The sequence below is a fragment of the Haemaphysalis longicornis genome, unplaced genomic scaffold (genome assembly GCF_048455015.1).
Source record: "Haemaphysalis longicornis isolate Haplotype H1 unplaced genomic scaffold, Haemaphysalis longicornis Haplotype H1 scaffold_12, whole genome shotgun sequence".
In the NCBI taxonomy this organism is placed as follows: domain Eukaryota; kingdom Metazoa; phylum Arthropoda; class Arachnida; order Ixodida; family Ixodidae; genus Haemaphysalis; species Haemaphysalis longicornis.
This window is the reverse complement of record NW_027526225.1, coordinates 50,287,280-50,394,129: the sequence shown is the minus strand read 5'-3', so window position 1 is coordinate 50,394,129 and position 106,850 is coordinate 50,287,280. Positions and strand designations below refer to the sequence as shown.

The following is a 106,850-nucleotide window of genomic DNA, read 5'->3' as shown; positions in this document are numbered from 1 at the left end:
GCCATCTATTTTAGGGGGTGGGCGATCGTTGGCGTCTTTTAGTAAATTGAATATTTCACCCTGAAAGGGGGGTGGCCGGTGTTTCGGGGGTGGGCGTTCACCCGGAACTTTACGGTATGCACGTCCACCTGTCGACACAGCAACCGCGCTATTTTACCAACTCGGTCGCTTTAGTCCACCTTAATTCACTTTAAAGGAAGACAACAAAGTTATTTGTAAACATTGTGAAATTACTTGTGCAGATTAAAGATCTGGAGTCCCAAGGCCATGTTTTGATCCCCTCGGGATGCGTTTAGGTGGATTTATTCAGTAGAAAAATCAATGCGAAAGTGCTGTTCTCCTTTTTGCGTCCTCCTTGTGAATTCCCTATGTTGTGAATGAAAAGTCTTTATTGTGGAATGGCTCTTTGGCCTAATAGGGGGGGAAGAAGGGTGTCAGAGAAAAGACAGAAACAAAGAAAGAAGAGAAAGAAGTGCATGCACACGTGCGTGTACATGGTATACATTTGCAATCACATGCGGCAATCGATGCCTGCCTCGTGAGCGAACGCCCAGAGGGAGAGCAGGGTGTCGCGGCTGTTGTTGTTGGGGGTGGTCCATTGATGCAGAGTGCTGATGTGCGGTGGCAGGTACTGGGCACGGAGGTCCTGGTAGCCAGGGCACTCCCACAGCATGTGGGTCACTGTTGGGCACACTTCCATGGTGCATGTGGAGCAGCTCACTATGGGGCCCTGTTCGTGGTCGCTGTCGTCGCTGTCGTCGTCGGTAGCCGCGGGCCTGCATCGGTGGTGGGCCCGCCATTTGGCGAGCACGTCTGCTGTTAGTGCGGCCCCCACACGTGTCTTGTGGATGAGGACCTGAGCCCCCCGTGGCAGTCCTCGGGGCAGTGGGTGGTGGTTGGTGGGGATGTGCTGCCAAAGGGTGCGCCTTCGCTCCCTCTTGGCTGCCAGAATTTTGGCTCTTGGGTCGGGGTCGTCTGGTGTGGGCATAGTCTGGGTCACCAGGGCGGAGCTGTCGTCCATTAGCTCGCTCGCCAACGCCTGTGCGGCTCCATCGCCAATGCCACTGGCGTGACCTGGTACCCAGTCCACCCTCACCTCCACTCCATATTGCTGGTACAGCACTGTGCTTGCCATTTTGATCCTGTGAGCAAGCGTGCCAGTCCTGGGGGTGCGGCCAAGGATTTTTATGGCCTCTCTACTGTCTGTGTAGATCACCACAATCTCCCCTGTCTGCCTCAGTCCTCAACGGGCCTCCCCACAAACCCCGTCCATTGCACACAGGATGGCAGACAGTGAAATCTGGTCTGGGCTGGGTCGGTGCTCATGCACGTGGATCTGTCTGCATGTGCCGATTGGGGAGATCGCAGCTAGCCTGGCTCTGTGCGTGATGGGGTCCCAGGTGGCTGCCGTGAACACAGAGTTCCGGGTTCTGTCAGTACAGGCAGCTGCTGCTTTACGCTCCGCTTCATGATCCTGCTGATGGCACTTTTTGGAGAGTGGTTTGGGAAGCTTGAGGAGCACATTGAGCCAAGGCTGCAGCAGGCGTGGCAGTTTGGGTGCATCGGGGGCTAGTTCTTTTGTGAGGGTGAGGAGTCCTCTACCCGCAGTTGTGTTTTGCCGTCGTAGTTCATGGCCTTCATTGTGTGCCTCGATAAAGGCTTTGAGGGGAGGGAGGCCGGAGTACCTGTAGAGTTCTTCAGTCCTCGTGTGACGCGGCAGGCCAGTTATTGCGCGGAGACATTCGAGATGGAGGACCTCCAGTTGTGCGTAGTGGGTTTGGTTCAATGTGAAGCAAGCTGCTCCGTAGCATGCCTTAGAGGTGAGGGTTGCCAGGCATAATGTCCTGATGGTGCGTGTGCCGGCACCGCCAAAGTGGTTGCCTATGCGGCAGATCAGGTGGAGGTGTCGGCGCCACGCTGGCTTAAGCTGACGGATCCATTCCTTTGGTCCACCAACCTCACTGAGGGGAACCCCAAGGATCCTCACCCACCGCTCCGCTGGTCGGGTGATGGTCTTGCCGGCCAGTGTAAGGCTTATCCTCGCTCGCTCAGAGTCGTAGCCGCCTATGATGTGCAGATGTGCACATCTATGGATTGGCTTGGCTGTGCTGACTTATTGGCTCACCGGCCACAGCACCGACAAAATCAATTGGCCAACCATCGGCACATTACCAGCCGCTGTGCCGATGGCTGTTTTTTGGCTGTGCAGTAAAAACTGGGCCACATCTGTTTGTGCCCGGAATATTGTGGCTTTCTTTTGTTAGTTTGTAGAATGTACTAAACTTATTAATGTTTATGAAGTCAAAATAATGCCCCACTAGCGCAAATGCTATACGAGTTTAACTTGCAGCACTTCGCTGACTTCACTTCACTGGCGTTGTAAGCTGCATATGCGTATTGCAACGGGTATGCTTGAAATCTTAGGCCAATTAAAAATAAGAAAAAAGTCGGCAAAGTTTATGTAGGTAATACGGAATTAAAGCCAACTTAAAGCAGAAAACCTAGGAAAGAGCAGTTTTTCTCGGGATGAACTACCAGATCAGTCTGCAGCATGCATGACCACACATTTGTGATCACTTTTTCTGTCCAGTGGAATGCAGGCGCTGGTGATCAGACGTTTGTGGGGTCTAAGGAGATACTTGCTACACAAACATTATTCAATAAATGCTCTGATTAGCAGCTCTAAATGCTGCAATGATGTAAAGAGCAATATACGACAGGCCTTCCAGTAGGTCTCCAGGACAGGCCTCCAGTAGGCATGCTTATTATTTGTGAGCGGCCCTGCTTGTTTCCATAGCTCAGTCGTATGGAGCACGGCGAGAGTAGCGTTTAACTGTGTGGGTTCGAATCCGGGGCGGGCTTGTTGTTCTTCCTAATTGGCCGGTGGTGGCGGTGGTAAAGCATTTATTAGAAGTAAGAAGGGGGCCCACACTCGAACGGAGAGTGGCCCTCTGTCCAAGGCTGCTGCCCTATGTGCCCGGTCCGCCAACTGCCTCTGGTCCTCAGGGGGTCCGAGCTGCACCACGCAGCCTTCCACTGCTCGAGGGTGTGGATGCAAATGGTGGCTGCTGGTGTGTTCTGGCAAGCCCACATGGGGTGGTACAGTGTTGGATGTTCGCTGCAGTGTGGGCATGTTGGTGGATACATTGTGGGGTGTATGATGTGCAGGAAGCTAAGGTGGGGGTAGTGTTTGTCTGTAGTTGCCGCCGGGCTACAGCCTCCTCTCGGGTGAGCTTCTGGTGCGGTGATGGGTAGGCTCATTTGGCAAGGCGGTGGTGTTGCAGAAGTGCACGGTACTGCAGCTGGATATGCTCTGGGTCACGGAGCGACAGGTGCGGTGACCAGAGGGTGCGCGCTCTGGCTATATATAGCACGTGCTAGCTCGTTTCCGTCAAGTCCTGCGTGACCTGACATCCATAATTAGAACAGTTGGGTTACTAGGTCGAAAAGTTTGCAGGGATAAATTGGTCACGGCACAGGACCGGGATAAGTGGAGATCTATATGGGAGAGGCCTTTGCCCTGCAGTGGGCGTAGACAGGCCGATGATGATGATGATGTTACTAGGAACACCGTAGAAGCCAAAGAAACGGCCATCACACTGGCAATGACGTCTCGGACTACGAAAAAGCCCCTTCACATAATCGCAGACTATGTGAAACTACTGCAACGGTCACATCTCAACGTCTGCCCTCCGAATACTAAAAGAGCACAAAAATTCCCTGAACATAACTGTGCTGATTGGCCGACTGTCAGCCTTCTGTGAACCGGTGAACACTAGGGGAGACAGGCGAGCTCCGAAGGTGCGGGAGGATCGCCTCGTATATTTGAGCATACCTGATGGCACGGAAGGCGTTCACGGCCTGTCCCTCATCACTGAATTGTACCGTAATCACCCTGAGCAGTGCACTGGCAGGCTTATCTGGTACATTTCTGTGGCCAACAACGCGGTACTAGTCAGTCATGGAGATTCCTGAGGTATCAACTATACACAGCCAAGGATAGTGTCGGATTCCAAGTATGTCATTGTAGGCAACTGGAAAGTGATGTGGACAACTCTTAAAAAAACACAACTGCATTTCGACACGAATGCTTGTTGGCAGTCGACTGAAGTTTTCCCTAAAAGAAGGTGAGGTTGACACAAATTTAGCGTTAGTGTGTAAGCACAATCCTTTAAAAGCTTGGGTATTTTTTCGCTCAGACTTTGTAAATGCGGCTTTACTGAATGGATCAATGGTGAAAAGTATACTTATTTGAGCTCGTCCGCGCAATGCTAACGCAAACACAAGTTTGACAAATTCACTTGAGTGTACGTTTAATCCACCTTTAATACTAGCAGTCACTAGTCTGTTAACTTTGGTAATCACTAATCAGCTCTTGCACATGGCTGAACACTGCTTTGCTTCCGGCCTTCCTTGAGTTGCGGGATATCTGTGTATGATAATGACTGCACGCTCCCAGCTGGCGACTACATCGTTTAAGGACATTTTCCGGTCAGCTTTGATGGCTGCAGAGTGATGGAAGTAAGAAAAAAAGGGGCCCATCTCCCCGCGAGGGGGACTCGAGTAAATGCGTCACATAGGGGGTGGGTGTATTGCGTTAACGTTTAGTGTTTGGGGAGTTAGTGGTAGTGAATGCGTTGTATCAGCAGCTTCTTGACGTAGTTTGAATGAGTCAAGGATATAAGGCGCGTTCGTAGCCTTTCATTCTGTGTCGGTTTTGTGGCGCAGTGGGAAGAGCACCATGTACCTCGCGTTTTTGTCCTCGTGGTTTTTAGCGTTATTTAATTCTGTCGAGCGCATTGGTAAAGGTTTACCGCGCACGTGCGCACGCGCCTTACGAGGCTTGCAAAAAAGTGCGTCCGCGCCGCAAGAGGGGAGTACAAGACGGCTCGCGCTAGGGTGCCTGAATGTTCCTCCTCGCCCGCCCCGGAGGGGCGGCGAGGAGGAACATCCAGGCACCTTAGCTCGCGCCAGAGCCTTCTTTACTACTCGCGTTACAGCTAGACGTCCAGTTCGCACAGGTAGTTCACGTGCGTCCGCGTCTCAAGGGGTCAGCACAAGACAGTTCGCGCGCTACAGACTCCCAGTTCGCGAAGGTTCTGCTTCGAGACCTCGACACGGCTCCGGGAAAGGTGCGCATGCGCCGTGCTCCGCCGTCCCGCGCCCCGCCGCGCTGCAAAGGCGCCATCGGAAAGTGCGCACGCCCGAGGAAAAGGCCGCGTATCAAGAAGCGCGGCGTGATGCTAATCGGCGGTCCGACCTACCGCGGTTAGCCGAGGATAATGCTGCGAAGAGGCGACGACGAGCCGAAGACCCCGAGTACGGCCAGCGAGAGAGAATGCGATGACTGCGGGAAGATCCCGAGGTGAGAGAACCCGAACGAGAACGGCGACGTGCCGGTACCACCCGTGCTTCGGTTGCAGCTGCAGAGGACGAGATTGCAGAACACTTAAATTAATGCCTACTCCATGTGATTGGCATCAGGAACAAAATCACGATGACGACGAAACATGTAAATAAAAAATGTCAAACCTACTACAATGTGTCGTACTGTGTCCTTCAGTGTATAGGTTCAGTGCTTTTCATAGAAAAAAATCTACAAGCCGTTCAGGCCGAGCTTTGCCAATTTTTTTTTTAAACCTTGATGCAACGAAGACCCCGGTTCATGCGACTATATCCACTCTAATGCGACACAACCTCCTCCTTGTGCGCCACTGCAGTGTTCTAGTAGAGTCCTTGGTTCTAGCAGAGTCCGTCAATGACGGACTCTGGTTCTAGTAAGGCCTAGCGTCACTAAATAAACCATGCTAGTAAGGCAAAAAGGAGAGGAGAATCTCCGCCCCGCCGGCTACGTCTCTCCTCACCCCGTCGCCCTTTTCTGCTCCCCTATCGGACCAGGCTCGACCCGTGACCAATGACCTCCGATGACCCCACGCGAGTTTCCCTTTCACCGCCTACCGACACCATTAGGGAGCGTAGGACGACGGGCGCGCATGTGCGCTGCACGTGAAGACAGACACAGGTACATCTTTCTCAAGGCGGTCTCGGCTGCGTTGCGATACCGACTTGCGGTGACGTTGGCTGCTCCGTAGCATTGCAAAAGGCGATCAGCTGCTGTTGTTCCAGGAGAGAAAGATGACATTAAACGGCGAGCGATATGGCTGCACTGCACCGGGAGAAAAAGCTTTGATTGTCACCGAGGAAGGATTTCCGAGTTAAGCAATCACTACTAAACTCCATTTATACTTGCCTCTGGAAGTTCTTTAGATGACGGTCAGGCTGATACTGACTTTCGGGTTAAATGAAACAAAAAAAAAAAACAGCGTGACATTTCCATCGACGCTTTCTCACACGATTTAGTAACAATGACAGCACGATCGTGTCTAGCTCGCTTGCAGTGGGTCAGGTGTTTGAAAATGCCCGCAGTAATTACTGTAAAATCTTTCCCGCTCGCAATTTTTTTCCAGTTGCAAAAATTTGCGGCGGAAGAAAATACGTTGCACCAGTGAGCTCCTTTATAATATATTCTATTCGCTTAAACTCTTTTGGTCGGTCTTTGTGTTCTGATTGTATTTTAATTTACCCCACTTTTGTGCACTTTCATGACGAATGTGGTGAATACGTGTGTACTTATTATAAGAGAGTGTAATGTTTTATAGTTGTTTATTTCTGGGTTGCTTGTTGTGAACGTACTTGTCAGTGGTGAACACGGGATTTGGGGGGGGGGGGGGGTTCATTCGCGAGTTTATTATAAGGCATTATTGTCAAGATAACGTTTCAATCGTTCCTTTCGGAACAGGGACCTCGGTAGACGTGAGCAATGCAGCATACAAAATAGCTGTTATCCAAAAAATAATTCTGAGGCATTGATAACAGGGATAACGCCGCGTACGAAAATATTAGCAATTGAGCAAGGATAATGTCCCCGTGTATGCTCTGCTGGGAACAAAATGTCATATTTTTACAACAAGGATGTCAGCATTAGTTGCCATAAAATAAGGACGATGGATAAGTCGCCAGTAAAAGCACGATGCAGAATGCGCGCGCACACGGGAACAAAAACATTTTTTTAAACTGAACGGGAAATGGGGCCACGTGAGTGTATTTATTTGTGACTTTAAAAAATTAAAACTGGGCGTATGTAGGCAATAAAATTCCCTGCCATGTAGGTTGCAGGTGCAGGTTTTTTTTTTTTTTTTCGAAACACGCCCATTAAACAGAACACCTTCGGGCAGTATACGAAAACTGTCTAGGAGTGCGTTTGTTCCAGATGTATGCGGCGCCGACTCTGCTTAGAATTGAACATTTGCATATGCAATAAACGTACTTTCCTCCCACTGAACGGTTTCAGTATGTTTTTGGTTGCATCCAAAGCGAAAATATCAACCTCGGCAGCAGAGGAACGCCGCAAGGCTCAGTGTTATCTCCCTACCTTTTCAATATGGCTCTACTGGATCTGCCCAAGAAACTAGAGGGGATAAAGGACCTGAAATTCAGTTTTTATGCTGATGATATCACGCTCTGGACAAATAAAGGCAGTGACGGAGAAATACAAGAACGACTACAACTCGCCGTAGATACGATAAACGAATTCATCTCTCCTAAGGGTCTGACCTGCTCCACGGAGAAATCAGCACTACTTATTCTCCGCCCTGCACAACGTACGCGACGGTCAATGCCCACTGATGATCCCCAGATTGAGCTGCATCACGCAGGACGAACCATACCTACTGTAAACTCAATTCGAATCCTGGGTTTAAATATCCACGCCACAGGAAGTAACACGGAAATCATAAAGGCATTGGACAAGCAAACTACACAGACCATCCGCCTTATCTCTCGCATAACCAACCGAAAAGGGGGGATGAAAGAAGAAAGCACCATAAGACTCGTCCAGGCTTTCATCATCAGCCGGATAATCTACGTCACCCCTTACCTTAATCTCAAGAAGGCGGAAAAAGAAAAAAGTCAACAATATGATTAAAAGGGCATACAAACGAGCTATTGGACTGCCAATGTCAACCCCAAACGACAGGTTCGATGCTTTGGGCCTTCACAACCGCATCGACGAGCTCATAGAGGCGCAGCAAATCTCACAATTTGAAAGGCTCTCCAAAACTCCTACGGGGCGACAAATTCTAAGAGAAGTTCGCATTCCCTATGGATCGACACAAGCCGAAGAAGTTGCAATACCCGCCACGCTACGAGAGCTTATACGCACAACTCCACTACCCTTAAACATGGATCCGACATATAATAAGGCCAGGAGAACGGCAAGAGCACAAGCTCTCACAAAACAATACGGCAACAACCCCGAAACAGTATTTGTAGACGCCGCGGACTATCCCGACAACAATGCCATGGCTGTGGTGGTAGTGGACCACAAAGGACAAACGCTCACTTCGGCGACAGTTCGCACAAAAAATACTACATCTTCAGAACAAGCAGCTATCGCTCTTGCGATCACCGCAACTCGAGCCAGATACATAATCAGCGACTCGAAGGCAGCCATACGTAGCTACAGCAAAGGGCGGATATCCCAAGTCGCCGCAAGAATGCTTCAACAGCTGCGAGCACCAAATTACCGGTCAACGAAACTTATATGGACTCCTGCACACGAAGGGTTACAGGGCAACGAACGGGCCCACACAGCTGCTTGCGAGATCGTCACCCGAGCAGCAGTTAACCCCCCTGCAGTGGCAACAGATCACTCAGAGAAATTCGACAGCGTCAACTCGTACAAAGAGATCACAAATTACTACAAATACAGCAGGTGCGAATTTCCAGCCGCCCACCACACACTCAACGCTGCGCAGGCCAAAGCATGGAGGCAACTTCAAACCAATACCTACCCGAACCCGCTGGCCTATAGTCACTTTCATCCAGAGATCTTCTCGGATAAGTGCAAGCACTGCGGCCACCGCGCAGACCTCACGCACATTATGTGGAAGTGCCAAAAAAAAAACCACGGAGCAAGACCCCTCTACCCCGCATAGATATCAACCACCTAGAGCACTGGGAAACCCTGCTGCGCAGCTCTGATCCTCTAACGCAGCTACGCCTTGTCCAGATGGCCGAAGAAGCCGCCAGGGACCAAGATCTTCTGGCTGACTAACGCGGCAAAGAGAGTCCAAGCTCTCTACTTCTGGGCGAATAAAGTTATTTCTCTCTCTCTCTCTCTCTCTTAGCAAATTGTACACACATGGCCAGGGCCGTCGCCAGGAATTTTTTTCGGGGGGTTTCAGGGGTTTGGCAAAAGGAGCACTTGGGCTTGTTTACGCGCTGCCTGGAAAAAAATTCGAAGAAAGACCTAACCCACCCCCCCCCCCCCCCCCCCCCTCCCCCTGGCTACGTCCCTGCACACAACCTACTCTGGAAGTAGGCGTGCATGTTCCAACTTTTAGTACGGTTCTGGGGTTAGAACTCTGCTGGCGCTCCTTTTAACTTTTTAACGGGCCCTTCCGCACGTATGTAAACGGAACAAAAATGTATAAATGCCAGGAAAGGAGATTGAAATAAGCCGGCATGCGAGTGCGCAGTTTGTTGCCCTCAAAACGCGGGATGATAGCTAAGGCATTGACCAAACACAAATCTGAACTGTCGCGTTTTAAGCAATCACTTCAACGCGCCGCGCATACGAAACGAAACGGTCCGGCGGCGTGCTCCGCGGGAGCCGTTCACTAATGGCGGCCGAGAGAGACGGGCGAGGAGGAAACGGCGCGGGGAAGAGAGTCTGCGCTACCTTTGAAAAATAGAGGGACCTTATGTTCTAGTGCACTGTAGCAACACGAACGAGAAACAATAAAGTGGATAGTGGATAAAATGACCCTCTTCATAGCCACGGCCGGTCTAGAGCGGTGGAGTGTACCAAGTGTACTGCAGCGGCGCGCGCCGCTCTAGCCCGGCCGTGATAGCCAAAGGAAGCCGTGTTGCAAGCCAGGTCGACTGTCACTTGCCTCACAATGTCCATGTCCATGTCAGTCAGCGTAATCACTCGTTCGCAGCTGCAGAGACAGATTTGAGGCTGTTTCGTTATCACTTCTGTATTAAAGACGATAGTTTTTCTTGGGCTACTTAAACCCAGAAATTTTGGTCTGTCTGTCTGTCTGTCTGTCTGTCTATCTGTGAATCGATTCAGCCTTCCGGCCAAAGTAAAACAATGCCTGCGCAATAGTCTTATATATTCACAGCTAAATTTACCCATCTAAGACCGGTGTAATGTTCATACTGTGAGGGGCGACGCGGGCCAGCGAGGGCCCGAGACGCGACCAAGGCACTCGAAGGCAGAAAACTAACTTTATTAGCGAGGCAAGACGCCTCGAGGAGCCTCTCAAGCTACTACCGCCACAGAACAGGGAGGATTTTAGAGAAGCAAAGGTCTAGCTTTGCCTGTAGTGCCAGAAAAAGCGTAGTGGCGGCGTCGTGAACTACCGAGTTTGCCCGCTTGATGGCGCTGTAAACACGGCTTTGTAAACATGGCGGATGCTTTTTGCACAGGCCGCTTGAGCTCCTTAATAACATGGCTGCCCTCGCACGGCGGCCGCCGGCTCGCTGCTCCACGGCCGGACTCGACTCTCCTCCTCCCGCGCGCTAAAGGAGCGTCTAGTCCGGCCGTGGCTGCTCCTGCTGGTTCCTGGCTGGCACGCTGGCCGCGTGTTTACTTGCGCCGCGCTAGTGAAGTGATGTTACGCCAGGTGACCAGATGGCCTCGACTGGCACAGACCACAGTGAGCAGCAAGTGAGAACAAATCGTTTATTGACATCCGCAAGTTTACAGAGGCCACTACATCATTTCATTTCGATCGCTGCAATTGTACGTCGCTTTCGTGACAACATTTTTTTTTTTTTTGCCATAACAACTCGTTCACTTGCGCTAAGATTTCGAACGAAGGGCACAAATGAGGTATTGACGGCGACAACGGTTTCGTTTGCACCGTCTTTCTAGCGGAGTGCATAACACTCACCTTCTGTTGGAAGAATCAAATATTCTGGCCTCGACAGCTGTCTTCCGATGCGGAATTTCCCGCATTTGTCACTCCACAAGCACTAAATTCCCGTGTTTTGCCAGTCCTCTCAACAACTGATGGACGCAAACGCACATAACAGCAATAACAGTCACGAAAACTGTGCTCCGCGCACATAGAAGCGGTGGGCCGTTGCAGCGGTTTCAATTTGAATTGGCGGCTTTGTGGTTGCGAATTCAGAAACGAGGTGGTGCACCAGTCGGCTGTTCGTAAAAAGTTGCGTACATTTTTGCTCAACGGATGTTTGATGCAGAACTTGTTAATAATATTTTTAAACAACACATTGTAAGCGAACTGTTTTGGCTGTTTGAGTCACGAAATGAATGTTTTGTATTCTATACCAAAAGTAACCTTTTACTTGCGCCGTCTGGTGGGCTTGATGGTCGAAAACAGCGCGTAGGTTGGTCACGTGGGGCGTCGATTTTTGACAGGGAACGTCCGAGCTTGGGAGGCCTGCTACCGCCGGCCGCGCGCCGCACACTCGCTCTCCTCGGCTTCGTGCTCGCTTTCGATGTGTCAGGCAGGTGTCGCCGTAGTCTGTGCGCTTGCGGCGCTGGCTTCTGATGTGTCGGGCAGGTGTCGCTAGTAGTCGGTGCGCTGGCTCACATCCGGCTCCTCTCTGTTGGACCAAGTGACCAAGTCCCTTTGGTCACGGAAGTGGCACTGCTTGCTGCCTTCACTGCGAGAGAGAATAGTCCTTGAAGCGCTTAGGGGTTCGGGCGGCTTCCGCTCCAGGGGCCCCGCTGGCAGCTTCCACTCCAGAGGCTCTGGCCGTAACTTCTGTTCCGAGGGTTCTGGTGGTGGCTTCTGCTTTCGCGGTTTGTTGGAAGGGGGAGGCGGCGGCGATGGTGGACGACGTAGCACGGAGCTGCTCATAGAAGGCTTTGCGGAGGCGGGTTCTGCGTGCGCTGGCGGTGGAAGTGAAGAGACTTTCAATGCTGCTTCCTTTTGAGAACTGTGCCCCTTGGAGGAACGCTTCTTGGAGCTTTTGTCCTTCGACTTGTCTCGGTGCTTCTGCGTTGACTTCTCTGCTCGCCTTGAATCAGTTTCTGACGATGAACTTTTGGCCTCAGACAATTTTGGCTCTGGAATTTTGGCTTCCAACTGCTTTAGTTCGGGTGGCTTGTGCTCTGCATTGTGCTCAACATCTCCTGCAGATAAAGGTTTGGCGTCACATGACTTGTTTTTCTCCTGGGGTATATCATTGTGCCGCTCCTTGTGTCTTGAACTGCTCCGGTGCGCTTTACTGCTTGATGAGGACGAGGGCTTGCGGGAACTGCCACTTGTGCTGTTGCGACTTTTGCTCAACTTGCTTTTGGACTGGCTGCGTTTCTGCTCAACTATTGGAGAAGCAGCTTGCTTGCATTCAGGAGAGGGGCTGTAGTTGTTGGGAACATCCTCTTGGCGAGATAGTGCTAACCACGGCGGCTCATCTGGTCCTGGGAGTGGCAAACACTGGAGTCCTGCTGAGCTGTGGTGTCCAGGCATATGGTGATTGAACAAGGACCCCTGGATCATAACAGCGTTCGACATCCTGGGCAACAGTCGTTCATGGCACCGAACAATCGTTCCTGTGGGTGCGTGGCGAATTTCAGTTGGCATGGGTGGCTGAAACACCAATTGTGCATGGCTTGCAGAAAACCAGTCTTCACCTAATATAAGTGGCACAGCATTATTATGGAGGGCGGCTGCTTCAACCAAGGCGGTGATAGGTCCGACAGAAACCTTCAAACATACGGCACCAGCTGGAGCCACTGTTTCTCCACCGACGACGACTAGAGGGGGTCTAGTCCAGGGCAAGAGGGGCAAAGAGCTGACCAGGCAGCGGGAAACAAGCGTCACTTTCGATCCACTGTCGGGAAATGCATCCACTTGACCAATCCCAGCAATTGTGGTGGTAACAAGGGCACACTGGACCAGTGATCCATCGAGGGTTTCCGAAGGGGTACTGTGGAGAGCTGGGGAAGAATGTGTACTAGACGTTGGAGCGGTAGCTCTAGATGGACACTTGGATGCGAGATGTCCTTTTTGGCGGCATTGGAAGCACACAGCTTCGGCCAAGTTCTGTCCAGGACGGTAGGCAGGAGCACCATGTTTAGCGGAGATGGTGTGGTATCGGAACTCTTGTTGGTCTGGTGGCAGGGCTGAAATTCGATGTGGCCGGCTCGTTCTGTCTGACACAGCCTGAGGATTCATGTACGCTGAGTTGCGGGAAGGCGACTGTAGGCTTGGAGTGGGTGGTGTGGCGTTTAGATACCCTGGGCGTGAAAATGGAATGGCCGAATGGCTCAGTGTTTGATCAAGCTGAGTGACAATGTCTATATATGCTGCGACGGTCGCTGGGCGTTGTGCTGCTATAGTAGTGGCCAGGTTCGAGTCGGCAATGCCTTGAAGGGCGTACTCTATGCGCTGAGTGTCCGAGAGAGTGACTGGGCATCCAGAGATGAGCTTCAGCTTTGCCAGAGAGTAGTTGACAAGATTCTCTTCGTGTGCTTGCACGCGACAAGTAACTGCTTGTTGCCACTGCAGCAAGGTCTGCTTGGCGCTGAATTGATCTAGGAACGCTTGCCTGAACGTTTCCCACGTCGGGCATTGACGGCCAATGACGGCTTTCCAATCAGCGGCCGCTCCACGAAGTTTGCCCATGGCGACGGCGAGTAGTGTTGAAGGCTGCCACGAAGCAAGGTTTTGAGTTCGCTCCAACTCTTCAATCCAGTGGGACGCTGAAATGCCGCCGTCCCCACTGTAAGTAGGAAGCGATGCGGACAGGTCTGGAAGAGTGGTGACTTGAACAGGGACTGCAGCGCGTTGCGACACATGAAGGAGCTGCTGAAGTAAACCTGTCAGCAACTCGGTAGTTTGTGCTGCATCGGAGCTCGGCGGAGGCGGTGCTGTATCAGGGCGCTGGGTGGACGCCGCGGAGTCTGGGGAAATGGGCGTGGCTGAGCGGTTTTGAGCGATGTCGGCGATAAGGCGGTTTATTACTTCTTCCTTCGGCCCGGTAGCGTCCAGATTTCGGCGAGCCAACTCTTCACGGAGATAATCTGCTGTAAAGCCTGCGAGGTCCTCTGGCGTAGCCTCGTTCCAATTCACGAGCGGCATGGCGGTACAAGGCAGCAAACTGGTTACGAGACGAGAGGGCGAGTAGGGCGAACGGTTTGGGCACTGTAGGCAGGTTACTTCATCGGGCGGGCAGGCGCCAACACGACAGTCGGCGAAACACAGGGCGAAGCGCGAAATGGCTCCGGCGAAGTGGGCGGTAGCACATGCACACGGAGGGAGCGCTGGGCGACGAAACTTCACGGGGCGATGCTCCAGGCAAGGTTCGGGGTCGACTGCGCCAGTTGTGAGGGGCGACGCGGGCCAGCGAGGGCCCGAGACGCGACCAAGGCACTCGAAGGCAGAAAACTAACTTTATTAGCGAGGCAAGACGCCTCGAGGAGCCTCTCAAGCTACTACCGCCGGCCGCGCGCCGCACACTCGCTCTCCTCGGCTTCGTGCTCGCTTTCGATGTGTCAGGCAGGTGTCGCCGTAGTCTGTGCGCTTGCGGCGCTGGCTTCTGATGTGTCGGGCAGGTGTCGCTAGTAGTCGGTGCGCTGGCTCACAATACTTGTCAACATTGTTGACGAACAAGACATTACGCAAATATGAGACAACAAATCAATACAGAAGTGATATTTGCAGTGTTCCTTTATAAAAAAATCATACATGCTCGATTTTTGCGAAATTAAAGGGGCCCTGAAAGGCGTTTTGAGCACAATAAATTGACTAGCGCAATCGTTAGATTGGGTCGTCAACATCATCTGTGCCAAGTATTACTCTTTTGCGCGCAGCGGAAACCTGACACTTTTGTTGCAAAGTTTGTCGTTTTTTTCTCACCCTTTCCTTCGTGTTTTTGGACGCCGCCATCTTCACATGTCTACATCATCGATTCCCAGATGTTCGTCATGAGCTAGACATCCTGATATTGGGCGGCTTTTTCACGCACTTCCGGCAACGAGATGAGTCGTCTGCTCAGCGGCGGCTCGCCGGCTGCTCTGCCAGCGGAGTGCCGGAGTGCTTGGACATTTTACAACAAACGAGACAAGTGTAAACAAACGCTTAACCGTTTGTATTGAATGCAACACGGACATAACACGACATGGATATTATCTTACTTGAGTACGTTCCAGTATCTAGTAACGTTGGTTGAAACCCCGTGGCACTTCTTTCTTGCAATCGCAGAGAACGCCCTGAGCCGAATGCCCGGGTTTGACGCATACATTTTATTCAACTTCCAAACAATCCAGAGATGTGTTTCGAACGAACACAACGCCACAACATGCGTTGCAAGTCCGAACCGCCACTGACAGACGATGGGTTGCCTCCTCCTGCCCCTTGTAAATTCGGCACTCACCTCGCGCGCGGTTTGCGAGGACGAACAGCAAGTCACTTAACTCTGGCGCACAAGCCGAGATGGCTTTTAGCCACGCACACTGCACATACCCCATGCGAGGTTGAGTCGTACACCGCTCGAGAAAGATAATCCAGACCATGGGAAGCACTATCCACCCACAGAAGCACAACGTTGCATTTCATCGCGAAACAAAGGCGTCCACAACACACACACCATCGCCTCCTGTAATGCCAAACGCATCTCGCACTTCCAAATGGGAGTGAGTAGTATGCCTGCAGTGCCCATATGCCGCGAGGTGGGGCCCCAAGCTGAACCGGGATCACGCAACCGTAACTGACTTCTAGAGCGGTTTGTGCCTTGTTGCCAGGGCAACCGATGTTTGATATTGTCAAAGAAATGGTGCTCGCTCCAGCGCTAGAAAGCTCAGAGGCCGGAGCATGTTTTGCCAACGTTGCCGCTCTCCACCACGCGTCGCCCCAAGCTGAACTGGCGTTTTGTGCCCGGGTTCTGTATCGGTTTAAAATGTCTTTTTCACATGCCGCCGGCAGGAATTACCACCGCCACAAAATAAGACCCGGCACCAGCGGGGCCACATCTGATACGGCGCTTTTTGGATAAACAGTGCGCTGTGCATCCAAGGGAGCGAGCGCAGGATCCTCCCCGTGCGGCTGCGAGTTCGCCGCCGATAAAAAGTCGCGTCCCGCCGATAGCAAAGTTCTGCAGCAACGTACACCGCGAAAGGGCAAGGCCAGGCCGCCGCACACATGGGGCCAGATTTTTCGTTCGCTTGAGCTGAGTGCGGGATTCACGGTGTCAACAAATCTTGCCCGTAGCAGACGGCTGTGTGAGCAGCGCAATAGCGGAAGTACGCCACCGCGGAGGAGCGCAGCATCATGGGAGGGAAGGCTCGCTCGCCGTCAACAGCGGAGAGTAAGTTGAAAGGAGGAGGAAACGCGGCGCGACGATAATGCGCGGTTTTTGATTTACGATTTCTCAGCTAATACTCATCGCTTCAACAAAATTCTTGCGGGAGGAGATTGCTAATACATTGCTTTATTTGGTTACATGTACATCAACGCATCGGCGGAAGGTATTTCAGGACCCCTTTAAATACTTCATCAACTGCAGAAAAAAAATTCACTCCGCATCAACCGGCAGCAGTTACGAAAGGTTCCACTAGATAGGTTCCACGTTCTTCTTGCAACGCACGTGGAGTCGGGAAACGCGGTTACAGTGGTTCTATAAACGTTGAAGTAGGGCGCCTCGATTCACGCGCGTCTTCGCCGTACGGCAGCGTTGGCATCGAGACACCCGGCCTGGAGCAGTGGAACGCGGTAAATTCAAAATGATTTAAGCAAACCTTTGGCGTCTTTACCTTGGGAGGAGCGCAACGCAAGTGGAACAAAATGAGAGGTGAGCGGGAAGGCGAGGGGAGGAATTTACTTGGCAAAAGTCGGTAAAGGCTATCGTCTTTTGTCAACATTTGCAACGAAAGGAGCAGATACGCGACCAATTTTTGTTGGTGCCGTTTTTCCCTTTTCAACCTTTTCAATCACACCGTCACTGAGCTCCAGTTATTTTTTGTTGTGAAAGTGTACAACGGTAGGGGAGGCAACCGAGATAAGGCATCGTACTTTTACATTTGGTGGCAAAAATAGCGTTTGGATCCGATGAAGATAATTCATGAAACGTGCTTCGTTGAAATGTGAATCGTCTCGCCGCGCGGTGACGAGCATTATATGCTTCTTTCTGGCTCTTGTAGAGGATAGTACAGATTCCGAGCGTGACGTCGACATGGGCGGAGTACTGATGTCAGGTACGAAGAACTCCCAGGCATGTCTCAGGTTTTCTTATCCAAAGTGTGCTCATAGGATCCGGACAGGCAAGTTTGCCAGGCGAGCGAAGCGCCAGCCTCGGCAGAGTTCTGTGGCAGAACCGAGCAACTCTGGGTCGGCCCCGCGCGTCGGCCGGCTACAGCGTCTGTGAACACACCACCGCAAAAACGTGTGTCATAACGTGATTTGCATGCACATAAACTAAATACTGCAACGAAGTCATGCAGAAATATTGTAGTAGGGGGAAGCCTCCGAAGGAAACGGGCCCCGCTGATAGAATGCTGCCGCTTTGCTGCCGAGCCGTAAGTTGACACAGTTAAAGGGGCCCTGAAAGGCATTTTGAGCACACTAAATGAACTAGCGCAACCGTTAGATTGGGTCGTCAACGTCCTCTGTGCCAAGTATTACTCTTTTACGCGCAGCGGAAAGCTCACACTTTTGTTGCAAAGTTTGTCGTTTTTTTCTCACCCTTTCCTTCGTGTTTTTGGACGCCGCCATCTTCACATGTCTACATCATCGATTCCCAGATGTTCGTCATGAGCTAGACATCCTGCTATTGGGCGGCTTTTTCACGCACTTCCGGCAAAGAGATGAGTCGTCTGCTCAGCGTCGGCTCGCCGGCTGATCTGCCAGCGGAGTGCCGGAGTGCTTGGGCATTTTACGACAAACGAAACAAGAGTAAAACAAACGCTTAACCGTTTGTATTGAATGCAACACGGCCATAACACGACATGGATATTCTCTTACCTGAGTACGTTCCATAAAGAAAGCGTTGAAGCCCCGTGGCACTTCTTTCGTGCAATCGCAGAGAACGCCCTGAGCCGAATGCCCGGGTTTGACGCATAGATTTTATTCAACTTCAAAACAATCCACCCAGGTGAAAATGTATGTTTTTTTCTAGCTGGATTATTGAACCAGAAATTTCTTCTAGCTAGAAATATTCTAGCTAGAAAAGGCAAATTTCTAGCTAGAAATAGCAGAATTTCTAGCTAGAAATTCAGTTTATAGTTCATTTCTAGCTGGATTGAGATTTACTTCTAGCTAGCATTTGTCAGTCCAGCTAGAAGGAAAAAAAACCGCAAGCTGGAAATAATCCTTTCTAGCTTGACAAAGAATTTTTCTAGTTAGAAAGTTGTCGATTCCAGCTAGAATCTAATAATCTAGTCAGAAATGAAGCTGGAAATTATGATTTCTTGCTAGAAATGCTCTATCCATTTTCACGGGGGCAGAGATGCGTTTCTAACGAACACAACGTCACAACATGCGTTGAAAGTCTGAACCACGATTGACAGAGGATGGGTTGCCTCCTGCCCGTCGTAAATTCGGTACTCACCTCGCGCGCGGTTTGCTGGGACGAACAGCAAGTCACTAAACTCTGGCGCACAAGCCGATGGCTTTTAGCCACGCACACTGCACATACCCCATGCGAGGTTGAGTCGTACATCGCTCGAGAAAGATAATCCAGGCCATGGGAAGCACTATCCATCCGCAGAAGCACAACGTCGCATTTCATCGCGAAACAAAGGCGTCCACAACGTCCACAACACACACACCATCGCCTCCTGTAATGCCAAACGCATCTCGCACTTCCCAATGGGAGTGAGTGGTGCGCCTGCAGTGCCCACATGTCGCAAAGTGGAGCCCCAAGCTGAACCGAGATCACGCAACCGTAACTGACTTCTGGAGTGGTTTGTGCCTTGTTGGCAAGGCAACCGATGTTTGAAATTGTCAAAGAAATGGCGCTCGCTCCAGCGCTAGAAAGCTCAGAGCCGCGACGGAGCATGTTTTGCCAACGTTGCCGCTCTCCACCACGCGTCGCCCCAAGCTGAACTGGTCACATGATTGAAGCGTTTTGTGCACGGGTTCTGTATCGGTTTAATATGACTTTTTCACATGCCGCCGGCAGGAATCCGCCTCTTTCAATGCGGTGTGCTGCCACCTAGCATGTCTAGCGGAAGTTGAAGCCGTAGGGTTTGCCGGCGTTTCCTCCGGCTGCGTTCTCGTTGTATGCACGGCAATCCCACATTACGGCGAGGAGCAGCCGAAGTTTTTTCTTCTGTGTTGGTGTTATAACGCCTGAAGATGACAGCCCCTGGTCATCACATAATACCAGGCGGCTTCTTATCACTGAATGAGGGCTGGCAAAGAAATCTCGGACAGATCCGTGTGCCCGGTGTGCCGGCCGAGTAGCAGAGCGAGCAGTACTTGGAGTCGCCTGGCATGAAGTGCGATCGCCAGCTCAACAAAGGCCGGCAGTTCGCAAAATGCCTTTAAGCGCTGGACACATGTACGATTGGTACACGCGATTCGCATGCGACTGATCGTTACGACTGTCGCCACGACTAGTCGTACGCGTGAATTTGAGACGGCCCGATGCGCGCATGAGATGCGTCGTCGGCGTCGCTCCGCCCACTGTTTTTGCTCCACGGTCAACTACGATGATCGCTGAGCTGAATTTGTAGATTCTGCGCTTTTGTTCGCAAGAAATGGATAAAGCAAGCAATCGTGAAGCGTTTTCTGCCTTCGGAAACAGTCCGCGCACACGCCGGCCGCGCCTGCCAGCTCGACGCACTCAGCGGCTCGAACCGGCGCAGACCACGGTAGCAACCGCGCTTGTCGCTGCTCTGTCAATCTGATCGCTAAAAAGTTCCACATGCGAGAAAGTAGGTGTTAGTGTGGTGAAAAATTGTGCTAGGGATTGTTGTCAGGGCTTATTTTAAAAGCGGCGATCAGATATATCTGCCGCGATGCAAGCGTATACGCTGACCGGTCGCCGCGGCGCGCGTTGCGCCGAGCGGCCCAGAGATGGCGATACCTGCGCGGAAGCATCGAAATAGGCTACGCAGATGTCTCGGTCACCGATCTCTCAAACGGCAGTTATAACTTAAATAGAGTTCCACATGCGAGAAAGGGGATGATAGTGTAGTGAAAAGTTGTGTTGCGGATTGTTATTCGCAGTTGCACAGATAGCAGCGATCAAATATCCGCCAGGATGCTAAGCCTAATGTTCCCAACACCCGAGCCGACGCGAGCGACGCAAGCCGCCGTAGCCGATCGCGTGCGGCCGACGGGAAGCGATACAAGCCGACACCGTTCCCTTTTCGGCACTCCGAGTTACAGCGGAACGCAGCACACGTTGTGGGCATTGTTCCGCGCACAACGAGCACACACAAAAAATCAAACGATGTAAATACAACCACGACCCCTTCCCGCTTGTGCGGGAGCTGTGGGGAATGTCGTCTGCTGCCCCTACTGGACTGCTTAGGGACTTGGCCGCTAGGGGATTGCGCATGCGCAGTGGGGTTGTGAAAGAGGCGGATTACCACCGCCGCCCGGCACCAGCGGGGCCACATCTGATACGGCGCTTTTTGGATAAACAGTGCGCGGTGCATCAAGGGAACGAGCGCACGACCCTCCCCGTGCGGCTGCGAGTTCGCCGCCGATAAAAAGTCATGTGCCGCCAGCAACGTACACCGCGAAAGGGCAAGGCCAGGCCGCCGCATACATGCGGCCAGATTTTTCGTTCGCTTTTCCAGCCTTGAGCGGCGTGCGGGATTCATGGTGTCAACAAAGCTTGCCCGTAGCAGACGACAGTCTGAGCAGCGCAATAGCGGAATTACGTCACCGCTGCGGAGTGCAGCATCATGGGAGGCAAGGCTTGCGCGCCGTCAACAGCGGAGAGTAAGTCGAAAGGAGGAGGAAACGCGGAGCGACGATAATGCGCGGTTTTTGATTTACGATTTCTCAGCTAATACTCATCGCTTTAACAAAATTCTTGCGGGAGGATATTGCAAATACATTGCTTTATTTGGGTACATGTACATCCATGCATCGGCGGAAGGTATTTCAGGACCCCTTTAAGAAGCGTGTGTTCAAGGCTTTGCATTCTGCCGCAGATTTTTCTCTTTTTTTATTCTGCAGATGAGAATCCATGCTTACTGCATCTTGAAAAACTCACACTAAGAAGTGGATTACAGGATGCTGTGATGTACGAGCAGCCAATTGTTGCGGGATAGTTAGCAGGCTGGTTAGCAGACGGTAAATACACATGGGTTCACGTTAAATTTGTTCACAATGAGGGCATCAAAACATATAACAGCGTCATTTATCACTCAGTGGATCTACTCTTTGTCATCTAATATTTCGTGTGCTTATATCGCCGTATTAAATACATATCCACACATGGGGTGGACGCTTAAGTCTTTGGGGTTCCGAAATGCTTCGTCGGCTATTAGCGTAAAAGAATCGCCTCTTCTTGCAAAAGAAACTATGAAATGGTTGCCTAATTAACTGAAAAGCTAATAAACATAAAGATTTTCCCTGCAATGTACTTATCCGTTATTTTCCCTTGTTTTTCTCTGATTTTGCTTGTGTGTACTGAAGTTTTTGGTTCTTTACAATCTTTTCTGCCGAGTGTTGGCTGCTTGTACATTCTGTAATTTTCATGTTACCCCCCTTACTCAATGCCCCCGGGCCTGTAAGGTATTTTAAATAAATAAATAAATAAATAAAATAAGATGTCCACCAATAAAAGTCAGCTTGCCAGATAGAGTCTAGCAACAAATGAGGGAAGGGTCGCACTCTTGATAAGTGGGGTTTGACCGTTTGTGTCTGAGGAATAAATTTTCCAATAGACCACTTAAATCTCCCGCCAAAGTGGCTCAGAGCGCCGTACTGCTCTTCCCAAGAATGGAAATATATGAACGCAGGACGAAATTTTCGCGTTCGAGGAGGTGCAGGAGGAACAACTTTATCCCATAGAGATAATATAGTGACTATACTGATAATATACGTTGGGATTGCGGTCACTTCATACCCGTGAGGAGTGTCTTCAGCGAACTGAATTTTTTTCCCATGCTTTTTCGGCAAAGGTGATGACGGTAATAACAGCGCTGCTATTTCTTTTTTACAGAGGTCTCACGCCGGACCTGTTAGAGTAGAGAGAAAAAAGAGCACCGAATATGAATATTCTTTTGCTTATGTTATAATCGAAGTCACAAATTCAAAATCGGCGTTGGATTTCCATCCATTCCTCGAGACTTTCTATTCCATGGGATGTTCCACTTATTAACATCAGCGCTTCCGCTATACGCAAGCAAAGACGAATTTCATACTGTTACGTGTACGGAGCATCATATTCGGATAAAGACAATATGGTCTAGTTTTATAGTTCTGCAGTCCCAAGTTTACTCACATGGATGGAATACCACGCGCGGAAACATCGCACGTGACATATTTGCAAGAAAAAACTCCTCTTTTGTGGAGTTTAAAAATATAAATTACGTTTTCGTTTGAAGTAAAACATGCAAATCATGAGAAAGTTGTGCCCGCAGGCAGGCAGGCAGGCTGTACAAGCGTTTCTCTTGTTGGCGTCTTGCCTTCCCAAACGTGAGTTCAACCAATTAAATCCTTCTTCATTCACCTGCACTGCGTGGCACAATTACTGTACAATCTCACACTTCGTTTTAAACCCAAAAGGGACGACTAATATGCTTCATTCGCGCTGCAAAAACGGGAGCGCGCCCCAGCCACAAGCGGGCTACTTTGAGCAGGCCGACCGGCGGTGGCGCTGCTTGTCGTGGGCTCCGTGTCGCCCTCTGGGCGCTGTCCGGCGCCAATAGGCGTGCACATGAGGGGGACCCACGCCCCTCCCCACCCCGCCTTCCGCACTACTAGGGAAGGGCACAGAATTTCTTATGGGCCATTTAAAAAAAAAACAGAAAAAAAGGTTCAGTTATGTAATGTCACCAGACCCAAGCGAGCCCGAATGATGACCTGGCGATATCAATGCCGATTAGCGAGGTGTACAAGAGAGCCAGGCAAGCACGCGGACCTTTCCAGCCTTATCTGAGCAGCTATGCACAAACAAAACTGAACAATCGAAATCGCAGCTTTTGTTTAACACTGGTTGAACAGTTTTGCTGGCTCGAAATCAGTCCAGCGAAAGACGCCGCCTTTTGCCTTTCTTGCCGTACATTTCCACCAGGGAGTGGTATATCGAAGGGTAATCCATACGCATCATTTGTGTCCACTGGGTTTCGTAACGAATGCGACAGAGAAGTTCAATCAGCAGGAAAACTCTGAGGGTCATGTGAGCAGTATCCTATCCTGGAATTGCATCAAGACAAGCATATCAGTTGCTTCAATGCTGGGTGAAGGCTTCAAACGACGAGCATCTCAAGTGAAGAATGAAAAAACTAGCAGTGGCTTAGCTCGGCTACGCCAGGACATACGTAGCGTGAGCTAAGGTTCAGCAATCCAATCCAATCCAGTCCAGTCACTGCTCCTCGCGCATGCGCAACACGACTCCCCAGGAGCCACGCGAAACGGCTATCAAGCGGGTGTTTTAGTACCGCGACTGCGTGATTTCGACGACGACAGGAGACGCCAACAGCCCCATCCCCTAGAGGGCTTCGCTCCTAAGAATATAACGTTCATAACTCACACCGTCGGCCCAATAACGGGCTATAGTTTAAAGATGGCCGCGATTCCCAATTGACAAATTGCGCAACTATGAGGTCCCCCAAGTTTCCTGTTGCAGACCCTGCCCTCTCTTGTTCCCCCTTGCTTCTGTGGAAGTGGACTCCGCTGATGGAAAAAAAACAATTATGTGTTTCAACCTTCTATTCTGTGCTCGTAAAACTCCCGCTGCTGCCTGGCGACAACTAAAATTTTTGCCGGTACGGTTGGCTCTCGGCGGGGTTGTGCCATAGCTATTTGCTGCAACCATAGCTGGACCATTCTCGACATCGCAGAAGAAGAAGAAACGACACCTGCCTGAAAAGGCACCCGCACCTGAGCAGCGCTTACCGGTTTCTCCCAGCTATGACTTCCTCAGTCGACGACGATGACGTCGACCTCGGTGACCAACCCCCTCCAGCTCGTCACGGGCGCCGGAGGTCATACGCGGGAACCACCAATATAATATCCGAGGCCGACAAGGATGAAGCCGAGGCTCTGGCTCGCAAGGGTGCGGCTCAATGGAGACAGAGGCTCCGGGCTGTCTTCATCTTTGGATTACTGCTTATCGGCTTCATCTGCCTGCTCACCTACATCACGGCAAAGACGCTGCTGGCGCCTGAACCGGACGCGCCCTTCACGAAGGCTGCGCCGAAAGCTGTCGCGACGAGCCCCGAATTAAGCACCTTCAGCAGCGTCTCAATTGTCAACGGGAGTGTCGCCGAGCTTGATGCGGTTGAGTATATACACACCGCGGACCCAGACGTTCAGAGCGGTCCCCTTTTAGACGTCACCGACGAACCTACGTTCTGTGGAACCACGCATTGTAGGAACTTGGCATCGTTCCTGAACAACCTTCTGGGCCCCAGACGCGAGACATGCGGGAGCCTCTACGATCAGGTCTGCTCACGCTGGGCTCGGAGCCACAGGCGCATCGCGGAGTCTCGGAGTCGTTATAGCGTTGACGAAGCCGTTCTGGACGTCTACCTACAGCAAGTGAACCGTCTGCTGCTCGACCCGTCGGTTCCACTTAATGAACAGCGTAGCTTTTACGCCGACTGTGTCAATGGCCGTCTGCTCACCGAGCAAGACTTGCAAGACATCACGAACGACATCACACTTCCTGACGAAGGGTGGACTCCAGAGACCTTCGCCAATGCTGTGGCTAGGATGTCTCGAATAGGAGTGTCACCATTCTTCGATGTTTCCGTTCAAGCATCAAACGATTCCTTCCTCGTAAAGATACACCTTCTAGATTCGATTAGTGCACGTCGATCCAATGACAACGACATCGAGGGAAATGGATCGAACTACGAGAAGAGAAACATTTCGTCGGATAATATTGAAAACGTGAGAAGAAACAAGTTGGCTTTCTTTTCAGCTTTAGAGCGACTCGTCTGTCAAGATGTTACCGAAATGTCTGCTCTTAACGTGTCCTGTGTCGTAACATCGGAGCTCCCTTCCCAGACCTCCTGGGGAAGTGAATGGTACACTTCGACCGGGCCCACGCTCCTAGCAGGCAGCGTTGCTTTTATGCTCGAGGACCTGTCGTTGTACAGCAAGGCGGTCGAGGAAAAGATCGATTTGCGCACTTCGTTTCGAGTCGTACCGTTATCCGTAGAAGAACGCTCCACCCGGTGCCTTCGTTTCATCGACCAACATGACCCCACCCTTATGCCGCACCTGATAACCACCTACATTGCGCCCCGGATTGAATACGATGCGCAGAAGACGTTCGCCCGGTTGAAGGCCACTCTGGACAGATACATGCCGAATGCGGCAGCAGTTGGCATAGATTTTCTCGCCACTCGAGTTCCGAATGACAGTTCGCTTCTGTACGAACACTGGAGTGATTTATACGGCAGCCACATGGCGACCAACGTTTCGAGGCTAAGAAAATTTCTCGTCAGCTCCACGTGGAAGCGTTGGACCGGGGCATTTATACCTGACGCATCCTCCTTGTCTTCCACGCCGACGCTTTCTCGAGACGGTTCAACCGTACACGTTCCGGCCGGGGTCTTTAACCTAACCAAAAACTCCGACAAGTGGCTTCAAGTCTTGAGTCTCGCCAGAGCCGGCCCTCTCCTCTTCAGGGCCCTCTTCTCACTGCGTCATCTTCCCAACGAGCTGAACAAGACCCGGTTTTTCCAATGTGTTTCTGAGCTTGCCAAGTTGTTGCATGGGTTTCGAGAAAGTCCCGTCTCCGGTCAGGAAAGAGCACCACAGTGGCTTGATGGACTACAAATCGCGAGCAGAGACACCAGCCTGCGTTTGGACCTGAAGGAAATGGCCTCATTCTACCTGTCACTGCAGGCTTACCGTGCTCTAGTGGGAGAAGGCGTTGCTGTTCCCGGCACTGCACTGAACAGCGACTCTCTTTTCCTGCTGTACTACGCATTCAACAAATGCCAAGTGGAAGTGCGTAGCAAAGAACCGAACACGGGTGTGAAAAAAAGGTGGCGCTACGCACGTGTGTTACGCTACCGCGGCATGCCAGAAGACGGCGCGGATGCGCGGCGCCAGGTGGATTCGGTGGCTGCCATGTTCGGTGGTCTGCTGTTCAAGGAGTGCCAAAGGATTACCGACCTATCCACTTGCCGGATGGGCAGTGAGGAAGAGTTCTAGGCGGGTACACAGCAAGCTGTTCAGCATCTTGCTTATAAATGTTCCCCACATCTCTGCGAGAACTTTAAACTGATGGAAATGAAGGTTCCGTGGTAAATAAGACGTTTCCTAAATAAACGTTGCCCTTGCGAACCAAGATACAATGCATGCTCGATTCTGTTAGAGCGCTACGTAGCGGTACGTTGTAGGTCGTGGCCTGGATTTCGGGACATGGCCCCAAGCTTCGAAAAACTGCCACCAGGTGGCGTCCAGAGTTGAAGACACTTCATAAAACATCGTTAGAGATGTACAGGGCTGAGAAATTGAACATCAGAAAGGAAAATTTCTACGATAATTCCCAGGGCAGTGCTTTGCTTTTAAGTGCGAATGCACTTCTTAAGCGACCCTGAACCTGCGTCCACCGGCGATGTCCGCATAACATACCCACGTGGGGGATTGGCCAGGAATCTCCTCGTCTTCCTTGGCAACGGGGGGAGATGGGCGCGCGCTGCCTGGCCGCTGACATGGCACATACCCACGTGGGGGATTGGCCAGGAATCGGGCGTGAGAAGGGCTAATGCACCCGCTTAAAGGAGTACTGACACGAAATTTCAAAGCTGAGATCCGCTCTAGCAATCAAGTACAACGACAACACAAATAGGTGTCTGTGAATAAATGCATCTTTCTTTCTTTGTAGTTGTGTGTGTGATCTCTCTTTCGCGAACATTACCGAACCGCTCAAATTCAACTCGTGCATTCGCACTTTCACATTCTTCCCCTGGGGGAAATGCGGGGAAATTTTGAGTCTAGAGCAGGTTGCCTGCGAACTAAGAGTTTTGTGGGGAAGTATTCACAAAATGATGGGGTATGTGTGGTCTGCGGAAAAGAAACAGAAACTATGCGGCACATGGTGTTAGAATGTGAGGGTATCCATCCAAATCTACATGAAGGGAATATTGGGCTTCCAGAAGCCCTAGGATTTAAGGGTATCAGAGAGGAAGTTAACTTCAAGGCTGTCGAGGGGACGAAAAGAAGATTAGAATGCTGGTGGACGAAAAGCAGAGAGGGGAATATTGCCTAGGACAGTTACCACCTGTAACAGGAAAAAGAAAGTATTTCGGGCCTAATAAGCTTTAGTGCCTGCCCTAAGCAGCGCTAGTATTAAACCACGAGTGTAAAACATGGTTATATTAGTCCTTTTTGGTAAGATGACATGTCCTCTTCAAAGGAGAAACCAATAGAGATCATCATCATCATCAACTTTTCCCTCCTCCTCCTCGCTCCCTCCCCCACGGCGCGAAAAGCAGGAACCTCGCATCATATATCCAGCCGCTCACGACGGTTTCCCCCCGTGGGCAAGCTTTTCTTCGTAGAAATTCGTCGAAGCAGGACGAGAAAAAAGAAAAAGACGCGGGGAGTCCTCACAAAACGACCCTCTCTGGGCTCCAACAAACGTAGTTGTCGTCTCCACGCTGTCTAACAAAGCGGGCCGCATCCGCCGCCGTCCCAAGTGTTGCCATTGATACCTCGAGAGTAGTCTTTTTAGTTTTACCTAGAAACACAGCAACCCAAACGGCGGCCTAGAACTAGGCTGTGCGCTATAGAAGCCTCTAGAACGTCACGCGCCGAACTCGCAAATGTATCCTGCCATTGTGTGGTTTAGACAAAAAGGTAAATGCAAATTTTAGAAACACATTCACACACAAAAGTACGCAGATATAGCGCCAAGATATCCCATTCCTGAATAAAAAGCAGTGGTTAAGCAGCTTTAAAGCAGTTTCAAACAAGGTCACCTTGATATCTCGAGCTGCTCTTTTTGATGCTACGCAAAATGAGGGATACAGAAGGAAATGAGGGTTTACCTTTTGTAAACAGAGTTAAAAAAATTTATTCACGAGTTTAGAGATTAAGACCACGCTAGGAACAGTGATTTGTATCTGAGGCAACCTGCCACCATGACCGCCCCCTATGAATCCAGTATGGTAAGCTGTGTTCAGGTGTTGCTGGTGCCTGCTCCACATATCGTCACGTAGTCAAAGACGACGCAGCTGTCCTAAAAGAAAAGAAAGGTTATTGGAGCGAACTCGTGCTCCCCTAACAATGGCCGTCCTGGTCACCTTGGATGTTGCCAAGGCTTGCGACAGCGTTGAGTACCAAATTCTTTTCAATACGCTTAAGCGTCATCCTTTCCCGAAATACATCATCTCATGGATTATCAGTTTTTTGTCCAATAGAATTTTTTTTTGTTCACAGCAAGGTCTGTCCTCCCCAGTATTCAGTCAAACCTGCGGTGTTCCTCAGGGCTCTGTTTTGTCTCCAGTGCTTTTTAACGTTCTGATGAGCTCCATTCCAATACACCCAGACGTTCAGCTGTACGTTTACGCTGACGACATCGCTTTCTTTGCGTCAGCCAAAGACATTCACATATTGTACCAATGCCTTCAGACCTATCTATGCGCTCTAGAGGCTTGGCTAGATGGTCTATACTTAAACTTAAATGTGAACAAATGTGCTCTCCTTGTCTTTCCGGTGGGTGGCCCAGTCTCCATTTCTCTTAATTACCGCCAGCAAACCATTCCCCAGGTCAATTCTCTAAAATACCTAGGAATAATATACGAATACACTTTAAATTGGCGTCCGCACATTGAATATATTGCTTCTAAGGGTGCGCGGTCTGTTTCGCTATTGAGAAGCCTTAGTCACAAGAAATTTGGTGTGCGCCGTGACACCTTATTAATGATTTACCGAATGTATGTACGACCAACGCTTGAATTTAGATGTGTGCGGTTCTCAGGAAGCGCACATTACAAACTTCGGCCGCTGGTAATGCTAGAACGGCAAGCTCTCAGACTATGTCTGGGTCTCCCACGTTACGTGCCAATAAACGTTTTAGACATGGAAGATCGAATTCCCACACTAGTCTCCCGCCTGCAAGCCCTCACTGTTGATGCATTCCTAAGAATAATGGCGTCGCCCATATTCAGACCGCAGACTGCCTTTGTAACATGGCCGTCGTTGTTTTTCAGCAGCACATGGCCCAGGTCATCAAAAATACAGGAGGCGATGCCCAGGTTCAAACGCCCACAAGTGAAGTTGCCGCTGTGCCTTATCACCGTAGCCAGATGTTTCTCCGCGCGGCGCAAGTAGGACGTTACCGGGAATAATTTGAACATGGCGTGAGCCGTTCCCGTGATTTTTTGGACTTAATATGCTTATAAACGACTCCAATGACGACGAACAAACTGCGTGAGACAAGGCAGACGATATCACGCATTCATAGTAAACCCCTTTCAAAACGCGCGCGCACTGACGTCACGGGTCTGGCGCTTTGGCGGAGTGATACACTACATGATGTAGTGCCGTTCTTGCGTTGTGACCATTTTTCTTCCTCCATGGTTGTGACCGAGTGTAGTCACAGTGTTCGTGCGCACACAAGTACACACCCAGGCAGAGGCGAAGCAGCTGTTTCGCCCCTGCCCAGTCACGTGGTACGCCAGCCGTGAGGAAGGTGCAGCTGGAATGCTGAATGTCAGATGAGTGACCTTAACAGATGTCGTGTAGTAGTGCATCACCTCTAATAAAACGCAGCCCGCAGAATGAAACAAGCTTCCTAGACGATTGCAACACAGACAGCAGGGCTCTTGGAAGCACAGCAGCGGTGCATTCCAGTGTACACTTTTCAATAAAAAATGCAGCATGAATGGGCATACTAGAGGTGCTGTAGGTGATTGATTGATTGTAGGGTTTAACGCGCCGACGCAGCGCAGGCGATGAGGCGTGCCATAGTGGAGGGCTCCGGATTAGTTTTGACCACCTGGGGATCTTCAACGTGCGCCGAAATCTCGTACACACGGAGAGATGCTGTAGGTGCAGAACAAGGCGAGTTGTAACTTGTCAGTACAACAATAGCGGTAAAAGGATTAAAAGTTCTTCCACTGTATTTTCTTGATGGGGAACATACCCTTCCCGGGCTGCATTACTAAAAAAGGCTCCTTGCACACATGTGCACTCATGTCTGTGACTGCAATTGATTAATGAAACCAACACACAAGTGACAGCTTTCACTCTGTACGAAACAGAAGCGATGGTGGGAGTCCAAAGTGCTCATTTTCCCGACATTCTAGCAAGACATTTCGTGGGGAAACGATGCTTTTATTCAATTTTTAAACTGTCAAGCACCCAATATCGGCAGTACTAAAAATATTTAAAAAATTGTCATTCCCATATTTTGCTAAGTGCTTATTAAATGTCCCAACCGTGGGTGCGCCAATCCTTTGTTCCTGCTACAAAAGCTGCAGCTGTGATATAAAGTTGAACCTAGTGTCACTAAATAACCTTATTTAGTGACACTAGTTGAACCCACAACCTTGTATACCGGTAAACGCTTGACTAAGCCCTTTTGCAACCACCCGACTACTCCAACGTCGTTTTATAGGGATCTTTCTTTCCTCGCAAACAAGCTACAAAGCTAGCTTCCATTGCCATCATCTCTTCAACAGGAAAAAAAAAATTTACACCATTTTTTTTACCTTTTATTGTATCGTTGAAATGAAGCATGGAGTAATGCTGCAGACAGGCAACATGCCTAACTGGACTTCGGTGAAAAGAAAATGTCGCGCGACGACGACACAATGCAACATGTTTGTTGTGCAACCCGAATCGATTTGAAGCAGCTTGGGCCAATCATTTTGCAACTTCACGGATAAGAACACGAGCACTTTAAAAATGGTACACACGAACCAATCTGAAATCACAACACGACCGCGTGGGCGCCTCTAAATGCTTGTCGCTGCGAGGTTCTGCGTCGTTGCCTTTTAGAATTCGCTCACGTCGAACTTTCTTCCAACGTTCGGTTCGTCCCTTGCGCACGTCCTTGTTGACAGCTTTGGTCCCATACGACACGAGCACAACCACCCCATGCCATAGGGAACGATCAGCGCGAAGTAACAGCGAGTCAAAACCCCACGCGGGATAAACAAAGCCGCCCGTCGTACCAGACGCGATGCGAAGCGTGGCTTTTTTCCGACAGGCTCTTCTACGGATTTTTTACCGGCGCGCGACGTCACCAACTGCCATGCTCGAGTCCACGGTCATCGAACCGGCGAGAATACGGATTAGTCCTCGGCCTTCTCCGGGGGCGGGCCGCAAGGCTGCAGCATCTTCTCCATGATGTTGAAGCGTACGCGAGCTTTGGTCTCGTTCTCCACGACAGAGAAGAAGTTGAGGACGTCGAAGTGACCGAGGTACGAGGCGTAGCTGTCGCGGTGCTGGTTCACGAGCCATTCATAGCGGCCCGTGTCGGCATGTCCCGTGCCGATGTACTTGGACTGTAGATGCTCTAGCTGGCTGTGGATGTTGTACCGGTCGCCCATCTTGCTGTTTTTCTCCCGTCGAGCACGACAGGCAACGACCACGAGTCACACGACGAACAAACGCCACTCGTGCGCGCTGATGATGATAGTCTTGTCGCCTTGGACTATATTTATGCAAAATCTGTTTAAGGGTCTATACTCATAAAAAAAATTTTGTTGTCGTTTATTATTGCGAAGATAATTTGCTTGTTTACTTTTTTAGATTGTACAAAATTTGCACAAACGCTGGCCTGAAAGCTAGTGTAGTGTAGGCAGGTGTAGGTTTGTAGTTCATAGATTGTTCCCGAGCTGCGCCAGAGCGGTGCGTGGCTACTCTGGAGATGCCCTGTCCAATTTAACTTGCTTAAAAAAAAAAAAAAAAAACAAGTCAGCGTTAAAACAAGAGTAATTCTTTTATTATTGCTAGCAACGTTTTATTCAATTCACAAAAGCTTGGTAATTTTTGACAGAACTGGCGATGCTTTAAAATCGAAACAGGCTGTCAACAAACCGCAAAGTTGACATACGGTAGGAGGGTAGGGGACGAGGGTAGACGCACTGAAATCGACAAACGGAAGAGGCCCAACAAGTTCAGCGGAGTTCGCGGGCGCGAGCGGCGTCGCGTCGTCTGCAGTGTGCGGTGTTCGTACTTAAACAGTGGCGTAGAAAAGTCTGACCCAGTATATCCCTCAAGTAAGTTACCGGTATATATCATTTCTAATTGCACGCACCTAGGGTTATAGATGACAATGCTTAATATCAAACAAAGGCTTAAAGCGCCAACACCAGGCCACATGCGGCGCCGACAACATCGTGGTACGATCAGTACGATACGGTTGCAATTGCGTTCGTGTTGTACTTATAGTGGCACCGAACGTTTTTACCTCGCTGCTTTTAAGCCAAGGCGCGTAACATGTTGTCATCTTTTTGCTTTTGTCTACTGGCCTTACTGCACAGTAGGAGGCCGCAAGCGGCTCTCAAGGACCGAGTTTTCTAAACTTTCGGATTCGTGTTATGACCCCACTCGCACAACGGGTTGTTCGTGCACATGTCTGTTAAGCGCGTTGTCGTTTTGGTGGCTTGAGCTAAGTGAATAGTTCTTGCTGTTTCGAACTGTCATCACTGTTTGTACGGGATAGCGGGTTCATTTTTCGATTTTGCCGGGGCTGCCATCCGTCTGCTATCAGCCATGCTTATCAAGCGTCCGCGGAAGTGCGTTCGGCATCCGGGCTAACAGGACACTACAACTTAGGCAGCCAGATAGGAGGGCTGGCTGCAAAGGACAACAATACAACTGCGGAGCGAAAGAAAAGACGCGCGATTTGAGCAGGTCCGCGCCTGCGCAGTGAGTTCTTTACACTCGCCGTGTGTAGTCGCGTGCTGGGCAGACACGGTGCCAGTCGTGCCCGAAACTTTACTCCACTACCCAAAGCGCCTCTCTGATGCCTGCCAACATTGTGTCACCTAGCAAAAAAAAGAGGGGAAAAACATTAACGCCAGTCTCTCAAAAACCAAGGAAGCCTAGATATATAATAAGCAGAGACGAACTAAAATGTGTCTCAGTAAGAAATAAAACCGAGTATATGGCGTTTTCCACATAACTTTTCATTCTAATTTTCCGCGGCCCTGTCACCGCCACAATAAGCGCTTTGTCCAGCAAACAATGAATGGCCTAAAAGTAAGGCAGCATGCGATCCCAGAGAGTGGTCGTGCAAGAATACTCGGCATGGCCCTACAGAGAAGCGGCAGGACCGATCTCACAATTGCCGAAATACCGGAAATCTTTGACCATTTATTTGGCCAGCATCGTAAAACACCTGCAAAGCGTCAGAATAGGAATGAAAGAAGCAGAAACAACAAAACTTGGGTGGATGCTGACCATGATACGGACTAATATATTACCCTCTGCCGTGGCTCAGAGGCGTTGGGCTGCTGAGCACGAGGTCGCGGGTTCGATTCCCGGCCGCGGCGACTACTTCTCTGATGGAGATGAAAAGCAAAAATGCCCGTGTGTACGAGATTTCAGTGCATGATAAAGATCCCCAGGTGGTCAAAATTAATCCGGAGCCCTCCACTATGGCGCGCCTCATCGCCTGCGTTGCGTTGGCGCGTTAAACCCTAAAATCAATCAACGATACGAATATCAGGGCAGCATGCAGGGTAGCTCTCAACCTCCCAATTTTTATAACTACCTCAGCACTCTTTAAATTGCGCCCCATAAATACCTTAGAGGAAATCAGAGAGGCCACTCTCCTTTCTCAGATGGAGCGTCTGGTAAAAAACGAAATTGGGGCCGGTCATTTTAATTAAGAATAAAAACTACTGGAATGATGGATATGTCACCGATTAGGCGACACTTCATAAAAGCCCCCCACACCAGAAATGTAGATCCAAACTCGCGCAAGGACAGGCGACAAGTTGGGATAAAATTCCTTGCAGGAAAGTTCCAAAAGCATAGAAACTTCGGATACGCCGACTCCAGGATGTTTGAAAGTACAAAGGCAACAATTGTCGTGGTGGACTACCGTGGCAAGCGCTGTGACTTCAACACCCTCCTATGCACAGGAGGGGAAAAAAAAACAGAAATCGGAGCCATCCTCTTGGCGTTCTGCCTAGCGGAACCATCAAATAGATGCTTAAACGTGATTACACACCCTCGAAAGGCTATTATTCTTTTGGATGCTGGCGGAGTACCCAAACGCCTGAGAAAGGTTGTCCAATCCACGTCGATGAAAAGTTCACGTCACGTTAACACCCGGGCCCAATAAGAATGCTCTCGAAGGGAAGGAAGGAGCCGGTCAAGATCCATGTGAACTTGCGCATACCACGCTCCCCGTTGACCACAATTACCACATCCCCTCCCCAAAAATATGCAGACTGAGGATCACTGGAAGATTTAAAAGCAGTAGGGGCGAAGGGTAGTTTTTGTTTCTCTTTACAATACGGACCTGATTCGGGTTGGATAATGTGTACACTTCAGGGCAGTGGTGAGCAAACTAGTCTCTTTTTTGTGAGGAAAGAAGCAGTCGTGGTTTGGTGAATGCTAATTATTAGTACTGTAGGAGTCAAATGTCCACGAGTTCATTGTTGGCAGCTTTGTAGACTTGTGACTATAAAGGGGTCGAGCCCTTGTCGCTTACCCTAGTTGTTTGAAAAGGGGGTGAAGCTGGCTGCGGTGCTGGGTGATGATGCCCTTGATAATGCTCTTGTTGTGTTCATCAGCAGCCAGATGTCTTATCAGTTATGCTTCAGTTCAGCTCTCTTTTGGCCATCTATTGAGGCTGTCTTGCCATCTTTAAGCAAACTTTAGGTTTGATGGGAAAAAAAATCTAATTGCAAACGCGGGGGAAAAAATTCCTCTATGAAACAGTGGGTGTTGTGCGAGGTTTGGTTCAAACGGACACGACAGCGAACAAGCAGATACTACGCTCGGTTCAAACCATTCTGTTGTGTGTCGTCCCCTCTTTGTTGTCATACCAGCCATGGTGGCCTTGTTTGACAAGGCATCATGTTGCAATGCTAAAGGTGTCGCGTTTGGTTCCTGGCTCTTGAAGCCATCACTGACTGACACAGGCATTAAATGAGCATCGTGTTATTGTGCTGCAGTGGCTTGAGTCTCGCTCTGGTGTGGCCAGCAGCGTCGAAGCCGACAGAGCTGCTGCTTTCGCACTCTTCAACTTGTTTATCGCTGCAGTGTCTTTCACAAAGTGCTGATTGATTGATTGTGGGGTTTAATGTGCCAAATCAACACTCGGGCTGTGAGGCGTGCTGCAGTGGAGGACTCCGCAGTAATTTTGGCCACCTGGGGATCTTTAACATGGGCCAAAATCTCGACATACGGGTGTTGCCGCTTTTCACCTCCTCCATCGGAAAAGCGGCTTCCGCGGCCGGGGTCCAATCACATCCTTGGGCTCAGCAGCTCAGCGTCTCGGCCACTGGGCCACTGCGGCGGGTCACCTTGCGCAAGGCGCGACAGAGCAGCTCTTGCTTCTTCCTCTGTTGCTAAAAGTTCTCAGCTGTACCCTGTTGACCCATGCTGCTGGTTCCGTATGTCAAGCGGTGTGTGCAAGGGAGATGAAGCTGTCTGTCCTACATCAAATCAGGCTCTCAGTGTGGCCTACACTGAGCATGTTCTTTTTAAAGGGGCCGCGCAGACTAAACACAAGTTTGGGTCATTCGAAAGATTGCCTCGTTTGAATCATAGTGACACCACTTTTAACACGCAATTTGCTCAAATAAGCTATATAATTAGGAGAAAAGGGAATGGCCATGTGACCCACTAGCTCATTCCTCGCAACATAACCTGTAATGTCATAAGCCCTGCTGTGTAATTGGCTGAGGCCATCAAAAGGAAACGCAAATTAAGCACAGCCTATAAGCTTGCTGAACGAGCTATTTGCGGTTAAATGTAATGCATATTCATTTTGCAGCAGTAAGAATGGTGCGGTAAACAATGAAAGTTACGAAAATACACGTAAGCATAAAAGTACTGATTCGTACTGTTGTTGGCAATGCGCGCACTAAGCTTGTTTTAGCTGCGCAGCAGTTCACCACTTTGGAGTTGGGCAATTGGTGTAAGCAACGTTGTCTTACGTGACCCTCTTTGTCGAGCGAACACAATGTTTCACGAAACAATTACTTTCTACAGTGACGAAAACAAGCTAGGTACAAATACGGTCAAAAGCAAAGTAACGGCGGACTACAGCCCGTGGCTGAGTACGGTAGCGCCATCTGGGAGAACTGAAGGCAAGCAAGGCTGCATAGCCGAATGATGCCGTGGAAGTTCGTTTGAATACGCGCACTTATGACTTCATGGCAGACGTCACAAAAACACACGATTTGGCGGGAGAATGAAAATTTTGACCTGAATTGATTAATTTCTCAGTGAATAGGGCATCGTTAGCTGCTGGACAAGCGCTATGGGCACTACAAAACACGTAATATTTTGAATAACGCAAACTTGTATTTTGTCTTCATGTCCCCTTTAAACACTCACTCTGCATGCGTCTTCGCTACAAACTTGGAATGTTACATCACTAAGGTTTCTCTGGGCCTTCCCGTGTCTGCACAGACCTCTTTAGCGAGAACTTTTTGAACCGCAGTTGACTACTGGAACGGCATGTTACGCACCATAAACGGCATGTTGTAAGCTATCGGGCAGATAACTTGTTAGTTTTATTGTGTGTGTGTTTGAAGTCATGCTTATGTGAGACTGTTTCGTATCACCTTCACCCCCACATGGCGAAGCAAGTCAGGCGACTACTCTGGCGGACCTTGCCAGGTTATTAAGGAACTTTCTCTCTCTCTCTGATTGGGGGAAGTATGGAACCACCGACGTTGTAAGATTTTGGCTCACTTAAAGGGACAGGAAACCGATTTTTGTGGTATATATGCTGTCATCCCAAACGAAAGGGGATCACTTAAGGCCCTGAACCAAAACGAGTTTCCTGATCCAGGGCCCTAGAACGATGGAGACAGATCTACAGACTGCAACAGTCATAAGTATGCTGCCAGAACGAGTGCTGGCAGCCATGACGGTGGGCTGTGTGGGAGCGTACTTTTAACCTGCTTTTAACTGCACGTGAGATGAAAGGAAGTGTCTGAAAACTTGAAACAATAACAAAATGCAGCATTATGTGGTTTTTGAACCACGCAATAAAACCGACGGAGCTGTTCGTATACGCACGGTAGTGTCACGTTCAGACACTACATGGCGCCACCTTTCAGTCTTTAGACGGTTTAATGCCAAATTAAAATTATTTCCACAAATTTGGTTAGAAATTCCGTGCGGTTACCCCACTATAGAAGGATGGCTTTCATGTGAGCTAGAGGGCATGCTGTCCATAAAAATTGGTTTTCTTTCCCTTTAAACTTCGCTGGAGGGCTAAATAAATGTGTTGTCATCTATGGATTTGTCTAAAGTGCAAGTTTATGTGTTAGTCACTTTTTATGTATTGCTTTATCCTTAACAAGTTGAGCGTTCTTTGTACATTGTGCGGACATTGTGCCCACCTGTCATGGTCTAAGTGGAGACTGGCTGTGTTATAAATAAATGAACCTTGTAACACTTGCCCCGTAGCCCTGGTGCAGGTTTAGCATGTGAAATCTTGGGGTGGATTCCTTTTTTTTTTCTTCTAAAATGGGAACTTGGGAACCTTCAACGAGTAAACAGGCGAAGACAATGAATCACAACAAAAAGAATGCAAACAGCCGCAGTGCCGACTCTCAACTAAATTTGTTCCACCAAACGGAGTTCCTTTTTGTGGCATGCATTTGGTGGAATATGTTTAGTTGTGTGTCAGCACTGTGGCTGTTTGCATTCTTTTTCTCGTGTTTCATTGTTTTCACCTCCTTGCCCCTTAAAAGTGGGCTGAAGAGAAATAGGAGATGGGCAATTACAAAAAAAAACTTGTCGACCAAAACACATGTACATATGGCCTGTCCAGATTGGTGTTAAAGGGCTAAAGTGTCAAACACAACAAACGAAGGTGCACTCTGAAGGTGATAGACAACAGCATGCAATGAGAACTAGGTGGTGGAAAGTGTTAGAAACACGTAGGCACGGAAAACACATCAGTTATTGAAATGCTAGTTGGATATTTTTGGCTCCAAGAAAAGCACTTTTGTTTTAAAAATGGAAAGTGAGGGCCTGCCGTCACAATTTTCTCCAAGTTTGTAAACTTTGGCTGCCTCCAAAATTTCTTAAGCCAATTTGTCGCCATGCCTGCAAAAAAGAGAACACCTTTTTTGCCACGTCTTCTTGCTCTATACTGCTCAGTATACTGGTTGTTAATTTTTCCAGGGAACTTTTGCTTGGAATTTGCACACTTGATTGCTGCAGAAGTGTTCAATTTGTATGGTTCCACCAACTCTGCTACCTGGTCAATCGCAGGTGGCCATGGGGGACGGCACCTGCGACTTCACGATGACCTGCCTGAGTAACGGCACCCCACCCACAAGCAGATCGCTGCAGCGACTGTTTTGCCTCCGAACAAAAGTCACAAAGGTCGAAGACATTGGCCTTGACCCCGGCTACTACGAGGATGGCATGAGCAGCTACCATGTGCAAGTCACTCCCGAGCGGGCCAGCTCGTCGCTTTTCGACGATCTCGCTAAACGCTTGCGCGACCCCGACCAGATGCAGCTAGAGTGCAACAAGAGCAACCCCGGATGGTGGGTGTCGTGGCCAAAGCCGGTGGACATCACCCGCAATGAGCACTACGACCTCCAGCTGTCGTACTTTGCGCTCGGCTCGTTTGTCGGCTTGGGCACGTTCGTAGAGCACTACCGGTCGTCGGCGAGAGAACTGGCCACGGAACCTGCTAAAAACAAGAACAACAACAAGCCGAAGTTGCCGTCGTCGACAGCCAAGCAGCGCTACCGCATCACGCAGTGCATGGCCCACTTCGCCCACTACCGTCGCAGTATTTACCTCTACTTCGTGGACGTCAAGGAGCCGCCGGTGAAGCAGGAGCAGAATGGCGAGACGCACGCGCGGCACCGTTTCGTCATCGACTACACGTCGGTGCGCCGCATCGTCCTGTCGTCGTCGCCGGGTGGCACCCTGGTGGCGTACTTGCACCTACTACACCCACCCCTGCTCTACAGGGTGCACAAGGTTCACCGGCCGGAGAAAGAGGACTCCGACGACGAGATGGACCCCCGGAAGCCCGTGTACGTTGCTCAACACGAGATCTGCCCGGACAGCAAGTGGGTGCGATCGGTGGACTTCGGCAAGAGTGTGACCAAGTGTAGCAATGCGACCCTGGGTGCGTGCCGGGTCCTGGCGATGGCTTTTCCGGCCGCGGGTGCTGACGAACACCTCAAAGCGCTGTCCTCGCTGGGTGCCCTGTGCGCCTCGATGAGCCTCTTTTACGGCGCCGTCGACTGCGTGCCGCGGGTGGAGTTGGCGCCTGGTGGTGCCGGCATTGGAGAGGCGGAGAAGGAACTGCAGATTCAGGATGAGCTGCCGTACGGTTGCCGCTTTGCCCTGGCTGCAGTTTGGAGCACGTCGGCACAGGTGAGCCTCCCATTGCTATGGTGGCGGTTGGACAAGTAATTCTGACTTCTCCATCTTGGGCGGGGCTCTTCAGCAAGGGTTTTGAACTTTGCTCAGTCTGTTCAGTTTTTTTTTTACTGTCTAACATCTAACAACCCTGTCACACGAGCACTTTCAACCCGGATTGAAGTGAAGCGCAATTGACTTTTCGAGTGCACTCGACACACAGCCACTGCTACACGGCACGCTTCAATCCTGATTGAGAAGTTGCACCGGTTGCACTCACGCACACCAGACGGCGCCAAAAATGTACTCCGCAGCCAGCGTCTGGTAACTTTGCCTGGTGACAGGTATGTGTAACTATATAAATGTTACCGCACGCTTATTTGGGTCAAGTTATTCCATAAAATTTGTGGCGTTGAAGTTTTCAGCATCTGTGCCATTAGTCAGTGGGGATGAGAGTATCGGCGCCTTTGTCCGACCGCGCTTGGAAACCTCAGTCGTGCTTGAGAAACCAGGATTGAGTTCGAGTGGGATCGGGCTCGATTGTGATTGAAACTGCCATGTAGCAGTGCCCAATCCGGATTGAGTTTGATCCAGATCCACTCAATCGCGATTGAAAGTGCCCGTGTGACAGGGGTGTAAGAGTTTCATCAAACTCTTCTTAAGGGACCATGAAGGCAAAATAAAATGTCTTCAACTTGAAAGGATCAGCCCTGGGTAAACTCAGCTCAAGTCTGGCAAAAGAAATATTGAACGACATTCAAATGTTGCACCACAGTCGCGTAACGTGGGTAGGAAAGATGTATATGGGCCAGCACTAAGCACATAGTAACCGATGTGCTAACTCCACATTAGCAGTGAAGCAATGCACAATCGAATGTACCTAGAGGTGCCACAACTGCGGTGGATGCTTGCCTGATAGATGTTAGGAAAACAATGCTCTTTCCTGCATGATTTTGATACGTGTAAAATATCTCCTGTGGTCTAAATTCATAGCTTTTTCGCATGCAGCTCCTTAGTATGACTCCCAAAATCCGTCATTGCAGAGGGAGACCCTTCAAAATTCCGAGGTTTACTAATGGCCCATATTCTCAACTAATCATGCAATACCCTGTTTCTTGTTCACTTTTCGTTTTGTCTACGTTTAATTTAGTGTTTTTTCAGTTGTGGCTTTTTTACAACTTCAGAACACTGTTCTTCTAATGCTTGTATTATGTTGCATTGTTGCAAGTTAAAACCTTCAAAATTCAAAAAAATTACTAACTGCCCATCTCCTTTACAAAGCATCCAATACCCTGTTTGTTGTTTTATGCTTTTTTGTCTACATGTATTTTGTTGCTGCTTTTCATTTTGAAAACATGGCCAGTCTTCTAATGTTTGTATTACTGTTCTGCCCCCCCCCCCCCCATTATAAGCATTGTATGCAAGCCATGCATTGGGTTTGTTTATTTATGTTTTGCTTTTACCACCGGGCTGCGCCGGGCTGTGTTATCTGCATGCCAAGTCAAGTGCGTGTTGCATTCCTAGTGCCGCACGTGTTATCTCCTTTGATAGGGAGAGGGTTTCGAAGTAACGTCACCAGCCTAGAATGATCTTATTTGATCTACAGTGTTCTGGGTGTAACTCGACGGTTCGAGAAACACTCGCGCCGTAAAATAAATGCCCGCAGAGCAGACACCACGGTATTCGATACGTCACTTTGTTCGCTGCCTGTGTATTCTTTGAGTTGTTTGGGAGCACAAGTTCACTCCAATAAACCTGCTTCTCCTTCAAGACAGCTGCGTCATCTTTGGCTGCTGGGCAATATAATACCCCACAAAGGGCAGTTATAAGAATAGTAGATGATGGTGCTGATGCGCAAAGCCCCCCTTCTCTTTGCGCTCCCCCCGCCACACAGGTTGCAGATGAGTTGCTGCTGAGCAAGTCCAAGAAGGAGGTTGCATCGACGTTGCAGTCCATGGCCTCCGAAGACCCCACGGCTCTGGAGGAAGCCCTGTACGCACTGCAGCAGTCGCTAGACCGTGGCCGCCTCGCATCCCTTCAGGTTGGCCCACCAGCCTCTCTCCTGTGCCTGGGTCATTCGTAAGCCGCAGTGCTACACTTTGCTTGGGGAAAGTGACCACACTCTTATTGCAAACTCCTCCATAGCCCCGTATCCCATAAACCCCCTATTCCTCGTATTGTACGACGACACTGAAGGAGTACTCCCGTTTTTAAAGAAAGTGCCTTAGGTGTCTCGCAAAGCGCCAAAAGTGACCGTAGTTGTAGTTGGCAGCGATGTCAACACGAATGGTATCAGAACGGCTGTTGCTGTGAAAAGAAAATAAATTGGGTTTGTGTGGGATTTGGGCCTAAGTCAGCCTAAAGCAGCTTTTAATGCTCTAATTATGCTGCTAACTAACCACAGTGCTAAGCAAGGTGTTACTGCCTTTCCAGAATAGAACGGCCATTAGCCGAATGCATGCACCTTGACAGGTGCACATGGCAGCACGTGCCTAGAACGAGTGCATTTGGAGGAAGCTGCAACCTGTCTGTTTGCTGGGGTACTTTGCGTCAAAAGACGAAAGAAACGCAAGTGAAAAAAAAAAAATCCACTCAAAGGGGCTGTTGCGTGAAAGAAGTTTTTAGTCGCGGAGGTTTCACCTTCAGACCATGCAAGCAGACTTCAGTGCCCGAGAAATTTTTCTTTCGGGTAGAGAACTGGCGGCATTGATATTAGAGTGGGTCACACTTCTTTACTATCTAGCGTGTGTTGACAAACTCGCTTATGTTTTAAGCCAGTCGGATTGGCAACCACGTAGGGTATGGTGTGCAAGCATGCTGGGGGTGCGTAACAGTTTGCAGAAATGTGAACGAAAATAAAATGCGAGGCTTTTGAAGTCGGAGTGTGATTGAGCCGGTCGCCGAATCGCATGGTGGCTGCGACTGTTCCAGAGATATCGTGCAAACAGTGCAAGTGCATGTTTACGAAAAAGGGAAGTGCCGGTGTCTTGGGGACCTCTTCTTAACACGGCAACCCGGGAGCCCTCAGGCATGCACGCGAGTGTTTGTTTAGCTCCTAGTTGTTCTTTAAGACACACATGCAGCTGCAATGCGGAGGGGGCAATATCCTGTTCCAAGATAGGTACAATACCGGCACTCTTGGCGCGATGCAGAATAACAATTAAAAGTGTTGATATGCCACCCCTTGTCCCTAAACCGACCTGAAAGATTTCAAGCTGCCCTTTTTAATGAAACCAATGTGTAGAATTGACGAGTACGGATTCCTGGCCGAGTTGGTGTTGCATTGCAGAAAAATTCATAGCGCATGCGGACGAGGACAAGGAAAGAGAACACAGACACCACGGAGCGCTACTTTGAACTAGTTTTTATTGGAAAGACACATCAATATATATCCACACTTTTCGCCCTCTCGCCGCCACTGCCCACGTGTTGCAGCCATGCAAAGAAAAGCCGACTCTTTATCTGTTAACCTTAACGACGGCACGCTCACACACATTGACCCCGCTCTCGCAATCATTTCTGCCTCCATAATCTTGTATCGACTGGTCTTTATGTTTCGCTCGCACAATGCTAAGGAGTCAGCTTTTCTTCCCAGGGCTGCAACACATAGGCAATGACGGCGAGAGGGCGAAAAGTGTGGATATATACTGATGCGTCTTTCCAATAAAAACTAGTTGAAAGTAGTGCTCCGTGGTGCCTGTTCTCTTTCCTTGTCCTCGTCCGCATGCTGCGCAATGAATTTTTCTGCAGTGTAGAATTGAGCTAAGAGAACCATGGGACATCGAAAAAAAATTTACCATTGCTGGGGCTCAAACCCAGGTCAAACCCGCTGAGGCCAAACTTCGGAGCTTTTTTCTAGCAGCAGCTGAAAAGAAGTGTTCAAGTAAACCAGTAGAACGGGCTGGGTGCGTATAGGAAGTGCCGGGCTTGTACCTATATGTGAGAACAGAATGTTGCGTGGGTGCTTTTCAGATGGAGGTGAAAAGCAGATGCTTGTGTTGAGATTTTGGTGCGCGTCAGAGATCGCCAGGTGGTCTGAAGTAATCCAGAGCCCCACTATGGCACGCCTTTTAGCCCATGTGTAGCTTTGGAGCGTCTAACAGCCGAAATCTAATGTAAGGGCGAGGCCAGGCAAGGAGGCCGGGTAGACCGCATTTATTCAGTGAACGGCAGCCTGGCCATGACTAACCAAACACACCGGTGGTGATTGTTCGTGGCTGCGGAACGAAGACGATGGTGAACGTTTGTGGCCAGGCGGCGATGATTATGACCAGTGTGTATAAAGGATAGATAAAATTGGAGTTTACATAAGGAGTGTTGTGTGGGGGAGAAATTCTCGGCTGTCGTGCTCCACCCGTTTTTTGCTTGATGCCCGGTACTCGGTGGTGGCGCAAATGCAGGTGGGCCTGAAGAGCCTGTACGACCGCTACCACACAGTGCGGAAGCAACGGGAGGGGGCCAAAGCCCTGACGGGGGGCGTGCTGTGCCAGGATCTGCCCTCACACGTGGTGCTGGTGCGGCGGGCGGTGCTGACGCCCACGCGCCTGGTGCCCCTGCCCCCCGAGCCCATCAGCACGAGCCGCATATTGCGCCACTTTGAGCCGGACCACGCCCTGCGCGTGGTGCTGAGAGACGAGGACGGCTCCCGCATGTCCTTCTCGCTGGGCGTGCAGCGGCGACACTTCCTGTTCTCTGTCACCCTGCCACGTCTGCTCGACGGCTTCCTCATCGCCGGCCGAAGGTCGGTGGCCGTCTTTTTGCCGTTCAAGTCTGAGTGTTGTACTAATACGGTCGAATCCCGCTACAATGAACTCCGCTTCAACAAGATATTTTTTTTTTCCTTGTCAGCTAGCCATCGGCTTTTCCAACCGTGAGCGGAGTGCAGGATTCCTAAGCAAAATGATAAAAGATGGCCCAAATGGAACGCAGAAAGTCAGACTGCCCCATCTCGGAGTGTTGCTGCGGCGCAGAATATCTAAGTGCCTTAAATGTATAAAAAGTTGCAGATAGCTAGCGTTATGCATATTTTATCGTGAAACAAATGTTCAAACCCAGCTACAATGAGCGAAAGCAAGCCAAACAAATTGTTCGTTGTGGCGAGGACTTTGTTGCATTGACTTCTATGGCTAGCTGACGGGGAATTGGATATATTTTGTTGCAGCGGAAATTTCGTTGAAGTGGACTTCGTTGTAGCAGGATCAGACTGTATCGGCAAAAGCTCTTTCAAGGCCCCTTTAACGGCTGGAGCTGCTTTGCTCAATTTTATAAACAGAAATCCTAGTTGCTTAAATGCCTTTGCGTGTGTATTGGTAATGTGCTGTTGTAATTTCAAGCCTTGTGAGAATGTGACGCCCAAACAATTTTACTTCATCAACTTTACTAATATCAAAGCCCGTAAGATATACACAAATAATAAATGTCGCTTCTTTTTGTTTGTTAGGCTGATAAACATGGTTTTAGACAGATTTATTTCCATTCCCCACATCTTGCACCATTAAGCAATGTTTTGTGAAGAGGAATTAAGCTTTAATTGGTTATCAATACTGCCTATTGTAGTGTAAATCACACCGTCACCTGCAAAAAGTCGCAATGTTACACCTGGTTCTGCTTAAGAAGAGGTGTCATTAACATAAATAACAAATAATGTTGGCCCAAAACAGACCTTTAGGTACACCGGACAAAACACTAAGGCAGTCGGAATCTACATTGTTTTGAGTTACATACTGGGTACGATTTGTTAAGTAAGCCCAGATCCATGCTATTACTTTGCTGTTAATGCCACAGGATTCTAGCTTGGCTATTGATTTAGAATGAGGCATACAATCAAAAGCTTTCACAAAGTCTATGAAGATTGCGTCAGCTTGAAGTATGGAGTCAGTAATGCCAGCGAAGTCTTGTTATTTCTGCAAGTTGCGTTACCATGGGCAGCCCTCTATGGAATCCATGTTATTTTGGGTACAGCATATTGTTAGAGTCTTGGTAATCTATGATAGCTTTTTTTAAGATATGCTCCATTAATTTACAACAGCAAATCGTTAGTGATATGGGTCAATATGTGTCCACCAGAAATTTGTTACCACCTTTACAGATTGGAATTAATATTTCTACTTGCACGAAGCCAGTCTGTCGGAACTGCACCATGTTTCAGTGAAAGCATAGATATTTTAAAAAGAAGGAGTAAGTTGCTCTACGTAACACCTGAGAAACGCGTTTGGGATTTCGTCTGGACTTGATTTCTTAGCATCAAGTCCTAAAAGCAGGTTCAAGATACCTTGTTTAGTTATCTCGATTGCTGGCATGGCCGAGTCACGTTCAACATACGGTCCTTGGACTGGGCATGCCTGGGTGAATACAGATTGGAAAAAGGAACTGAATGAGTTAACCATCGGGTGTGTGTTTTCAGTAACGATGCCGTTGATTTCCATCTTATGGATTGGGTTGTCTGGCTTATCTAGGTAACGCCAAAATCTTCTCAGTTGTGTTGTCATAAAATCTATTATGGTGCATGAAAAAAAAGTATTTTTTTGCTTGGCACAACAGGTTTTTAAATTCTTGGTACACTGGTTTATGACAACTGGATCGCATTTACACTTCCACATTCTTTTCAGCTTCCTATTCATATCAATGATTACCCCCATTATCCAAGGAGTCCTTCATTTTGTCCACTCACGTTTCGTAGGAATGTAGGTTTCTTCACAGTGAAAAATTGTTGCCTTAAATTGTTACCTTAAATTGTCGTCAACATCGTTAGAGGGTTCAGCGTAAAAATCGTCTGACTTCATTTCCAGGTAATAATGTTTCCATTGTCAGCTCTGGAGGTCTGCTTTCCTCAGCTTTCCACTTTAGGGTCTGCTTACACGAGCTGGCTGCTGGAAGGTTGGGAACATGCTGGTGGGCATCAGGAGTATGCAGTGTGTTGTCCTCTTTAAAGGTGCTCAGGTTTTTAATGGGCAGCATTGAAGGCCTCGTGGCACAGAGAAGCAGGTGTCATCATCTGCGTTGTCTGTGAGTGGAAAATGTTTGGGGACATCTGCGGTGCCCACTCAAGCCCCGGGTATCATGAGGCAGTGTTTCCGTATAGATGCAGCCACTCGTGCAACTTTTGACTTCCGCCGTCGTCATTGTGAATCCTAACAGGAGTACTATTCCCTGTCTGTTTACGCCCATGTTGTGGCCATGCGCAGGTTCGAGTTCCTGTCCACGTCGAGCAGCCAGCTGCGCAGCCATGGAGCCTGGTTTTACTCGGTGGACTCGCACGGCCGGTCGGCGGCCGATGTCCGGGACGCGCTCGGCGACCTGTCACACCTGCGCGTGCCCTCCAAGTACATGGCCTGCCTGGGCCTGGCCTTCTCCCAGTCCCTGGGCTCCGTGCACGTGCCGCGCAGGTGCACCACCGTCGAGCCAGACATCGAGTGCCCGGGCCCCCGCAAGAACTTGCACTACGTCTTCTCCGATGGCGTGGGCCGCATCTCACCCGCTCTGCTCGCCAGGGTGGGTGGGGAAGAAGGGGACGGAGCGGGTCGCCGTTGCGCACTTTTCTACATACCCTTAGCGCAGGGGAATAGGTCTTCTAGTCATTTTTTTTAAAGATGGCCGTCTTTCTTGGGACACCTCAACACAACAATTTTGGTGTGTCGTATGCCTGGCCCTCTATTCAGCCACCCGGCCAAAATTTACAGAATTCCTGAAGGAGAGGATTCTATGAGCAAAGTTTTTTCCAAACTACAGTAGCCGATTGATTTTTTTGGACCTGGAGGGGAACGAAAAATAGTCCGAATAAAAGAGCAGTCCGAAAAATCTGCGAGTTATTACTCCTATGGGACTAGTGGCCTTTCCTCGGAAAAGTCCGAAATATCCAGCAAGTCCAAATTTTTGGAGTCCGAAAAAATGGTCGGCTACTGTACTGAATCTTGTTTAGCAAAAATAAAACATTGGGCATAACTGAAGCAAAACATCAATAGTTAGCGGGTGCTAGGCACTGGAAAACCTTCAGCTGGAACGTATGGAAACGAAGGCAGTGGGCTTTTAATAAAAAAATGGATGTGGACTTGATTTTTGCAATAGCAAACAATCTTGTGGTATGTCACTCACTCAACCACTCACTCAATCACTTATTTCTACTCGCTCATTTATTCGCTCACTCCCTCACTCGGCCACTCGCTCGCCAACTCCCCCCCTCTGCCCTCAGGTGCATGAGGCGCTGCCGCAGGAGGGCCGCCCGAGCGCCATCCAGATCCGCTACGGCGGCTGCAAGGGCATGCTGGTGCTGGACCCCACGCTGGCCGACGCGGGGGAGAGCATCGTCTTCCGCCGGAGCCAGTACAAGCACCCCTCGGACAGCGAGGACCTCTTCGTGCTCAAGACCAGCAAGCCACGTGAGTGCTGGCACTGGTGCTGGGGTTGGATGGAGAGGCCGCCGTCTGGTGGGGGAGACCAGCATTTTAAAAGGCCCGTGGAGACAAAACACAAGTTTAGTTCATTCAAAAGGCTGCTCTGTCCCAATAACAGTAATGCCAATTTAAAACCACAAACTTCGTACACATACTGCAAATACTATAGAGGAAAATGAATGAAGCACGGGTGACAACCCAGCCACTTTCCGGCCACTTGTCAATGGTGTCACAGGACCTTGTTTGAGCATTTGGTAACCTCCGACCTAAGCTGACGCCAAGAAACATGACTGGGCGATTGTGGTCTATAACCAAACACTTGTCAGCATCTTGGAACAGCAGGGCCACGGTCTGCGTGGAGTTTCATGCTAATATATACTACAGTAATATCTCGATGATACGAATCTCGCGGGACCGCGAAAAATATTCGTATCATCTGAAATTCGTATGAACCAATACAGACCAAAATATGTAGCGCTGAAAAAAGTTTTCGTGTATTTCTTTTCTTACTTTCGCCTGAAGAAATTCGTGATTTTCTTCTGCATTTTTTTACCCCCATGTCGCAAAGCAGCCCTTTTTGGAGCGTGTAACGCTTCGCGCTCGTCACCTCACTCGCGGTGCCCAAGCTCGCTACACGCCGCAAGTCAAGCGGGAACCGCATAGTGCGTTTTTGCACGCGATTCGCGCACCTCGGCTTTGCGCGCACTGTATTTTCACACCTGTATCGATGATTTCGCGCCTGCGGTAGCTCCTACCTCAACCAGAAAACGACGCATGATGCGCGCGGCAGGATGGAGGAGCCTGACAACTTGCGAAGTGCTCGAGACAGCCGGCTTAGCTCCGCCGGAGATGGCTAGGCTTAGCACCCCAGCAGATATTTCATGGGCGCTTTCACTAGCGCCGTGGATGATGTTTTATAGTACCGTTTTCGCATGCATAATCAGCATGCATAATCAGGTAAGTTCCTTGTGCGGTAAGCACAAGCAACTTAGCATCTGCCTTGAGCGGCATTTTAAAGAGCGGTTAGGAGCGGTCGCTTGAGCGGCCACGCCACTTCGCGGTCGCAACCGGCCACGCCGCGAGAAGCGTGCAAGGTTTCGCGGTGGTGTCAGCAAGCAGAAAACAACAGCCCGGCCGTTTCTAGAGAAAGAGCAATTTCGCCAGGACTTTTCAGAAATTCGTATCATCCTGAAATTCGTATCACCCAGAATCGTATCATCGAGATTCCACTGTAGAAAGAAATGTGGCGTGTCTTGGTGAGTTGCACTCAAGCGAGTGTGCTGTCACGTATCGGGCAGGGACATTACACTTGTCCTTGGCATGGCTCGTGAACAGGCTGGATAGTTGCTTGTGGCTGCAAGAAAGCAACAGTATTATTGTAAATGCCTATTTAAATGTGGTGAGTAATTATAAAAATGGAGGTCCAGAAATGAGTGTTTGTCAGGGATTATTTGGAAGCTTCATGCGCGACGAACAAGAAGAGCACCTGTTACCCTTTTTTGTCGATTTTGCGGCTTTGAGAGCAAAACAACAGAAGCTGCGTGTCTCCGAGCCAAGCAGGAGAGGAATGTTGCTAGCTGCTGTGGTGGCACCTACGACAGCACACAGCTGCGACAGATTTCTGTCTAGTACATACATTAGTGTGAAATTCTGTGGTGGTTCCATGGCGTATTCTCACGTGACGCGCGGACGGCTGTCCGAAATGGTTATTTGGTCCTTCGTGCCAAACTTTATCCGCTAATACCATGTAAGTCGGAATACAGGTTGAGATTTTTTTACCAAAATTTTTTTGGAAAAGTCACCCCTCGTCCTACGTACCGGTCATTGGCTTAATATTGTCGTGTTGCAACCTGGCAGCCCATCGGGCCCATCCAAATCGCAAGGACACTGCCGCCGACATTAATCACTCTCCACTATTTTTGTCGTCGTTGTTGCTTTTCTCGCTATCACTGAGCGTGTGCACACTATTTTCATCTAGCTCACAATAAGTTCAGGCACTTGGCTCCAGTTCATCGCAGCATTTGAAAGAAACGTCATATAGTATGCCCAAGCCAACGGCAACATGTCCGTCTGGGGCCAGTACAGTGTCACGAAGAGATTGCACGGTACTTGCGCAAGCTGAATGGGCAGCTCTCGGTGTGCAACGCTTGGGAGAGCTCATTTTATGGCTTCCACACTGTGCACCTGGAACTGAAGGACAAGGTTGCGACTTTTGTTCCCAAGCATCGTGCGACGTGTCTACGAATAGATGGCTGGTGGCAACCCTAACACGCCTGCTGGCCACCTGTGAGACCGTCTCTTGCAATGGTCTGCACACAGGCACCCCATGCTTGGCACTCGCTTCCCAATGACATGGTCTTGTGAGAGTTTAAAAAGTGCTCTATAAGCAATGCCCTGGACTGTACCGAGGACGACTTGCTGTTTTGAAGACAGCCAGACAGAAGCAGTCGTTTGACAAGATTTCAGATAGCTCTAATGAGCAACGTAAACATGTGGGTGTAGCCTCAATAAAACAATGTTGTTTGTGTAATTCTTTTTTCCTGTTTCTCGGCTGCAAGGTAAGGGGGTCGACCTACATTCCTACGTAAACGGTAAACTACTGCAGTGACAACAGGCAAATTAGGTGAGAAAGAGCAGCCATGTGAGTCATTAAGTGCAGTCTTTTTTCAAAACTTTACACCATCCCTTCCTAAAGAAAGTTGAGAGAAGCATGAAAGCTTTGTCCAATCCAAGGAAAGTGCGTCTAATTGATTGTTAAACCATTAAAAGACGCAAATCACAAATAAAGAACAAGCCAAGCCCATGCGGTGATTTATCTACCCTAAGTAAACACATCTACAAATGGCCGAAATGTGTACGGAAGGGCGGTTTATGCGGTAAAACGTATACTATTAATTGTACTTCTTCTTTATGACCGATGCGTGTATTTTCTTATCTAGAACTGTTCCTTTTTCTCGATTTTCAAGTAACCCTTTTGACGCAATGGAAGCCCGGCTTCACACACGCGCCGTGTGTCCAGAGATCTCGTCAGAGATTTTCGGTCGACCAACCAGTATATGGCGATACGCATTAGCTTTCTTGCAGGAAGCCATTGGTCTCACTAAGAAAATTTTCGCTTTAAAAACATGTCCGTGCATTGATGTGAAGTGAAGTGATACACTACATAAGCTATTTCCATTCTTAATATTGTGTCCGAGTACAGTGGTGTACTCTCACATGATACTAGGACTGCTAGAACTATTTGCGCACGAAGATATTTATTTGGAGCGATACGACGGACAGACTTTGAAACTGTCATCCCTGGAGGCGGTGGTATCCGAACCTTCCTTATCATTTCCGCACTCAAGAGGTCAGCGCATCAGTGTTGTCCAGAGCATCAGAAATGCAGCAGCTGCAGAACGATGCCGCCATTGTGGCATCGGGGATCGCTTCCCAAGTTGTCGACCGCCGTCTGTGGGAGCGTAGACAGGGACGCCCACTTTAGACGTCTCGACGGCGTCGAGGCTACAGTGTCGGATGCCATCCATTCACTGTACAGCCGTCTGACGTGTGCCTTAAAGGGGCCCTAAACAGGGTTCCAAAGGCTGAGATTTTACGTGCGCTATCGTTGGAGTACTATACAAAGAACATCCTGCCGCAAAAATGGTTTAAAAGCGTTCAGTATTAGCCGAGTTATCGTTCATTAAAAAGGGCCCGCAACAAGGCCTGGTGCATTGCCTCTTTCACCGCGCCTCCAAAGCACTGTGGAAGCAGAGACGCCACCGACCAGGCGCAAGACCTGGTAGGTGACACCAAGAGAAACAGGGTTGCGTCGAGAAGCGCGCAGCCATTGGTACCGCTCGGCGGTACGTCACGCTTCTTGTAGCAGACGACAGCCAAGCTCCGCCTACTACATCCGCTACCGTTCAGCGGGGTCGGTCGGTGGCTGGCCCGCATCGAACGGCTCCTCGCGCCGGCCGTGCTCGCGTCGGCAGAAGCGAGCAAAAACGAGCGTTCGAAGGCAAGATAGGGGGCTTCCAAACTCAACATGCTCGTTTACGATAATAATTGAAGATTGCCATCGACGACTATAGCGGCTCGCTAGCGTTTCGGCATGCGGCGCTGTCGCGGGGATCTCGTCCCACCGAGGTCGGGGAAAAGGCTTAGCATCGCCACAGTTATCCAGACACTGCTTTGCGAGGCCGTGACGACGACTATCCCCCGCGCAATCTTTCACTGCACTATCACTCCCTTTCACGTATTTGCAAACTGATTTTCAGCAATAGTCTCGCTCTGGCGGGCGGTGACAAGTTTTAGCTGCCGCGGTGTATGTCTATCGTGCATACACCGCACAGTGGGCTGCTTGTCTACCGTGCAGGCAGATGCTTGCCACGGTCGCGCGTGTAGAGGGCGTTTGTGCCCGCAGAGATGCTCCGTGTTTTTCAGCGTTATTCATACCTTGTAAACGATGCGCTATATCTACAAACTCGGCTAAGCTCGTGTAACCGATAGCGACGATCTACATTCGCCCGTGCCGTGCCGCTGGTGCATACGCCGTACCGCCGGTGCAGGAGCGCCGCGCGACCGCGTTTTCTCCCAGAGCCGGGTACGCTGATTGGCTGCAGCATTTAACGGGGCCCACCAATAGCGCAGCCGTACTGTTGAGAGCTTCGTGCGTCACACGGGTGCGTCACAAGCGCTCTGTCGCACGTCAGAGTGGTGCAGTGTGGCGGCAAGGAAGCGGTAGGTGAGCAAGGAAGAAAGAAGGCACCTTTATTGCATGTTTGTGCGGCCCTAGCTGCTTTACGCAGAGGTGTAATATTTGGTATATATTGTCGTGAAGGGGTACTCTAGTGATTGCGCGATTAAAATGGCGACCTTCAGAAACCTATTTAGGGCCCGTTTAAATGGCTTGTTTAAAGCAAACGTCAGGTGGCCGTAGTTGGCTTGTCATGCTTCCCAGCATGATGACCTGCTCCATCTGTTAGTCCACCAGCTGTTGCTTAACAGATGGAGCTGGAGCTGGAACTGGCATTGTCCAGCTGGCATTGTCCAGTTGAGAAAAAGCTCTTCCGTCATCTACCTCTTCCTCGGCCAACAAATGAGGATGTTCTGTGGGAACACGTCATTCTTCGGCACAGTCTATCTGTTCAGGGTTATGAAGGGGGCCAACTTCCGATGATCGGTAGTGTAGGCTGACATCACGATTTTCCTTGCTTTCTCATTTCCTATAATGCGCAGCCTCACATGGCGATCACCTTTCAGAAAACGGAAGAGCAATGTCTTCTGTTTGCGTCAAAGACGCACGTTGTTGTTCTCCAGAACGCCAAACTTCAGACCCGCCACGCAATTTTGCAGTCACTCCTGCTTCAGCGATGACTTTTGTCTTGAAGGCTGTGTCATACTGGCATCAACGACTCACCGTTGCACCGGTTGCGTAAGTAAGAAACAAGCACCGAGAAAAGAAAAGCTTGCAGCAGGGACTCCAAGCACTCGGAACAAAAAGTGCAAGGTGGCGTCCCGGCTTTTTACAAGCTTTGCAGCTACTACTGGCTTGAAGCCACTACTGCTGGCTGAGCTTGTTGACTTGGTCGAAGGCATCTGCTGCCATGGCGTCTGCTGTATCGGGAGCTATTCAATACACTTGCAGTTGCCAAAACTCGGTAATTACTATCTGCAAGCTGCCTTTGTGTGAAATTTTGTTTTATTCCGAAATCCTTTTGTTACATTTCCAACAGTGTTGTCAGGCTGTTTTGAAAGCTTGGAAATCGTTGAAAGCGGAAACCAAAACTGTCACACCAAAATTGCCATATTACTATAGCACTGAGTTTTGAATGTAAGGCTGGGTACAACTTCAAGACTACGGATTATGGAAAAAAACACCTTATATTAACAAAAATATGGTGCATTGAAGAACTCTGAATAGCTTTTTGTGTTAATTGAGTGCCAAATTTGTCGTCTGTGCATTTTAGTGGGATTGTTTTCATTGCTGAACTTGAACGTGCTAAACTTGACACTGCACACAAAGCAACCTTTCGCCCTTATTATTAGCTGGGCGAAAATACTTTGCACTTATTCGAATACCTCTGGAGTAATCACTTCTGAAATTACTGCGATGAGCCGGAAAGCTGCACCTGTTTTCGAGTCTTCCCCATCCCCCCCTCCCGTTGAGCAGGCGAGTTTCCATTACGTTGTGGGTTCAAGCCCAGGTGTTCCTGTACAGACACAGCACCGTCCAGTGTTCACTTGGAACTCTCTTGCTGTTCTTTAATGCAGCTGCTAAGGCTTCGCTGTTCTGCCTTAGTAGCTTAGGGGTAGAACTCTGGGCTTTGGATTGAATGCCTCGTGTTCCTCGCGCTGCCAATATTTTTTTCTAAGAGCCATGTTTATTTGTTTTTATTCGTGTACAAGGCCCTCTTAGTGGAACCCTGTGCATTTTTTTTGTGTATTAAGTTGGTTTGGCATTTTTAGGTTGGTTTAGAGGCGGGGCGTGGCATATCTGTGCGTTCAATTAGCATTGGAAGTGCTGCTAGGCTCGTATAGTATGTGTACCCATTCGGAGCGGGCTGTCGCGTGCTGCGGAATGTCGCAGGGGTGGTGAAGCTGAACCGGCCCATGATCACCATCCTGGGCCAGAAGCGGACCAGCAGCCAGCAGCGCAGCATCCCCGACACGGTGTTCCTGGAGCTGCAGCGCCAGTGCCTGGCCCCCTACGCGGACAGTCTGTGCGACGACGCGGCCGCCGCCCGCCTGCTGCACGCCGAGTGCGCCCTCGAGCTGCCCTACCGGGAGCTGGCCGCTGCGGGGCTGGACCTGCACGCCGAGCCCTTCTTCCGCTCCCTGCTCTGGACCCTGCACCAGCGGTGTCTCCGTGAGCGCCCCTTCCTTTGTCCCCGTCTTCCTCCTCTTGTTCGTCGTTACCGACTTCATCATCTTTCTCCTTTTTCCTCCCTGTCATCATTATCATCTCCCACATCTTTCATTTTCCCCATCAACTGCCTCTTCTTCCTCCTCATCATCGCCACTTGGCCCGTCCGCTGCGCTGATCTCGAGCACTTGCCATTAGCGCTAGGAGCGAGCTATGCCCGCGCCCCTGTACCCGTGCGAGCCGCTTCCTTTAGTCATTATCCTCAACACACTCCCCTCGCTGCCAAGGTGCTCAGGCCCTACATTATGAAAACACAGGTAGCGTGCCACCGATCCCCGTAAATTCACTCTTGTAGTACAAACAGGCGGTCAGAGGTAGCATCTCTACTACGACAGTCAGGTGGAGCACGGTGCCCCATCCACCGCTCAAAAAGGGGAATGGGATTCTGTGCTCATTTCAGTCTCCCTGAAGCTGCAGGAGTCGTTCGTTCCATAGCCACAGCTGCTTCAGTGCACTGTGTGAACTTCGCCGTTGATGGTGTCACTTGCAGTCGCGAAGATGCTGATGGCATAACTTCTAGTAGTGCCATGTCTTTTTTTTAGGGGCTCGGGCTGTTGGTGTCTCCCGTCGTCGTCATCGTCTCATGTCGTCACGGTAAATCAGGTTGTCAAACGATGGACAAAAAACTAGTGTGTAATGGATGAGACCGGATCAAAATAAACAGGATTTAATTGCTGTAATAACAGAAATTTCTTTCGAATTCCGTCTCAAAATTGGTTTCAAATGCCAGGTTCTTTCCTGTAAAGCATGCTTCTCAGCATGCTGCGGCGCGTGGCACGAAGACAACTTGCGGCCAGTCTGTTTCTCATTTGGTTGCTCAAATCCGGTTCAGTGCAAGAGAGGGCGTCACTATCTCAGCAAGCGCACAATTACTCCTCTCACCGGCGCTTCTCTGGTGCCCAATCAGCATGCGCCGTGTTGCAAGAGAGAGAGAGACTTACAATCTTTGAATACACCTATACTCTGCATGCTTCGCTTCTCACCAGGTTTCACGTTAGTGGAGATGGCTTGGGATTTTGTCTGTTTGTTGGTTCATTGCAAGTGTGACCACCCAGTGGGCACAATGTGGTACATTTGCCGTATGCACCTCCATGTGTGTGCTAATGTGTAGGCTGCACATTGTAGATACACTTGCCCATTATATACACATTTGTCAATTCGATCCAGGAATTAGGATGCGGGTTTGATATCCCACCGTGGCGGCCGCTTTTCTGATGGAGGCGAAAAGTGAGAACACCCGTGTGTATGAGATCTCGGCGCACGTTAAAGAGGTGAAGGGTTTCTACCAACTTGGAAAACAGGGAAAACCTGGAATTCTCGGGGATTTTGAATAGTCTGGCAAAAACTCGGGGGAAATCTCGTGGAATTTGCGCTGCTATCAGGGAAAATTAGCTGTATACTTTAGGAAGGAAGCGAAATTCACGGTAATGCCGGCTCGAGTCACAGCAAGTCAGAAGTGGACAGCCCTCCAGAGCCGTCACTGAAGTCACTGGTTCCAGTGTGAGAACTAGCTTCATACAGCTTGCGAGTCACCCCACCCCGACTCCCTGTACGCTCCCCTTGTGTTCTGGCGTGTTTCCCAGACACCTGAAAGGCGGAAGAAAACGTTGCGTGCCGCGATAGCTTGTTCGGTCCTGGGCAGCGTAAGGGATTCTGCAGGGGCAGTAGTAGCGTTCAATCCTATGCTGGAACACCTGGCGTCATCTACTGCGGTAGAATTCTAGTTCGTTGATGCACATTGCGAATCTTTGAGTTGTGAATCTAGCGTAATAATAAAAACACAATTCTCTTAATTTTCAACTTCAAAAGTTTCCAGCCATGTTCAAAATATGTCTTAAGTATCGAATATAGACACTGTACGCTGTTTTAAGAGTTACTGTTAACTGCAAGCTGGCACTATAATCCGCTGCATAGAAAGACAGAGCATGTTTCAGCTCCATAGCTTTCGCTGCACCTGAAAGAACTTTACGTGGAATCGCCATAGTGGGGTGTAGTTGAGGTGCTTCTGATTTTCAATGTGAATCCCAAATAAACTCTCCCCGCTCATCTTGCGCAGTGCTTTGATGCTAGAAGTATGGCGGCGTTTAACTCTTTCACGACGGTGCCATAGGCAATCGGAAGCCAGCATCCGATGATTTAAATCTCCCGCAAAATCTGAAACCCGCGCTCCACAGACAACTATAGCCATCTGGTGTGTTCATTGGCAACTTCTCTTTCAATTTCGGTTTCATTTGTTTATGTGTCTCGTGTGGTGGCGGCGTAGCAAGAAAAATTTGAACCGAAGGGGGAGAGGAGGAGCAGGGAAAATGGTGTCGGGTTCGCGCCGTGCTCCGCACAGTATGACTGCTGTAGCAAGCACTTCGGCAGCTCCTGCTGTCGATTGTTCTGATTCCAGCAGCAGTGAGGGGTCAAGCAATGATGTGGGATCTTCAGATTTCAGTTCGGACGACGAATCTCCGGTTCAGGTGCCTCGCACTTCAACAAGCGCTGGCAGGTAATTTCGTTGTGACTCCACACTGTATTTATAAACAAAACGTGCTACTTATTTGACGACTGCGGTTTTGATTTTGTGTTTAGGGTCTCGAGAATGCACGGCCGGGATATTTTGCCAAATGCACCGCGCCGTATCGCGCTATTACCTTCAAGATAACCTGGCGCTCGTGTCAGATTAGCGCTGCAGGGTTCAGGTGCGACACTTGTCGAGAGCGCTCGATTTTTTTTCTTGTTTTTTACCACCGAACTGATAAGTATTTTGTGCGAGGACACAAAAGAGTATACCGTAATTACCCGATTCTAACGCGCACCCGATTTTCCTGACCAAAAAACTAAAAAACTTGCACCTCCTATTGTAACGCGCACGGAACTGTGTGAGCAAGAAAAACGAATGCGAGAGAAACGGGTGATTTATTTCCCGAAGTAATCTCACTCATCTCACTCCTCGTCGCTCTCCGCTGACCACAACATCTCGTCCTCGGTGCCATCAAGCACGTTCGCGATGCCACACTTCTGAGCTAACGTTCAACCATGGTTGATGAGGTCGTGGCCCACGCCTCACACGCCCATCCTGCGAGCTTCTCCAGATGCTCATGCTTCAGCCGACCGCTCGTTTTGAACACGTGAGAGCCGCTGCTGCCATGGCTGTTATCAAGCGCGCAAGTGGAACGATTTGACGATTTGTGTGAACACCGATAGAAAAGCCTAGGCGCCTATGCTTCCTGCGTCCGAAAAATCGTTGCTAAAAGCTTTACGCCATCTTGACATGGTGAAGGCGATGGGTGGGACGAAATTTCCGCTGTTTCGGTTTCGGTTTCGTATCCGATTCTAACGCGCATGCAATTTTTCGACCTATTTTTCCGGAAAAAAAGTGCGCGTTAGAATCGGGTAAGTACGGTACTTGGATGCACATTTTACAGAGGCTCACTCACCCTTGAAGTGCCCTCGCGGCGTGGCACAGCCGGCAGTTGCTCTAGGTTGACGGGCCCTCAAAAATCCAAAACTTGGTGTACACTGTTGATTTATATATTGAATCATAGCCAAGGAACCTAGGAACAATTTGTATATCTTAAAATACCTGAAATAATTTTTAGTCGGTATAAAAGTGCCGATTTGTGTTTTTCGTATACTTTTCTTGGTGGCTTTTTCCTGATTACTTGACAAATAAACTGTAAGTAATTGTACCTTTAACAAAACTACTGCATTGTGTTTCGAAGAGCAATCTATAAGCTACAATTTCATGCATAGCAAGGCTACATGTGTCCAGTAGCTCAAGAGAAAAAAAACGTTTTGTGAAAGCACTTAAAATCGGCCGTTTTTTCCGCCGTAACGAAAGAGTTAAGGGCACCTAATGTGACGGTGTTTACGATGCAGGTGTCTCTCATCCCAACCAGAATAAACTCTTTGAAGCAGTGAAATGCGGCACTGAGGCATTGAGTGCGAGCTGAGAACATGGCAGTACAGTTTTACCTTTTTTTTTCTTTCGATATTTCAATCACTGTGAATTTTACTACCACTCTGTTATGTTCTCTTTTTGAATGCGATAAAAGTTACTGGTTAGCATTCAAACTTTATTATGTCATATTTTATTTTATAAGGTGCTTTTAGAGGGTGACAGCAACTGGTGAAGGGGTGTCATCCATTGTTGGCGTAAAACAGAGTTCTGTGTCACTCAGGGAAGTGATCAAAAAGACTCAGGGAAAACCTGGAAAACTCGGGGAATTGGAAAATGTCAACTTAGTATAGACCCCCTCCAGGTGGTCAAAACTAATCCGGAGCCCTGCACTACGGCGTGGCTCATCGCCTGCGTTGCATCGGCACGTTGAACCCTACAATCAAATCAATCAATCAACCGATCCAGAAATTACACTTGTTATATTAATACCACTTGGCTCCTCTTCCGAGTCCATTGTCAGTCACACTGATTTTTGTGGTTGAACGGTCATCGCTATGCAACTCGGGAGAAAATTGCAGCCACTGCAGTCGAAGGTAAAAGACTGGATTCATTGAACGATGATGGCCTTCTGCCGCCCCTGCCACATAAGTGCCTCTCTTTCTTCACTGCCCACCTCTCATGCTCTTATCCTCCTGCCTCGGTCCTCCCACGATAAACAGGGTGGAGGTTTGCTCAAGTCAATTCAATTTTCCCGCCTTCCCACTGCCTGCGTGCCCTCTACTGGAGCCTACCGTTACTATTGGGCTTCTTGGAACGCCTCCTCAAGGTCTAAGCTCGGGCGCAAGCGCTCTTCGTATTTTTAAGTCGAAACATTCTTTTCAGTGTACTTTTTATTGCTCTTGCTAATATCAACCGCGCATCCATTTTCCATCAAAAGAATATTGCCTGGTACGGGTTCATTCATTCATTCATTCATTCATTCATTCATTCATTCATTCATTCATTCATTCATTCATTCAGCTTACTTTGGGTTTTGCAGGAGTGGAGATAAAAATAACAGCAAGCCACAATAACTCCAGTTATGAGCGTTGAGTCACAAAAGCCACATGCCTCGAATACACCTGATGTTTTCTTTTTGCTCAATGAGGTGCTGTATTTAGAGACGTGGAAAGTTTTTGCCTTTATAAACTCCTCGATTTAGAATTCTACTGTATTTTGGCCTAGTGGATGCATCAAGGGACAAACAGACATACAGTCAGACTGAAATTTTCGTGTTTAAGAAGCTCGAGAAAGAGTATGTTCTCGTAAATACAACAGGATGCTTGCATAAGCACTCGCTGTAGTAGTGAGCATCGCATTACCACCAATCTCACTTTACCACTCTGTAAGCACTTCTCGTTCACATCGAAACTCGTCCATGAGAGAGTCTGTGCTTCCTCTGAATTCCAGAGCAGCTCCGGGAGAAGGCCAACATCTCGATACCACCGGATCAGGGCCGCACCATGTTTGGCGTGATGGATGAGACAGGCACCCTGGCGTACGGCCAGGTCTTCATCCAGTACGCGCAAGACATGATGCACTACGGTCCCGATGACAAGTACGTCGTCCTACAAGGTACGAGCTCGTCATTTGCATCGCGGAATGGGTTGCATCAGTGCTTGTTTCGAACCCCTGAAATCAGTGGCTAAGGCATTCTGCTGCTGAGCCCAAGAATGCCGGTTCGATCCCAGCCGCGGTGGCTGCTTTTCTGGCGGAGGCGAGAAGCTTAAACGCCCATGTGATCGAGCTTTTGGCACACGTTAAACATCCCCAGGTGGTCAAAATTAATTGGGAGCCCTCCAGTACGGCGTGCCTAATCGCCTGTGTATCATCGGCGCATTAAAGCCTACAATCAACCAATCAATTAGAAAGATTCGGTGTTTTATAGTGCCCACAGCGCTTGTCCGGCACGAAACGATGCTTTATTCACTGAGAATCAATTTAAGTTAAGGTTTTCCTTCTCCCACCTAATCATGTGTTTCGTGACGTTTGCGATGACGTAACCAGGGCAGGTCTTCAAACGAACTTTAGTGCTCTGTTTTGTCTGCAGCGTACTGCCGAACGCCTTGTTTACCGTCAGTCTACCTAGATGGCGTGACCATACTGAGCAGCATAGCCGTCCCCCCTCACTTTGCTTCTGACTGTATTTGCACTTGGCTGGCTGTTTTTTTTTGTTTTGTTGCGGTAGGTACCGTATTTATTCGAAAATAGGTCGAGCACGAATATAGGTCGACCCCCTAAAAATTGAAGTCGCCGAAAAAATAATAATATATTCGATTATAGGTCGACCCATACTTTTAAGAAAAAACTTGAGGAAACTTTTTAAAATTCCCATTTATTTACAATGCGGTCACCTCACTGGTCGGAGCCACACACTGCGTCGTCGTCGGAACTTGCGCCGCAGTTCGTTACCCACCCCCGCCGCCGACTGGCTTTGAAGGCTGAACGGCCAATCCCGCCTCGCAGCACTAACTGTTGAGCTTTGGTCTGAATATCTTCGCAGGACACTCGGTGCCCTTTCGCACGCTCCTCTTTCACGTGCAGCCAGAGTTTTTTCTCGAGAGCATCGTGCCTCGAAACGCACGACGCAGTCCCTTCAAAAAGTTCGTCCTGCTGTTTCCGCCATCCCCTGATCAGCTTTTCATTAACGACTAACTCTCGCTGAGCGGCGCAGTTGTTCAAGTTCTCAGCAAACAGGATCACCCGCCGCTTAAGTCCGACGTGACATCGCGCAATGCGCACGAGAAAAACATTGTGTGCGGAAATCACAACGAAGCAAACAAAGAAAGCGCATGAAACGGAGAACGGGAGATAGTAGAGACAGCGAGCGAAGCAGGCAACGCCGTTCCGTTCACGAGGTGGCTACGCTAGGTGGCGAAAGTCACCTTTACCCCCACCTCGCGCTAGCGGCTACCGCGGCTCTGAAGACACCAAGCCAAGCCAATCTGGCTCTCTAGCCAGTACGTCAGCTCGCGCTCGCTCGTGTCCGGTTCGGCCGCAGGTAATGCGCGATAGCCGGCAGTGACTGTGGGTGGTTTTCTTACGCTGATTGTTTTGTTATTTTTTCCTTTATTTTCTTGCCTGTCTTTGTTCTAGATGCTCCGCGCTGCCGCCTCAAATTGAGGAGCGCCGGGCGCGACGGAGAAACGGATCGCTCGGTGCGCTCGCCATTTTTGATCACGACTATAGGTCGAGGTTCTTCGGTCACGATTATAGGTCGACCCTCAATTTTTAAGCACATTTTCGGAAAAAAAAGGTCGACCTATATTCGAATAAATACGGTAGTAATCGTTTTGGGAAGCTTGGGGTATATTCGACAAGCTGGTGTGTTTGACATTGTCGCTTACGCCATTACGCCAACCAAACAGTGTCGCAACCCCAAAGTGGCCGGCCGGCTGCTGTGCAGCTATGACACACATCGTGTGTGCACTACCAACAGCAGTACACACTGGTGCTTCCGTGTTTACGTGTACTTTCTTACTTTCGTTGTTTACCCCACCATTCTTGCTGCTATAAAAGGAATATGCATTAAATCTAAGCACAAATACCTTGTTCTGCGAGCTTATAAGCCCTGCGTAACTTGCGTTTGCCGGCCTCAGCCATTCGCGCAGCTGCCCATAGTAAGTCATAAGTTCTAGTGTGGGAAATGAGCTAGTTGGGTCGCATGGCCAACCTGTTTTAAAGCGAAGCTTTGGTGTCCTCACCGATGCCGTTGTACGCCAATACGCCTTGCAGGAAAGCCAACTTTCTCTGACGATGATGATGAATGATTGTTGGTTAAATGAAAGGAAAAAAACGCTTCCCAGCCGGAATCGAACCTGTGTCTCTCACGTTATGAAGTCGGCGTCTATTCGATTGCTCCATTTCGACGTGGTGGAAGCGAACGCCAAGCAGCAGGTACGGATTCGCGACTTACAGCCCAAACCCAAACATTAGGCCTAAGGAATGCACACCTGAGAGCTGCCGTGGGTTTTCTAGAAAAGTGGTGCGCGCCTCCAGAGTATACAGCGCATAACTGACGGTGTGGGATTGGCCAAATCAGCAATCCATCACAAGAAAGCTTTGCGTTCAACCGCCGTCGTCATCAGACTGAGAGGTTCAAGATTTTTTTCTTAATAACATAGCCTATTTGTGTGGAGCTTGCGTTAAAAGTGGTGTCAGTGTTATTCTAGCAAGACCCTCTTTCGAATCAACCAAACTCTTGTTTTGTCTGCATGGCCGTAGCCCTGCATGGCCATAGCCAATCTGTCTGCATGGCTGTAGCCAATCCGTAGCCCTCCACCTTGGTGTGCCCAGGTGTCTTCAAGGCCAGTTTGAAGGGGCTGTAAATGGAAAATACAGCTTTGTTCAGTTTGAAAGAGCTAGCCTTTGGTAATTCACCCGCTCCATTCTAGCCGCAAGGGGCTTTTTTTTTTTTAACCGAAAGTTCGCTAGAAGTACCGAAAAACTTTGAAATTTTGCGCTGCAGAAACGCACTGTGGCAAGGAGGGGCCCCGTAGAATGGGAAAGCACTCAAACGCAGCCACCACTGTGTTCACTGCACATTAGCATTCAAGTGACACAATCAAATGGAACTAGAAGGCCCTGGTACAATCACCCAGTCATGTGTCTCAATGGTGGCTTAGGTTGCCGGCCACCAATCGCAAGAACGAGAGTCTGTAACAGCATGGACAAATCGCCGGAAAATGGCCGGGGAGTCCCCGCTGTTTCGTACGTTGTCCCTAATATCTCCATTCTTCGTACAAAGTTTGCGATCAAATTGGTATCGTTGTTATCGAGATTGTTTTTTGTGTGTAGCACATTTTGAGTGTGTAATGCTGTCACAATGAAATCCGGCGGAATGCACCCCCTACCAGTTGTAACATCTGCTGTGCTACGACCCAAGGGCCAACGGTATTGATAAATAAATAAATAAAAGCACTTCTTTTAAATTAACCACACTTGTGGTTTGTCTTCGAGGCTTCCTTCAATAATGACGACACATCTGCTTGCGTGTTGCTGCTGTCGCCCAGGGCCCGTGATCGTGACCAAGAACCCCTGCCACCACATGGGCGACATCCGGAAGCTGGAGGCGGTCGACGTGCCCGCGCTGCACCACATCCGCGACTGCATCGTCTTCCCTTCCATCGGCAAGCGGCCCCACCCCAACGAGATGGCAGGCGAGTGGCAGGGGGGAACGCCACATGGGGCCGAGACTCTATTGGGAACCTCAAATGTTACCAACCGGTCTGATCTAGGGGAACATCCCCGAGGTGGAGTAGGTTTCTGTAGAGGAAAATCAAACGTACGCCTGAAATCCAGCTTTTCTGGTCCAAGATTTGAACCCGAGGCCACCCCCCAACTAGGGCAGTTTCCTTTGCGGCTGCATTTTCAGGTGGATGTTTGATTGTTCTTCTCAGAAACCTTGAATGTTTTGGGAATAGCGTTAGCTGTTTGATTTGCAGCGCAGTGTTACCTTTTGAAGCATTCAAAGTTTTCAAATTAAAAAATAAAGCCCAAGGACGAGAGTTCAATCTCGGCCGCGTGGTGGCTGCTATTCAGATGGAGCCAAAGACGTCTGTGTCAAGGTTTTGGCACATGTTAAGGGTCCCCAGGTGATCAGGATTAATCCGGAGCCCTCCACTACACTAGGGCTCATGGCATCGGTGCTTTGACCCTTTGCAGTCCAGAACTTTTGCCCACATTTCGGCTGTTGCGGTCCGCAACTATTTTGCCAGTTTCTGGTGCTGCAAAGGAAAACACAAGCTGTGCAAGAAAAACTCCCAGGATATTTGTTTCTGCTCTTGCATTCTGCTTGCAACTTCTTTGCCGATATTTGAGCAGCGTGTGAAACCGCTCGAAGCATTCTCCTGGGTGCGGACGAGGGTGGCTACTGCAGGTTTCGCAGAACAACTTTGTTTCTCTCCTGCCTCCTTTTTGTTTGTCTATCGCTACAAGCAGCACAGTCCTTGCTGCTTCGACGTGGGAGCTTGTAGATGAAATGGCTCCTCCCATCTAGCCTTTCCTCGCACTCCATACATGCAGATGGGCCCCGATTTTTGGCTCGAGCACTCGGATCACACACCAGCTATTAGATGAGGTTGCAGTAGTACTGCACGTTTCCCCGCTCTTTCTCACCATGATTCTGCAGCTGTGTGCTCCTCCAAATGAAACTATTAACAATGGAAACCTTCAGATGCCAGGAAAAAACATTTCGCCAGCAATTCGTTGCCTTTCACAGCTCACAGAGCAATGGTCGGCACCGTGCTGTCTCCACCGCCATCCTGGTCTTCGTCACTCTCTTCTGTCGAATCACTGTCATCACTTACTGATGGAGGCACGCACTTCTCTTCCTCACTGAAGTCGTCATCGCTTTCGCTAGAAAGCATGTGACGAGAAAACGGCCATGCTGAGACTCAGCGAACAGCACGCACGTGAAAACGCTCCGGAATCCAGAAGGCCTGTGCTCATCATTGTGCTGCACTCTACTGCAAAATTATAAAACTTCAGCAGACAAAGTTCACTCATCCCTCAAGAGATGGTGCATGATGCATACAAAGGTCCTTGAAAACCTTGAAAACCCTTGAATTTAGAAGTGTAAATTTCAAGGCCTGAAAAGTCCTCGAATTTTTAAAGTGTCCTTGAAAACCCTTGATTTTTCTGGAGAGAACCAATGGCCCTATCTTTTCACAAGAATTTCAAGTGTTTGTCGTGAATTTTAGGTGTTAAAATGTAAAGAAACATTGTAACAATCAAGTTTCAGTGTATTCCGGGAAATTACGAGTTGTGGATTCTCATTATTACGAGGCGACATTGGGAGCAGCACTCCTCAACAGAATTCATGTCGCGATACAATCTCGTGAAAGCCGGCTTCTGTTCTCTATCTTGCATGTTCCATCTAGTCTGTGGACGGCCTTTCAGTGCATGTTTGCTGTGCTTCATACGCTCCATCTGCGTTTGCTTTTACGTGCAAATGGTGGACGTGTACATAGTTCATCCTGCCTTGCAGCAACACTTGCTGAGTTAATTTCAGCTGATACTCTTGCTGACAAAGCAGGAGAGGCAGGCAACATTAACTAAGTTTTGAAATCAAACAGCCTCAGCAAAACACCAAGAAAGAAAAAAAAACCTCTAAATATAAACTATGAAATAAAAAATGAAGCTGGGGGAGAATTCATGAACTCATAGCGCGTATCTAAATGTGCATTAATGTTCTTAGGTATTAGGCAATATCAAAATTTTGCATTTTGTTGAAAAAGTTATAAATAATCCCAGATAAAACATAAGATGGGGACCTTGAAAATGTGTTTTCTGGTCCTTGAAAGTCCTTGAAAACCCTTGAATTTTTTGCTTTTGAAGCCCGTAGGAACCCTGAAAGGGTGCAGGCGCATCGCAGTGAGAAATGCCGCGAGATTTAACCTTGGGTACACCCAAGTCGGGTGTACCCGGACAGCGGACAGCAAAGTGTCCCACAATCGATTATTAAGTCAATCAATCGAATACTGTGCGAATACTGCTCACTACAGCAAAACCTTGCTACAAGAGTACAAGAGACACTCAAGGGGCCCAAGAAATGTGTCTCTTGTAACCAAGGTCTCTTCCTTGGTTACAAGAGACATGTTTCTTGGGCCTCTTGTACTCTTGTAAGCAGTATTCGCACAGTATTCGATTGATTGACTTAATCGATGCAATGTTGCTAACATGACGAACATAGAAAAATCAAACAAACCGCTTTTATTCAAATGTCTCTTGTAATGAGGCTTTACTGTAATTGATTTTATTTGCAGCATATTTGTTTGTAGTTGTTTATATTCAAAATTCTAAATACTCAAACTTTACGAATAGTCGGGTAACAGAAGTTGGCTCTTCCTCATAACACACAAAATTCCAAGCTTCACTGCACAGCACATCCCCGTGGGTTGGCTTTTTTGCGCGTGACGTGAGTGAGCACCTACTCTCATGCATGTCAGCTGAAGTGGAACACGATGTGTGTACAATTTGTGAGCCAAATAGAGGTTTCTGTCAACATTCCGGGTAAGGAATAGAGATTTTTTACCTCTTGGCAACACTTGCTGTAAAGTTCTGGTGCTATCGAATATGAAATACAAAGCATGGAACGTTCAGTATTTACTACCATATTTGCTCGAATATGCCAGGCCCGATTTTAAGCAGGCTTGAAATTCGGAAGGCCGGAAAATAGGACAATATTTCCTCGAACGCTGGTAAGCTGGCCAAGATAGGCAAGGCTGACAGCAGCCAGGGAAGCTAGAATGGTGTTAATTAGCCACAAACCTGATTGGGTTCTGTCCACTATGTCATTGTCACAGGATTTGTCGCTGCTGTCCTCTCTTTAGCTGCCAGCATTCGCTGGCAAGCCTGCAGTTGGCTTTCCAGATTGGCTTGCTTTGAATCATGCTGACTTGTTGCCTGCCTAGAGGTATGGTGCCTAGAATGTACTGGCTAGTGTGCTGAGGGTGGGCGCGGAGAAGGCCCCGACGGTGATGACTGGCGGCGGCGCCGGCGCTGCTGTGCGAGAGGGTGCATCTGCGCGCTGTCCGCGCAGCGTTCCGCGCGCTCCCCAAGTGCTGCGAAGCTTCGCGTAGCGCGAAGCGAGCGTTTACTCTTTCCGCGTATTTGGAGCGTTTGTTACAAAACGCCATGCTATAGAACTACACGAATGCGTTTAGAGTGCACACATTTGTGTAACCCAATGTAGATAAATGTGTGGCGTAAACTTCGCCGTCTCCTCCCGCTTTAGTGTGTTACGATTTAGTGTGTTACTGCCGCCAATTACGATCAATCATTTGTGCAAATGCAGGGCGTTACACGGTCCCGGGGGGGGGGGGGGGGGGGGGTACTTGACAAAGTACCTAGTTTGAATCTTCAGCCGACCATCACTGTTCAAAAGCTTTGCTCCTTTTGCATACTTTACCAGTAGATTGCGCAAACCCCTGCGTAGCGTATGCAACCATGGATCGCCGAGATAAACATGATGCTTCTCAGGGCCGACCGTATGCGCACTGTCTGTCCGAGAGCACCTAGGACTTCACAATCGACACGCTATTACCGACTCGATACAACAATTGACATGATATGACAGCACTGAAGGCACGAGCATGGCAGAGACACAATATCCTTGAGCTAAGTTCTGCTGTGAAACCTTCCTCGTCGTGATAGTATCTCCTGTACGCTCTCCCAGCTCACTTGAGCGCTTACACCGAAGTCTCCTCGCAGTTTGCTGTTATTAAAGATTGGTACTGCTTTTCCCCAGCTATGAGGAGCCTGCAGGCACTGGGCATTGCAAAAAGTATCCATCTAGTCTGGCTGGCGCATATTTCCCAATGAGCTTGGGCAGTTTATTTCATATGTGAGCAACGAAGGCTGCTCTTCTGGGGCGGACATGGCGAAACTTCTAATTCGTGAAAACTTTGAAGGTTCATTTCCAGATGTTTATGTTGCTGTTAGATTTTTTTTTTGTGCTTGGGGGTAACGAATTTCACTGTCGAAGGTCATTCAGCAAGCTGAAATCGATCAAAAATTGCTTTGATCAGTGATGGCTGCAGCTGCCTCAGCGATTTGTCGCAGCTCAGCGTGGGGACGGACATTCTTAAAAGCGTCAATGGTGAGGATATCATCAAGAAACTAGCGAGAGAAACAGAAACGCTTATAGAAACGTGTAGAACTTTTTATCTTTTCTTAAATCACGAATAAAAACAGAAAGCATGCTAATAGGTACTATTATGAGCAATATGAAAGGGAACACAGGAACGCGTGGCAAACAGCCTCGAAACAGGCTCGGAGCGATACGCGGATGGCGCTGTGAAAATGAAAGGGAGAAGGAGGGCGCTCTTCCACTAACTGTTGGCACTCCCGCCACGCTGGGATTTCTACAAAGCAGCAGCTTACGTCATTTCGCCGATAATATGGTATCGTCCGACAGCCGATAAGACGCACAGCGGGAATGGGAACAGTTGTTAGAACAGCGTCCCCCTTTCCACTTTGTTTCCGACGGCGGCCGCTGCGTATCACGCATATCTGGGTCTGAGGGTGTTTTCCACGTGTTCCCGTGTTCCCTTTCATATTGCTCATAATAGTACACCTGCCCCATTTCAAGGTTGGATTCCGGCGAAAGGCGCATAAGGTGTTTATTTATTTAGTAATTTAACAGCAAAAGAGCCGTATACAATATGAATGGTTTTTTTCTGTTTTCTGTTATAAATGTAGATATTGCCTGCAAAAATGTAAATGTGTTACCTGTTTAAAAGTGAACTATGTTTTATTATTAAAATATTTTTTTGAGAGTTCGGTATCGATCTCATTTTCTGTAAGACCCACTTTTTCTAAAAGATTTAGCTCTCCGCAGGTTGAGAATCTTTTATTGTAAACCATTCAAACTAAGTTTCACGCTCAGGCGGCATATACCACATACTGCCTTAGGAGAGCTTTAATTTGGGTTTCTGGATGAAATCGCAAAATAGCCAGACGATTGGTAACTTATTTACTGTAAGGATTGGCAAACAGTTTCTGAAAACGGACTACCTGTTTACTTCGGCAGTGCTCACACGCCGCCGACCAAAGCATGGGATGCCGAATACGCCCCGCGACAGAGGAACTTGGTGGCTTTCATGCACCCTCTCGGCGAGCAGCGCCCCTTACGACCTCTGCGCGCAGTCGTCGCCGGCGGGGCCGCCCTCTCCCGTAGGGAATGCGCGCACTCCGCACACTAGCCAGTATATTCTAGGCACTTATACTAGAGCAGGGGTTCTCAAGCATGTTGGTCCCAGGGAACCCTGTTAAGTTCTGTTAAGTGCCAAGGAACCCCCCCCCCCCCCCCCCCCCCCTCCTGCCATTTTTCATTCCGTTCATGCTACATTAACGTGCAATAAATTCAAAAGCAAGCAAGGGTATCGTTTTTTTTTTTTTTTTGCCGTCGACTTTACACGAATGCGTACGCTAGCGGCACCTATCTCCAAACAGGAGAAATGCGCATGGGGGTAATATACGGCTGAGATTCAAGTGCAATAGTTTAACCACATGGCCCGTTTTCGGAGTCTGGCTGGGTACAAGCTGCTGGCAAGATTTATTGCGCAGCCCGCGCGTTTGTGTTATGCGCCGAGATGTGCTTACTGACACTCGGGCGTGAGTAATGGAGGTTCCTTAGATCGATCGCACCTCAAGTTCACCATATAATACTTTGCGACTGCGGAACCAGGGAAAATTTATCAGTGGCTCACGGAACCCTGAGGAGGGGCGTGCGGAACCGCTAGGTTCCGCGGAACCCACTTTGAGAAACCATGTACTAGAGGATTGAGGGTAACAAACACTGAGCTGCAAGCATAATCGAAAGGCCAGTGTGTCACTTGCACTTTGGTTGGCTCAGGCTGTGGATACTAATGACTACAAATGGAGCCTCCAGGTGGCGCTAACTGCAAGCTACTATTAAGGTTTGAAAGGGGACTTTGAATCTAATTGGATACACGACTTTTCTACCCTACATTTCTAGAATTTAACTCTTTCGGGACCACTCCATAGGCCTTCGATCACATATGATCGATGGTTTCGCGAGCCTGCAGAATACAAATTTTCGCTCGATGGAACACCTAGCGACATCTAGGAGATAGTTTGAAAACTGGAGTTTTCTCTTTTGTGAAGTTTCTTTTTTTATCGCCAGGCGGCAACGCGTCAGATATTTTATTCTGACGGGCAGTGGTTTCAAATGTAAACACACATGGCGTCATACTCGTGCGAGCGCGATAAGGAATCCGCCTCGTCTCGTCTCGCATATCTTCGCCTTCTACTGTGGATTTTAACGATGAGAGAGGCAGTGAAGAGTCGGAATGTGGCTTTAGAGATTGGATTTCAGCTCGAGTGAGGATTCGGGTGTCGATCAGCCTGGAACATCAAATCGCGCTCAAAGGTGGGTGTTGGTTTCGGTTTCAATTGGCTCTGGAGTAAATATATGCGCTCGAAATATGTTCTGGCTGGTTTATATTTGTTCGCTAGGGTGTTAACTACCTATGGTGGTGATCTCCTGCCACCAGTGCAGAAACGGATGAAGTTTTCGCCGAGACGAGAGCCCGGCGTGTACCTGGGCGACGACGTAGCCATGGCCTTAGTGCCAAAAAGATCACACACAAAACAAAAAACCAGTTACACCTAGCCGCATCAAACTTTTGCGATGAAGAAACAAAGCATTGTGTTAGATTTTGTATATCCTGAAATAATTTTATTATGTTTTAATATTTTTATATTTACGCTTTTTTCTATCTTTTTATGTAGTTTTTTTACGAAGTTCTTACTTTCAGATTTTTTCATGGTTCTATCGTCAGTGTTGAAGTAAAACTTGGTATTGTATGTCAAAGAGCATATAATTAGCTGCATTTTGGTATATGCTAAGGCAGGATGGTGCCTTTGCTTTATGTAATAAAAAATTTGTACCGCGACCTCCCTTTTTCATCACTTTTTCCGGCGGTCCCGAAAGAGTTAATAAGGCAATAAAGGTTGGTCCTGCCGCACCACATTCAAACTTATGAAAGAGAAAATGTTTGGGCATGTTGGTTCATAGCCACACAGAAAGCAAGCGCAGTAATAAACAGACAACGAGGCGAGGACATGACAAGTTGTACCGTGTGGCAAACCTCTGTGAGTCGGCTTTCCCACATTGCGTTGGAGGTGTGCAGAAAGCTTAACGTGCACAAGCCTAGCACGAACAAGTGCATGCTTGCCCTGGTGTGTGTTAGATGAAGTGGACAGATACTTGTGTGAAACCTGTAAGCCCGAAAGAAGTTTCTCGTTAGTGTAGCGGCAGTATGGTACTTCTCATACCAGCTAGTAGCTTGCCTAGCCTTTTTTCGATCACTGGAGGGACCAGTCAGATACACTTACTGTATTCACGGTGGGCTGAAGAACACACATTTTTTCGTGACAGTTTATTTGTTCCACTGCCTTGCCGTCTTGTCTTAGCCTTTTACTTTTAGCAGCGAAGCTGTTTTGGGTTGAGGCTTTCATGGGACAAGGCGTTGTAACGCGGTTGAAGCGATGTGGAGAGGGCCTAGCCTAGCGAGTAGAAGAGCATGCGCCAAGCACACGTGCAGCAAGTTGGAATAATGCCTGAAAGAGGCGTTTATTTAGGCAAAGCTTCTGTAAACTACTCAATCTGGTGGCACTATTTATAGTTGTCAGCGTCGTTAAGCAAAAAGAAAACAGCAAGCTTACTTGAGGCATCAATACATAAGGGATCTATTTGCATTGTTCTTTCAAATAAAAATGCCTGGCTGCTTGATTTTTGCAATGGCAGATAAAAAAATGCGCTGTGAAAAAACAAAAAGCCCTTGGTAGTGTTCCAAGTTCAAAAGTAACGAGAGGTTCCAGTAGGTGGCACGAGCAGTGGAAGAGGGCAAAAACAAATTGGCACAAACGAGAATCAATCTGCTGGCGTTGAGAATTTCTGTGAAGCTTAGACTTGCGATGAGCGAACGTAAGGCTGCTTTGCTCTTAACATCAGCATGTTAGCTCAGTGAAACTGGGCTAATTTTTTACGTTTGGTGCCATATTTGTCTACCAAGCACTAGTACAGAACATTTAAATCTCTCAAGTCCTCACTGTTTATGTTGTCGATTTTTTTGTTGTTGTTTTAGAAGCTCTGTGGGCACTGAAGCAAAGATATTGAACGAAAAAAACCAGGGCTCCACCTCTTGTGCACCGTAATGGCTGTTGTGCCCGCATTTTCAATTGCTATTGTCTTTTGATCTAGCATCATCCATTTCGCTAAATAACGTCTGCAAGTGAAGCAGGCATGCTACAGTTGTTTTGCATTCTGGTTTCGCATGTCCCACAACTACTTGTGCTGGTACCTAGGATGTCTGAGTAGCGAATGTTAAATGCACTAGCAGCACAGAAAAAGCTATGCAATGACTCCTCACAAAATGGACATCCTCCAAATACGTTCTCAACTAACCGACATTATGACAGTAATGGTGGCACTGGCTTGCTCAATTGAGGGTGGTAGCTATGGCCTCCTTCAAATACAGTGTTTCTGTCACTATTTAACTTAAACAAAAGAAAGAAAAACTGTTGTCGCTAAGCTTATTTCCACCTGCCGCATTGGCTGAGTGGCTAAGGCATTGTGCTGTCGTGCCCAAGGACGCGGGTTTGATTCCCGGCCGCAGTGACTGTTTTCCTGACAAAGGTGAAGAGTGGGAACGCCTGCGTGTCGAGATTTCAGCGGACGTGAAAGACCACCCCTTCCCTCCCCCGGTGGTCTAATTGATCCGGAGCCTGGCACTCAGCACACCTCATAGCCTAGGTGTAGCTTCGACGTGTTGAACCCTTACAAAATTCAGTTTTAAGTTCTAACACAAGAAAAAAAGAAACGCTGTCGTCGCAAAGTTTGTTTTAGTAAATTGAGCGGGTTGAAGTTGCCATAATGGCTGACCGGCCGTCTTTCCTTTGGTGCTCGTTTGTCTTCACGGCCGACGCCGTTAATTAAGCGCCCTTGGTGGTGGCACGCAGGCTCTGACTTGGACGGGGACGAGTACTCGGTCATTTGGCACCCGGCGCTAATCTTCCACAAGAACGACGACCCCATGCACTTCTACGACAGCGAGGCACAGGAGAAGGAGGGGCCTGTCGAGGTGGGCCGTCTCTCTCTCTCACTCTCTCTGACTCTTCTCTTTTGCCGTCTCTCTTTCTCTCACTCTTCCGCTTCTCTCTCCTCTCTCTCAACCTATCTTTCCCCGAACTCTACCACTTGGTAGCACCCGTCTACCCCCCCCCCCCCTCCCCTCTCTCTCTCTCCTTTTATTCCCTGCTGTCCCCCCTACCTTCACTCTCTTTCTATTAATTGTGATGTGGCAATTTTAAAAGCATAAAATGTCAAAACCTCCAAAAGTTTAGGAGTGCGCGAATATCGATTTTTGGTTTCGAAGCAGATGGGAAGTGTATAATGGTTTTGTTCAAATAGTTGCGAATTGAAGCAAGTACTTCGCGATTTCAAACAGTAAAACTGGAATTTGCAATTTCTGAAGCGTGCGTCTGTAACTGGCTTGTATAAAAAGAAAAAGCTTGTTTAGTAGAGGGTGTGTAATTTTTCAGTGGCATAAAATAAGCCCAGATTAGCTATCCTGCTGCTTTTAACTTCATTGCTTGTATTGTATTTCATATGGGGGAACTTCGATCCTTTTGTAGCAACCTCAACCACTACCTGGTTGTGATCAGTCAAATCCTGCTACAACGAAACTGACGGCATGAGGGAAAAATTTCGTTGAAGCAGAAATTTGTTGTGGCGAAATCTGCCCCAACACACCACAAAAGGAGGAGCAACATGCTTCTGTACATTATCTGCATAAAGCAATTGTCAGAAAAAGGAGTGACGCTCAAGTGCTTCATTTTTACTCGGGTAGCAAACGTAACAGTGGTTACCAACTGGTTTTTACTCGCTCGTAAAGAGCGCATTACCAGGAGGGAAAAATGCAGTCGCAAAGCATGTTACTGCACAACAAGGCATATTTACAGAGTTAGTTTCCTGCAGATGGCTGCTAGGTCATCCGCATGCTTTCATGGCACGGCGGTATCATGCCCACTTTGCAGTTGCTCGATGGTCCCTTTCCCAGTACTAGCGGTGCGGGAATAAAAAAAAAAACACTTGTACCACGAACGTTATGCACACACGCACAAAAATCTTGAATATTGGTTGTGCTATAAATTTATGCCCAGCATCAATTTTGACTTTTGAACTAGCTTCCCCAGTGCTGCGGTGATAAGGCCTTTTTGTCAAGAAAGCTTTATCTGGGTGTCTAAGAATACAAGGCTGGGCAAGTTTTTTTTTTTCTGTGACCTGTGTAGAGAGAAAAAAAAAGGAACATTTGAGTTTAACAAAGGATCAACCAGCGAATCATTTAATCAGAAAACTGGGGACTCTGGGACTTTTATCTTTGGCAGGTGTGCCTATCATGATGTGTGTTTCAGACGGACTCTGACAACTCCACTCGCCTGAGTGATTGCAAATGGTAGAAAGCATTGCTGCCTTGATACTCGCGAATCAAGATTTTTTATGTCGCCACAAGTAACATAGACACGCTTTTGGGTAAATGATAATTGCAGTTTTTTCTTGAGTCTTTAATACAATAATTTCAGTTTTTTCTTCTTGAGTCTTTCATACAACTGAAAACAGGAAAGGGGAAATTTACGACAAGAAGTTTATTTTTCAACAGGCGTCTCCCCTTAATAATGATGGTGGGGAAAATTTTGGAAGCAATATTTATTTCTTGATATCACATGTTGCTGGATGACATAAGCATTGAGCATCATTTTGTACTTTTTTCTCAGAAATTGCTGCGCCAACATAACTGGAACCCAGCTTGGGACATAGATCATGAAACCCACTGCTCGTTTTAAAATAAGTTTGTTGAATCCTTTTATTGCACGGATATGGTTAGGGCTGGTTCTGCTTCAGTAATGCCCCGTTGATTGGCCACTGGAAACTTGTCGCACCGTTCCACACAAAGAGAGGCTCTCCTCTGACTTCGCTAAACACAAAGGGTGCCTTCGTTTACTCCATGCTTGCTCCTGACAGCACAATTCAAGAGGATGTCAGTCACCAATTCTTGTTTGAAAGCACCTGAGTGCTTATTTGGCAACCCGGACATCGTGCATAGTGTGGACGTTGCATCGCGCACACTCAGAGTATTATGGTGGGGGCTACACTGATGACAGCCGCGGTGGGGCAAGTTCACGCCACCGTTAGGCAGCGCAACCTTTGCGCTAAAAAGAAACCTGCGGCTGATGGTAATGGCTGCTTGGCTATCCTAGAACTGGGGGAATCTGTGATTGAGTCTGCCAGATTCAGTTGGAGATGGTTCAAACTAGAGTACTAGAAGGATCTGAGTGGGACGAACTGAGTGGGACGCTCCACCTGAAGCGGCGTTTGTAGATTGCGTAGAGGGCACAGCGGGTGAAGTGGATTCTTGCCGACTGCGCTCGGCCAGGCGCGCAGCATCGCGCGGGCCTCGTTTTCTCGTGTTTCACCCAATTTTTCTATTAACAGGAACGCCTAAGCAACAGCGGGGCAGAAAACAACATGTCCTAATAAACTAAAAGGAACTTTTAGAGGCCTTGCGGCGAAACCGCGTCTTCGGGCTAAGCTGCACAACTCCTTAGGCGTTGTGCTGCTGAGCACAATGACGCGGGTTTGATTCCCGGGCGCGGCAGCCGCATTTCTTACGGAGGCGAAAAGCAGAAACGCCCACGTGTACAAGATTTCGGTGGACGTTAAAGATCCCCAAGTGGTCAAAATTAATCCAGAGCCCTCCACTACGGCGCACTTCATCGCCTGCATTGCTTCGGCGTGCTAAACCCTAAAATTAAAACAGCGGCAAAAGTGAAAGCGTGCCGTCTTTTTTTTTTTTTTTTTTTCCCCTTCAGCGAACGGCTTACAAAGCGGAAAAAAGAACGACAGACAAATGCGGGTGACAGGCACATGCGTTGAAGTACCAACTGCCATGCGAATGAGCCGTTCTTCTTTATTTTCGTGTTCCCTTGTAACACTCCAGACGTAAAATGCAATGGGTAGTGCTGCGTTAACTTTTGCTGTGTCTGTGTAATGACATGGGGCCATTTCAATGCAGCGTCAGTGAAGCCAATAAAGGAATGCGGCTATATTTTTACTTTAACCTAACTTTACTGCATCTTCTTTACGAAATAATAATTTTTAAAATGTTGAGTAACCCTTAATTAACCCTTCGTAGCCCTGCTAAGTTGTAACCATTCGATCGAAGCCGGGTGTGTTCCAGGTATTGAGAAGTGAATGGCTTATCAGTGTGCCACTTTCTATTAAACATTTTCCCAGTTGCGGCCTTAGATTTGACTATACACTGGTAAGTGATGCGCAGCTTTTGGCACCCCCCCCCCCACCATGCTATTTCATTATGTATTTGACCATGCTCTTCCCAGCACACCACGACTAGGTGCATTATAACTCAGATATGCTGAAAACATGCCATACAGACCAGTCATGGTATTTTATTAGAGCAATTAACGCTCTTATTCGGGCTTTGAATATAAATCTTCTGTCTAGCGTACCTAATTAGAGTTGGGAAAGCAGATAGAACGATCATGATTGGGAATACTGCTTCGCTGGAATAAAAGGTCGAGAACATGAGATTGCTAGCAAATGAATCCGACCAGATTTGAAAAACAGTAACCCCTTCGCCCATACATCAGCACTGGACCGAGCGTATACCACCTTTGTGATCAGGGTCCTTACAGCTTTGACACACAAGTAGCCGGTGTGGCATCCCTGCATGTAACAGGGGCAAAGCCTGGTTCGAGGCATGCGAGGATGATGAAATAGGGCACTGAAGGCTCGTCACGTCACAGCACTCAATACAGTGAGATAAACAGCAGCAGCTGTTTTGACTGCATGTGACTGCGGAAACTCCGAACCGAACTGTGGCCGCGCTATGCCGCCGCTTGCTGTTCTCACCGGCACAACCCAATCCACTGCGACCGCAGCGCCACCACACCAACTTTCAACCAACTGCGCCTCGCGACGAAGCATGCGTGGAGCGGGCGGCTCGTCCCACTCAGATTCTTCTAGTACACTCTACTTCAAACCCACTTACGGTACATGGGAATTTAGCAGGCATACCAGAATTGTGGGGGATGCTGAGAACTTTCCAAGAACGTGAAGGCGAACGTCTAGTTGGACCTTGTGTTGGTCTCCTGTGGAACAGTAGAGCTGCACCCGTCACCACTTGACTAGGCCCCCTTTGAAGCTCGTTCCGCTTGTTAGCCATCGCCAGGAGCTTCTTCCGGTTCACCCGTATTGATACCTCCTGCTTCCAAGGCTGCTCGTTTTGCACGTGTAGCAGTGGCCCACCCTCTCTTCTGGTGCTGCACACCGTCGCCCTTTCTCGGAGTCCTCTTTGACTCTCCTCCGGCATTGCTGTTTTTCTTTCCTGCCACACAATTACCGGTTTATGCTCCTATTTATGTACCTCATAGCACGCGTGTCTGGAACCCGGAGGTTTAATCCTTTCGTCTTCAGTGGAGCCATGACGGCAAACTGCAAGTTTGGTTCGTTAAAGAAATTCTCTCTTTAGATTAACACTGACACCACTTTTAACTCGAATGTCGCTCAAATAAAGGCTACATAATGAGGAAAACAGACAATAGGCATGCGACTCGCCAGCTGCTTTTCTGCACTGAGCTTGTGACGTGTTATGAGCAGCTTGTTGCGATTGCCTGAGGCCAACAAAAACCAGCGCAAAGTAAACTGGGATTAGAACAAACCATTTGTGAATGAATTTAGTGCACATTCTTTTTATAGTGGTAAGAACGGTGGGGTAAACAATGGAAGTTTTGAACAAACATGTAGCGATAGAGGCACTGCATATGACGCACACACTATGCTGGCCAACGCTGCACAGCCATCTGGCGCATTGGATTGTCTGACACGACACTGGCCAAGTGGCGTAAGTGGCACTGCCTCTTTCATAAGCCTGCCTGTCGAATCATACCCAATGTTTCTCGAAGCAGTTATGACAAAAATACACCCGGAACAAGTCGGGTCAAAAGCAAGCTCAGTGTAGACAGCGGTCCTGAGCAGTATTGTTGCGCCATCTAGGAAGGCTGGCTGCAACCGAGGTAACAAAAGATGGGTTTTGCTGTAGCCGCAGCCTCAGTCAACAAACTAACTTTCGTTTTAAAGGGACACTGAAGTGATTTGTAAACATTGCGGTATTACGAGCGCAAATTGTAGTCTGGAGTACCTAGGCCCTGCTTCGACCACTCTGAGCGCGTTTACGCGAATTTATTTAGTAGAAAAATCAATTCAAAAGTGCTTTCCTCCTTTCTGCACCCTCGCCCATTTTCTGTGGCGTTTTCGTGTGACGCCAGGAGGAGATGAGCTGGCAATTGGCTGCGCTACTGCACGGCTCGCCGGCCTTCCGACAGAGTCCGTCGGCCCAGCGTTTCGTCCGCCGGCCACCGACGGGTCGTCGCAATTCCTTCGCTCAGTTGAAACGCAGCCAGGACATGTTTGTGAATGGAAGAATGTGCCTTTCTTCACTTTGTTAGTTTGTGCACTGTATCAAGCACCGAGTCAAGGTCGCTTCACACAAGCGCTCGCTGACTGGTACGCTAGTAAGAAAATCTAAGGCCACTTGAAGGCGGGAGAACAGTCAGCAAAGTCAATATAGGTACTAAGAAAATAAAATCAACTGAAACTTTTACCGTACAGCGTAAAACCAGGGTGCAGGAAGCTCTTTTTTGCACTGGGTGAACAAGCACAGCGGTCACCAGCACGACTACACATCTGCGAACGCTTTTCCGTCTAAGAAATGCAATTGCTAGACGTGAGATATTGTAGAAGTTTGGGGGACGCTTACTGCATGAGCGCAATACAACAAATAGTCACCCAAGCTGCTTGAAATGCTAAAACTAAATAAAAGTGTAAACTGGTTATACATTATGTACCTTATATTTCCATAGTCAGCAGCGCTGGCCCATGGCCGAGTGGTCTGGAGCGCTAGGTATGTAGCAAGTGTTTTGCGAGTCGCGAGTTTGAATCCCCCATGCTACAATCTTTTTTTTTTTATAGGTTGACTTTTTCGTTTTCGGCCAATGTTTTCTGTACTGAGTTGACCTTTTTTTGGGCAGTAACGTTCACTGCTCCACGAACTAGTTCACAGAATGCGTGCAGGCTGACACTGGCGCGCTAGCGAGTTCTCGTTGGCGGGCTGTTGCCATAAGCACTGACTGCTTGCGGGCAGTGGGCACAGGCCAGAATCAACAGACACTTGGCCTTGAGCGAACACGCTTTTTACGATACAGGCATGAGTGAGGCAAGCTCCAAATATGGGGGAAAAGCGCATGGCATTTGAGAGTGTGCGGGGACGCGGAGGGCGTTCATCCACTGTGTAGGCCTCGGCTAGTGATTGCTACGATTGCAAGCCGTCCTGGGAGGCTTATCTTATGCATTTTACAGCCAACAACATGGCAGAAGCGCGGTACAATGATTACTGAGATATCGAGAATGCCCATCCAACGATGCTGTCGTATGTCAAGCATGTTGTTTTGCAGAACCGAAACTGAAACTTGTTTGAATGCTAACCTTCGACATCGTCCAATCACGGTGCATCTCCTCCCGTCGTCACAGCCTTTAGTTGGTGCGGCCGCCGCAAACCGTGCATGGTATTTTTTCTTCTTTCGGGCTTTGTAAAATAATTACCGACTTGTCAACCGGATAAACGATGAAAAGTGTGCTAATTTGAGCCAGTCTACGCAGTGCAAGCAAAAAACGGGAGCTTGACAAATCCATTTCAGTGTCCCTTTAAGTACTGGCCCACAATACGCCATTGCGGACGTCACAAAACATACAATGCAGTGGGAGTAAATTTTGACGTAAACTGTTTGATTTCTCAGTGAATAAATTATTGTTTGCTGCCAGACAAGTGCTGAGGCCACTACAAAACACCGAACCTTTCAAACAAAGCAAGCATGCCTTTTGTCATCATGGCCAAAATACAATTTTGCATGTACACGAGTTCTTTTTGTCGGACGAATGCCCAGTGACTCCCCTCAACTGTCCTTCTTGCAGGTGGAGGACATGGTCGATTTCGTGTGTCAGTACATCGAGCGCGACGTGGTCGGGCTCATCTCCAACGCGCACCTGGCTTGGGCCGACTGGCTCCGCGACGGTGTCCGCTCCAACATGTGTGTGCGGCTCGCTGAGAAAGTTGCACGCGCGGTGGACTTTGCCAAGCTCGGCCGGCCAGAGAGCCTCCGCGCGTCCGAGAAGCCCGCTGCGTACCCAGACTTCATGGCGAAGCATAGCGAGCATTACACCTACCTCTCGCAGCGAGTGCTCGGAAAGCTGTACCGTGAGCTGAGTGGCATGGTTCTGGACAGCATTGGCGCCGGTGCGGTGGCCGACGTGCGGCCGGACATCCGGCTCCTGATTGACGGCCGCGAGAGGCACGCCGAGGCGGCACGCAGGGCCCTCGAGCGGTACCGGCTTCGAATCCGGTCGCTGCTGACCACGTACGGCATCGCCTCTGAGCTGGAGGCCCTGTCCGGCGCGGTGATGGCCATGGACGCCCGCATCTCGGAGAAGCGGGACCACAGTGACACGGCGGTGGTGGTGGACAGCCAGGTGGGGTTGCGATGTCCTGTTGGAAGTGGGCGTTGTAGGTTGAAGAAGGCATTCAGAGTTAGATTCGGAAATAAAAGTAGAGTTGGGCCAAACATGTGGTGCGGAGGGTCTACAACAGGTGAACCATCCAAGCAGCACAGGCACAAAAGCGGTAATGCCGTAAGTAGGGGAACATGAAGGACTTTTTTTTTAAGAAGGCGCGAGATAGAAAAATCTTTCACAGAGAAGTGTTTAGAACAACGCAGGATTCAGAAGTGTTCGGAAAGGGTGGGAGATGTTTTTTATGGGAGGGACAGCAGTGGGCTGATGTGTGTTAGCATGCATTATGCAGAGTGTCTACCAACCTGGAAAACAGGGAAAACCTGGAATTCTCAGGGATTTTGAGCAGTCTGGAAAAACTCTGGGAAAACTCATGGAATTTGTCCTTCTATCAGGGAAAATTAGCTGTACTTTATAAAGGAATCGAAATTCACGGTAATGCTGGCTCAAGTAACAGCAAGTCATAAGTGGACAGCCCTCCGGAGCCGTCGCTGATGGCGCCGTCTGAACTCTTTGGTTCCAGTGAGAACTAGCTTCATACAGCTTGCGAGTCACTCCTCCCCTCCCCTCTCCTGACCCCCTGTACACTCCCCTTGTGTTCTGGCATGTTTCCCAGACTCCTGAACGGTGGAAGAAAATGTTGCACGCCGCGATAGCTTGTTATGGCAGCGTAAGGGAGTCTACAGGGGCAGGGGCAGTAGTAGCTTTCAATCCTATGCTGGAACACTTGACACCATTTACTGTGGTTTCTAGTTAGTTGACGCACGTTGCAAATCTTTGAGATGTGAATCTGGCGTAATAATAAAAACACATTTCTCTTAATTTCCAACTTTAAAAGATCGCAGCTGTGTTCAAAATACTTCTTAAGTATCAAATATAGACATTGTACCCTGTTTCAAGAGTTACCTTTAACTGCAAGCCAGCACTATATTCCCGTGCATAGAAAGACAGCATGTTTCGGCTTCGTAGCTTTCGCTGCGTGCCAAAAGAACTTTACGCGGAGTAACAATAGTCGGGTGTAGTTGAGGTGTTTCTGATTTCCAATGGGAATCCCAAATACTCTTCCCGCTTATCCTGCGCAGAGCTTTGATGCTAGAAGTATGGTGGAATTTAAGGGCACCTAATGTGACGGTGTTTAAGATGCAGGTGTCCCTCATCCAAACCAAAAAAAACTCTTTGAAGCAGTGAAATACAGCACTGAGGCATTGAGTGCGAGCTGAGAACATGGCAGCATGGTGTTGCCATTTTTAAGTGCGAATGCACTTTATAAGCGACCCCAAACCATCCACCGCCGGCGTCGGCGGCGTCGGCGGCGTCCGCAGCGCTCTTTAAAGAAGAAACAGCATCCGGCGCCAGGTTTCGATCCGAGGACTTTGCGGGCCGCAGCCCGACGCTCTACCGAATAAGCCACGGACGCGACGCTGAGATTGTCAGTAACGCGCCTTATATCTTTAACGCATTCAAACTACGTCGTCAGCGGCGTGCGTTGGCGACTCAGCGGCGTTATAGCGGCTTGATAACCATGGTGTACACGTGATACTACAAACCCGATGGAAGAGATGGAAGAGAAGGCGGCGAGGCGGTGGGCTGCGGGGGCCGAGCGCAAGCGCCGCAAGCGGGCCGACAACCGTGCATTCGCACTTTCACATTCTCCCCCTCGGGGAAATGCGGGGGAATTTTTTTTCCGATATTTCATTCATTGTTAATTTTACTACCACTCTGTTATGTTTTCTTTTTGAATGAGATAAAAGTTACTGGTTCGCATTCCAACTTTATTATGTCATATTTTATTTTATAAGGAGCTTTTTAGAGGGTGACAGCAACCGGTCAACCGGTCAGAGGGTGACAGCCCGTGTTGACGTAAAACAGAGTTCTGTGTCACTCAGGGAATTTATCAAAAAGACTCAGGGAAAACCTGGAAAACTCAGGGAATTTCAAAATGTCAACTTGGTAGACACCCTGATTATGGTACAAAGAAGACATGTTTGTGCAATATGTTTGTGCAGCACTACTGTTGTTCGGTGGATCTCTGTGTTCTTCCATTGTAGATTGTTTTTCAACTACTTCAGTGTATTTGGGCTTTATGAAAACCATTTAATCTGTTTGCCCCAGTCTAATGCATGCAATGGCAGTGTTGGGGACCTCTGTCTCCCTGCACAGGCTGTGTCTCTTTGCCACCTATGTCTGAAGCATTTGTATCGTCTGTGACACCAACATGTGACAGGTTTGTTTCAAAAGCATTGGGTGGTAACTCTGACGTGGTTTCGGGTGCACCTGGTGTGAGTAAGTGAGGAACTAAACTGTGTGCGATCAACAAGTTGAAACAGTGCCACAGTAAAGTTGACGCATTCAAGGTGCCTTCTGTACCTTACATGACTGCTCACAAGCCGGGCAAAAGCCATTGGCTTTGGAAGAGGCACATTGTTTGCTGCGATGCCGGAAATTGTTTCGAACAAAAAAGAATCAAATAACTCCACTATGCACTATCTGAAAGAGAACTGTAGTAGTCACCATATGAGAACAACTAATGTCATCTGGAGGTGACTGATATTGTCAGTGACCAAGTTACAAAAATAATTCCGGGAAGAATTAATCTTAGCTATGTGGGCTCTTGGGTAAGTTGGTGTTGTAACTTCAGAAGCATAGCAGGACTAATTTGCGCAGATACAGTCTAGTCCACTTGTAACAATATCCAAGTGCCAATGAAATTCCATTATTATAACTGATAATCGTTAAAAGCGGGTTGTGAAATAAAAAGACGAAAAGAGCTCAAAACATTTTGTTCGCATGCCAGCAAGCCATAGTCAGTCAGGTTTGTTTGCTGCACATGAAGCTGGTGCACATCTTTTCCAAGAGCATCTATAAGTGCTTCACCTAGCTGAGCGGAAATGGCAAAAGGTCCTTGGCGGAAACGAAGTCCCTGAGGGACTGTATCATGCATTGGGTCTCCTGCGAAGTCACTTCCTGAGCAGGCTGTGCAACCGCGTCATCAGAATCGTCACTGCCACCGCTGTCTGCAGCACGTATCCGTGCAACGATCACCTCTTTAGTGAGGCACTTGGACGTTTCCAAAACATCGCCCCTGACGTCCCTTCAGCGGAAAAACGGAGGCAGTTGAAGAGGCACCCAGTCAAATTCAAAGCGGTGCACACGTGACACAAGCGAACGTGCGAGTGGGTGCGGTGGATGATGCAAAAACGGCGGGGCTGTAAGGGGGCTTCGGAAGGAAAACTGCTCCCCTCCTCTTCTCACTTCCTCTTTAGCGGCATAGTCGACTTGTTTTCGGACGGGCGGAAGGGATGCGAGGCGTATCAACGCTTGCGGTGCATGTCGCCGGCAGCTCACATTTTGGGTGCACACTGTAACCGGATTCAATCGTTATATCCGATATCACCGCACTGGAGCAGTCTAATGAGCTGTTTATTTTACCATAAAAAGTATACAAAAGTGGGCGGTGCCATAGCTGTTCATCGTCATATCCGATATATTGTTATAAGCGGTATTGTTATAAGTGGACTCGACTTTAGCGCAGTTTCTTCTCACCTCTCTCGCCATGCCCTCACCTATTTGCAAAGTTGTGTTTTCGAAGAATTCATTTGCGATGATAATCGTTAAATGCAAATCATTTGTTTCAGGAGGTTCCCGTTCAAACCCGTTCCCATTTCATCCTTCCTGCTTGTTCCCTCCCGTTTCAACCCGTGCAAAACGGCCTTCCCTTTTCGCCCTTTCCCATTTCGCCTGTTTCCATTTGAACCTGTTCCCATTTGAACCTTCTAGTTTGTTCCGTGCCGCTTCTTCAACCCGGTACAAATTGCCCTTCCCATTTCGCATTTTCCCGTTTAGCCCCTTCCCACAATAACGAACCCAGTTTCGATTCGGGTAACTCGGATCGAGGCGTTTGATTTTTGAAATTAAAGTTGCGTCCAACTGTATTAATTTTAACCTCATGTTTTGAGTTACGTCCGACGTAACCGAAAGTCAAAAATTAGTTGCGTCCGCCGTAACCTGAACATTAAATGGAAGTTATGTGAAACGTATTTCACCGTAAAAAGCGTTATGGCTGGAGGAGCCAAAGTATGCAGACGCCCTGTTAACCTGCAACCTTTTTGCAATGGTCAGTTCTACGATACGCGGCGCCAATTAAAAAACAACACGTAGGTTGCTGCGTTGCGTCCGACCCGATACAGCATTGGTGAACTACAGCTGAAAGCACACTTGTCCGTCTGCTTCTGCTTTGGTCGAGCGGTCTGGAACGTGTTGCTCGTACGTGTACTCCACAGCAGCGCACATGGTTAGTCCTGACAGTTGCATATCTCAGTTTCAAAGTATTGAATTGTTTTATATACGAATGCAGATGCACTTTTATGCAACACACACTCAAAAAAAAGGACGAGAATTAACAAAATAGAACCTTTCCGCGGTCGCAGTGCCAGTTTGTAGTGTCCGTAGCTCTTGCCAAGAGTGAAGTTGGGTGTTTTAACAAACGCAACTATTAATTTATTAGGGGTAGTACTGGGCTACTGTTTTATTTCTACGCAGGAAAAAGATCTTGCGAAATATAATTGCCAGATCTAGCTAACTACAGAAAAAACGTATTTTATGAAAGCAGTAACTATTATGGCCTATCCATTGGTACGATCCATTTTAATGTGTGGCTAATGGTCACTTTATATGAAAATGTCTGTAAAAGAATGGCCATTGAAGTCTAAAGCTGAAATTTCTGTTTGGAAGAAATTAATGGTTCGCATACATTTTTTATCCAGGCGTTAAGAACACCCCGAGCTGTATTCTCTTCCGTGTAATCTTTACGGATAATACATAGGCGGGCACGCAGTACGTTGCAAAGCAAAAACAAACATTCAGGTAGTTATCCGTCTATAATAGAGAGTTTTAGCATATCGTTACCGTGTTTGCGTCACCGTTTACCGTATTACCGGGAGCCGGAGTTTCCGTTCTGCGCCGCGGCGCAAGTAGCGACGTCTGATGAATTAGTTTCAAAGCAAATCACGCATAATTTTGTTGCTCATATCTATTTGCTTTCGTATAAAATATCTTGGATATTTCAATTTCTGGGTGAAGTGTTCACAATAACTGTAGTTGTTTCGAGAATACTGTAGCCATCGCCTGTAGAGCTTTAAAAAGAAAACGTGTCGGTGGCGCCATCTACGGAGTGGAGTTAGAGTCAAGGTAAAATGGCATTTGCCCCCGCGCTAAATATTTAGGCAGGAAATGAGTAAAATATGTTCTAGTAATTACTCAGTAAACCTACACTACCGTATTTACACGATTGTAGGTCGACCCTTTTTTTCAAATTTGGCAATCCAATGTTGGGGGGTCGACTTAGAATCGAAATCGAACCGTCTACCGCTAGTAACAGCAACGGAAACGAGAAATCGGGGGTGCTATGAAGTGGGGACAGCTTTGCATCCTCGTTCCTATGGTTATGGTCTAAAGTGTGAACCGCACGGGGCGTTTTCTGCTCGCGAAAATGCGCCGCGCTGTCGCTGCCGCGAATACCATCCGCATGCTGCGTGCTACACGATCGGCGGCGGCAACATGGCGGGGTCACCAGTCGCGAAGAGGTGCGCGTAGCTCCAGCGAGCGCGCTTCTAACCGCTCTTTAAGATATCACTGAAGGCACAAACGAAGACGTTTGTGCAGGAAAGGAGCTGATAATGTGGTCGAAAACGACACTATAAAGCATCATCCGCGCCGCTAGGGAAAGCGCCAATCATATATCCACCACTGCGGTAAGCCTAAACATCTCCGGCGGAGCCAGCTCGTTGCCCCGAGCGCTTTCGCCATGAAGAGCGCGCCTTCCCATTAGGGCAAGTCGTCAGGCTCTTCCCACTGCCGGTCATACCGAGGTAGAACTTGAAACGCTTAAAAGCAGTAGAAGCAAAAGTCGCCCGCGCAACGCCGATGCGCACGAATCGCGTGCAAAAACGCTCAAGAAGCGTTTTATTCGTTTCTAATAAACAAAATGAGTATTAGCGAATCCCTTGATTCAATGCGCGGTGCTAATGTAGCCCAAATCATATCACATTGTTCAGTACACTTCCGAACGCAATGGTTGCTCTCGCGCGCGGCCGCTTCCGTCAGCCGCCATGTTGTTTGTTTTGGTATCGCACGGCAGTGGCCGCTACCGATTGCTTCGATGGTTGTCATCTCTCAGCGAATGTGTTCTTCCCGCTCAACCCACGGCACATGGTTATTCCTTGTGCTTAGAGAAAAGCTGTTCTTTTTTAACATCTACCGCGCATACCGCGAGCGCACAGCTCTTGTGGGAGCATCGATCATGGTAGAGCGTAGAGCCGCCGTGTGGATTGACGGAAGCGCTTCTCTTTGCGATACGATTTTCTAGGCAGCGCTCGCTTTTTTTTTTTTTTTTTTTTTTGAGAGATGCAATTTTTTGGGGTCGACCTACATTCGAGTCGACTTACAATCGTGTAAATACGGTATCTTGTCCAGAACAATTTTGGAGTCCTAAAAGCGCACTGCGAGTTCAGTAACTTATCTGAACTATTTGAGGCGGGCGTTTTGAGAGCGGGTTGAAACGGAAAGTGCGTTTTGGGAACGGGTCGAAACAGAAGGCGGTCAAACGGGAAGGGCGTTTTGGGAATGGGCGCACACGGGATGGGCCAAATGGGAAGGGTGTTTCAGGAGTGGGTTCAAGTGGGATGGGTTAAAACGGGAATGGGTTGTTTCGGGCTACACCCTTTGTTTTATGTGGGGAGATTCGCTATTGCCTCACAGGCATAGGGTCCCTGAATCCATACAGGAAAGGAATTGTATTGTGTGAGTATGCTTCGTATTGATGCTGAAATCTTCTTCACTACCATAATACCCCTCGTGTTGTCCTGCACCCCTTACAGGCAAGTCGATGACAGATGGCTTTGCGTAAGAGGTTGATAGCCAGCCAGCCAGGTCACACAAATCAGAGAATGCTTCACATGAGAAGCCCAGAGCAGGCTTAGCCAATCACTTTACAGAGTAAAGCCTTCGTGAGAAAGCCTTACAAGACAATACGGTCCTTAGCAAAGTTCTCTCCGACCCCCACAGGTCAAGCACATCATGGCCTGCACGTACGACGACTTCCTCGATGGTCTTGACGGGGACTACCATGAAGCCCTGTGCCGTGCTTCGGCCTGGTACAGTTGCGCCTATGAGCACGGTGCCCAAGCCGAGGGCTTCACCTGGTCAATCGCCACACATCTTCTAGCCATCCTTCGGGACGCTGCACCAGTCACCGGTCTGGTCCGAGGCAGCATGCGTGACCGGCTCACACAAGCCCTGGTACCACGCGAAGACCAGCTTGAAGTGCCGTTTGAGCGAGCGCTCTTCGACAACACTTTCAAGTTGCTCCGTCTGTGGGCCAAGGGCAACCAGGGGTGTTTGTGGGGCAAGGACTCTGACGCCGCCGCCAGCTACCTGAAGATGGCGAAGTCCGCGCTGGAGTACACGATCCAGCAGCTGAACCGGCAGCTTGGGATGGAACGGATCCGTCGGAAGCCTGGATTGGTCCTGGTGAACTGCTTCCGGAACTTGGTGCAGGGGCGGCAGAAGGGCGGGAAATTCGAGTGTGCACTGGCGGACTTGGCGGAGCGCACACTCCACCGCATGCTGTACCCGGGTGGCGCCTGGTTCGACAATGGGAAGCTGCCGCTGGAGGAGTCTGTGACGCCCGTCGGCCCCACGCAGGTACCCCCCTCTCTCTCCCCCTCCTCCTCCTCCTCTTAGACCAGTTGGCAGTCTTTGAACTCGAGCGATGATGCCACCAACCGAGAGTGTCTCCCCGATGCAGACGCAGGTGGTTCTGCTTCCACTTCCGGAAGGCGAGAATGACTTCTTCTTGGAGGTGGTACGCCAGGAGGACCAGTTCACGTCCATCCTCAAGCGCTGGACCCAGCTGGACAGGCTGCGGTTCACCACCTGGAAGGACCGCCGTGGGGACTGGTTCTTCCAGCTCATGGCCACGGGAAGCCCCTGGGCCCTTGACCGGCTCAAGCAGACGGTCGTTCACCAAAACTTCCGCGACGAGTTCCTTAGGATCCTCACCAACCAGCCGGTTGTCTAGCCAGTCATCGAGCCGGTCTCCGTAGCCGGTCTGCTTGCGGAACAGCACGGGCATTGCTCAAAAGTAATGGACACCGCAACTTACGGACCAATACTTCTCCAGTCTGCGTTGTCAACCGTTCTTGAGTTCCGGTTTCGTTTTCCTTACGAACCAGCGAGTCTAGCCGGTCACCCTGCCTTGTTCACTAGAATTCTGTCATGGACGCCGCAACGTCGGGGTCTTAGGAACCAACAGTCATCCCGTCTAGGCTGTCGGCGCCCCACATTTGAGTTCCAGTCCTTCGTACTGAGCAGGGGGGTCTTTGCTTGAAAGAGAGCATTTTTCTTTTGGGCACCTGAAACCTATCTCTACTGTAAGGTGCCGGGTGTATTGCTTGAGTTCCTATGCAACTGTGTTCAAAGGGAAAGTATGTTCACACTTGAGCAATATGCAGTTGATAAATGGTTTCAGACTTCTCCAAATTCCGACGAGATGAGCTCGTTTCACTGCGGACACATCCAGCAAAGTCAACCAGCCAAGCTTCGAAGTATTAGCCTGTTATATTTTAATAGGGGCTGCCAGGACACTAGGGAAAGTGTGGGCCCTGCACAAGCAGCTGTCTGAAAGGGACTGTGAAGACAGGAAAGTAGCTTTGCTTCATTCGGAAGACTGGGCTTTCTATAGCTCGTTGAATATTTATTCGACAAAAACGGGAATGATATCACTTGAGTAGCTTGTGATTGAAGGAGGGGATTTTGAATTTCCCGCTTTCTTTCCCATAGCCACACCCCCTGAGAGATGTTGCCATGTCTCGAGGAAGGAACTCGCCGAATTACTGCTTCTTTTGCCATGAACTCTCACAATGTAGCGTTTTGTGGCCTACTGGCTTATGAGAAAGTTCTGCTGTTTTATTTTTATTTTATTTTATTTCGACCACAATTATGAGCTCTCTCTGTGTTGTCTTTGTGGTCCCTTTCTGCAGTAATGTGCAGTAAGCCAATGCTCAACTCGTGCCAATGCCACCACAAATGTTTTCAAGCCCCTTGCAGTGTAACCAGAGGGGATCTAGTCTTAGAGCTATACAAAGTGTCTACGGAGTTGCACAAGTGTGTTTTAGAAAGCTAAATAGGTTTTTTCTTTTTCTTTCGCTTTAAAGGAACTATGATGGTAGGTGCAGGCAGAGTCATTGCGTCTTGAAGCCGACTTATGGCTCGTCCCAAAAGTGAAGCCACTCAAGGCTCGGGGGACTTGCACTCGTGATAGCTTTTAGTGGGAATTTTGTGACTGTGACTGCACTGCGTGACGTGCAAAGTGATGGACCAATGTTTACAGTCGGCTCCACTGAAGCGAGCGTAAGCACAGTGATACTGTCACGCGGATTTTGGTAGTTGTTTGGTAGTAGCTTCGTCTTACCAAGCCGCATGCCTTAAGTGTTTCGTATGATTGTGGGTGATCCTAGCTATTGCGAGTGATGGTACAGTGAGCGACTGGCCATTGATGAGTAACTTCGTAATTTCGTAGTTCTTCGTGTGTGGACCTTCTCATTACGAAGCTACAAAGTGACTTACGTCGGAATCGGAAATGATACTTGGTGCCAAGAGCCAAAACTTTGCACTTGATATCAACAAGCATAGAATTCTCTGGCAGGCTTCAGTCAAGGTTGCCTTTCAACGGCGAACCTGGGAACGGAAGGGGTCAAAACGTAGACTTAAACATGACACTTAGCTACTGCATTTACACGCTTGCGCTTTTATCTTTGCTGTGTGTATGCGTTATTTTCCTCGTGCCTTTTTCGTAACCACGCACAAGTGTTTTTGATTGTTAAATACTCGTAATCTACATAACCTGCGCACCCTGTGTGTGGAAATTGCGACACTACTTTGGTTCTACTGTACGAGTGTGAGGGGGCGCACCTGAAGCCTTATTGCGTTTTCTGGAGACCAACAAATGTTAACAGAACGTTTTCAAGTTGCGTTAACATGCTGCCTTGCGGAGTTACATCTGATGTTCTCAGATGTCACCTCTCGGGTCATCCCTTTGTTGTCGCATGTTTTACTCAGGTGTCAGTTTTCCGCTAGCGGCCAGCTCGAATTTTATTATGGCGGCAAACTGTAATTTGATCTGGTTCTTCAGGTCAACTGTCTGGTGGAAGAAAGAAAGGGGAAGGCGGGGGTAGCTCGGTACACTAAGCCTTGTGTGTCCAAAAGCACCGCAGTTTTAGGTACAGCTGTATTCTTGGCTTGTGTTCAAAGAACTTCCAGTTGCGGGATTCGTGTGTTGGCATGAGCATGGCTAAATGTTGATTGGTGTGCCATAGCCGAATGTGCCTTCCTACGTATTATGCTTGCTTGTTTTGATAGGATTTCACTGCCGCATTTGAAGGGAGACTCTGAAAGAGACCACCTACTTAAAATTTTATGCTCGTATGTGTGTTATGAATGCTTCGTTCAGTGAAGTTATGTTGTTTCTAGGAGACAGCAAAGTTATTGCTTTGCTGCACATTGTTTCTATGAGAGAATAAACCTATTGTTCTGCTGTACAGTTGGGTGAGTTGGTGAATTGAGAGTTGGAAAACGCAGTGCAAATTGACACAAGACAGAGCGAGAGAAGCCACAGGACGAGTGCAACACTTGCAGTGGGCCTTCTTTGCTCAAGCACGCAAACATGCGCTAGAAACAAAAAACCAAGAGCGGCAAAGTTTGCGAGCGCAGGCATGAAAGCGGCCATTTCACTTCTAAGAAAATTCGCTGCTGGTTACTATGTACCCCCTAATCGCAGCTCCTTAGGTCAAAGGCTACATTGGCGCCATTAAGCGCACAAATAGGTTCTTATATGTAATTTCTCCTTTTTAAAGTGAAGTTTTTAGCCATAGAGTTTCTTAGTATGTACAGTAGAGAAGAATCTGGCACAAGTGTCTATGCGGCTCATATCAAGGCCATCTGTGTCGTCATTATACCATGCACTCGCCTTAGTTTTGTCATTGGCTTGGATTGGAACGTTTTAGTGGCTATATATTCGAACACAGTGCCGCAAAAATGGAGAGGATGGTGTGTTATTCTTGAAGTGGAAAATAAAACGGGCTTTTTTAAAGCTAAGGTAAAAGGAAGTACATAAAGCGTATGTTTTCTGGAACAGTTGTGCGTACTATTCTGCAGGCCAAGCTGGTAGTTAACAGCAATGCTAATATATTGGGGGAAAGTAATTATAGTTTCTTCTTTTATTAATTTTACCATTATTTCAAATTTAAGTTGTTCAAAAAGGTTGTAGGGTAAATGTTTTTGAGCAGGCCCGTGAAAACGTTGCCTTCATGGTGAACTGGCGCTCCGACCATCAGCTACAGTTTAACTCTTTCGCTACCACGCCTATCAAAATCGATCAATTTGATCGATACTTTTGGGATCGCGTTTTCATAGCGTTCCAGGCGTTGCTCGAACAAGTAAAGCTTTTTGGAGTTAGATGAGCAAATGGCCTTTCAAAATCAGTTTTGTTTTCATTTTTGCAACAAAAACGTGATTTTTGACACGCGTTTGAATCACCTGGGTGTGGAAAAGGGGCGTGGTCATCGCACGTCACTGCTACCAGCGAAGAATGCGTGCCAGTCGTAATTACTCTGCACCAGCGTTTGTTTTTTGCTATCAGGGCGTGAATGGTGAACCAGCAAACAATTTTCAATCGTCAGGTTCGTACTCTGACAGTAATATTCCCAGAAATCGGCTGAAAATGTCAAGCAGTGCCTGGTTGCTAAGCTACTTTATGATTTTAGGCAGTTTTATTGCCTTTGCGCACGTTGTTCTAAGTTCTGTGGTAGTTCTACTTACCCCAGGACCATTCGCGAACCGTTTACAACAGTTTCGTTTTCGTTTTTGCATCGCGAAATTCATATTTACCACTACTATGCAGTTACCCAACTTCAAGGCTACCTGCCAACGCGCCTGGAGCGTCCGCGACTAATCCTCGAACAAAGCACGGCGCTCCTGATTTCCCCCCACCCTAACCCGATTTCTGCGATAAGAACTTGAGATGCAAGTCAAAAGGTCACACCCAGTCGCCAGATATCTGTTCTGCCGAGGACAGCGCTTCAAACCGGCCTTACACTGCCAGCTGTTCGCCTTCCAGTTTCGTTTCCATGCGAGGGTATATCCGGGTGTCCTATATTGCTGCTTAGTTGAACTGTCTATTCGGACGGAGTCTCTGATAAGTTTTTGTACTGTTTCATTTGAAAACTGTTAGATGGCACTGCAATAGAGAAGGCTCGTTGTGCTGATCTTTTTCATCGCGCAACTGCTACTCGGCCAAAGATCGCAGGGCACGATTCTAGCTCATCGCACCTCATTCTTGCGAGCAAGGCTACATTTGCGAGTAAGAAGATGATAATAAGCTCAGCTTTATGTTTTGAGAGATAACAGGCCGTGAACGACAACAAGCATCAGCCACGGCGTTCCGTTTCCAACTTCATGCATGTTTGTTTTCCGCATCGCGTGCTTGTCCCAAATATTGTGCTCGCTGTAAATGCAAAGTCAGCCATTGACAAGATGTTCTTACGGTATGTTGGGGCAAATTGGTGCATCTGATAATGACAAACCACCAGATTTATTCCAGGAAACCACCCGAAATTGCACATTTTGAATTGGAGGTTGGGCTTCACCGCATGACACGAGCACCGTGCATGCTAACATTTTTTTTTATATCTGACAAACTGTTCCGCGCAAGTCGACATTTTTTCTAAGGCGTGCTTCTGAAATGTTTTCCTACAAAATGTATATTCTAATTTTTTTCTACTACCAGTGGTTTGATATACACAACTCCTTTTTTATCATTTTTTGTCGACAACTTGACGAAAATTTTTATTTTGATATTTTTTTTACAACTATGATATATAAAAACCTTCAAAAAACTGGTGTTATTGGAAAGGCCGTTAAATAATCTGCATTTTGTGTTCCTGCAATTAGTTCCTAACCAATTTTTTAGCAGGAAAAGAAATGTTTTCTTGGACCCCTAAAATTAGTCAATTTTCAGGCGGTAGCGAAAGAGTTAACAAAAGTTGTTACTAATCAAGTTGGTTCATACTTGAAGAAAAAAGAAAACGTGATGTAGAACCAGGGTGTCTACCAAGTTGGCATTTTCAAATTCCCTGAGTTTTCCAGGTTTTCCCCGAGTCTTTTTGATGTATTCCCTGAGTGACACAGAACTCTGTTTGAGGCCAAGATGGGCTGGCACCACGTCAGCAGTTGCCGTCACCCTCTAAAAAGCATGTTTTAGAATAAAATATGGCATTACAGAGTTTGAATGCTAACCAGTAACTTTTATTGCATTCAAAAAGAAAACAAATAGAGTGGTGGCAATATTCACAGTGAATAAAAAATTAAAAAGAAAAATGGTAAAACCATACTGCAATTTTCTCAGCTTGCAATCAGTGCTTCAGTGCTGTATTTCACTACAAAGAGTCTATTTTGGTTCGGATGAAGGCGCACGCGCATCGTAATTTTAAGTGCCCTTGAATGCTGTGATACTTCCAGCATCAAAGCGCTGTGCAAGATGAGCGGGGACAGTTCATTTGGGATTCACACTGGAAATCGAACACCTCAACTACGACCCGCTATGGGGACTCAACGTAAAGTTATTTTGGCGCTCAGTGAATGCTACGGAGCCGAAACATTCAGTCTTCCTTTGTAGTGAAATATACCTGTCCGCTTACAGTTAAAAGTAGCTCTTGAAGTGGGGTAAATGTCATTCGATACTTAAAGGAGCCATGAAGACAAAATACAAGTTTGACTCATTAGAAAGGCTGCTTTGTCCTTATAAAAATGACACTGATTTCATCAAAAGCTTCCAAAAAGTAACGGAGATATTAAAGAAAATGTGTGGAGCTGTGGCGACTTGCTATCCGGTCTATAAAAAAATAACAAAAGAATTTGGAAACGTGAAATTTAAAAAGTATATCGTGAATAAGACACACTTCTGAGGGCATAGTTGTTGCTTTCTGCATGACCCTTTGGTTGTTCTCTTTATTTTTGTGTTTAAGCACTGGCATATATGAAATTGCCTTATCATGATAAAAGCAGACGTCGAAGTCACGTAGCCGCATTGCATAGCTTGTGACCGAAGATGGATGACATGCAATCTTTATTTGATGACGCATCATCAATTCTAATTGTTAACATAAAGCGGAATAGATTCGATACGTTGCTTGAAAGCGAGTCCGTACTGGGTCGGAATACTGAAGTGGAAAAATGTCTAAACAATGCGGTAGTGAACAATCGCGGTACTGGAATGCGCCGAAACGTCACAAAGACGAACATACACGGAGTCAAAAGCAGCAATAATCAGCGCAAACACAGATAACAGCTTCGCAGAAACACTGGATCACCCACGGCGCGATGTCTACATGATTCAGTTTTTTTATTATGGCATCTTTTTTGCCATGAACCGACGTACTCGTTATAAAATATAGCAGCCGTTACACGCAATTCCTTGAGAGGTCAAGTAAAGTTGCTCCAGTGAAAATTGCTAAAAATATTCGCAGCTCATTTAGGCGTCTGCGAGTCAAAGTCCAACGCAAAACTTTGTCGGAGCGAAGCATGCAGAATAGGTTGTAAGCGAGTTGGTCTCGACAGGAGAGAGTAAAGGAGGACATAAAGCCCGGCAAAGACCTAAACGTGCCAGCGGCGCAGGCAGCTCTGACACGAGATGTGAAGTCGCCGCGCCGGTGCGATGGTGGAACTTACGCGAACGGAGTGTCTGTATGCAGGAACGGGGCTGCAGCATGCGAGCGTATAACGCTCGTATAAAGTTATTAAAGACGGTAGTCTTTATTGTGATCCTTAAACAAAGAAATTTCGGTCTGTTTGCATGTCTGTCTGTCTGTGACTCGATTCAGCCACCCGGCCAAGGTGAAACAGAAGCGCGCAATAGACAGTCTAGTCCACTTATAACAATATCCAAGTTCCGAGGAAATCCCATCGTTAGAACCGATTATTGTTATATTCGGGTTGCTAAATAAAAACACGGAGCAGAGCTCAAAACATTTTATTTGCATGCAAGCAAGGTTGTACTGCTACCTACTTGTGAAAAAGAAGCCATACTCGGTGAACTTTGTTGAAACACATGAAGCTGGCGCACATATTTTTCAAGAGCGTCTATAGGTGGTTCACCTAGCTGAGCGAAGGTTCCTTGTTGGAAACGAAGTGCTTGCGAAGTGCTTCTTGTGCTTGCTTTCAACCCGCACATGCCGGCGCCTTAGTGCGCAGTTTGGTACGCGTCGTTTTCGGTGGCCACTTTTTTCGGTTACTATCGTAAAAACCAACCTAACGGGCGGTCGTAACTAGATGGACGCGGGGGATGCCGGTTATATACACACATTTTGCCTCACATGTACCTGCAGTTTTTTTTGCGCTAAGCAACGGGGAGATGTATGACAAGCGCCAGCGGTGCAGGAGCTTCGTACGGTTATAGGTTATGAACTATATAAACCGCTTGGTTTTCGAAGCCTTTGTGGGATGCCGTTTCTTGTACGCCGTCGGGCTCTCCTTGCGTCCGTTACCTCGCTGCGTTGCCTGATTCCTGCAGTCGCTTGACATCGAACAGCGTTACAGCGAGCGAGCTACGACGGCAAGGCGAGCCCCTAAAGTGCTCTGCACTTACCAGACATGACCCTAACTGGTGTACAGAGATGTGTGAGGCCTATACTACTGCCGAATAATCGGCACCACTTTTCATGGCAGCCATCTTGGTTTACATGTTATCCCCTTGCAAACGCTCGGTAGGCTGCGAATGCCGAGTTAAAAGCGGCTTACTGTTGTCCTGATGGCCACGACTTCTTCGCCCATCAGAATGAGGTTGAGGCAAATTATTATCAGTATTATTATTACGTTTACTTAGCAGAAAGAAGTATTAGGTTGTGTGCTAGAAAGTAAGAATGCGTGAAAAATGATTTTCAAGGGTAGCTTGGGTGAGCTGCGCCGTTGATGGTGGCGTGTGGTGAAACGCCTTGTGGCAAAGCCGGCCAACTTTATCCATGAAGACGATGATTATGACGCCTTGGGAGTGTTTCTCACACACCCCCTTGGGGGCTTGGCCATGGATAAAGGTTTGTCTATGTCCTTCTTGGAGCTTATACAATAAATTATAGGTTGAAATCCTCACGGAGATTCCCCTTCTCGGGTGCAGCCGTTTGCTTGCCGTTCGCAGCTGGCGCGGACGCGCGCGCGCAAGTGTCGCGCTATACCACGCCACAAGGGAGCCAAGCTGCGTTTTCACTCGCATCACGCCACATCGCAGGTGCGGTCGTTCGCTCTTGTGGAGGCAGTTCACAAAGAAGAGCCTGGGGAGCACGGGGACGCCACAGGGCGCCGTGATCTCGCCGACGCTGTTTAACATCGTAATGATCGGGGTCGCCCAGCGCCTCCAGGGCGTCCCGAAAGTCGGACACACCATATACGCGGACGACATCACGCTGTGGGTGTCCGGCGGCAGTGACGGCGAGATCGAGGCGTCCCTGCAAGAGGCCATCGACGCAGTCGAAGACCACCTAAAAGACACGGGTCTGACGTGCTCCCCGACCAAGTCGGAGCTGCTGGTACTAACACCAAAGAGAAGAGGAAGCCACAAGAGAGGAGAAGAAGAAAGAAACAATAACATCCACCTGAAGACGCGGGACGGGACGGCCATTCCGAGGGTGAAGACGCTGCGAGTCCTCGGACTACACATCGACGCCCACGGACACAACGGCTTCACCGTTGCCAAGTTGGAATCAAAAGTCGCAATGGCCTTGAGGTTGATCAAAAGAGTGGCGTCCAGACACGGAGGCATGAGAGAGGCGAATCTCCTCAGGCTGGTCCAGTCGTTCGCCGTCAGCCACGTTGCATATGTAGCTGCATTCCACAATTGGACGGTGGCGGAGCGAGGGAAAGTGGACGCTCTGCTACGCAAAGCTTATAAGACGGCCCTGGGCCTATACGCACATACCAACACAGAAAGGCTTCTCGAACTGGGGGTGCACAACACCCTCAGCGAGATAGCCGAGGCCCAGGGCACCGCGCAGATCGCGAGGCTTACGCAGACGAGAACTGGTAGGGCTATTCTACGTAGGGTAGGCTACCGGTCGGAATTAACGCGAGAAGGCGAAAGCGAGAGCGGCGGGTGCGGCGGCGGGAGCGGTGGCGGTGGCGGTGGTCGCGGTGGTGGAGGCGGGGGGTGGCCGGCAAGTCGGCCGCCGATGCCGAAGCCGGCGCGGTCGCTGCCGCGCGGGCTGCTCGCCCTCATGCACGTGCCGCCGCTTCCGAAGCACATGGACCCAGAAGAGAACCGAGAGCGGCGAGCGGCCAGAGCGAAAGCCCTGACGGACGTGCACGCGGCGGACACCAACGCCTTCTACGTGGACGCGGCGGAATACCCAGGCCGCCGGGGCACGTACGCCGTGGCCGTGATTGCAGCGACCTCCGGGAAGCTGTGCTCGGCGGGCAGCGTCAAGGCCCGGGACTCAACGCAAGCGGAGGAGCTGGCGATCGCGCTGGCCCTAGTGGACTCACGGTGCGCGACAGTGATCAGTGACTCGCGAAACGCGATACTGAGCTACGCTCGGAACTCGGTGTCGGAGTGCGCGAACAGGGTGTGCGGGGCCCTGCCCCGACGGACGCTACCGGTGGTCATCAAGTGGTTCCCGGCACACGTGGGACCGGTGGGGACCGGGACCAACCGCAACGAGGAGGCGGACCGAGCGGCGCGCGTGCTAACGAGACACGATGGCGCCGCCGTCGCTGGTGCGGCCGCTGCCGCGGCTGCTGCTGCTGCGCCCGCGGAAGGTGCGGCGGCGGCTCGGGCGGCGGCTGCGGCCGAGGCGAGTCTGCCCCCTCCTCCTACTCCATCGAACGCGGAAGACTACTACAGGGAAGAAGAGGAGGCAACCCCGGTCAGCTCCTACAAGGATGTGCTTGCGTGGTACAGAGAGACTAGGCGCGCCTTCCCGCCGCCACACCGTAAACTCACCGGGAGGGAAGGGGTGCTCGTGCGACAGCTCCAAACGCGGGCGATATGGACGCCCGTGGTCGCCAAGCACGTGTGCCCCGAACTATACCCAACGGACGAGTGTGCGCTGTGCGGGAGCGCTCGTGCGACCATGCAGCACATGCTGTGGGGTTGCCTCAATCAACCACCGACAACAACAACGGAGGAGGACGATGATCCGCTCCCACCAAGCGTGAGGGACGCGGTCACCAGCGTCAACTACGAACTCCAAAAGATGGCTGCCGAGCTCGCGCTCGCGGCCATCGAACGCCAGCGGCCGAAAGTGCGACTTTCCACCACCCCTTGCACGGGGTCCGGCGAGTAGCGCCAGTAGGTAACCCACCGGGTTTACGCAGGCCTGAATAAATGTTGTTTCTCTCTCTCTCACCTTCCAGCGCGGCATGAATGTGGTTCGCTCCGCTGAAGAGCATACGGCCATTGAAGAACGTAAACGTTCCCGATAATCGCCGAGGGATGGTCTACAAAAGCATATACCGAGCATTTGCGTTCAGGTTAAGCTCGCCGCAATGAAAGGCTTTCGTTTTGGTCGATCGATGGTTTTCCGTTTTCATTTCGGTCATTGCCTTTCCATTTTGGCAGGAGTGTTTTCGTCTTAGTTTTGCGTTTCGATTTTTGACGCTCTCCGTTCCACTGAGGTGAAGCTTCGCGTACACCCTGTTTCCGGTGGGAACGGGCTATAATTTTTTTATGCGCTGAAATATGCTCGAATCGCGCATTTTTTGCCCCTTTTCCGCGATAAGCCCTACAGGGTTAATCTGGCTATTTTTTTCTTCTTGGCTTCTATTCCTGCCGCAAAAACAGGAAAGGCAATAATTACAGACTGGAAAGCCTTCCGAAAAGAAAATGACCAACAATCGATAAACATATGGATCTCGAAGAATGGACCACGAAACTGGTTGAAAAAGCCAACAAATTCACAAAAGAGATCCAATTAACATGTCAAAATCCAGAAGTAGACCCTCACCTCTTACATATTTGGGAGGCTCGCCGAAGTCTTACACGGAGGTGGAAAAAACTAAAGTGTAACAAGAAGCTACAGAAACGCATTGCCCTCTTAACAAAGCAAGCAGAGGAGTACGCTAGCCAGCTGGGAAGGCAGAACTGGAACCAGTTATGTGACCGTTTACAGGGGACACTCAGCACCCAAAGAACGTGGAATATCTTGAAGTCACTTATCCCCTACACTGGATCGAAAAACACAACTGGACGACAAATAGAGCGCCTCATCCACAATTTCCCGGGCACTGAAGAGGATATCCTTATGGCGGCAAAAAAGAAACTCATTGGTGAGCAAGACCAAATTATACCCGTTTCCCACCCTGATTACGTAGGGGTACCGAACCTCGATATTGACACCCCATTCACCAGGGCCGAGCTGGATGCGGCGCTCGCCAAGCTCACAAGGAACACTGCGCCAGGAGCGGACAAAATTACCAACAGAATACTCCGCAACATCCCAGAAAAAAATCAAGGAGGATCTTCTCAACAGAATAAACGAGGTATGGGAGAGTGGAAGTATACCGGCGCCGTGGAAGCATGCCAACGTGACCATGATTCCAAAGCCCAACAAGCCTATCGGATTGTCCAACCTCAGACCGATTTCATTGACATCGTGCGTATGGGAAACTCATGGAGCACATGGTTCTGGATCGCCTAACCCTTCACATGGAGCACAACAACAAAATAAGGATTCCAGACTCCATGTACGGTTTCCGGCCATACTTATCGACGCAAGATATTCTGCTACAGATCAAAGAGGAGGTCATTGACAACCTCAGCACGTCACACAAAAGCGCCATCCTGGCGCTTGACGTTGAAGGTGCGTTTGATAATGTATCGCACGGGGCCATACTGAAGAACTTACAAGACTCGGAATGTGGGGTGAGGGCCTATAACTACGTTCGGGACTTCCTTTCGTCTCGGACGGCGACAGTGGGCCTTGGAAAGCTTGGGAGTGACAAATTCCAGGTCCCAGCAAAGGGCACCCCTCAGGGCTCAGTGATCTCGCCGTTACTTTTCAATATCGCGATGATCAACCTACCCGACGAGCTAAATGCAATGCCTGGTCTTAGACATGCCATCTACGCTGATGACCTCACATTCTGGACAGCAAAAGGGTCAACGGGAAACCAACAGGATTCCCTGCAGGAAGCCGTAGACCGCACCGAGGCATACCTCAAGCAGTGTGGACTTTCCGTCGCCTCAGAAAAATCGGAACTTCTGGTACTAAGAAAGAGGACGAGAGGCAGACCCCCGCCGGAAGCACCAGACCCGGAAGTGAAGCTTCATGGCATCCCTATCCCAAAAGTCGACACACTGCGAGTATTAGGCCTCACTCTCCAAAAGGACGGAACAGGAGCTGCTACACTCTACAAGCTCAAAAGCACCATCACCCAGGTAACCCACCTGGTCTCGAGGGTTGCGAACAAAAAACATGGACTCAAGGAAGAAGATACAATTCGATTAATACAAGCATTAATTATCAGCAGAGTTACATATGGTACCCCATATTTGGGGCTAAAGAATGCCGAAAAAGAAAAAACTCAACATCCTCATCCGGCAAATATACAAATTGGCACTAGGTCTACCGGCGAAGACTTCGACGGAGAAGCTCCTGCAACTAGGGGCACATAACACGTGGGAGGAACTTGTAGAGGCCCACAGGGTTAGCCAAATTGAACGGATGAAACTCACAGAAACAGGTCGCGCCACTTTACGCCATCTCGGGTATGAGGTGAACTTGGATTCCCAAACCCAAAAAAGCCGCATCCCACTCTGTCTGAGGGACTACATCACGGTTTCCAATATCCCTCGCAACATACACCCTCTTTACCACAAAGGAAGGAGAAATGCCAGGGTAAAGGCACTGAAAAAAGCTTATGGTAAGGATAGCGGAACGAGGTACTTCGACGCCGCAAGATATTCAAGGGCAAACCATGCAGCACACGCGATAACCGTGACGGACAGCAAAGGAAAGGAACTAAGCTCGGCAACTATCCCGTCTGAAAACATTGACTCCGCGGAAGAAGCAGCGATTGCTCTCGCTACTACGACGATCAAGCAAAGCCAAGCTCGGATGATCATAATCACAGATTCCCAAACAGCCTGCAGAAATTTTCAGAAGGGTCTCATCTCCAGAGTAGCGCTTAATATACTCCTGAAGCTAAAGCATCAAAAAGAAGAAGATGTACCGGACATATACATCGTGTGGACACCGGGGCACGAGTTTCTAGAGGGTAATATGGCGGCTGATGCCGCTGCCCGAGATCATTCCCACCGGGCAACAACCGCTACCCTCACCCCCATCACAGAAGCTCAAGCCACTCCCCCGCCGATGTTCCCACCTATCCCACGACGCACCAGGGACATATTAGAACATTACATATTGTGCAGACGGAAATATCCACCTCCTCATCCACAACTCACCAAAGAAGAAGCGACGCAGTTAAGAAGACTCCAAACTAACTCTTTCCCGCACGCCTCACAGTTGCACATGATTCATCCCAGCCTGTACAGTTACGACTGCCAATTCTGCGGCACCCCAACACTCTCTAGCACATGGTGTGGGAGTGCAAGGGTGTGAAGGAACTCCCAGAGGTCCTGGTGCCATCGACGGAGCAGTGGGGGGCCCAGCTGTCCAGCGAGGTCCTGGATGACCAGCGTGGCCTGGTGATCCGGGCCAGACAAGCAGCTGAGGGCCATGGCATCCTGGACTAGGGACGCCACCCACCCTGGATGGTCAACGCTGCTACACTGAAGATCATCCAGCTCTCAATCTTCCTTTTATAGGAATCAATAAACGTTTATTCCTCCTCCTCCTCCTTGGCTTCTATGCACATCACTGCATTACGCAACTAAATAGCCGTTTTCAAGCCCTGTGCGAGACCCTCTATAACCACCAGCCACTAGATTAAAGTGAAGAAGAATTAAAGGCACGTGAAAGAAGCCAGTCGCGAGCTTAAGACGTCCCCCTCACTACAGTCAAACCCGTTTATAGCGAACCGCAATATGCACCGCGATTAGTTCGATATATCCAATAGTTCGATATAGCCGAACCCGCCTATAACGAGCTCATTGTTACGAGTTCGCAATTCGCGAGAGCCTCCCGTCCCCTCCCCAACTCCGCCATCCGCGTATGCAGAAACGAACACAGTACAGTAGCCATTACCATACCAAGATATTCCATTTTTTGGAAGTAATAAAGCTACTTTCCGCCTTAACTGCCCACGTTGCAAAAAAAACGATGATTTTTTGTTTCACTTTCGTTTTGGCAGCTTCAACTAGCATAGCGACACGAAACATTGTTTGCACCAATTCGAGTCCGCGTCCTCAAAAATCTAAGAAGCATTGGCGCAGCACATCGACTGCCGAAAGCGCTTTATTATAAGCGTCGGACGGATTTCACTCACGACATCACCGGGAACGTTGGCGAGCTCTTCCCACCATTCACCGATGCTGCTGTCTTGGTCCGGACTCCCTGACTGGGCGGGTTCCGTCGCGAGTCCCGCGCATCGGAAACATTTACGGAAAGTACTGGGCGTCATGACACGTCGCTCCGTGCGAGGCGCAATGTCTCAGTCGCGGCTCTTGCTCCGTGGTCGCGGCGAATCCACATCTCAATCCCCGCTCGAGATCATGCATTTCGGCGGCCATTCTAGGCGCCCAAAGTTCGATATATCGGATGTGAACTTCGTTATAAGGAATATGTTTCCCATGTATTTCCGTAACTGAAATATTTTTGTTCGATATATAGCATAATTCGCTCTATCCGGGTTCGTTATATCCGGGTATGACTGTATATAGCTTTCGCTGTAGCGTGCCAAATTTAAATTTTTACTTACACTGCTGTAATTTAACTGCGTCGCCTCTATGCGCACTCTGCAACGAACCAGAAACGATCGACCATTTCTTCTTCCCCTGAGTAACCGGCAAAACCTCCCACTGTGTACTACATCGAGTAAATGGAGCTTTCAATAGCTCCCCGGTACCACACGGAGTACAACCGGTTATACCCAATAGAAACAGTACAAAAATAGGGCCAACCGGCAAAGAGAATTTTGTCCACACGAAGTAGAGAGAAATCAACGGGAAAGCCTTTCTTGCGACCCACCGCCAGGGGAACGAGCCCGGGGGGACCCCTCTTGTCCCCCCTAGGAAAAAGCCGGATGGGGTGGGTTGCTGGGAACGGGAACTTGGACGTAGGAATGGGTTGTGGGAAAAAGGGCGGGAATGAGGGAAGCAATTTTGCTCCAATCCTTTTGTCTGACTCTCTTCCAAGACTGATTGCTCCGCGAGGGCATCAGACAGTGCCAATTGCCAAATGTGCGGTCCCTGCCACGGGTTACCGCTCACCCATAGGGTCCGATAACTGGGCCCCAACTGTCGGAGACAGGAAGTACCCTACTTAGTGGCGACGGCCAGGTACCCCCCCGACCCCCAGCTCTGCGGCCGATGCGTACTAACGTCCTCGATCAACTGTCCCGCACAAGGTACTCATGAATCACCACTGAAGCTTTCCACTATACACGGGTACTTACAACACCTGCTTTTCACGGTCTCCGGACACCGGAAGTTTGTATGCGAACGTGAACTGAAACCCATATTGGCAAGCCAACACACGTTCGCAAGGGTCCCACTGGGTCTGCGGGCCCTTTTCTTATGTCCTCCTCTGTGCCTACTCTTTCGCTCAATGGAACAAGAGTCTTTTGACATTGCCGTGGTGTAGCGGCTCTGCAGAGGAGATCGGTCCGGGCCTACTAGCCGTTACTAAGCCAGGAGAGTTTCCCCGGTCGGTGTACTAACCGCACCTTTCCTCGCTTTCCCCGTGCGGAACACCCAGTAGCTCGTGATAGCACGTCCCGTGGCAGCCAGAGAAGATCAATCTATAGGCCCCTCACAGCAAGGTTACAGGGGGGCGCGACCCCCCCCCGGCCTCATACGGATTGTACAACATCTGGCCCCATGACATTTGGTTACAGGGGTATGTCACTCCCCCCGACTTATAGCGATCAGGTCGCTGGCCCCGCCAAAGCTTGCGGTTACAAGGGTCGCCAGTCCCCCGGCCTGCAAGGTTTCCCGAATACACTCGGTATTCCCAATGCAACGACTGTACGCTTGCAGCACTTGCTACTTTCGCAACTTGACTCCCCGGCCTCCTCCCACGCTGGATTACAGGGGTTCGCCATTTTCCCCCAGCCAAAGAAAGTCATAGTTGATCGATCTCGATCCGCTTTCCTGCCTCAATCGCATCACCAAGTGCCGGGTTGACACCCGACCGCTCGACCTCCGCGTAGGACCTGATTCCAGTTGTACCAGGAACCTCCGCAGTGGCGGCCGTTTTGCACGCTCCCAGGGCAGGGATTGTGCGGCCCCCCCGATTCCTCGAGGAGGTCTCGTGGAATTACCGTACTTCCACGCTCTGGCCCCTATGACATTAGGTTACAAGGGTTTGTCACAACCCCCGGCCTGCAGACCAGTTCGCAAGTTCCAAAGAACGAGCCCCAAGCTATGATTACAGGGGTGTGCACGCCCCCGGCTCGGTAGTGGTCTACCCATTGCTTCAGCAATGGTACGCCAACACTACGTGCGAACTGTACCGCTTGAGCGCAGTGATTACGTTGCAACATTGACCCGCTGGCTTCCTCTCACGCTGGATTACAGGGGCGCGTTACCACCCCCAGCCTTTGGCCTCCTCCCACACTGGATTACAGGGGCTCGCTACTTCCCCTAGCCAAGAGAGTCATAGTTGCTCCACAAATACCATCTTTCGGGATACAAGGGATCCTCTGAGGAACTCCCTGTGGCTCTGCACACTCGCCCCCAAGACTGAAGGTTACAAGGGCTCATCAAGTTCCCTCGGTCAGCAGACCAGTTCGCATTAAAGGCCCCTTCCATGCTCCGGTTACAGAGGTTCGCTACACCCCCGGCCTCATTGTGTGTACCCATGCTTCAGCATGGCACGATAAAACGAACTGTACCGCATGTACCCCTATGACTTGGGTTACAAGGGCTCGTCACCTCCCTCGGCGAGCAGATCGGTTCGTGTTTATAGGCCCCTTCCTAGCTGCGGTTACAGGGGCTCGCCACTCCCCCGGCCTCATAGCAGCGCTCACATTGCTTCAGCAACCGTGCGCAACTATAACACAAACTGTACCGCTTGGTGCAGTTGCACTTCGCAACATTCACCCCCCGGCCTCCACCACACTGGATTACAGGAGCGCGTTACCACCCCCGGCCAAAGAGAATCATAGTTGATCCACAGAAATTTGCGACCGCAAATTTTGTTCGAATTACCATTCCAAGCACCAACCTCGGTAGCCACCCAGGCTGTCCGGGCCTGCGTCCGCATCACGCATCGGTGTTCTTGGAAGGCACTTGCCCTCAGAGTGCCTGGGAGTTGCTTAAGCTCCCATGGGCGTTGAATACCCAATACAGTGGGCCTGGCACACCACTGACTCCTGCCATTGCAACGGACCAAAGCAGGACAGCCGAAACCGACCGACACAGCCCAGTCCGCCGGCAGGGGGGGCCACGAGCAGGCCGGCAGTAAGGTTTCCCCCCCCTGTGTACTACAGTGATTTTGTCATTCGGGGCTAAAGTACTGGGATTCTGCCACGGGGATCTTTGCCGTGCGTTACACTCATTCATTCTGGAATCAGGCCGTCTGCCGTGTTAGCTATCATTCGGCCCTGCTTGATTCCC

At 49.1% G+C, this 106,850-nt stretch overlaps 3 protein-coding genes across 3 annotated transcripts; 1 reads left to right on the top strand and 2 right to left on the bottom strand.

The window, feature by feature from the left end:
• Positions 1-10,616: 10,616 nt before the first annotated feature.
• Positions 10,617-14,609, bottom strand: LOC144162624 (uncharacterized). Its single transcript, XM_077693238.1, has one exon. It carries the CDS (start codon positions 14,124-14,126, stop codon positions 11,607-11,609), a length of 2,520 nt encoding a protein of 839 aa, XP_077549364.1. The 5' UTR covers positions 14,127-14,609; the 3' UTR covers positions 10,617-11,606.
• Positions 14,610-30,449: 15,840 nt separating this feature from the next.
• Positions 30,450-31,769, bottom strand: Sf3b5 (splicing factor 3b subunit 5). The gene has a single exon (XM_077693237.1). The coding sequence runs from the start codon at positions 31,688-31,690 to the stop codon at positions 31,433-31,435; it is 258 nt and encodes an 85-aa protein (XP_077549363.1). The 5' UTR covers positions 31,691-31,769; the 3' UTR covers positions 30,450-31,432.
• A 435-nt stretch (positions 31,770-32,204) lies between these two features.
• On the top strand, positions 32,205-91,665 carry LOC144162622 (uncharacterized). The gene is made up of 13 exons (XM_077693236.1): positions 32,205-32,362; positions 38,562-39,689; positions 41,569-41,715; positions 44,075-44,415; positions 46,859-47,165; positions 47,863-48,049; positions 54,636-54,914; positions 60,310-60,474; positions 63,912-64,058; positions 73,390-73,511; positions 80,477-81,031; positions 88,133-88,771; positions 88,875-91,665. Exons 2-13 carry the CDS (start codon positions 38,568-38,570, stop codon positions 89,145-89,147), a joined length of 4,284 nt encoding a protein of 1,427 aa, XP_077549362.1. The 5' UTR covers positions 32,205-32,362; positions 38,562-38,567; the 3' UTR covers positions 89,148-91,665.
• The last annotated feature ends 15,185 nt before the right edge of the window (positions 91,666-106,850 follow it).

Excerpts from the sequence above, each read along its gene's own strand:
- LOC144162622 (XM_077693236.1), top strand. The coding sequence starts at position 38,568 with ATGGGGGACGGCACCTGCGACTTCACGATGACCTGCCTGAGTAACGGC. Across the intron at positions 44,416-46,858 it reads TTCCTCATCGCCGGCCGAAG|GTTCGAGTTCCTGTCCACGT; the intron begins GTCGGTGGCCGT and ends GGCCATGCGCAG. Across the intron at positions 88,772-88,874 it reads CGCCCGTCGGCCCCACGCAG|ACGCAGGTGGTTCTGCTTCC; the intron begins GTACCCCCCTCT and ends TCCCCGATGCAG.
- Sf3b5 (XM_077693237.1), bottom strand. The coding sequence starts at position 31,690 with ATGGGCGACCGGTACAACATCCACAGCCAGCTAGAGCATCTACAGTCC.
- LOC144162624 (XM_077693238.1), bottom strand. The coding sequence starts at position 14,126 with ATGCCGCTCGTGAATTGGAACGAGGCTACGCCAGAGGACCTCGCAGGC.